This window comes from Salmo trutta, chromosome 2 (assembly GCF_901001165.1).
Source record: "Salmo trutta chromosome 2, fSalTru1.1, whole genome shotgun sequence".
Classification (NCBI taxonomy): Eukaryota; Metazoa; Chordata; class Actinopteri; order Salmoniformes; family Salmonidae; genus Salmo; species Salmo trutta.
In genome coordinates, this window is record NC_042958.1 from 15257710 (window position 1) to 15381854 (window position 124145).

The 124145-nt window shown below is 44.4% G+C and overlaps 6 protein-coding genes and 1 long non-coding RNA gene across 13 annotated transcripts; 2 read left to right on the forward strand and 5 right to left on the reverse strand.

Moving 5' to 3' along the window:
- Positions 1–4733: 4733 nt before the first annotated feature.
- Positions 4734–8006, reverse strand: LOC115151830 (eotaxin). The gene is made up of 4 exons (XM_029696093.1): positions 7586–8006; positions 5135–5255; positions 4968–5038; positions 4734–4880 (listed from the first exon to the last, which is right to left on the reverse strand). Exons 1-4 carry the CDS (start codon positions 7665–7667, stop codon positions 4858–4860), a joined length of 297 nt encoding a protein of 98 aa, XP_029551953.1. The 5' UTR covers positions 7668–8006; the 3' UTR covers positions 4734–4857.
- Positions 7749–10601, reverse strand: LOC115148838 (salivary glue protein Sgs-3). The gene is made up of 5 exons (XM_029691106.1): positions 10413–10601; positions 9968–10079; positions 9726–9800; positions 9395–9626; positions 7749–7808 (listed from the first exon to the last, which is right to left on the reverse strand). The coding sequence occupies exons 1-5, from the start codon at positions 10486–10488 to the stop codon at positions 7749–7751; spliced, it is 555 nt and encodes a 184-aa protein (XP_029546966.1). The 5' UTR covers positions 10489–10601.
- Positions 10602–20224: 9623 nt separating this feature from the next.
- LOC115148207 (uncharacterized) lies at positions 20225–22305 on the reverse strand. The gene is made up of 4 exons (XR_003866595.1): positions 22169–22305; positions 21772–21895; positions 21289–21367; positions 20225–21178 (listed from the first exon to the last, which is right to left on the reverse strand). It is a non-coding gene; the product is annotated as an uncharacterized LOC115148207 (long non-coding RNA).
- Positions 22306–53294: 30989 nt separating this feature from the next.
- Positions 53295–60236, forward strand: LOC115151835 (E3 ubiquitin-protein ligase MSL2). Of its 2 annotated transcripts, none has more exons than XM_029696107.1 (3): positions 53295–54773; positions 57680–59025; positions 59129–60236. In XM_029696107.1, the coding sequence occupies exons 1-3, from the start codon at positions 54632–54634 to the stop codon at positions 59438–59440; spliced, it is 1800 nt and encodes a 599-aa protein (XP_029551967.1). In that variant the 5' UTR covers positions 53295–54631; the 3' UTR covers positions 59441–60236. The 2 variants fall into 2 exon arrangements, with proteins under 2 accessions (XP_029551967.1, XP_029551974.1); XM_029696114.1 differs by having other exon boundaries at positions 53295–53605.
- A 694-nt stretch (positions 60237–60930) lies between these two features.
- Positions 60931–71965, reverse strand: LOC115151840 (tumor necrosis factor ligand superfamily member 10). 2 transcript variants are annotated; one of them, XM_029696128.1, is made up of 6 exons: positions 71577–71965; positions 69971–70111; positions 68258–68303; positions 66812–66928; positions 62589–62830; positions 60931–62427 (listed from the first exon to the last, which is right to left on the reverse strand). In XM_029696128.1, exons 1-6 carry the CDS (start codon positions 71910–71912, stop codon positions 62218–62220), a joined length of 1092 nt encoding a protein of 363 aa, XP_029551988.1. In that variant the 5' UTR covers positions 71913–71965; the 3' UTR covers positions 60931–62217. The 2 variants fall into 2 exon arrangements, with proteins under 2 accessions (XP_029551988.1, XP_029551997.1); XM_029696137.1 differs by having other exon boundaries at positions 62589–62824; positions 71577–71945.
- Positions 71966–76200: 4235 nt separating this feature from the next.
- On the reverse strand, positions 76201–81426 carry LOC115151851 (neutral cholesterol ester hydrolase 1). Of its 3 annotated transcripts, none has more exons than XM_029696149.1 (6): positions 81150–81426; positions 78904–79129; positions 78749–78818; positions 78428–78599; positions 78187–78326; positions 76201–78026 (listed from the first exon to the last, which is right to left on the reverse strand). In XM_029696149.1, exons 1-6 carry the CDS (start codon positions 81285–81287, stop codon positions 77549–77551), a joined length of 1224 nt encoding a protein of 407 aa, XP_029552009.1. In that variant the 5' UTR covers positions 81288–81426; the 3' UTR covers positions 76201–77548. The 3 variants fall into 3 exon arrangements, with proteins under 3 accessions (XP_029552009.1, XP_029552019.1, XP_029552027.1); XM_029696159.1 differs by having other exon boundaries at positions 81137–81265; XM_029696167.1 differs by lacking the exon at positions 81150–81426 and having other exon boundaries at positions 78749–78790; positions 78904–79053.
- Positions 81427–91277: 9851 nt separating this feature from the next.
- LOC115151868 (phospholipase D1) lies at positions 91278–121531 on the forward strand. 3 transcript variants are annotated; one of them, XM_029696178.1, is made up of 26 exons: positions 91282–91414; positions 103198–103372; positions 103722–103885; positions 103981–104123; positions 104524–104635; positions 104723–104788; positions 104879–104937; positions 105039–105131; positions 106570–106722; positions 106882–107031; positions 107557–107640; positions 108022–108103; positions 108236–108346; positions 109371–109556; positions 109690–109909; positions 113312–113443; positions 113524–113642; positions 113806–113919; positions 114023–114133; positions 114220–114308; positions 115882–115995; positions 116362–116411; positions 116874–117008; positions 119236–119389; positions 119527–119644; positions 119803–121531. In XM_029696178.1, the coding sequence occupies exons 2-26, from the start codon at positions 103234–103236 to the stop codon at positions 120025–120027; spliced, it is 3123 nt and encodes a 1040-aa protein (XP_029552038.1). In that variant the 5' UTR covers positions 91282–91414; positions 103198–103233; the 3' UTR covers positions 120028–121531. The 3 variants fall into 3 exon arrangements, 2 of the variants coding, with proteins under 2 accessions (XP_029552038.1, XP_029552047.1); XM_029696187.1 differs by lacking the exon at positions 91282–91414 and adding an exon at positions 99721–99858; XR_003867382.1 differs by lacking the exon at positions 119803–121531 and having other exon boundaries at positions 91278–91414; positions 116874–117012; positions 119527–119642.
- Positions 121532–124145: the final 2614 nt, after the last annotated feature.

A 124145-nucleotide genomic window follows, 5' to 3' on the forward strand; every position in this document is an offset into this window, starting at 1 on the left:
GGGCACAAGGGCTTTTTGGTGGGGTGAGATTGGAGCCCCAGGCCAGCTCCCCGTACCCTTGTAGGGCAGACTGGACAGGTCCCGTGCTTTGGGGTTGGGGCTGTGGTGAGGCCTGGGATTTTCAGGCCGGTAGGCACAGTACCAGCGCCCCGCATGTGCCAGGGCGAAGTAGGCATCGAGCCGGAAGGGGTGATGCCAACCCTGCGCTCAAGACTGCCAGTGCGCCTCTACGGTCCGGTGTTTCCCGCCATACGCACTAGCATGGAGGTGCGTGTCTCCAAGCTGGCACGTCCAGTACCAGCCTCACGCATCAGGCGTCTAGTGTGTCAGCCCAGCCTCGCCAGTCAGGAGTCGCCGGAGCTGCCTGCCAGTCAGGAGTCGCCGGAGCTGCCTACCAGTCAGGAGTCGCCGGAGCTGCCTGCCAGTCAGGAGTCGCCGGAGCTGCCTGCCAGTCAGGAGATGCCAGAGTGGCCCGACTGCCCGGAGATGCCAGAGTGGCCCGACTGCCCGGGTCTGCCAGAGTGGCCCGACTGCCCGGGTCTGCCAGAGTGGCCCGACTGCCCGGGTCTGCCAGAGTGGCCCGACTGCCCGGGTCTGCCAGAGTGGCCCGACTGTCCTCCGGCCCAGCCCGAGTGGCCCGACTGTCCTCCGGCCCAGCCCGAGTGGCCCTCCTGCCCTCCGGCCCAGCCCGAGTGGCCCTCCTGCCCTCCGGCCCAGCCCGAGTGGCCCTCCTGCCCTCCGGCCCAGCCCGAGTGGCCCTCCTGCCCTCCGGCCCAGCCCGAGTGGCCCTCCTGTCCTCCGGCCCAGCCCGAGTGGTCCGTCTGCCCTCCGGCCCAGCCCGAGTGGTCCGTCTGCCAGGGTCAGCCCAAGTGGCCCGTCTGCCCGGCGCAGCTAGCGGCGCCACTGAAGTGGGCGACGCCGAAGGTGGAGCGAGGTCCACGTCCTGCACCTGAGCCACCTCCAGGATAGGTGGGTTGGGGAGGGAGGGTGTAGCACAGTGCCGTCGTTGACGGCAGCCACCCTCCCTTCCCTCCCTTATTGTTTAGGGGTTATTGTTTAATGGGGTTTTGTTGGGGATTTTTTTTTTTTGTGTGTGTGTTTTCTGTTGGTAGGTGCATTCCGGGGTCTGCACCTTGAAGGGGGGGTACTGTCACGTCCTGACCAGCAGATGGAGCTATTGTATTAGTTTTGGGGTCAGGACGTGGCAGTTTTGTGTGTGTGAATGTTTGTGTTGGTGATTGGGACTTCCAATTGAAGGCAGGTGTGTTGAGTTGCCTTTGATTGGAAGTCCTATATAGGTGTGTGTGTTTTTCTTTGGGGTTGTGGGTGGTTGTCCTTGCACTGCGTTGTAGGAGCCTGCAAGTCTGTTGCTGTCGTAAGTTCTGTTTATTGTTTTTTCAAGTGGATGCTTTACGTGGTTTTTATTTAAATAAACATGAGTGTCCACAATCCCGCTTGGTGTGTCCATCTCTCTCTCTAGATAATAGAGTTTATATTGGTGTGTCCATCTCTCTCTCTCTAGATAATAGAGGTTATATTGGTGTGTCCATCTCTCTCTCTCTAGATAATAGAGGTTATATTGGTGTGTCTGATAGCTTCCCTGCTTCATTAAAGAGCTATGGGGTTGAGAAGGCAAAAACAACTATTATTGGCTCCCACACAAACACACACACACACAAAATGCACTCTGGGTCATCACGCTCCTATTTACACTTTAGACTGCTTGACCACCCTCTTTCTCTCCACTCATCCCTCTCTTCCTCTCTCTCGCTCTACCCCCTCTCCTCTCTACCCCCTCTCTTTGCCCCCTCTCCTTTGTATTCCCCTCTCTTTATTACATATGCTCTCTTCATTTTTATCCCTACCTTTTATCATCTACCTTTCCTCATCTGTCTCTCTCTGAATGGACTGAGTGTCTTTTTAGGACTTTAATAATACATAGAGGATCAGCCATTACGCAAATAAAACACTTGCTATCTGCAGGCCCCCACTGCTCTCTCTACAGCCAGGTCAATCTGTGCGTGCATGTGTGTGTATAAAGGTGACACACAGCATACCCCCACTCATTGTACTCAGAATAGAATATGAGAACAGGAACATTTTCACCCAGTCCTGAGCACCGCATCTGTGGTCCTACTCAGTCACACTGTGTGGTCCTATTCAGTCACACTGTGTGGTCCTACTCAGTCACACTCTGTGGTCCTACTCAGTCACACTGTGTGGTCCTACTCAGTCACACTGTGTGGTCCTACTCAGTCACACTGTGTGGTCCTACTCAGTCACACTGTGTGGTCCTACTCAGTCACACTGTGTGGTCCTACTCAGTCACACTGTGTGGTCCTACTCAGTCACACTGTGTGGTCTTACTCAGTCACACTCTGTGGTCCTACTCAGTCACACTCTGTGGTCCTACTCAGTCACACTCTGTGGTCCTACTCAGTCACACTGTGTGGTGCTACTCAGTCACACTCTGTGGTCCTACTCAGTCACACTCTGTGGTCCTACTCAGTCACACTGTGTGGTCCTACTCAGTCACACTCTGTGGTCCTACTCAGTCACACTCTGTGGTCCTACTCAGTCACACTCTGTGGTCCTACTCAGTCACACTCTGTGGTCCTATTCAGTCACACTGTGTGATCCTACTCAGTCACACTCTGTGGTCCTACTCAGTCACACTCTGTGGTCCTACTCAGTCACACTATGTGGTCCTACTCTGTCACACTGTGTGGTCCTACTCAATCACACTGTGTGGTCCTACTCTGTCACACTGTGTGGTCCTACTCAGTCACACTGTGTGGTCCTACTCAGTCACACTCTGTGGTCCTATTCAGTCACACTGTGTGATCCTACTCAGTCACACTCTGTGGTCCTACTCAGTCACACTGTGTGGTCCTACTCTGTCACACTGTGTGGTCCTACTCAGTCACACTGTGTGGTCCTACTCAGTCACACTGTGTGGTCCTACTCAGTCACACTCTGTGGTCCTACTCAGTCACACTCTGTGGTCCTACTCAGTCACACTCTGTGGTCCTACTCAGTCACACTCTGTGGTCCTACTCAGTCACACTGTGTGGTCCTATTCAGTCACACTCTGTGGTCCTACTCAGTCACACTGTGTGGTGCTACTCAGTCACACTGTGTGGTCCTACTCAGTCACACTCTGTGGTCCTACTCAGTCACACTCTGTGGTCCTACTCAGTTACACTGTGTGGTCCTACTCAGTCACACTGTGTGGTCCTACTCAGTCACACTCTGTTGTCTTACTCAGTCACACTCTGTGGTCCCACTCAGTCACACTGTGTGGTCCTACTCAGTTACACTGTGTGGTCCTACTCAGTCACACTGTGTGGTCCTACTCAGTCACACTCTGTTGTCCTACTCAGTCACACTCTGTGGTCCCACTCAGTCACACTGTGTGGTCCTACTCAGTCACACTCTGTGGTCCTACTCAGTCACACTCTGTGGTCCTACTCAGTTACACTGTGTGGTCCTACTCAGTCACACTGTGTGGTCCTACTCAGTCACACTCTGTTGTCCTACTCAGTCACACTCTGTGGTCCCACTCAGTCACACTGTGTGGTCCTACTCAGTCACACTGTGTGGTCCTACTCAGTCACACTCTGTGGTCCTATTCAGTCACACTCTGTTGTCCTACTCAGTCACACTCTGTGGTCCCACTCAGTCACACTGTGTGGTCCTACTCAGTCACACTGTGTGGTCCTACTCAGTCACACTCTGTTGTCCTACTCAGTCACACTCTGTGGTCCCACTCAGTCACACTGTGTGGTCCTACTCAGCCACACTGTGTGGTCCTACTCAGTCACACTGTGTGGTCCTACTCAGTCACACTCTGTGGTCCTACTCAGTCACACTGTGTGGTCCCAGTTGGCCACTAGATGGTGCTATGAGGTTAGACTTCTCTGCTATAGTAACCCAATGACAAACTGTACACTATCACTTCAGGACAGCACACCCTGTATGCTTTCCAGTGGTTTTAGATCAACATAAACACAACAATATACTAACTATCTTCAAACTAACAGAAAATATGTCAAAATCACAGACGGGCTGTCATAACAAGTATTTTAAGGAAATATATTTGAAACTATATATATTATTCAATCCATTTCCACAGAACAAAGTGTAGGTCTTAAAGACCAGATACACCAATCAAAATATAACAGAAAAGAAAACATGCTGAAAACTTTTCTATGATGGTTGAAGGGGCTTGTAGGGGGAGGCTTGTAGGGGGAGGCTTGTAGGGGGAGGCTTGTAGGGGAGGCTTGTAGGGGGAGGCTTGTAGGGGAGGCTTGTAGGGGGAGGCTTGTAGGGGGAGGCTTGTAGGGGGAGGCTTGTAGGGGGAGGCTTGTAGGGGGAGGCTTGTAGGGGAGGCTTGTAGGGGGAGGCTTGTAGGGGAGGATTGTAGGGGGAGGCTTGTAGGGGAGGCTTGTAGGGGAGGCTTGTAGGGGGAGGCTTGTAGGGGGAGGCTTGTAGGGGGAGGCTTGTAGGGGAGGCTTGTAGTGGAGGCTTGTAGGGGAGGCTTGTAGGGGCAGGCTTGTAGGGGGAGGCTTGTAGGGGGAGGCTTGTAGGGGAGGCTTGTAGGGGGAGGCTTGTAGGGGAGGCTTGTAGGGGGAGGCTTGTAGGGGAGGCTTGTAGGGGGAGGCTTGTAGGGGAGGCTTGTAGGGGGAGGCTTGTAGGGGAGGCTTGTAGGGGAGGCTTGTAGGGGAGGCTTGTAGGGGGAGGCTTGTAGGGGAGGCTTGTAGGGGAGGCTTGTAGGGGGAGGCTTGTAGGGGGAGGCTTGTAGGGGAGGCAGATCTTCAGTGCAGAAGGCTCCAGACATGGTCAAGCATGGCTCCTTCACTTTTTCATCACTTTTAAACCTAGAGAGAGACATAGAGATTAGACTGTGTGTGTGTGCGTGTGCGTGTGAGTGTGCGTGTGTGTGTGTGTGTGTGTGTCCTCTTTACCTTTCTTTCTCCTGTCGACCCAGGGCGTTTTGGGATCAGAGCAGATCTTCTCACCTTTCACTGTGTAGAAGCTGAAACAAGACACAGAGCTTATTACTACTACTGTATGTGTGTGGGTGGGTAGGTAGGTGGGTGGGTAGGTGGGTGGGTGGGTGTTTGAGACTTACATGACGGCATTAACACAGGGTGGCATGGAGTTTTGGATGCGGTATCCTTGCAGGTCAAATTTTATAGGAGTGTCAGACACACTCGTGCAGCAGTTTGTGGTCACCTTACTGGGCCGACGATCTGAGAGAGGGAGGAGGAAGGAAGTGAGAGAGCGAAAAAAAACTGAAACAAAAGATTGTGAGATCTCTAAAGTAACCGTTTTTATGAGAGTCTGACAGGAAACTATTAAGACATGAAGCCTGTCCCACCTCAGAGGTGTCAGATGACTCAGCAAAGAATAACGTGGAAATCAACCGACCTGTGTCTGTCTGTGTCTATCTCTGTGTCTGTGTCTGTGTCTATCTCTGTGTCTATCTCTGTGTCTGTGTCTATCTCTGTGTCTGTGTCTGTGTCTATCTCTGTGTCTGTGTCTATCTCTGTGTATGTGTCTATCTCTGTGTCTGTGTCTATCTCTGTGTCTGTGTCTATCTCTGTGTCTGTGTCTATCTCTTTGTCTGTGTCTGTGTCTATCTCTGTGTCTGTGTCTATCTCTGTGTCTGTGTCTGTGTCTATCTCTGTGTCTGTGTCTATCTCTGTGTCTGTGTCTATCTCTGTGTCTGTTTCTATCTCTGTGTCTGTGTCTATCTCTGTGTCTGTGTCTATCTCTATGTCTGTGTCTATCTCTGTGTCTGTGTCTATCTCTGTGTCTGTGTCCGTGTCTATCTCTGTGTCTGTGTCTATCTCTGTGTCTGTGTTTGTGTCTATCTCTGTGTCTGTGTCTATCTCTGTGTCTGTGTCTGTGTCTATCTCTGTGTCTGTGTCTATCTCTGTGTCTGTGTCTATCTCTGTGTCTGTGTCTATCTCTGTGTCTGTGTCTATCTCTGTGTCTGTGTCTATCTCTGTGTCTGTGTCTGTGTCTATCTCTGTGTCTGTGCGTGCACAGGGTTGGGGAGGAACTAATTACATGTAATCAGTTACAGTGCATTCAGACCCTTTGACTTTTTCCATATTTTGTTACGTTACGGCCTTATTCTAAAATGTATTAAAATGTTTTTTCCCTCATCTACACACAATACCCCATCATGACAAAGCAAAAACAGTTTTATAGAAATGTTCGCAAATGTATTAAAAATAAAAAATAAACTTCTATCACATTTACATAAGTATTCAGACCCTTTACTCTGTACTTTGTTGAAGCACATTTGGCAGCGATTACAGCCTCACCTATATTTGGGGAGTTTCTCCCATTCTTCTCTGCGGATCCCCTCAAGTTTTGTCAGGTTGGATGGGGAGCGTCGCTGCACAGCTATTTTTAGGTCTTTCCAGAGATGTTCGATCGGGTTCAAGTCCATGCTCTTGCTGGGCCACTCAAGGACATTGAGACTTGTTCCGGAGCCACTCCTGCGTTGTCTTGGCTGTGTGCTTAGGGTCGTTGTCCTGTTGGAAGGTGAACTAATTGGTGGAGTGCTACAGAGATGGTTGTCCTTCTGGAAGGTTCTCCCATCTCCACAGAGGAACTCTGGAGCTCTGTCAGAGTGACCATCGGGTTCTTGCCAAGGCCCTTCTCCCCTGGTTGCTCAGTTTGGCCGGGCAGCCAGCTCTAGGAAAAGTCTTGGTGGTTCCAAAATTCTTCCATTTAAGAATGATGGAGGCCACTGTGTTCTTGGGGACCTTCAATGCTGCAGACATTTTTTGCTACCCTTCTCCACATCTGTGCCTCGACACAATCCTGTCTTGGAGCTCTACGGACAATTCCTTCGACCTCATTCCTTGGTTTTTGCTTTGACATGCACTGTCAGTTGTGGGACCTTATATAGACGTGTGTGCCTTTCCAGATCATGTCCAATCAACTGAATTTACAACAGGTGGACTCCAATCAAGTTGTAGAAACATCTCAAGGATGATCAATGGAAACAGGATGCACCTGAGCTCAATTTTGAGTCTCATAGCAAAGGGTCTGAATACTTATGTAAATAAGGTATTTCTGTTTTTTATTTTTAATAACTGCAAACATTTCTAAAAAACTGTTTTCACTTTGTCATTATGGGGTACTGTGTGTAGATTTATGAGGGAACAAGTAACAAAATGTGGAACAAGTCAAGGGGTCTGACTACTTTCCCAATGCACTGTACATGTAATCTGATTACAAAAAAATTGCAATCAGTTACGTTACCAGCAAACATGCAAAACTAAACAGTTAAAATACATTTAAAAAGTACAGATAACTGTGGTTCGTGGACCACTCTGGGTCCGAGAGGTGTCCGAGTTGTAGAGGGTCTATCAAAAAGCTTTAAATTACAGTAACTCAATGGTAACTGTAAGTGCATTATGACATGTTCTGCATTTTAATGTGTGTGTGAATATAGTATATAGCATATACTGTATAATCATATATAGTTCTAGAATATAAACAATATATGTGTAGTTTTCAATCATTCACTACATCAATCAATCAGTGAATCAATACTCACAGTTGGCAGAGACAGAGGCGAGGTACACACACATGGTGATCAGGAGTGCCAGCGAGAGGGTCCTGGACTGGAACATGGACATATTGACTGACTGATTGACTGAATGAATGAATAAATGACTGACTGACAGACAAACAATCACAGTGAGAGACTCTGCTAGGCACTAAAGTACGGAGACGGGTCGGAGGTCGTTCTGATTGGTCTGGTAACCGTGGCGATGAATCTGTGAAAGGCGGTGGAAGTGTCAGGGGTTTTGTTTCTGACGGTGGGTTACATATACCGTCCTGGTGGAAACACCCACCTTGCTCTTTTTGTTTGTGTGTGTTATGGTGTGATGTGGTCAGTATTCAGAACGTTATAGTCACACCTCCACCAACCTCTCTCCTTCTCTTAACAAACCACCAACACCCCCAACCCCTGCAGCAGTATTTCGGAGAATGATGGATTAATAAAGGGTACACACACACACACACACACACACACACACACACACAAACACCAGAAGGTGTGAAAAGTCGATGCTGCAAATTGGTTTTTTTCTGTGCACCACAGCATCAAATCAGTCAGACTGACAACTCAAAATAATATTTCCATCATTTTATTTTCTATTTCAGTTTCATACATTTTCTGATCTTTACAACTCATTATTGTTGAATAAATAAGTGGGAAAGGAAATTGCTCTTACAAACATTTCTTAAAATAACATTGATTGATAAAAAAAAAACAATTAAATGTATAAGTACTTAATAAATAAACGTGTTAAATAACATTAAGAACTCATTGGCATAATGAATTACTAAAAGTCATCATAACTACTTGAAGAAATGAATTAATAAATACATGAGACACTGGCCTTGAAGATATTTCATAAATAATGATGACAACTGAATTAAATAATAACTAAAAAGATATCAAATCTGAGTGTAATATGCAAATTGTAAGTCTGTGTTTTTTTAGATATGAAGAAGTGGAACTTTAGTGGAACTTCAGCCATTGGCAATGATTCTATTGGTTGGCTGTTGACTGCTGAGTTAAGGCATTCTCAGTTGATTCCTGATGAGGGGAGGAGGAAAGAGATGTAGGAGAGGAAGTGAGAGAGGGAGGAGAGGAGGAGGCAGGGAGAAGAGAGGAGAGGAGATAGGAGGGAGAGGAGGACAGTGAGGGGTGAGAGGAAGTTACGGAGGGAGAAGAGGGGGAAGCAGGGAAAAGAGAGGAGAAGAGCGGGTGAAGAGAGGAGGAAACAGACAGAGGAGAGGAGGAGAGAGATGGAGGAGAGGAGGGTAAGAAGGTAGAGGTGGAGGGGAGAGAGTTGGAAGAGGAGGAGAGAGATGGAGGAGAGGAGGGTAAGAAGGTAGAGGTGGAGGGGAGAGAGTTGGAAGAGGAGGAGAGAGATGGAGGAGAGGAGGGTAAGAAGGTGGAGGGGAGAGAGTTGGAAGAGGAGGAGAGAGATGGAGGAGAGGAGGGTAAGAAAGTAGAGGTGGAGGTGAGAGAGTTGGAAGAGGAGGAGAGAGATGGAGGAGAGGAGGGTAAGAAGGTGGAGGGGAGAGAGTTGGAAGAGGAGGAGAGAGATGGAGGAGAGGAGGGTAAGAAGGTAGAGGTGGAGGTGAGAGAGTTGGAAGAGGAGGAGAGAGATGGAGGAGAGGAGGGTAAGAAGGTAGAGGGGAGAGAGTTGGAAGAGGAGGAGAGAGATGGAGGAGAGGAGGGTAAGAAGGTAGAGGTGGAGGTGAGAGAGTTGGAAGAGGAGGAGAGAGAAGGAGAGGAGGGTAAAGACGAAAGGGTGGAAGTGAGAGAGAGGGGAGAGAAGTTGACTGAGGGAGGAGAGGAAGGTAAGGAGGTAGTGGTAGGGGAGGTGAGAGAGGGTAGAGAGGAAGGTAAGGAGGTAGTGGTAGGGGAGGTGAGAGAGGGTGGAGAGGAAGGTAAGGAGGTAGTGGTAGGGGAGGTGAGAGAGGGTGGAGAGGAAGGTAAGGAGGTAGTGGTAGGGGAGGTGAGAGAGGGTGGAGAGGAGGAGAGAGAGGGAGATGTTGAGCTCCTGCGGGCCATTCTAGAAAAGAAAAAATAAACACAATCAGTTTCCTATTCTCTTTTGTTCTTTCTCTGTGTGTGTGCACGTGTGAGCGTGCGTGTGTGATAGTTAACTTACTCAAACTGTTGAATCTTGCGGCGTACCCAGGGTTGTCTATAGTGACAACAGATCAGACCCTTCTCTGTCTCTAAGCTGCAGGAGAAACTTTGTTAACACTGAAACTGAAGGGATTTGACACAACATGTCTGGAGGCTTTGGCACAACATGGACACCACATACTGTAAAGCACTTTGTGACAACATATGAGACTAAACTGGATAAACCTCAATGAAATAAAGACTAAAAGATCTGTTCCTTACATGACAGCCCGTACACAGGGAGCATTATAGGCCTGAGTCCAGTAGCCTGTGATTGGATCGGTCACCTCGCTCCTGGTCACTGTCTTACAGCACGACGACAGCTTCTCTCCATCTATTGAGGAGGGGGAAGAGTTTTCATAGAAAGAAAAATTGCCGTGCTCAGCTCAAATGTTTGTAGTAACAAAAAGTAGCTGCGCACTGAATTCAAAAGGCATACAGTATAGGTCTACTTGAATAAAGGAACAACCACACTCACTGAAACATTCTTTCATCTTTTTTTTTGCAGCAGCAGATGTCAGAACAAACGAATGCGTTTTGGCGGCATCCCTCGTCATCATCATACTTACATATTCTCATATGAAACAAATCATCTTGACCTGGCAATCACTTCAAAAACCATGTACCTTCCACCTCTAACCACTTAACACACACCCCCTCTCCTCACCTGTCCCTGTCCAGACCAGCGTTGCTATGACGATAGCTGCTGTCCAGATCTTCACCAGAGTTCCACAGGTCACCATCTTTACTGTAAATCTCAGATTCAACTGGTACAATACAAGTTGAATAAATAGATGAATTAATTGCCTCTCTTCTCTGGCAGGCTGCTCAGCTTAGCTCAGGGTCAGTTCTGTAGTGTCCGTCTTCACCAGGGTTGAGGTTATATAAAGGCCTGAAAGCAGAAGTGGCACTTCCGGTTCTCTCTTCTCTCCTTTTTTGTGAATGACAGAATGAATGAAAGACTGCCGGAAGTTTCTGCTGCGTCAGCGCAGATCGTTTACCAAGAGGAAACACTTTCATCAGCATTCCGTCTGGAAAAATATGACATGGGTCTTTCCCAGAATGGCCGTTCGGAAGATCAGACTGCCAGTGTGACAGTTGAACTAAGCTCATGAGGTATTTATAGGTTATATTCTTCAAGAATCAATCAGTACATATGTAGAAACTGCCGATTGACTCTTTAAGGTATGGCCTAATGACTGAGCTAAACATGCTCTGATGAAGGCTTTACTAATGAAAGATAACGTGATTTTGTCCTTTATGTCCAAGATTGAGTGGCCTTACTTTTTCTTTTGTCAGTTTACTTTTAGTGTCGGGTTTAGGGTGATGACATCATCGTGACACCATCCCAATGACACATGAAAAGTCGCAACCTTAACCTTTGTACAGCATTGGGTTTTATGCTGTCAGACCAGGGGTGGCCAACCCTGATCCTGGAGAGCTACAGGGTATGCAGCCTTTAGTTATGCACCTGATTAGCCTAATGAACCAATCATTAGTCTTCTTACTCAGACGCATGAACACGGATGAAATCATATATGACTTATATCATTTCCGTCTGTCAAAAGTACATCTCATCCCTGACAATCATCTATGTTGTAATTTGTCAGACAGTGGAGGACTCCCATTGGAAATGCATTGGCTCCATCTGAAATTCTAGACAAATTCCCAATGTGACCACGGAATAAGGTGTGTAGTGCTGGTAAGGAACTAACCCTGTAGACCCCACTCCTTGTAGATCTCCTGGAGCAGGATTGGCTACTCCTGTGCTAGACTGGTTATTGTAGTTAATGTAGACTGAACAATAATATAAACACAGCATGTAAAGTGTTGGTTCCATGTTTCATGAACTGTTATAAAAGATCCCAGAATCGTTCCATTCGCAAAAAAAACCTAATTGCTCTCCAATTTGGTGCACAAATTGGTTTACATCCCTGTTAGTGAACATTTCTCCTTTGCCAAGACGATCCATCCATCTGACATCTGTGGCATATCAAGAAGCTGATTAAACAGCATGATCATTACACAGGTGCACCTTGTGCTGTGGACAATAAAAGGCTACATCACACAACACAATGCCACAGATTTGATGGAGCGTGCAATTGGCATGCTAACTGCAGGAATGTCCACCAGAGCTGAAGCCAGAAAATGGAATGTTCATTTCTCTACCAACGTCATTTTAGAGAATTTGTCAGTATGTCCATCCGGCCTCACAATTGCAGACCATGTGTAACCACGCCAGCCCAGGACCTCCACATCCGGCTTCACAACCACAGACCATGTGTAACCACGCCAGCCCAGGACCTCCACATCCGGATTCTTGACCTGCGGGATCGTCTGAGACCAGCCACCCAGACAACTGATGAAACTGTTGGTTTGCACAACCAAAGAATTTCTGCCCAAACTGTCAGGGAAGCTCATCTGCGTGCTCGTCGTGCTCGTCGTCCTCACCAGGGTCTTGACCTGACTGCAGTTCAACGTCGTAACCGACTTCAGTGGGAAAATGCTCATCCTTGGATAGCCACTGGCACGATGGAGAAATGTGCTCTTCACTGATGGATCCCAGTTTCAACTGTACCGGGCAGATGGCAGACGTTGTGAACAGAGTGCCCCATGGTGGGGGTGGGGTTATGGTATGGGCAAGAATAAGCTATGGACAATGAATACAATTGCATTAATTCTATGGCAGTTTGAATGCACAGAGATACCGTGATGATATCCTGAGGCCCATTGTCGTGCCTGTAACAACCTGGCTCATAGTTCGTAACAACAAAGGGAAACCACGCATAACTTAAATGTAAAAAGGAATACATTTATTAAACTAAATAATAATAAATACAAAAATGTAACATCATCTATGGACATCTGTAGGATCAATCAAATTCAATCAAATGTATTTTATAAAGCCCTTTCTACATCAGCCGATGTCACAAAGTGCTGTACAGAAACCCAGCCTAAAACCCCAGACAGGGAAAGTAGTGTATGTGGTGTGTTGTATGGTGAAAACAGGTGGTGGAAGCCAGTCAGCCAACTTTTATAGCCTGCAGGCCAAGCCTGCCCAGGTGCGCCACATTAGCTAGCGATCCTCCAAGCTCTGCAGACTGGCCTCCTGGAACAAGCAGACAACCAAACAGGAGATCCCAGCAGATCCCCCAAAATGAATGGGGTTCCACCACAAACCTGAAACAAAAACAAATCACCACTTATTACTAAACATAAAGAAAACACTCACCTATACCCCCTGACCCACCTCTGTCCTCCAGGCTGCCCCTCCCTCTCCCACCTATACCCCCTGACCCACCTCTGCCCTCCAGGCTGCCCCTCCCTCTCCCACCTATACCCCCTGACCCACCTCTGTCCTCCAGGCTGCCCCTCCCTCTCCCACCTATACCCCCTGACCCACCTCTGCCCTCCAGGCTGCCCCTCCCTCTCCCACCTATACCCCCTGACCCACCTCTGCCCTCCAGGCTGCCCCTCCCTCTCCCACCTATACCCCCTGACCCACCTCTGCTCTCCAGGCTGCCCATCCCTCTCCCACCTATACCCCCTGACCCACCTCTGCCCTCCAGGCTGCCACTCCCTCTCCCACCTATACCCCCGACCCACCTCTGCCCTCCAGGCTGCCCCTCCCTCTCCCACCTATACCCCCTGACCCACCTCTGCCCTCCAGGCTGCCCCTCCCTCTCCCACCTATACCCCCTGACCCACCTCTGCCCTCCAGGCTGCCCCTCCCTCTCCCACCTATACCCCCTGACCCACCTCTGCCCTCCAGGCTGCCCATCCCTCTCCCACCTCAGCAACCTCATATCCCAAGGAGCACTTTAAAAGGGAGAGAACGAGAGACAGAACCAGGGAAGCAAGAGTGAAACAGGAGAGGATAGGCAAGTTATCCAAAACAATAACAAAAACTACGGCATAGAGGCGCGGGACAAGTCAAGGATGTTTTCTTTGACCTTAATATGGCCAAAGTCCAAATTGTACGGCTGCAAAACCAGCACCCACCTCACAAGCCTCTGATTAGGGTTCTGCAAGGATCGCAGAAACGTCAGGGGATTATGATCTGTGTACACCACGAGAGAGATGCCACCCGAACCAACATACACATCAACATGTTGGAGAGCCTAAATAAGCGCAAGCACTTCCTTCTCTACCACAGAATAATTGAGCTGGTTCAAGTTAAACTTCTTAGAGAAGTAACTCATTGGGCGGTCCACCCCCTGAATATCTGCCTGCAACAGAACAGCGCCAACGCCTACATTACTAGCATCTACATGGAGTATGAATGGATGATTCAAACGAGGGGCAACAAGCACTGGGGCAGAACACAATAGTGTGTTTACAATCTCGAACTTAGCTTGACATCTGTCCGACAAAATATTCTTCACTTGAGCCTTAAGCAAGTCGGTCAGGGGTGCTACCACAGAGGAGAAGTTCTTACAGAATCTTCAATAACAACCAACCATACCACTGGGCAAACTACGCCCTGACTGACCACTTTGCTGAGATAAGTGACCGTTGCTTTAACAAACTCACATTTGACCAGATTAACTTCATCCGTCGCCATCACCTCATGTTTCAGCATGATAATGAACGGCCTCATGTTGCAGGGATCTGTATACGATTCCTGGAAGCTGAAAATGTCTCAGTGGCCTGTATACTCATCAGAAATGTCACCCATTAAGCATGTTTGAGATGCTCTGGATCAACATGTACGACAGCGTGTTCCAGTTCCCACCAATATCCAGCAACTTCGCACAGCCATCGAAGAGGAGTGGGACAACATTCCACAGGCCACAATCAACATCCCGATCAACTCTATCCAAAGGAGATGTGTCGCACTGCATCTACACCCCTACCTTTTTTTTAAAGTTATCTATGACCAACAGATGCATATCTGTATTCCCAGTCATGTGAAGTCCATAGATTAAGGCCTACTGAATTTATTTAAATTGACTGATTTCCTTATATGAACTGTAACTCATTAAAATGTTGTGTTTGTATTTTTGTTCAGTGTAGTTGCTCTATAGATTAACCAACATCCTGTTATTAGTCAGAGTTTAAGTTGGCTGACAGGATGTGTGTGTGTGTGTGTGTGTGTGTGTGTGTGTGTGTGTGTGTGTGTGTGTGTGTGTGTGTGTGTGTGTGTGTGTGTGTGTGTGTGTGTGTGTGTGTGTGTGTGTGTGTGTGTGTGTTTGTGTTGCCTAACCATGCAGATGAGAAATTAACACCTCTGTGTTCCACCGAATGTTAACCAGAAATCAAATCAAATCAAATCAAACTTTATTTGCCACATGCGCCGAATACAACAAGTGTAGACTTTACCGTGAAATGCTTAGTTACAAGCCCATAACCAACAGTGCAGTTCAAGAAGAAGAAAATATTTACCAAGTAAGCTAAAATAAAAAGTAATACAATAAGAATAACAATAATGAGGCTATATACAGGGGGCATCGGTAACGAGTCAGTGTGCAGGGGTACAGGCTAGTTGATGTTGTATTGTAAATATGTGATAGTGGAGTAGTGCCCTGAGGTAACTCAGTAAAAGTATTGGGTAAAGTGATATGAAATGTAATGTCATGTAATATTTTAAACGGCCTTAATGTTGCTGGACCCCAGGAAGAGTAGCTGCTGCCTTGGCAGGAACTAATGGGGATCCTTAATAAATTCAGTCACAAATACAAATCTTAATTAGCATTGGAGGAAGGGGTGGGGATGGTTGTCATATAGAATGTGGGGTTAGTTGTCACTATCAAACACATTATTACTATATTGTTTGTGGACATTTCCACTGCCAGTATACAGTATAATAAATCCCAAGCTATTTTATGCTGTTGCTATAGAGACCTCCATTACAAGTAAACACAAACAGCTTTGGCCGACATATCAAAATGTGTTGGGAATATGTAGTGTGGAGAACGTTTGCATATTGGTGTGTGTGTGTGTGTGTGTGTGTGTGTGTGTGTGTGTGTGTGTGTTTGTGTTGCCTAACCATGCAGATGAGAAATTAACACCTCTGTGTTCCACCGAATGTTAACCAGAAATCAAATCAAATCAAATCAAACTTTATTTGCCACATGCGCCGAATACAACAAGTGTAGACTTTACCGTGAAATGCTTAGTTACAAGTCCTTAACCAACAGTGCAGTTCAAGAAGAAGAAAATATTTACCAAGTAAGCTAAAATAAAAAGTAATACAATAAGAATAACAATAACGAGGCTATATACAGGGGGCATCGGTAACGAGTCAGTGTGCAGGGGTACAGGCTAGTTGAGGTAGTCTGTACATGTAGGTGGGGGCGAAGTGACTATGCATAGGTAACAAACAAACAGCGAGTAGCAGCAGTCTACAGGGCGGGGGGGGGGGTCAATGTAAATTGTCCAGTGGCGATTTTTATGAATTGTTCAGCAGTCTAATGGCATGGGGGTAGAAGCTGTTGAGGAGCCTTTTGGTCCTAGACTTGGTGCTCCGGTATCACTTGACATGCGGTAGCAGAGAAAACAGTCTATAACTTGTGTGACTGGAGTCTCTAACAATTTTATGGGCTTTCCTCTGACACTGCCTATTATTATAGGTCCTGGATGGGAGGAAGCTTGGCCCCAGTGTTATACTGAGCGGTTCGCACTACCCTCTGTAGAGCCTTACGGTCAGATGCCGAGCAGTTGCCATACCAGGCGGTGATGCAACCGGTCAGGATGCTCTTGGATGCAGCTGTAGAACCTTTTGAGGATCTGGGGCCCACTCAGCAAACTGGATGTAGTCAATCACAGTGCCATCTGTTTTGTCACCAAAGCCCCATATACTACCCACCAATGCGACCTGTATGCTCTCGTTGGCTGGCCCTCACTACATATTTGTCGCCAAACCCACTGGCTCCAGGTCATCTATAAGTCTTTGCTAGGTAAAGCCCCGCCTTATCTCAGCTCACTGGTCACCATAGCAACACCCACCCGTAGCACACGCTCCAGCAGGTATATTTCACTGGTCACCCCCAAAGCCAACACTTCCTTTGGCCGCCTTTCATTCCAGTTCTCTGCAGCCAATGACTGGAACGAATTGCAAAAATCTCTGAAGCTGGAGTCTTATATCTCCCTCTCTAACTTTAAGCATCAGCTGTCAAAGCAGCTTACCGATCATTGTACCTGTACACAGCCAATCTGTAAATAGCACACTCAACTACCTCATCCACATATTGTTATTTATCCTCTTGCTCTTTTGCACCCCAGTATCTCGACTTGCACATCAACATCTATCACTCCAGAGTTAATGCTAAATTGGAATTACTTCGCCTCTATGGCCTATTTATTGCCTTACCTCCCTACTCTTCTACATTTGCACACACTGTACAGTCGTGGCCCAAAGTTTTGAGAATGACACAAATATAAATTTTCACAAAGTCTGCTGCCTCAGTTTGAATGATGGCAATTTCAATGTACTCCAGAATGTTATGAAGAGTGATCAGATTAATTGCAATTAATTGCAAAGTCCCTCTTTGCCATGCAAATTAACTGAATACCCCAAAAACATTTCCACTGCATTTCTGCAGAAGGCTTCAGGGCACCCAAGAAAGTCCAGGAAGCTCCAGGACCGTCTCCTAAAGTTGATTCAGCTGCGGGATCGGGGCACCACCAGTACAGAGCTTGCTCAGGAATGGCAGCAGGTAGGTGTGTGTGCATCTGCACGCACAGTGAGGCAAAGACTTTTGGAGGATGGCCTGGTGTCAAGAAGGGCAGCAAAGAAGCCACTTCTCTCCAGGAAAAACATCAGGGACAGACTGATATTCTGCAAAAGGTACAGGGAATTGGACTGCTGAGGACTGGGGTAAAGTCATTTTCTCTGATGAATCCACTTTCCGATTGTTTGGGGCATCCGGAAAAAAGCTTGTCCGGAGAAGACAAGGTGAGCGCTACCATCAGTCCTGTGTCATGCCAACAGTAAAGCATCCTGAGACCATTCATGTGTGGGGTTGCTTCTCAGCCAAGGGAGTAGGCTCACTCACAATTTTGCCTAAGAACACAGCCATGAATAAAGAATGGTACCAACACGTCCTCCGAGAGCAACTTCTCCCAACCATCCAGGAACAGTTTGGTGACGAACAATGCCTTTTCCAGCATGATGGAGCACCTTGCCATAAGGCAAAAGTGATAACTAAGTGGCTCGGGGAACAAAATATCGATATTTTGGGTCCATGGCCAGGAAACTCCGCAGACCTTAATCCCATTGAGAACTTGTGGTCAATCCTCAAGAGGCGGGTGAACAAACAAAAACCCACAAATTCTGACAAACTCCAAGCATTGATTATGCAAGAATGGGCTGCCATCAGTCAGGATGTGGCCCAGAAGTTAATTGACAGCATGCCAGGGCAGAAAAAAGACTTTGACACTTATGAAATGCTTGTAATTTTGCTTCAGTATTCCATAGTAACATCTGACAAAAATTTCTAAAGACACTGAAGCAGCAAACTTTGTGGAGATTAATATTTGTCATTCTCAAAACTTTTGGCCACGACTGTACATACATTTTTCTATTGTGTTATTGACTGTACGTTCGTTTATGTGTAACTCTGTGTTTTTGTTTTTGTCGCACTGCTTTGCTTTATCTTGGCCAGGTCACAGTTGTAAATGAGAACTTGTTCTCAACTGGCCTACCTGGTTAAATAAAGGTGAAATAAAATAAATAAATAAAATGGCTAATCTTTTCAGTCTCCTGAGGGGAACAAGGTTTTGTCGTGCCCTCTTCACGACTGTCTTGGTATGTTTGGACCATGATAGAAAGACAGGCAGGTGAAGGGGAGAGAGAGAGAGATAGAGACAGAGACAGAGACAGATAGTGAAGGAGAGAGAGAGTGAAGGAGAGAGAGAGAGAGAGAGAGAGAATGAGAGAGAGGTAACTTCCACAAAGCTGAGAATGACCTGAGTGACAAGACAAGAAGGGCCTTCTATGCCATCAAAAGGAACATAAAATCTGACATGCCATTAGGATCTGGCTAAAAATACTTGAATCAGTTATAGAACCCATTGCCCTTCATCGTTGTGAGGTCTGTGGTCTGCTCACCAACCTAGAATTCAGAAAATGGGACCATCACCATTTTGTGAAATATCATCTGTGTGCAACGCAAAACACCAAATAATGCATGCAGAACAGAATTAGGCCGATACCCGCTAATTATCAAAATCCTGGTCCTGGGGCTCTGTTCACAAACACAAACAGAGCCCCAGGACAGCAACACAATTAGACCCAGCCAAATCATGAGAAAACAAAAAGAGAATTACTTGACACATTGGAAAGAATTAACAAAAATACAGAGCAAACTAGAATGCTATTTGGCCCTAAACAGAGACTACACAGGTGGCAGAATACCTGACCACAGTCACTGACCCAAAATGAAGGAAAGCTTTGACCATGTACAGACTCAGTGAGCATAGCCTTGCTATTGAGAAAGGTTGCCGAAGGCAGACATGGTTCTCAAGAGAAGACAGGCTATGTGTACACTGCCCACAAAATTAGGTGGAAACTGAGCTGCACTTCCTAACGTTCTGCCAAATGTATGACCTCAGATTACACTGACCCACAAAGAATTCGAAAACAAATCTAATTTTGATAAACTCCCATATCTATTGGGTGAAATATCACGGTGTGCAATCACAGCACCACAAATAGGGCAAGTAATGAAGAACAAACACCATTATTAATACAATATTTATGTTTATTTATTTTCCCTTTTGTACTATAACTATTTGCACATTGTTACAACACTGTACATAATATGACATTTGAAATGTCTCTGTTATTTTGTCATATTAACTGTTCACTTTTTATGGTTTATTTCACTTTTGTTGATCCATTTCACTTGCTTTGGAAATGTAAAAAGATGTTTCCCATGCCAATAAAGTCCCTTGAATTGAATTGAGAGAGAGGAGAGAGAGGAGAGAGAGAGGAGAAAGAAAGAAAGAGTGAAAGAGTGAAATAGTGAAAGAGTGTGTGTGTGTGTGTGTGTGTGTGTGTGTGTGTGTGTGTGTGTGTGTGTGTGTGTGTGTGTGTGTGTGTGTGTGTGTGTGTGTGTGTGTGTGTGTGTGTGTGTGTGTGTGTGTGTGTGTGTGTGTGTGTGTGTGTGTGTGTGCGCGCGCGTGTGCACGTGTAATGCATTATCATGCAGAAGCGAAATTAACACCTCTATGTTCTACAGACTGCTTACTGAATGGTAACCACTAACCAGACAGGCAGTGGGGGGGGGGGGGGGGGGAGAGAGAAACATAAAAAGACATCGCTATACAACACATGGGTTTTTTATCATTCCATGTGCAATTATTGTAAATCTGATGGTGACCATTGCAGACTTGGTCATTAATAGTTTGTGGTCAGGATGAGAATAAACTTGGCTTCCTTCCTGCTGGCTCTCTCTCTCCCTGGGAAAGAGGAAGGATCCACGTCTAACACACACACACGCGCACACACACACACACACACACACACAGTGAGCGTCCGGTTGTCATGCTTTTATTACTCATTCCAGTACCTTCCACGTTAGCCATGTCACAGTCACACTGAGAGAAGAGGAGAGGGGCCAGAGGAAGACTGGGTCATGTGACTGACTGACTGACATGGGAACAATATGCTATTATGATTATGACCATTTCAGTCAATAGTATTTTATTTGTTTATCTGTTGGCCAAATAAATACAGGTTCACTGAAACAGCTGCATCTGTGAGTTTAGGGGGTAGCTAGCAGTAGGGATTAAGGACAAGGAGTAGCGGCTAGTGGAAGAGGATAGGGTCAAGGACTGAGAGAATGGCTTTGTTGGTAGAACGGATGAGCAGTGTCATCATCATGATCACAGCCTTTAACCTTTATGCAGCCATTACAGGGTCTAGTTACTATAGAGATACTCCGATAGGTCTCCCGTTCTCTATTTTGTATAATTGTAAAGCACTTTGAGAATGAAAGACTTTATACAAGCAAAGTTATGTTATTATCACAGCATAAAAAAAGGACAGAGGAAATAAATAAATACAAATGCCTTTAAAACACCTTAATGAATTGAGTACAATAAATTAATGCGGGGATGAAGTTGAAATAAATAAATAAATACATAAATAATCTGATAAAGAGAGCTTGAAATACTTAAATCACACAAATCATAATCTTCATTTTCACTGTCTTCTTATTATCTTAGTTCTGTAGTTCCTGGTTGAGGGAGATCTTAGTTCTGTAGTTCCTGGTTGAGGGAGATCTTAGTTCTGTAGTTCCTGGTTGAGGGAGATCTTAGTTCTGTAGTTCCTGGTTGAGAGAGATCTTAGTTCTGTAGTTCCTGGTTGAGGGAGATCTTAGTTCTGTAGTTCCTGGTTGAGAGAGTTGAACCTGCTGCTGACGATGATGATGATCTAGGATCATGATCTGATGGTTATTTAATCAGTGGGTCACACTGTATTCCTCTCTGTGTGTGTGGAGAGAGAGAGAGAGAATTTAGGATTGAGCTAGTTTGTTCTGAAGGTTGTAGGGTTTTGGGTTCATGGTGTAGTGCGCAGTGTGTAGGGGTTGACTGACCTGTTCCAGTGATGCTAGCTCAGCAGGGAGCCATCTGGCTTTGGGGTTGATGCACTTCCACTGCTCCCCACTGGCGAAACTGTGGAAGTACAGACAGACATACAAACACACACACAGAGACAGAGAGACACAGAGAGAGAGAGAGACAGAGAGAGAGAGAGAGAGAGAGAGAGAGAGAGAGAGAGACAGAGAGAGAGAGAGAGAGAGAGAGACAGAGAGACAAAGAGAGCGAGAGTCACAGAGAGAGAGAGAGATACACAGAGAGAGAGTGAAAGAATATAGGTATGAATACAATCTCTTACATTTCCAGTATACAAATGATATAATTACGTTCTGGCCCCCCCTAACCAACCCTCAGATATAAATCGACCTGCGGCTGAATCTAGTTGCCTACCCATGGTCTAACGAATTAACTTGGTAAATGTGAGTATTTGCCTGCTCCTCTGCATCTGTGCGAATATGTGTGTGTGTGTGTGTTCTTACATGTATGCTCTGAGGTTACATTTCCCACGAGGTATCTGAATAAGACACTGTGTGATTGGTTCTGCTGGATGTTTTTTGGATGTCTTCAAACAGCAATTTAGAGGCCTCATTCCCTGGGAACGCACTGCATCACACACACACTTTAAACATGCAGTACTTGACGCTATCAGCACACAAACAAGCGTTAAACATGCAGTACACACTAGCAACACACACTGCAACATAAGTGTAACATGCGCACAAAATCTGGAATCCAACACACACCATACTCCCACGCACAGCAATACACTTCCAATATACCACAACTACACACTAACACAGCAATACACACACTGATGCTATATACCATAAATACACACACACACAACCAAAAACATAAAACCACACCCACACTTACCTTCCAATGTAAAGGAGAGGATGGCCATGGTCAGCACCAGTAGACACAGCACACGGCTATCAGAGAAAAACACACACATCTTCAAATGGTAGCTGTGTCGCTAACACTAGCTGCTAAAACCTGCTCTTGCTGTCTCTTTGTTCTGATGTAGAGACAGGGAGTTAGGGTCCTCTTATAAGGCATTAGAAAACAGGAACTAATGAGGCCATAATTCACTGTGTTTCTTACAAATTTGGAAACACGCTGTCACTCTGAGTCGATGACACACACACGCACACAGGCACTCGCGTTGCACCGTGTTATCGCATGGCAGAGCTGGATAATCTCTAATGATGATTATTGCTTCATGTCTGTATGTTGAGGAGGTGAGGTAAGTAGGGCCCACACTCTTCAGGAGAAGTATGTTCTTCAATGATAATTATTTTTATTGGTCAAGTGATCAAGTAAGTTATCCTAGCAAGTCACACACACACAGTTTTATCTGATGGCACAAGTTGGGGAGCTGAGGTAAGGATAACCTTGGGGAGGTGAGGTAAGGATAACCTTCAGGAGAACTATGACTCTGTTCTATGAAAATGATTTTTCTAGAAAGGCAAGTAGTGTAGTAATCTTTTCAATTAAGTAACTGTTGGGGGATGATGTGACCCTTGAACGAGATGGCCACATTTAACAGAGTTCCGCACAAGTAATTTCCAATTCATAATCTTACCTCCACATTTCAAGTTCAACCCCATTAGCTTTAATCAAAAAAGCCATGGCGGCTACAAAAGGTGACATTAAATGTGACATTTTTACCCGGACTCGAGCAATAGCCACAGAAAAAGCCTCAAAGAAACAGCTAGCTTCAGAAAAAGCTAGCGCCAGGAGCAAGAGGACCGGTCCCTTCCTGAGGCCCAACAACTGCCAACCTCGTCCTCTGTCGAAGACATCCTTTCTGAGCTGAGATCCCAACGTACAGAACTCAACATCAAACTAGATGGCATTAACTCTCAGCTCAGTGCGATAGGGGGCAAGGTGACAACCCTGGAAAATGCCTGACATCAACAACAAGATAACCATCAACGCGGGCACCTGGATGAGGCAGAGGAGCAAATCCTATCCATGGAAAACTCGCTGGCAGACGCCATAGAAACAATAGCATCTGTAACACTTCGTTGACCAAGGCATCTTCAGGGGATTCAAATACCCAAACGAGCTCAGGATCCTTCAAGGAGCCCGTACTTTAAAATGGCTCTGGAATAAATGGCAGCAGTTTTACGGGCGCCCAACCAATTGTGCTATTATGTGGGGTTATTTGCATTATTTGTAACTTATTTTGTACATAATGTTTCTGCAACCGTATCTTACGGCAGAAAAGAGCTTTAATAATAACAAACTTATCCTATAGATCCCTTTTAGGAATTTGCTCCCTCATTTCGGTTTTATTTAGTCCAAACGATTAGGCCTATGTCCTTTGGGGGATGTATTTGTAGGCTGGGCTATTGATTTTATTTACTTAATTTCTCCCTCTTTTTTACTGTGGTCTGGATGGGGGCTAGGTTGTCACTTAATGCGGGGCGGAGAGAATCAGGCATTTTTTAATTTCTCTCTTGGGAGACGTTGTGCGTTGCAAACTGTTCCCATTTTTCGGAACACAGAATTGTGACTGAGCGTGGGGTTAACAGATCCAACAGGATATGTCGAGTTGTTTGGCAACTCGGCTGGGGTTTTCAGAGATTTTTCTTTTCTTTTATGTGATCGCAGCTGTAACTATTATCCACCTATACCCAGAGATGACTTGCACTAGAGTTTGATTACTGTTCGATGACATTGACTAGTACCTTAAATCTACTCACATGGAACTGCCATGGGCTAGCTCATACAAAAAGGAAAAAGCAGACTTTGCGCTATTACAAGAGACACACCTCTGTGATGATATACTCCACAGAGCTTGGGTGGGACAGGTGTATTTTTCATCTTCCAGATCAAACAGTAGAGGCACAGCCATACTTATCCATTAGCATCTTCCATTCATAATTGACAAAAACATATCTGATCCGGAGGGGAGTTTATTCTGATAACTGGGTCACTGTATGGACAACCAATTACTATCTTAAATATAAATGCCCCTAACACAGATACTCCTGCTTTCATGTCAAAAATGATAACCCTGTTCAATGAGCATTGTGTTTCCTTTGGAGTGCTGGCTGGAGATTTTAATTGTACCCTATTGTATTGGTGTCTTTGAGGGATCTTTGGCCTGGTTTGCTAACTACCTCTCTCAAAGAGTGCAGTGTATAAAGTCAGAACATCTGCTGTCTCAGCCACTGCCTGTCACCAAGGGTGTACCCCAAGGCTCGATCCTAGGCCCCACGCTCTTCTCAATTTACATCAACAACATAGATCAGGCTGTAGGAAGCTCTCTCATCCATTTATATTCCGATGATGCAGTCTTATACTCAGCTGGCCCCTCCCCGGAATTTGTGTTAAACGCTCTACAAACAAAGCTTTCTTATTGTCCAACAAGGTTTCACATATCAAAGCTGCAGGCTAAAGTTAAATCTAGACTTGGTTTCCTCTATTGTAATTGCTCCTCTTTCACCCCAGCTGCCAAACTACCCTGATTCAGATGACCATCCTACCCATGCTAGATTACGGAGATGTAATTTATAGATCGGCAGATAAGGGTGTTCTCGAGAGGCTAGATGTTCTTTACCATTCGGCCCTCAGATTTGCCACCAATGCTCCTTATAGGACACATCACTGCACTCTATACTCTTCTGTAAACTGGTCATCTCTGTATACCTGTAGCAAGACCCACTGGTTGATGCTTATTTATAAAACTATCTTTGGTCTCACTTCTCCCTATCTGAGATATCTACTGCAGCCCTCATCCCCCACATACAACACCCATTCTGCCAGTCACATTCTATTCAAGGTCCCCAAAGCACACACATCCCTGGGTCGCTCGTCTTTTCAGTTCGCTGCAGCTAGCGACTGGAACAAGCTGCAACAAACACTCAAACTGGACAGTTTTATCTCAATCTCTTCATTCAAAGACTCAATCATGGACACTCTTACTGACAGTGGCTGCTTTGCGTGATGTATTGTTGTCTCTACCTTCTTGCCCTTTGTGCTGTTGTCTGTGCCCAATAATGTTTGTACCCTGTTTTGTGCTGCTACCATGTTGTGCTGCTGCCATGTTGTGTTGCTACAGTGGCTTGCGAAAGTATGCACCCCCTTGGCATTTTTCCTATTTTGTTGTCTTACAACCTGGAATTAAAATTGATTTTTTGGGGGGGTTGTACCGTTTGATTTACACAACATGCCTACCACTTTGAAGATGCAAATAATTTTTGATTGTGAAACAAACAAGAAATAAGACAAAAAACTGAAAACTTGAGCGTGCATAACTATTCACCAACCCCCCCCCCGCAAAGTCAATACTTTGTTGAGCCACCTTTTGCAGCAATTACAGCTGCAAGTCTCTTGGGGTATGTCTCTATAAGCCTGGCACATCTAGCCACTGGGATTTTTCCCCATTCTTCAAAGCAAAACTGCTCCACTGGGATTTTTCCCCATTCTTCAAAGCAAAACTGCTCCAGCTCCTTCAAGTTGGATGGGTTCCGCTGGTGTACAGCAATTGGAATGAGGTCTGGGCTTTGACTAGGCCATTCCAAGTGTAATACCCTTGTTTGAACCAGGTATTGCGTTTATTTGTTATAATTAATTGGTTATATATTTAAAAGATAATTGAATTGCTCCTAACCTGTAATGTTGTTAATGCATTATGCTTTTGAAGAAATATTTATTTAATGTATAAGTGAATAGTTTGTTTTACTTTGAATTGTAAGTTTTGACCAATAAGGTTGCTCGTTAAGTTGTGGCCAATGGGAGTTGACCTGGTTAACGGGAGGCCTGGGAAAAAAAAGAGAGGAAAAAGACGTTGATGAAAAGGATGGACGTTTTTACCTTAGGACGGTTGGTAAATTAATTATAAAAGAAGACGACAGAACTAGAACAAAACCCATACCTACTAGGATATGAAGGGAAATACATGTTTTATTTTATAAAAGAGTTGTTATAATTTTGTTAAAACTCAGTAAAGACTGAAGCTACCGTCTCGTCGTGGAGGTATTTGTCAGCATTGAGGTTAGCCTAGCATCGTGTGACACTGGGAGATAATTGCCTGGGAAGCTTAACGAGTTCGTGTTCCCATGGGATATCGGTTACGGCTAAGGAGTACTGTCTGCATGGGTAGCTGTGCTTGCCTTGGACTTTGTGAGGAAACCTGCATGGAATTGCCATACTTCGCTGAGGGAATATCTACCAAGCAGTGAGTAACCACCACCTGAGGTGCTTCAGGATATTTTTGGGTGTCATCATTTTTTGAGCTCCAACGCGCGCCAACGGTTTATTTAAGCGAACTTGAAATAATTTGGACTCATTGGGGTTTATTATTTTCTATTTCTTTTGTTGTGTCTGAAAATGTATTTGTGTTTGACAATGTTCTAATACACATATGGAACGTTATGTATATTGAGTTGGTGGAGTCATTGATTGTCTCAATTTAATTTAATGCATGGGATGGTCTATCCTGATTCAATAACAAAAACCTATAATCATTTATTCTGAAGTTAATACCCTATTGTCATAACCCTAGATAGTTTACAATAGGAATTCTTATTGGAGATGTCCTTCTCACCTAACATCCCATGCTGCTGAGATACTCTGCATAAGTTAATATTGTGAGAGTCATATTCGAGCCTGGTGAGAGGGTTACATTTTTGGGGGCTCGTCCGGGATTTCTGTTATTGTTGATGGATATTTTCAGAAATGACTCTGGTGTAGATTTCTTTGTCCACTGTTTTCACTGCTGACATCTATGCTAAGATTCTACACTGACTCACCATTTGAATGTTTTAATTGAAATTTTCAATTTCTATCTAACATTGCTGTATAGGTATAGACTTACAACATGGATGCTGAAGAGATTGTTACCTGGTGTAGAGAGAAACAACTAGCTATTAATCGTGCATTTGTCCTTAGCAATGTGACAGAGGATATGTCTGATGAGGTTCTGCTGGAAACGCTGACTTATGTTAAGGCTTTTGGTAAAATTAGACTGCATGGTCGTTGTTCTTATTCAGCTGATAAAAAGCAGTATGTTTTGGTGGAGATATCAAACAACCTTAACGAAATAGCTGTGCCAAGTGTGGTTGGGATACCTGGAGAGTTGGGTCCCTGGCCTGTACATGTAGTTTCACAAGTCACATCTCCTGTTGAGAGAGAGGGTGAAGATTTTCAGGCGAAGCTATTATCCTTTCTAAGACATGAAGGGAAGACTGTAGCTGATGTTAAAGGCCTGGTAAGTCCCTCTGGTGCTGACCTCAACACTGAACTGGTTATTGCCATAAGTTCACTGGTAGAGAAATGCAACAATGTGCCATCTGAGACTCAGAGTTACCGTAAGCTGCGTATGTTCTCAGGTGTGAAACCCACTCCTAGTGGAGAGGAAGAGTATGATGCATGGGCTGAACAAACCACCCATTTTGTAGAGGAATGGCAGTGCGCCGACAATGTGAAAAAACAGAGAATAATAGAAAGTCTTAAAGGGCCTGCTGCTGACATTGTGAGGTTCTTCAAGACAGGAAACCCCCATGCTACAGCGATCGAATACATGAAGGCTCTAGAAACAGCATTCGGTACCACCGAAAGTGCACCTGATCTCATGGTAAGGTTCAGAAACACATTCCAAAATGAAGGAGAGAAGCTTTCAGCTTACCTGTTGAGACTTGACAAATTGCTGCATGCTGTTTATCGAAAAGGAGGCATTGTGCTGTCAGAAATGAATCGCACACGCATTGGTCAAATAGTGAGAGGTGCCTCCTCACATGACATGGTTGCGCTTCGTATTCGCATGACCTATAAACTGCGTGAACCACCAACCTTTACTGAACTAATGCAAGAAGTAAGGGAGGAGGAGGACATGATTCAAGACAGGAACACAACAAAGAGTGTTGTGAAGTCATCAGCTGTTGCTCCTGTTGCCACAGTTTGCAAAGAAGCTAATTCTGAGATAGAAGTGCTGAGGAAAGAGCTGAATGGTTTTAAAACTGAAATGACACGTCTCATGTCTGCTAACGTCACAGCAGCTCAATCTGACATACAAAGGTCAGATGTGGCATTTAAAAGCAAAAAGAAGAGAATTAATCCATCACAAGAACAGACACAAGCCGACAGCAACCCCGGAGTGTTCTGTTATAGATGTGGAGAAGATGGCCATTTCAAGAGAAACTGTGAAGGTGAGGAGAACTTGAGGAAAGTCAACACACGCCTAATCAAACAAAAGCGGTCTATGGGAAACTACAGAGGGACCCAGTAAAGGAGCGGCCTGACGTCCCGGTGAAGATACGTTCCACCAAGTGCCACAAGTATGAAGACATGAAAGACATGCTACCTACAGGTTTAGTTGGTCCAAGTTCTGTCGTTCCTGTACAGATTGAAGGTATCTATGCTAAAGCTTTACTAGATAGTGGTTCTCAGATTACTCTACTGTACAGATCCTTTTATGACAAGTACTTGACGCATTTGCCATTGATTCCTATAGGAAACTTAGAGATATGGGGCCTTAGCTCTGATCAGTATCCATATGATGGCTATTTGTCGCTCAAGCTTGAGTTCTCAGGATCGGTTGTGGGTGTAGCAGAGACCATGGAAGCACTTGTGTTGGTATGTCCAGATCCGGCCATGAAAGGTGACGTTTCTATTCTGGTCGGCACCAATACATCTGTAGTGAGGAGACTTATGACTGCTTGCAAAGAAAAGGAAGGTGAAGGTTTCCTTAGCACACTACAAGTTCATCCTGCTATCAAAGAGGCATATGAGAGGCTGATAGAAAGCTCAACTGATGATGAAGAGAAAAGAGGAACGGTCTGGTTCGCACAGACAACCTGTCACCCTGCCACCTGGTGGGCAGATGAGAGTTACTGGAATTCCAAAGTTTCCTGGGATACCTTCTACTCAAGCCATTCTGGTAGAGAGGCCTGAAGAACCCCGGTTCCCCGACGAACTTCTAGTGAGGCCTGAAATCCAGACGGTTGCAGTTGTGTCATCTAGAAGAATCACTCTTACTGTCAGGAATGTCTCGACAAAGGAGATCACCCTGAAACGAGGTACGCCTATTGCTCATCTGTTTCCTGTAGATGTTGCTCCGGGTGTCCCATTTAAAAGTAAGCAGGATTCATCTGAGAGACTGACGTCTTCTTCATTCAACTTTGGAGATTCTTCAGTTCCTGAAGGATGGAAGAAGAGGTTATGTGAAAAGTTGATGGAACGGAAAGAAGTGTTCTCAACACATGAGTTTGATGTGGGTTGTTCAAAGAGTACTCACCACACCATCAGAGTTACTGAAGACAAACCGTTTAGGGAGAGATCTCGCCGCTTGGCCCCAGCTGACGTTGAAGATGTGAGGAAGCACCTTAATAACTTGAAAAGTTCTGGGATCATATCTGAGTCGAGAAGCCCCTATGCGTCTCCTATTGTGGTGGTGAGGAAAAAAAATGGCACCATACGTATGTGTGTTGATTATAGGACTCTCAACAAGCGCACTGTTCCAGATCAGTACACAGTCCCACGTGTGGAGGACGCTCTGACATGTTTGAGTGGAAGCAAATGGTTCAGTGTGTTAGATCTCAGAAGTGGATACTATCAGATTCCAATGGGCGATACAGATAAAGAGAAGACTGCATTTATCTGTCCAGTTGGATTTTACCAATTTGAGAGGATGCCACAGGGTGTGTCCGGAGCACCTGCAACATTTCAACGTGTCATGGAAAAGACAGTTGGAGACATGAACCTACTCGAAGTTCTTGTGTACCTCGATGACTTAATCGTGTTTGGAAGGACGCTAGAGGAACACGAGCAGAGGTTACTGAAGGTGTTAGACCGCTTGAAAAGTGAAGGTCTAAAACTGTCCCTTGACAAGTGTCAGTTTTGCCGCACATCTGTCAACTATGTTGGACATATCATATCCCAGAATGGAGTGGCTACAGACCCCTCAAAGATTGAAGCTGTCACCACGTGGCCAAAGCCTGAAACTGTGACTGCTCTGCGTTCTTTCCTAGGATTCTGTGGATATTACAGAAGATTTGTGAAAGACTATTCTAAAGTCAGTTACCCCCTGAATCAGCTCTTATGTGGATATCTTCCCTCTGCCAAGAAAGGAAGAAAGTCTAAGGAGGAGAAAGCCTACCTTAACCCCTCAGAACCATTTGGATCAAGGTGGGATGCGAAGTGTGAATTAGCATTCGAGACACTGAAGGAAAGCCTCACAAAAGCTCCTGTGTTGGGTTTTGCTGATCCTCAGTTGCCATACGTTCTCCATGTAGATGCTAGCCGCGAAGGGTTAGGAGGAGTACTGTACCAAGATCAAGGTGAGGGTCCGCGTCCCGTGGCATTTGTGAGTCGAAGCCTAACCGCTTCTGAACGGAACTACCCAGCTCACAAGTTAGAGTTTCTTGCGTTGAAGTGGGCCGTGGTTGACAAACTACACGATTACCTGTATGGGGCCAAGTTTGAGGTTAGAACAGACAACAACCCATTGACATATGTCCTCACGTCCGCAAAATTGGATGCCACTGGTCATCGTTGGCTAGCTGCGTTGTCTACCTATGACTTTAGTCTCAAGTACAGGCCCGGCAGGCAGAACATAGATGCCGATGCTTTATCTCGCCGCTCTCATCAGCAATCTGCAGTGGAACAAGATTGGAGAGACATTCCTGCATCTGGTGTCCGAGCCATGTGCCAGATGTCTAATGTTGTTAGAGTAACTCCTGGATTATCTAGTAGAGTGATTGATCAGTTGGGAGCCTCTATGCATGTTGTGCCTCAAGCATACTGTAACCTGAGCATGTTGAAGTCTCAAATGCCCAGATTGAGCACTGTGGAACTTTCTGCATCGCAACAAGAATACCCTTGTTTGGGAGAGATGTGGGTTGCTCTTAATAAACATGATGTTACCAGGGTGACAAAGACCAAACATCCATTAATCTCTTTGCTCCTGAGAGAGTGGGAGAAGCTAAAGATGGAAGATGGAGTTATGTACAGGATCACGCATCCGCCAAACGAAACTCGTCGTGCTCAGTTACTACTTCCAGAGAAGTTCAGAACTATTGTTCTCAAGTCGCTGCATGATGACTCAGGTCATTTAGGATTTGACAAGACTTATGGACTTGTCAGAGACCGGTTCTACTGGGCACGCATGAAGATGGAAGTAGAGGACTACTGTAAGTCCTGTGCTCGCTGTGTACAGAGGAAAACACTTCCAAAGATTGTTGCTCCACTTGGTCATATGCAAAGTGAGGGACCTATGGACCTTGTGTGTATGGATTTCCTGTCCATTGAGCCTGACTCAAGTAACATAGAGAATGTCCTGGTCATTACGGATCATTACACAAGATATGCTCAAGCTTTCCCTACGAAGGATCAGAAAGCATCCACTGTCGCCAAAGTATTGTGGGAAAGGTTCTTCATCCATTATGGTCTTCCGAAGAGGATGCATAGCGATCAAGGTAGAGATTTTGAAAGTCGACTCATCCGTGAGCTACTGAATATGCTTGGAGTGGAGAAGTCAAGGACAACACCATATCACCCTCAAGGAGATCCACAACCCGAGAGATTCAACCGAACCTTGTTGAACATGCTTGGAACTCTTGATCCTACTCAAAAGAAAAAATGGAGTCAGTATATTGGTCATCTAGTGCACTCGTATAACTGTACTCGGAATGAAGCGACTGGCTACTCGCCCTATTTTCTGATGTTTGGACGTGAAGCTAGATTGCCCGTTGATATCTGTTTTGGAGTCTCGAGTGATAGCTCATCAGAGAGAACATACCTCAAGTATGTATCTGATATGAAGAAACAGTTACAAGCTGCTTACAAAGTTGCTGAGAGCACTGCTGGAAAGCAAAACCATGAAAACAAACAGCGATATGATAAGAAGATTCGCTACACGCAACTTATGCCTGGAGACAGAGTTCTTATACGGAATCTAGGACTGCATGGAAAACATAAGCTGGCAGATCGCTGGGTTTCTATGCCATATGTGGTGGAGAGTCAGATGTCAAACGTACCTGTGTTTCGTTTGAAGCCTGAAAGTGGAGATGGACCCAATAAGATTCTTCATCGGAATCACCTGCTACCACTGGGGCAGAAAGTGCGCCTAGAACCTGTGGTTAACATAGAACTAACTCCTAGTAGAAGGACCCTGCAAAGAAGGAGGACGAGAAAGGGAAATGAAAAGTTGCCTGGGAAATGTACTCCTCAGAATGATGAGAAAGTTGAAGAGGTTAAGAATCCAAAAGATGAGAAGGATTTTGACTCAGAAGATGAGGACATCGGAGTATGGTATGACGTGCCTAATACAAATTGTATGAGCCGAGAAGTGGGAGAGATGTCTGAACCGTTTAGCTTGGACCTAGACATAGTCTGGAATCAAATGACAGGGGAATCTGAAAGAACAGAACAAGTTGGAGAAGCAATAGAGTCCAGTCAAGAAGCTAAGGTCGCAACTGGAGTTGAAGCAGATGATATTGAGACATCTAATTCAATGGAGGAGATTCAAGAAGAGGAACAAGAAGTTCAAGGAGAAGTGGAAATTTCAGAGGAAATAGGACCAGGGATACGAAGATCTCAGAGAATAAAGAAAGCTCCTGTACTACTTACCTATGATAAACCTGGAGTTCCAAGTCTAGCCCCAGTTGTCAGATATTGTTCCACACTATACAAGTGGATTGGATAAGGGAAATAGAAATGTATCTCCTTTTCAATTATCTAACAAGATTTGTCTCAGTTGTAGGTTGTAGACAGTTAAGAGTTGACACGGTTACTTATTACTTTTCAACTGTGTGTTTACAAGTCATGAGGACATGCCTAATTTTGGTGGGGGGAGAGTGTAATACCCTTGTTTGAACCAGGTATTGAGTTTATTTGTTATAATTAATTGGTTATATATTTAAAAGATAATTGAATTGCTCCTAACCTGTAATGTTGTTAATGCATTATGCTTTTGAAGAAATATTTATTTAATGTATAAGTGAATAGTTTGTTTTACTTTGAATTGTAAGTTTTGACCAATAAGGTCGCTCGTTAAGTTGTGGCCAATGGGAGTTGACCTGGTTAACGGGAGGCCTGGGGAAAAAAAGAGAGGAAAAAGACGTTGATGAAAAGGATGGACGTTTTTACCTTAGACGGTTGGTAAATTAATTATAAAAGAAGACGACAGAACTAGAACAAAACCCATACCTACTAGGATATGAAGGGAAATACATGTTTTATTTTATAAAAGAGTTGTTATAATTTTGTTAAAACTCAGTAAAGACTGAAGCTACCGTCTCGTCGTGGAGGTATTTGTCAGCATTGAGGTTAGCCTAGCATCGTGTGACACTGGGAGATAATTGCCTGGGAAGCTTAACGAGTTCGTGTTCCCATGGGATATCGGTTACGGCTAAGGAGTACTGTCTGCATGGGTAGCTGTGCTTGCCTTGGACTTTGTGAGGAAACCTGCATGGAATTGCCATACTTCGCTGAGGGAATATCTACCAAGCAGTGAGTAACCACCACCTGAGGTGCTTCAGGATATTTTTGGGTGTCATCATTTTTTGAGCTCCAACGCGCGCCAACGGTTTATTTAAGCGAACTTGAAATAATTTGGACTCATTGGGGTTTATTATTTTCTATTTCTTTTGTTGTGTCTGAAAATGTATTTGTGTTTGACAATGTTCTAATACACATATGGAACGTTATGTATATTGAGTTGGTGGAGTCATTGATTGTCTCAATTTAATTTAATGCATGGGATGGTCTATCCTGATTCAATAACAAAAACCTATAATCATTTATTCTGAAGTTAATACCCTATTGTCATAACCCTAGATAGTTTACAATAGGAATTCTTATTGGAGATGTCCTTCTCACCTAACATCCCATGCTGCTGAGATACTCTGCATAAGTTAATATTGTGAGAGTCATATTCGAGCCTGGTGAGAGGGTTACACAAGACATTTAAATGTTTCCCCTTAAACCACTCGAGTGTTGCTTTAGCAGTATGCTTAGGGTCATTTCAGCCGGCCCAGTATCAAATCTCTGTATTTAGCGCCATCCATCATTCCTTCAATTATGACCAGTTTCCCAGTCCCTGCCGATGAAAAACATCCCCACAGCATGATGCTGCCACCACCATGCTTCACTGTGGGGATGGTGTTCTCGGGGTGATGAGAGGTGTTTGGTTTGCGCCACACATAGCGTTTTCCTTGACGGCCAAAAAGCAAGATTTTAATCTCATCTAACCAGAGTACTTTCTTCCATATGTTTGGGGAGTCTCCCACATGCCTTTTGGCGAACACCAAGCGTGTTTGCTTATTTGTTTCTTTAAGCAATGTCTTTTTTTCTGGCCACTCTTCCATAAAGCCCAGCTCTGTGGAGTGTACGGCTTAAATTGGTCCTATGGACAGATACTCCAATCTCCACTGTGAAGCTTTGCAGCTCCTTCAGAGTTATCTTTGGTCTCTTTGTTGCCTCTCTGATTAATGACCTCCTTGCCTGGTCAGTGAGTTTTGGTGGGCGGCGCTCTCTTGGCAGGTTTGTTGTGGTGCCATATTCTTTCCATTTTTTTAATACTGGATTTACTGGTGCTCCGTGGGATGTTCAAAGTTTTGGATATTTTTTTTATAACCCAACCCTTATCTGTACTTCTCCACAGCTTTGTCCCTGATCTGTTTGGAGAGCTCCTTGGTCTTCATGGTGCCGCTTGCTTGGTGGTGCCCCTTGCTTAGTGGTGTTGCAGACTCTGGGTCCTTTCAGAACAGGTGTATATATACTGAGATCATGTGACAGATCATGTGACACTTAGATCGCACACAGGTGGACTAGTTATTTAACTAATTATGTGACTTCTGAAGGTAATTGGTTGCACCAGATCTTATTTAGGGGCTTCATAGCAAAGGGGTTGAATACATATGCAAGAACCACTTTTCTTCTCTGTAATTTTTTTCATTTCACTTCACCAATTTTGACTATTTTGTGTATGTCCATTACATGAAATCCAAATAAAAATTCATTTAAATTACAGGTTGTAATGCAACAAAATAGGAAAAACACCAAGGGGGATGAATACTTTTGCAAGGCACTAAACCATGTTGTCATCATGATGTGCTGCTACCATGCTGTGTTGTCATGTGTTGCTGTCATGCTATGTTGTTGTCGTAGGTCTCTCTTTATGTCGTAGGTCTCTCTTTTTGTTCTTAACTGACATGCCTAGTTAAATAGAGGTTAAATAAAATAATAAAAGTCCCCACCACAAACCCTTGATCGGCAAAGATGTTGAACTCTCTTACTAAAGAGATGAGACTGATAGATATCTGGAGAGAGACTTATAGCTCATCTATGGACTATACATACTACTCTAATGTCCATAACACCTACTCTTGTATAGATTACATTTTTATCCCAAAGTGTTCAATACATTCTGCCCCTTGTACAATCAGACCCATAGCACGCCTTTGCCTGCCTCCACTTTGACCTCTGTAAAAACATCCCGAGGTCAAAGAGCTGGAAATTCAACACCTTAATGTTATCAAACAAAGCATTCCATACATTGGTTACTACATCGATAGGCAACTACACACAAGACAACAAAGACTCTACTGTTTCTCCAGCCACAATGTGGGACGCTGCCAAAGCAACACTAAGAGGTTGTCTAATTGTATATGCTTCCTCTAAGAAAAAAGCAATGGAAGCACACAGGTTAGATCTTGAGAGGGAGCTGGAACGCTGTGAAAAAGTACATAAACAATCCCCAGACAGCGCCTCCTGGATTCAACTTAAAGTAGCCAAAGCCAAACTAAACTTGGACTATACTCGGGAGACATACCAAAAATACCACGCCCCTGTCTTACTGGCTTCACTGGGTTCTGAGAAGGTGTTCCACACCCCTGTCTTGTTGGATTCACTGGGTTCTGAGAAGGTGTTCCACGCCCCTGTCTTGCTGGCTTCACTGGGTTCTGAGAAGGTGTTCCACACCCCTGTCTTGCTGGCTTCACTGGGTTCTGAGAAGGTGTTCCACACCCAATTCCTGCTGGCTTCACTGGGTTCTGAGAAGGTGTTCCACACCCCTGTTTTGCTGGCTTCACTGGGTTCTGAGAAGGTGTTCAACACCCCTGTCTTGCTGGCTTCACTGGGTTCTGAGAAGGTGTTCCACACCCAACTCCTGCTGGCTTCACTGGGTTCTGAGAAGGTGTTCCACACCCCTGTTTTGTTGGCTTCACTGGGTTCTGAGGTGTTCCACACCCCTGTCCTGCTGGCTTTACTGGATGCTAAGAAGGCGTTCGGCAGGATGGAGTGGAGCTTTTTGTTCTCAGTCTTTGAAAAGTTCAATATGGGCCCAAACTTTATTAAATGGATTAAGTCCCCATATTCTCATTCAAATGCCATGGTGACTACTAACGGTCTGAATTCTGACAGATTCCCTTTGGGACGTGGCACAAGACAAGGATGCTTGCTGTCCCCCTTGCTCTATTTGTTGGGGGCGGAGTCTTTGGTGGAGTTGATAAGGAGCAATCCAAGTATTATGGGTGTTTCTGCAGGCGGCCTTCAGTACCTCTGAAAGTGGAACCTGTATGCATGTATTTTGGAGTTGTAGAGAGATTATCAGATTTTGCCAATCTATACATACTGCTGCACAGAAAATATTAGATGTACAGTTTTATATGACCCTGTGTCTCTATCTTCTTAATGCCCAGCAGGACTTTGTTCTTGATCCAGACAGAGAAAATGTTTTTATGACTATCACATACTTTGCTAAGAAATGTATTCTTCTACTGTGGGATTCTAATTCTTCTTCTACATTTAAAATGTGGATTGACCAGATTGTTTTCTTTCTTACTCTTGAAAAGCTCACTTATGACCTCCGCAAGAGCCAGCCCAGGTTTGATAGACTCTGGTCACTACTCAACTATATTTCACATTGGACAGAATGAATGGGGTGATTTGGGAAATTAGTGAATATACATGTTGTGTCAGATGCTGTAAAAAATAATGATTTGCTCGTTGTCTCAGCTAAAGCTGGAAATAGCTAACCTGATCCCAGATAGTGCTGCTGCAAATTTGTTGTTTTGTTTTATATTTTATTTTATTCTATTATTTATGTCTGCCACATAAATGTGGAATGTGAATGTGGAATGTGTTTTGTTTGTTGATTGAAAAACAAGAAAACGTTTACTATCTCGGATCCATGCAGCTCAAAGATGCACTGTCCTATTTCAGTCTATAATATCTATCAGGGGTGGTTTGGTGTAGGACCCTTGTGTGATGTGTACCCCTGCCTGAGACCTGAAGATGTGTGTTAGCTCTCTTTGCTAATGCTTTGGCATATAACACAGTATTGTGGCATCCAATCAGTCACAAACACAAACTATGGTCCTGCTCAGTTAAAACCACTAAACCAGTTGTCTGGGATAAATCCACTGCATTCTTCCTGCTCAGCTATTAGAAGGTAGAAATGTTACATATAGCTCCCAAATAAACTAAAGAGTAATTACTTGACTTAAACCCTTGGCTCCTATAAGTAACATAGGCTGTTGGCAAATGTAAAATATTCATTATTGGTAACTATCAGGAAATGACACTATACCATTACCATGTAATTGCTGAGTACATATCAGGTACATAGAGAACAACAGTAAAATAAAGCTTGTCTCTGTCTGAAAGGTTCTGATCACTAAAATATGACATTTGATTTTATAATTGGATCTGTCAATCCTGTTTGACTCAATATGTTGTTTAGGGAGTTTTTATTTGGTTGCTAGGCAGAGAGAGGGGTGGAGGTATAGAGAGCGGGAATATCAGTTACTCACCCCTCCCAGTCCCGCTCCCTCCCACTCCAACTATTAATAATAACCACAGAGGTCCATATTAGACTGAACACTGGGTTATTCATAGGACTTACCATTAGGCCGTGAGACAATTGTGACATGACTTGTGCCTGTGTGCCTTTCAAAGGGTGAATGGGAAAGACAAAAGATTTAAGTGTCTTTGAATGGGATATGGTAGTAGGTGATTGCAACGCTGCTGGGTTTCCAAGAATGGTCCATCAGCCAAAGGACATCCAGCCAACTTGACACAACTATGGGAAGCATTGGAGTCAACATGGGCCAACATCCCTGTGGAACTCTTTCAACACCTTGTAGAGTCCACGCCCCGACGAATTGAGGCTGTTCGGAGGGAAAATGGGGTCTCAACTCAATATTAGAAAGGTGTTCCTAATGTTCTGTACGCTCAGTGTATACACGTACTGCGACATACACACATGCACGTGCACGCGTGCCCACGCACACACACAGAGTTACAGAGGAAAGCCCCTTCATACACACACACACACACACAGTTTTAGCGCATCTAACAACCTCAAAACAATTTTGAGCAATCTCACTTAATTTTAGATGTCATCTAATTTCCAACCACTACAGAAACGACAGTTCCTTCCTGTGTGTGTTAGTCAATCTGACTCCACTATGTCCGCTATGAGGAACCTATAGGTCAGTTTTTCCTACTCAATGCACATGACTGTTGTGTAAGCATAGCCATATATGGCTATTTCTGTGTCAGTTACATAAATATGTCTAGAGGACTCTAGTAACCAAAAGTCTGTTTTAGCATAGGCAGCGCCATTGAGGGCTTTTACCATTTTGAAGTAGTCAACTGGGTGGGACTTCTTATGGGTTAAAGAAGGATCACATAACTCCATCCAGGTCATTAGGGGGGGGTCAGCCAATTAATTATAATTGAGAGCAAACATGCCAGACTGCAGGTGGTAGTAAATCGCCAACCTTGGCCTTTATACCTTTTCCACCCTCAGCAGGACGGACACAACCAGATGCATCCGGTTTTCAGGGGGAATGGAAAGAGAGTCTGTGAGATGACTTCCACTTTTGGATATTTACAAGGCAACACTCCATCTTAACTCCTCCTCCACGTGTACTGGATTGGTTGAACAGTGCAAAAGAGAACCTCCCCATACAGTTTTCTGAAGAAAAAAATAAAGAAACGCCTGCTACGTTAGGTTATACCTGTTCAAACTACACGCTTAACATGGCAGTTTCACTTTGTTTACCAACTCATAGATGTAGTAGAAGAAGAAAATTGCCTCCTACTATATTTTGACATAAGAAATACATTCTTACCCAAAATTGTAAAACAATATGAAACATTTGAAAACCTAAATGATGAAGATAAACTTAAATAAATACTTGATGAAAAACCAAAATGCTCTGTTTTGGCAGCCACATTTGTGGCCAGAGGAAGGCCCAAAAAAGGCCAAAAAAACTGTCACCCAAGTCATAGACTGTTCTCTCTGCTACCGCACGGCAAACGGTACTGGAGCTTCAAGTCTAGATCCAAAATGCTCCTCAACAGCTTCTACCCCCAAGCCATAAGACTGCTGAACATTGACACCCCTACCCCCTTGTTTTTACACTGCTGCAACTCTCTGTTTATTATCTATGCATAGTCACTTTACCCCTACCATGTACAAATTACCTCGACTAACCTGTACCCGGCACATTGACTTGGTACCGGTACCCCCTGTATATAGCCTCGTTATTGTTATTTTATTGTGTTACTTTTTAGTTTATTTAGTCAATATTTTCATAACTCTATTTGTTGAACTGCATTGTTGGTTCAGTGTTTGTAAGGAAGCATTTCACAGTAAGTAAACACCTGTTGTATTTGGCGCATGTGACAAATAACATTTGATTTGATGATTTGAACCTGAGAGACAACCAGTGAAACGTATAGTGTGATTATTCATATTTGCCTATTCATTATTATTATTAGAAGTTCAAGCAGCAAAGCTGGTGAAACCCTATTGTATTTTTGTTCTGGTTTATTATTATTATTATTATTATTATACGTATTCTGCCAATTAGGTGAGAAAAAAATGCTAATTCCCATGAGATGATAAGGCCTAGGAGGTTGCAACCTTGCATGACGGTAAAGGGCCAAGAGCCACACCCTCTCCTGCAATGCCATGCCAATTAGCCACATGGTGCCGTGATAACAACCGCTTGAAAATGCTAACTTTGAAAGCTCACTCCCCTCTCCCCGTTTGAAATTCAGTATATAGGTCACCCTCCTCAGGTTATCACTAGTTAATACAGCCACAAAGTAAAAATTGGCTATATTTGAAAAATGTATGAAAACAAAAATGACCTTTTGGTCTTAATTTAAGGTTAGGGTTAGGCATAAAGTTAGCAGTGTGGTTAAGGTTAAGGTCAGGTTTAAAATCAGATTATAAGAAAATAAATTGTTGAAATGGGAGGGGTTTAGGACTTTTTGGCTGTGGTAACTAGTGACGAGCCATTCCTCACAAAGACCAAATTTGCCTCAAGAACTCATAAAATCCGCCATGATGTATTTTCCACCATTTACAATTTTATTAAAAACACTTAAAACGTTACTCCTCAGGCACTGAATGACCAATTTGCACGAAACTTGATACATGGCATCTATGAACCAAGTTCTCACAACGCAACATCTTCCAGGCATCTCAAACAACATCTACAGACCAATAAACATCCAGATGGACGTGACCTAGCACATAAATGCATATAAATTAGACACAGATATTCGTATTGTAACAAAACTTGGTACATGTGTTCCAAACACTGTCAAGACTCAACATATGCAACAGCACCAGCGGTTCTGGGGGGGGCAGTGCCCCTGTGACAAAAATTTTGGACCCCCTTGTGGCCCCCCTAAATGTGGAGTATGAAATCATTTTTACATAACTCATTTTTGCTATCGTTCTTTTTTTACATCCGTTATTAGACAGTGGCAACGCGGAACATGGTCTTTTGCCTGCTAATGCCTGCAATGCAGTGAAGAAAACAATATGACAACAATAACGTCTAATGTAACTGGCCCCTCTAACAGTACAACTGGCCCCAGCTTGGCCCCCCCAGTTGAAATGGTCTAGAACCGCCACTGTGCAACAGCACATGTTTATATCTCTTGATCTGTTTGACTTAGAGTGATGGAATTTGGCATACATATGAGATATGAGTCAAGCTAACCTGTAAAGTATGGTTCAGTTTGGCTGCATGGTGGGGCTGTTGGACAGGAAAAAACATTCATGCAAGCTCATTGGCTTACAGCGGTCATATTGTTTGAGCTAGAGTCCTAGAAAAATAGGTCCCACGGTTCTGGAGAAGAAGACATTTAAAGTAGTTAACATCATTATACGAGCGCTGGAGATAAGGGTGAGGGCTATTGGGTCTGGGCAGGTGTGACGTAGTTGATGTTTGTATAATGTTGTTGTTGTTACCGCCCCAATAGATGCACAGACGATGCAATCGCCATCGCACTGCACACTGCCCTATCTCATCTGGAAAAGTGGAATACCTATGTAAGAATGCTGTTCATTGACTATAGTTCAGCATTCAACACCATAGTACCCTCCAAGCTCATCATTAAGCTCGGGGCCCTGGGTTTGAACCCCGCCCTGTGCAACTGGGTCCTGGACTTCCTGATGGGCCGCCCCCAGGTGGTGAAGGTAGGAAACAACACCTCCACTTCGCTGATCCTCAACACAGGGGCCCCGCAAGGGTAGGTGCTCAGCCCCCTCCTGTACTCCCTGTTCACTCATGACTGCGTGGCCACGCATGCCTCCAACTCAATCATCAAGTTTGCAGACGACACAACAGTAGTAGACCTGATTACCGACAATGACGAGACAGCCCACAGAGTGGAAGTGAGGGCCCTGGGAGTGTGGTGCCAGGAAAATAACCTCTCACTCAATGTCAACAAAAAAAGGAGCTGATCGTGGTCTTCAGGAAACAGTCGAGGGAGCAAGCCCCTATCCACATCGACAGGACCGCAGAGGAGCAGGTGGAAAGCTTCAAGTTCCTCTGCGTACACATCATTGACAAACTGAAATGGTCCACCCACACGACAGTGTGGTGAAGAAGGCGCAATAGCGCCTCTTCAACCTCAAGAGGCTGAAGAAATTTGGCTTGGCACCTAAAACCCTCACAAACTTTTACAGATGCATAATTGAGAGCATCCTGTCTGGCTGTATCTCTGCCCGCAACCGCAGGGCTCTCCAGAGGGTGGTGCGGTCTGCCCAACGCATCCCTGGGGGAAAACTACCTGCCCTCCACAACACCTACAGCACCCAATGTCACAGGAAGGCCAAAAAGATCATCAAGGACAACAACCACCCGAGCCACTGCCTGTTCACCCCGCTATCATCCAGAAGGCAAGGTCAGTACAGGTGCATCAAAGCTGGGGCCGAGAGTGAAAAACAGCTACTATCTCAAGGCCATCAGAGTCTTAAATAGCCATCACTAGGCAGCTTCCACCCGGTTACGTAACCCTGCACCTTAGAGGCTGCTGCCCCATATACATAGACTTGTAATTACTGGCCACTTAATAATGGAACACCAGTCACTTTAATAATGTTTAAGTATTTTTGCTATACCCATCTCATATGTATATACTGTATTCTATTCTATTGTATTTTAGTCTATGCCACTCCGACATTGCTCATCCTAATATTTATATATTCCTTAATTCCATTCTTTTACTTTTAGATTGTGTGTATTGTTAGATATTACTGCACTGTTGGACCTAGAAACACAAGCCTTTCACTAGACCCGTAATGACATATGCTAAATGTGTATGTGGCAAATACATTGATTTGATTTGATCAAATTTATTCAACAAGCTCTAGTGGATGTTGAAAGTTGGTCGATTGACTGGGGTTTTAAACTGTCAGTCTTGTTGTATGTTCTTCTCGAAGAAGTAAGTTGCTGATAATATACAGTTGTTTCTGTATGGACAGCCTATGGGGAGGATTTCTAAGTATAAATATTTGGGTCTATGGTTCAATGGGCAATATACATGGAAAGATCATGTCATAAATGTTGAAACAACGTATAAGAAGGTCGTGAATCTTATCCGCTCGATCTCTGGATATGAATGGGGTGCTGACAGACAATCGTTGATTGATGTTAATAGAGCTCTGATCAGGATGACAATTGATTACGGGTGTATAGTTTATGGAACAGCGGCAAAAACTTGGCTTCAGAGGCTGGACAGAATCCAGTATATAGCTTTAAGGATATGTATTGGGGCATTTAAATCAACATATGTGCCTTACTAGTGGAGGCAGGTGAGATGCCTTTGGATGTATGGTGTAAAAAAGTGTCATTAGCTTATAGGGTTAGGTTGAAAGGCTGTGAGGTTGAGCATCTCACTGATACTGTTCTAGATGACTGTTGGGAGTATACTAGTAGACAAGGCAGTGGTTTTGGTTGGACAGTTGGAAAGCTTGCTGATGAGAGTGGTTTGACGGAGTTGGAGGTTGGCCCTTCTGTGGTGATAGGGGATGTTCCTCCATTGTTACTCCCAGATCCTGTTGCTGATCTAACATTGGTAGAGAAAAGGAAAATTGGTCAAAGTCAGTGATATAGGGAAACTGGTGACAATTACATTGGTAGAAGTTAATGTTTTTTTTTACCGCTTTTCACAGATGGATCCAAGGACCCAGATAGTGGGCACACAGGAGCAGGTGTTTACATTCCTGAATTTGATGTGCAGATATGTAGAAGACTAACAGATGTATACAGTCAGTATACTCAGTTGAACTGTTGGCGATAGTAGTTGCCCTCCAGTGGGTGGAGGACGTACAACCTGTTAAAATTATAGCATGCTCAGATTCTCTGTCTGTATTGATAGTTTATCATCTAGTAAATCTAATAGGAGTGACCTACTATTGGAGGCATTAATGTTATTATATAGAATTGAGAGTAGTAGTGAGATTCTGCTGGATCCCAGCACATTCGAGTGTGGAAGGGAATGAAGTTGTAGACCAGATAGTTAAAGAGCTTTGAAACAAGATATAATTGATATTAATGTTCCACTGGGTAGAGATGAGGCCAAATGTAAGATCAGAGCCAGAAGAGATGGCCCAAGGGCCGGCATTTCCAGTGCATCGGAAAGTATTCAGACCCCTTGACTTTTTCCACAATTCTTAAATTGATTTTTTTTTTTAACATTTTCCTCAATCTACACACAATACCCCAAAATGATAAAGTGAAAACAGATTTTTTTTTACATTTTTGAAAATATATTAAAAATAAAAAACAGAAATACCTTATTTACATAGGTATTCAGACTCTTTGACATGAGACTCGAAATTTAGCTCAGGTTCATCCTGTTTCCATTGATCATCCTTGAGATGTTCCTACAACTTAATTGAAGTCCACCTGTGGCAAATTCAATTGATTGGACATGATTTGGAAAGGCACACCTGTCTATATAAGGTCCCATAGTTGACAGTGCATGTCATAGCAAAAACCAAGCCATGAGGTCGAAGAAATTGTCCGTAGAGCTCCGAGACAGGATTGTGTCGAGGCACAGATCTGGGGTTAGGGTACCAAAAAATGTCTACAGCATTGAAGGTCCCCAAGAACACAGTGGTCTCCATCATTCTTAAATGGAGGAAGTTTAGAACCACCTTGGTCAGGGAGGTGACCAAGAACCTGATGGTCACTCTGACAGAGCTTCAGAGTTCCTCTGTGGAGATGGGACAACCATCTCTGCAGCACTCCACCTATCAGGCCTTTAAGCTAGAGTGGCCAGGCGGAAGCCATTCCTCAGTAAAAGGCACATGACAGCCCGCTTGGAGTTTGCCAAAAGGCACCTAAAGGACTCTCAGACCATGAGAAACAAGATTCTCTGGTCTGATGAAACCAAGATTGAACACTTTGGACTGAATGCCAAGCGTCACATCTGGAGGAAACCTGACACCATCCCTATGGTGAAGCATGGTGGTGGCAGCATCATGCTGTGGGGATGTTTTTCAACATCAGGAAGACTAGTCAGGATGGAGGGAAAGATGAACGGAGCAATGTACAGAGAGATCCTTGATGAAAACTTGCTCCAGAGTGCTCAGGACTGGGGTGAAGGTTTACCTTCCAACAGGACAACGACCCTAAGCACACAGCCAAGACAACGCAGGAGTGGCTTCAGGACAAGTCTCTGAATACCCTTGAGTGGCCCAGACAGAGCCCGGATTTGAACCCAATCGACCATCTCTGGATAGACCTGAAAATAGCTGTGCAGCGACGCTCCTCATTCAACCTGACAGAGCTTGAGAGGATGTGAAGGGAAGAAACTCCCCAAATACAGGTGTGCCAAGCTTATAGCGTCATATCCAAGAAGACTCGAGGCTGTAATCGCTGCCAAAGGTGCTTCAACAAAGTACTGAGTGAAGGGTCTGTGATCTGTTTTTTATTTTTAATACATTTGTAAAAAATTCGAAAAACCTGTTTTTGCTTTGTCATTGTGTGTAGATGGATGAAAAATACATGTCCTAATCAAACTTAGAATAAGGCTGTAACGTAATAAAATGTGGAAAAGTCAAGGGGTCTGAATAATTTCCGAATGCACTGTATATACCCTCCAAAGAAAGGTTGGTGGACCAAGATTCAGCGGTCAGATTAGGAAGGAAGAGGTGGTATCTGGTTGGCATGCATGTGAATTGTTTGTGTCTGGAGTGTATGGTCGAAGAAACGGAGCATGTGTTATTATATTGTTGTTAGTATGTTGAAGAGAGGAAAAGATTAAAGTGTAGGGTCATTGAGGTTGAACGAGGTTGGGGGGGTTTGGAAGGGATTTTCAGGATGGGGGAAGAGTATATTAGAAGTTAGTGGGGGTCTTGTTTATTTTTGCAGAAGTACTGAGTTAGGTAGGAGGATTTAGAAATGTTGTAAACCGTGGTTGACCACACACTCCAGCACAGGTGGTGGCATGCACCTAACGTTTGTTAGCCGACCGCCATTATATCATAGAAGAAATAAAAGAAGTGAGCAACAGCGCCCCCTGTTTGATTGACTGCAGGGAGGAAAAGGGAGGGGAGAAGAACCTCCACGGCTAGCAATAGCAGCAGGCTACACAAACCTATTTCAATATTAGCTACTCCAATAATACAAAGAAGTGTTCTTCGAAAGCTGACTTCAATTTCGTCGCATCGACTGCTTTTCTGCTCAAAAAGAGGAAAAGCGGATTATTTTTGTTCCTGTGGTCCTGGTGATGCAGCCGGTGCAAAGCTCGCGCGTCTGGCATAAATGATGTGTACCCCTGCCTGAGACCTGAAGATGTGTGTTAGCTCTCTTTGCTAATGCTTTGGCATATAACACAGTATTGTGGCATCCAATCAGTCACAAACACAAACTATGGTCCTGCTCAGTTAAAACCACTAAACCAGTTGTCTGGGATAAATCCACTGCATTCTTCCTGCTCAGCTATTAGAAGGTAGAAATGTTACATATAGCTCCCAAATAAACTAAAGAGTAATTACTTGACTTAAACCCTTGGCTCCTATAAGTAACAGGCTGTTGGCAAATGTAAAATATTCATTATTGGTAACTATCAGGAAATGACACTATACCATTACCATGTAATTGCTGAGTACATATCAGGTACATAGAGAACAACAGTAAAATAAAGCTTGTCTCTGTCTGAAAGGTTCTGATCAGTAAAATATGACATTTGATTTTATAATTGGATCTGTCTATCCTATTTGTTTAGGGAGTTTTTATTAGGTTGCTAGGCAGAGAGAGGGGTGGAGGTATAGAGAGCGGGAATATCAGTTACTCACCCCTCCCAGTCCCGCTCCCTCCCACTCCAACTATTAATAATAACCACAGAGGTCCATATTAGACTGAACACTGGGTTATTCATATGATTTACCATTATAATAAAAGATCCATACACCAAGTGTACAAAAGATTAGGAACACCTGCTCTTTCCATGACATAGTTTGACCAGGTGACTCCAGGTGAAAGCTATGATCCCTTATTAATGTCACCTGTTAAAACCACTTTAGTCAGTTTAGATGAAGGGGAAGAGACAGGTTAAAGAAGGATTTTTAAGCCATGAGACAATTGAGACAGATTGTGCCTGTGTGCCATTCAGAGGGTGAATGGGCAAGACAAAAGATTTAAGTGCCTTTGAACGGGGTATGGTAGTAGGTGCCAGGTGCACCGGTTTCAGTATGTCAAGAACTGCAACGCTGCTGGGTTTTTCATGCTCAACAGTTTCCAGTGTGTATCAAGAATGGTCCACCAGCCAACTTCACACTACTGTGGAAAGCATTGGAGTCAACATTGTCCAGCATCCCTGTGGAACGCTTTCAACACTTTGTAGAGTCCATGCCCCGATAAATTGAGGCGTTCTTAATGTATGTTCTGTACACTCATGCTGCTACACACGCACGCGTGCCCACGCACATGTGCCCACGCAGTTACAGAAGAAAGACCCTTTATACACACACACACACACACACACACACACACAGTTTTAGAGTATCTAACAATCTCAATTTGAGATGTCATTTATCTCATTTCCAACATCTGTGCTGAAATGACACTTCCTTCCTAGGGGGGTTAGTCAATCTAATTCCCCTATCTCCACTGAGGAACCTATAGGTCCGTTTTTCCTACTCAATGCACATGACTGTTGTGTAAGCAGTTCTGTGTCAGTTACATAAAGATGTATAGAGGACTCTAGTAACCAAAAGTCCGTTTTAGCATAGCCAGCACCAGAGGGCTTTCACCATTTTGAAGTAGTCAACTGGGTGGGACTTCCTATGGGTTAAGGAAGGATCACATAATTACATCCAGGTTATTAGGGGGGGGTCAGCCAATTAATTATAATTGAGAGCAAACATGCCAGACTGCAGGTGGTAGTAAATCGCCAACCTTGGCCTTTATACCTTTTCCACCCTCAGCAGGACGGACACAACCAGATGCATCCGGTTTTCAGGGGGAATGAAAAGAGAGTCTGTGAGATGACTTCCACTTTTGGATATTTACAAGGCAACACTCCATCTTAACTCCTCCTCCACGTGTACTGGATTGGTTGAACAGTGCAAAAGAGAACCTCCCCATACAGTTTTCTGAAGAAAAAAAGAAAGAAACGCTGCTCAAAATGTCTAAAAAAATGGTTTTTGCTCTGTCATTATGGGTTATTGTGTGTATATTGATGAGGAAAAACATTTATTTAATACATTTTAGAATAAGGCTGTAACGTAACATGTGGAAAAAGTGAAGGGGTCTGAATACTTTCCGGATGCACTACATGTCCCTCTCCTCAGGTTGTCACCAGTTACCACAGCCACAAAGTCATAATTGGATATATCATAAAAATTTGCAAAAACATATTACATTTTTGGTCTTCATTTAAGGTTAGGCATAAGGTTAGCAGTGTGGTTAAGGTTAGGTTTAAAATCAGATTATAATAAGATAAATTGTAGAAAGAGGCGGGGTTTATGACTGTGGCAACTAGTGATGAGCCTCTCCTCATTTATTTTTATTTATTTCACCTTTATTTAACCAGGTAGGCAAGTTGAGAACAAGTTCTCATTTACAATTGCGACCTGGCCAAGATAAAGCAAAGCAGTTTGACAACATACAACAACACAGAGTTACACATGGAGTAAAACAAATATACAGTCAATAATACAGTAGAAAAATAAGTCTATGTACGATGTGAGCAAATGAGGTGAGATAAGGGAGGTAAAGGCAAAAAAAGTCCATGGTGGCAAAGTAAATAAAATATAGCAAGTAATACACTGGAATGGTAGATTTGTAGTAGAAGAAAGTGCAAAGTAGAAATAGAGATAATGGGGTGCAAAGGAGCAAAATAAAATAAATAAAATAAATAAATACAGTAGGGGAAGAGGTAGTTGTTTGGGCTAAATTATAGATGGGCTATGTACAGGTGCAGTGATCTGTGAGCTGCTCTGACAGCTGGTGCTTAAAGCTAGTGAGGGAGATAAGTGTTTCCAGTTTCAGAGATTTTTGTAGTTCGTTCCAGTCATTGGCAGCAGAGAACTGGAAAGAAAGACGGCCAAAGGAGGAATTGGCTTTGGGGGTGACCAGAGAGATATACCTGCTGGAGCGCGTGCTACAGGTGGGTGCTGCTATGGTGACCAGTGAGCGGAGATAAGGGGGGACTTTACCTAGCAGGGTCTTGTAGATGACTGGAGCCAGTGGGTTTGGCGACGATTATGAAGCGAAGGCCAGCCAACGAGAGCGTACAGGTCGCAGTGGTGGGTAGTATGTGGGGCTTTGGTGACAAAACGGATGGCACTGTGATAGACTGCATCCAGTTTGTTGAGTAGGGTATTGGAGGCTATTTTGTAAATGACATCGCCGAAGTCGAGGATCGGTAGGATGGTCAGTTTTACTAGGGTATATTTGGCAGCATGAGTGAAGGATGCTTTGTTGCGAAATAGGAAGGCAATTCTTGATTTAACTTTGGATTGGAGATGTTTGATGTGAGTCTGGAAGGAGAGTTTACAGTCTAACCAGACACCTAGGTATTTGTAGTTGTCCACATATTCTAAGTCAGAACCGTCCAGAGTAGTGATGCAGGACAGGCGGCAGGTACAGGCAGCGATCGGTTGAAGTGCATGCATTTAGTTTTACTTGTATTTAGGAGCAGTTGGAGGCCACGGAAGGAGAGTTGTATGGCATTGAAGCTCGTCTGGAGGGTTGTTAACACAGTGTCCAAAGAAGGGCCAGAAGTATACAGAATGGTGTCGTCTGCGTAGAGGTGGATCAGAGACTCACCAGCAGCAAGAGCGACATCATTGATGTATACAGAGAAAAGAGTTGGCCCAAGAATTGAACCCTGTGGCACCCCCATAAAGACTGCCAGAGGTCCGGACAACAGGCCCTCCGATTTGACACACTGAACTCCATCAGAGAAGTAGTTGGTGAACCAGGCGATGCAATCATTAGAGAAACCAAGGCTATTGAGTCTGCTGATGAGGATGTGGTGATTGACAGAGTCGAAAGTTTTGGCCAGGTCAATGAAAACGGCAGCACAGTATTGTTTCTTATCGATGGCGGTTACGATATCGTTTAGGACCTTGAGCGTGGCTGAGGTGCACCCATGACCAGCTCTGAAACCAGATTGCATAGCGGAGAAGGTGCGGTGGGATTCGAAATGGTCGGTAATCTGTTTGTTGACTTGGCTTTCGAAGACCTTAGAAAGGCAGGGTAGGATGGATATAGGTCTATAGCAATTTGGGTCAAGAGTGTCCCCTCCTTTGAAGAGGGAGATGACAGCAGCTGCTTTCCAATCTATGGTCATCTCAGACGACACGAAATAGAGGTTGAACAGGCTAGTAATAGGGGTTGCAATAATTTCGGCAGATAATTTTAGAAAGAAAGGGTCCAGATTGTCTAGCCCGGCTGATTTGTAGGGGTCCAGATTTTGCAGCTCTTTCAGAACATCAGCTGAATGGATTTGGGAGAAGGAGAAATGGGGAAGGCTTGGGCGAGTAGCTGTGGGGGGTGCAGTGCTGTTGACTGCAGTAGGGATAGCCAGGTGGAAAGCATGGCCAGCCATAGAAAAATGCTTATTGAAATTCTCAATTATAGTGGGTTTATCGGTGGTGACAGAGTTTCCTATCCTCAGTGCAGTGGGCAGTTGGGAGGAGGTGTTCTTCTTCTCCATGGACTTTACAATGTCCCAGAACTTTTTTGAATTTGTGTTGCAGGAAGCAAATAAGGAACAAAATTGCCCTTTGACCCATAAAGTCCGCCATGACGGATTTTCAGTGATTTTGAATAAAAACACAAAACGTTACTCCTCAGGCACACATTGACCAATCTCCACGAAACCTGACACATGTCATCTATGGGCCAAGTTCTCACAACGTAAAGATTTTCCAGGCTAGCATCTCAAACAACATGGCCGCTGACCAATAAATACTGACCAATAAAAACATTCAGATGGGCGTGACCTGGCACCTAAAAGCATATAAATCAGACACGGATATTCGTACTGAAACAAAACTTGGTACACATGTTCCAAACACTATCAAGACTCAACATTTGCAAGCACATTCAGATCGACCACACGGTGGCGCTATAACCGGCACATGTTCATATCTCTTGATCTGTTTGACTCAGAGTGATGGAATTTGGCACACATGCTCAGGGATGAGTCTAGCTTACCGGTAATGTACGGTTCAGTTTGGCCAAATGGTGGCGCTGTTGGACAGGAAAAACATTAATGCAAGCTCATTGGCTTATAGCAGCAATATTGTTTGAGCTAGTAGTAGAAAATCTTGCGTTTAAAAACATGGGTGTATACAGTGCCTTCAGAAAGTATTCAGACCCCTTGACTTTTCCACATTTTGTTAGGTTACAGCCTTATTCTAAAATATTTTTTTTCCCCTCAATCTACACACTATACCCCATAATGACAACATGAAAACAGGTTTAGAAATTTGCTCATTTATAAAAAATAAAACTGAAATATCACAGTTGAAGCACCTTTACCAGCGATAACAGCCTCGAGTCTTCTTGGGTATGATGCTACAAGCTTGGCACACCTGTATTTGGGGAGTTTCTCCCATTCTTCTCTGCAGATCCTGGTTGGATGGGGTGCGTTAATAGACAGCTATTTTCAGGTCTCTCCAGAGATGTTCGATTGGGTTCAAGTCCGGGCTCTGGCTGGGCCACAAGGACATTCAGAGACTTGTCCCAAAGCCACTCCTGCGTTGTCTTGGCTGTGAGCTTAGGGTCGTTGTTCTGTTGGAAGGTGAACCTTCACCCAGTCTGAGGTCCTGAGGTCTCTGGAGAAGGTTTTATCAAGGATCTCTCTGTACTTTGCACCGTTCATCTTTCCCTCGATCCTGACTAGTCTCCCAGTCCCTGCCTCTGAAAAACATCCCCACAGCATGATATTGCCACCACCATGTTTCACCGTAGGGATGGTGCCATGTTTCTTCCAGACATGACAGTTGGCATAAGGCCAAAGAGTTTAACATGGTTTCATCAGACCAGAGAATCTTGTTTCTCATGGTCTGAGAGTCTTTAAGTGCCTTTTGGCAAACTCCAAGCGGGTTGTCATGTGCCTTTTACTGAGGAGTAGCTTCCGTCTGGCCACTCTACTATAAAGGCCTGATTGGTGGAGTGCTACAGAGATGGTTGTCCATCTGGAGCTCTGTCAGGGTGACAATAGGGTTCTTGGTCACCTCCCTGACCAAGGCCCTTCTCTCCAGATTGCTCAGTTTGGCCAGGCGGCCAGCTCCAGGAAGAGTCTTGGTGGTTTTTAACTTCTTCCAATGAAGAATGATGGAAGCCACTGTGTTCTTGGGGACCTTCAATGCTGCAGAAATGTTTTGGTACCCTTCCCCAGATCTGTGCCTCGACACAATCCTGTTTCAGAGCTCTACGGACAATTCCTTCGACCTCATGGCTTGGTTTTTGCTCTGAGTTGTACTGTCAACTGTAGGGCCTTATGTAGACAGGTGTGTGCCTTTTCAAATTATGTCCAATCAATTGAATTTACCACAGGTGGACTCCAATCAAGTTGTAGAAACATCTCAAGGATGATCAGTGGAAACAGGATGAACCTGAGGTCAAATTCAAGTCTAATAGCAAAGGGTATGAATACCTATGTAAATAAGGTATCTTTTTGGGGGGCAAAAGTTTATTTAAACCTGTTTTCGCATAAGGGTTATTGTTTGTGGATTGATGAGGATATATATATATTTTTTAATACATTTTAGATTAAGGCTGTAACGTAACAAAACGTCAAGGGGTCTGAATACTTTCCGAAGGTACTGTAAAGGTAATGTACTAAATTTGGTGCAGATCGGTCCAGCTGTTCTCAAGAAGAAGGCGTTTAAAATAGTCAACATCATTACATATGGTCCAAAATGTGTCCGATTTGTCCTGATGGTGGCACAGTGGGCGAACAGCTTGAACCCTGGCATTGCCTAGTTAAATGAAGGTTAAATAAAAAATTAAAAAATTGCTGCTTGCAGCTTTAATTATTTGTTGCAATTGCTATGAATATGATTACTACCCTCATTAGTATTGCTTGATTACAAACAATATAGTATATTCCTGTCTTTGACCATGTTTACTTTGACAATGCAAGTGTTTACTTTCCATGTTAATATAATATATTGACTTGAGAGAACACTTATGTAACCAAGGAAACCAGTTTGAATTGTATTCTCGCGAGATGTGAGCAACAGCGCCCCCTGTTTGATTGCCTACGGACGGGGGAGGAAAAGGGAGGGGAGAAGAACCTCCGCGGCTAGCGATAGCAGCAGGCTACACAAACCTATTCCAATATTAGCTACTCCAATAATATACAGGAGTGTTCTTCGAACGCCGACAGAGGACTTCGTAACACCGACTGCTTTTCTGCTCATACCCAGCCAGAGAGGTGGTAAAAAACGAGGGACTAACTCCAAAAAGAGGAAAAGCGGCCTATTTTTGTTCCTGATGCCGCCGCACCAAACTGGCGCGGCTGGCGTAAATATACTCCGGTGCTCTCACGGGCGCTTATTTTACTTCAACAAAGGTTTCCACACTATCTTTCCATCTCCACTACCTCTTCCAGTATACCCCCTCTTATTAGCTCTCCTGCGCTAACTGGCTTTACCTTTAGTTCAGTGCGCTAGCAGGAGCCAAGACGGCCTGTTTTGTTTTCGCGGCGTAGCCGCCATGAACCACAGACAACAACAGAATCTGTGTTGCTCGCTAACATTAGCTATCCCTGCCTATGTGCCCCGAATATGCAGGCCAAAAGGAGAGGAGCCAACTTTAGCTAAGAATGCGAATAATAAAACTGCGAATAAGGATGGTGGAAGGAGGGAGAATGAACGAATAAGTTTTAACTATTAACATTAACAAAGTAGCTATTTTTGAATTTGGTACGAAGGTGTCTAGCAGTGTATAATTGGAGGCCGGAGAAAGAGCGCCACCGACCACACCAGTGACTGTATTGTTGTTGAATAACCAGCTCTGCTCGCACCACGGATTTCGTGGAAGACATGTGAACGGACTTTGATGAATTAATTCAATTTTGAATACATTTTTGCTCCAGATTTATTTTTATATAGCTAGCTATGCTATTAATGGGATTTACAGTTTTATTTTTATGCCATGATGATCATTTGGGCACATTTTGTGCCATGGAAAAGGGGAAAGCGATAGTCTTAAAGATGGCTTGGTTGTGATTATAAACACAGTAATGTAATGTTCAACCCGTACTACCAGATCATATACTTCATGTGTGTGTGTTTTGTAGTTGTGATTTGCTGCATCACACATCAATTTGCCTATTTGGTGCATATAATATATCTTAGCCAAAATAGTGCTGGTGTCAAGCTAAACTAAGTTAGCAGCTAACTACATCACCCATCTATGCCCTCGACACAGCTCGCCTGCTCCCCGCCTCCTTTGGCCAATAATAAAACGGACAAAAAGAGAGTCGCGAGCCCCATCCCCGCTTAACGGGAGCCACGGGACTTTCGTTGAGGTCGGACCTGTGCGTTTGTTTTGCTTTTTTCTCGGGACTGGATGTTTCTGTCTCTTGGCTGTTGAGATGAACCCGGTGAATGCGACCACACTGTACGTGTCCGCGTGTCGTTCGGTGCTGCAGTGCGACCCTCGCGACCCACGGGCCCTGGCGGAGCTCTACAAGCTGCTCCCGTTCTTCCGCCAGTCGCTGTCCTGCCTCGTGTGTGGTAGGTGCACTGGTATTATTATTTTAACAGCCTCGGTTTCCCTGTAGCTATCCAGCTAGCTGCAATAGCTAACTAGCCTAGCTCTCCCCGCCATGACACACCCCCATTTCTATTGAATGTCGGAGCAACTATTTAGCTGATGGCGTAAAGCTGTCTAGCTTCGCAAGCTAGCGACTGCACATTTCACTATGATCCAATAAAATGTATCTCATAGCTACACACACTGATCCAGGGTGGCTAATTTGACCGGTTTGTTTGCATGAGTTAGTTAACAAGTTAGCTATTGGACTGGTTAGTTACATTTCCGCATTCATCATAGCTAGTTAACCTCCCTTCTTTCTCCACCTCCATAAGTAACTAAATCACTTTCAGACAGGTGCATGTAGGCAGAAGAGAAGTGCCCCCCCCACAAAAAAGATGTATATATTCATTAAGCATCCATCGTGTGTGCGCAGTCTTTAAAAATGCATCTCTAGATTAACCCCCCAGTGCGGAGCAGATGCACGAGCGCGGTAAAGACTGCTAGTGTTGTGTGTTTTCTCATTTTATTATTATTTGGAACGGTTGCCTAAGTATAGATATAGCCTTCCCCGTCACTGTTACACATTATTAATGAGTATGATGTTCATTCAATGGGGGTGATGTTTTTCCCTGTTACTCCAGTCCTCACACGCAATGTTTACTTTGACAGGTGCATAGTAGAATACGTATTTTGTTGTGTGTAGGCAGCGACTCGGGTAACTGCCAAAATAAAGCAAACGCCAACAGTGTCTTGTTAGGGCGAGACGAGCCGGAAAGGTTTCAATGCACCGTGGCATATATTCTACAAGTATCTTCAAATCAAATCAAGTTTTATTGGTCACATACACATGGTTAGCAGATGTTAATGCGAGTGTACCAAAATGCTTGTGCTTCTAGTTTCGACCATGCAGTAATATCTAACAAGTAATCTAAAAATTTCACAACATCTACCTTATACACACAAGTGTAAAGGAATGAATAAGAATATGTACATATAAATATATGGATGAGCGATGGCCAAACGGCATAGGCAAGATGCAGTAGATGGTATAGAGCACAGTATATACATATGAGATGAGTAATGTAGGTAGGGTGTGTAAACATTATATAAAGTAGCATCTTGAACTCTATTGGAACGATGCAACACCCTCTTCCATGAGAAATTCCATAGTTTGGTGTCTTGTTGATGGTGGGGGAAAACACTAAGGTGCTGCTCCTTAATATCCCATAAGCGTTCAATTGGGTTGAGATGGCATATGATTTACATCGTTTTTAGGCTCATCAAACCATTCAGTGACCACTCGTGCCCTGTGGGTAGACAAAATAATGGCATCCTGGCATTTTTATACGTTACCCTATGCATGACGGTATGTTAATTGTCTAATTTATTTTTATTTTACCTTTATTTAACCAGATAGGCCAGTTGAGAACAAGTTATCATTTACATTAACCCAGGAACCACACCTGTGTGGAAGCACCTACTTTCAATATATTTTGTAGCTCTCATTTACTATAGTGTTTCCTTTATTTTGTCAGATACCTGTACATTATATTTTTGGTGCCATAAAACTGCAGTCTTGTTTAAACTTTTTGTCACACACTTTAATGATACTTTTTCAATTTAGAGTATATTAATGAATTTGGTGTGTGTGACGAGTAGAGGATGCATCCTAGTGTGTCCTGTATCTAAGGCATGTTTGTTGTCCTTTATAAATGGAACTCCCTTCATCCCTCCCGCAAGCCCCCTCTCTCAGCTGCCGTCCCTAACAACCGGCGTAGCTAAGGAAGCTGCTCTCAAAGCACAGCTGTCATCAAGCCTTGCAGAGGCAGTCAGTCTTGAGCTGCCTCTTAATTTTCCCTTTTATAAGTGGTTGTAATAAGCATACAGAATAGGAACCCTCTAAGCTTACTAACTTGAACCATGTTAAACTACACAGAACAAAAATATATAAGCACATGTAAAGTGTTGGTCCCATGTTTCATGAGCTGAAATAAAAAATCCCAGAAATGTTCCATACGCACACAAACGTATTTCTTTCAAATATTATGCACAAATTTGTTTTCGTCCTTGTTAGTGAGCATTTATCCTTTGCCAAGATAATCCATCCACCTGACAGGTGTGGCATATTAAGAAGCTGATTAAACAGCATGATCATTGCACAGGTTCACCATGTGCTGGGGACAATAAAAGGCAACTTTAAAATGTGCAGTTTTGTCACACAACACAATGCCACAGATGACGAGTATTTATGTCTGTAATAAAGCACTTTTGTGGAGGAAAAACTCATTCTGATTGGCTGGGCCTGGCTCCCCAGTGGTTGGTCCTGGCTACCAAGTGGGTGGGCCTATGCCCTCCAAGGCCCAACCATGGCTGCACCCCAGCCCATTTATGTGGAATCCAAAGAAATCCATAGATTAGGGCCTAGTTTATTTCAATTGACTGATTTCCATATATGAACTGTGACTCAGTAAAATCTTTGAAATTGTTGCATGTTTCGTTTATATTTTTGTTCAGTATATTAAGATGGCAAAGGGGTTAATTTAAACCTTTATGATTTAAAGTCGTTACACTTAATGTAATGCTGTTGCGTTGTTGTGCTTATTGCATTAGAGTTGAATATTCAGAGCTGAACAGCAATTGAATTAATCACTTTTATATATAGCCCACCTCAATACTCATATCAGTCCACCGCTAAGCTTCATATCATCGACTTGTTATGAATAATTATGGCTCCTGTTTATGGTTTGAGTTGTCATGTTGTATGGATGGTTATAATGCTGCCGCTGGAGTGATTTCCCTCAATGGTTCTTGCCCAGTTGAATAAAGGATAAGTTAATGTTGTCTTGCCATAAATGACATCTAATTATTCTCTGTCTCTGTCCAGGTAACCTGCTGCAGGACCCCATAGCGCCCACTAACTCCCAGTGCCAGCACTATGTGTGTCGGGGCTGTAAGGGCCAGAGGATGCTGCTCAAGCCGTCCTGTTCCTGGTGTAAAGACTACTCCCGCTTCCAGGAGAACAGGCAGCTCTCCTTATTGGTCCACTGCTACAGGAAACTCTGCCTCTACATCGCCCAATCACCTCTCGCCCCGCACATTGCCAGTGCAGCCAGCGATTCGCCCGACCTCCTCGCCATTCTTAATGAGGGCCTTTCATTGGCCGAAAGCGGGCAGGAAGGGGAGGACACTGAGAGCCAGTCTCCCCCGACGGCCCCCTCAACATCTGGCCTCAGACCTGATGAGGCTCCGGCTGAAGAGGAGATCCAGGAGGAGGGCCTTAGCCCTGTGGGGGGGGTTAATGGGCTGCATGACTGTAACGGCCTGACCAATCAGGATGTGCCACCACCTGTTACCTTAGCTACAGGGGGAGGTGTTCTGAAGCAGGAGAGCTTGGGGGAGGAGCTACCTGTGTGTGTTGGCATGTTAGGTAGTGGGGAGGTGGGACTTTGTGACATCAGCACATTTGGGGAGGAGCTTAATAAACATGGCGGAGATACGTTGTTGTTGAGCGTGGAGGAGGTTCTTAGGACCCTGGAGCCCGAACCTGAACCGCCTGACCCCCAGCCAGACTTTCCCTCTATTCCCCCCCACAACGGATCTTACTGCCATCCTACCCGTGACTCCCCTTGCCTCACCCCCTCCCTCCCCTCAGAGAACATCCCTAGACTTCCCCTGCCTCTCCCCCAGCCCATCCCTGTTCTCTCTCGCCTACCACCTCGCTGTCACCGCAAGCGTTCACGCTCTGAGAGCGACAGTGAGAAGGTGCAGCCCCTCCCCATCGCCAGCATCCTCAGAGGCTCACCCCTGAGCACCACCAACGCCTCTCACCTCCCCAACCCAGCAGCCACTGTCAAACGGGAGCCCAAACTTCACTCCTCCATCACCCCGCCTCACCTGGCACCCGTGCCCAACGGAGGGCCTCCAAAGTTGGGAAAGACAATGCTGGTGTCGTCCAAGGGCCTGAAGAAGAGCCTGGAGCACCACGGGGGCCCTAAGAAGGCCTACTCCAAGGCCAGGCAGGGAGTCCCCAAGCCCCGCGCCCAGCCCCGTGACCGCCTGCCACCCCACCCCCACGGCCATGCTCACCCTCTCTCTCACCCACCCAGCCCCTCCAAGCCCCTGTACAAGAAGCCGGTGGAGAAGAAGGGCTGTAAGTGTGGGAGAGCCACTCAGAACCCCTCTGTTCTCACCTGCAGGGGGCAGCGCTGCCCCTGCTACTCCAACCGCAAGGTGAGTTACTATAGATTTACTATGGCTTGGTCTGAAATGACATTGTTCCCCTGTCCACATGTAGTTCACTGATTGTAAATTATAATAATATTTCTCCTCCAAGGCATGTCTGGACTGTATCTGCCGCGGCTGCCAGAACTCCTACATGGCAAACGGGGAGAAGAAGCTGGAGGCGTTTGCGGTTCCAGAGAAGGCTCTAGAACAGACGCGGCTGACACTCGGCATCAACCTCACCTCCATCACCGCTGCAGCCCTGCGCAGCCCGGCAACCAGCAACACCCAACATGGCAACCAGCTCATTACCACGGCAACAGGAGCGTCTGGGGTGACGGGAGTGTCCTTCCTGTCCAGTGTGGGGGCGGGACATGAAGACAGGGGGTTTGATGATTCGCTGGACATGAGGTTCGACTGTTGAAGACACGTCCTCCTCGGACATTATTGACCAATGGGCTGTGAAGAGGGACCTGGAGGGGCGGGGTTAAGAATAAGGCAGCTACTGTGACGGGCGGGAGAGGAAGTGTGACTAAGAGACACATGCACACTGTCCAGCCAGCGCCCGGAACGTGCTTTTGGTCTTACGTACTGATGATGGAGGAAGAGGGATATCGTTACTGTATGTTCAGAGATTTCATTTTGTGAGGGTTAGAAGTTTTGTTTTGTACTATCAGTGATGTGTAGGGCATGACGTTTCAGCCTGAGATGGGCTTGTCGCGCTGTTTGTCAGAGGGAGGGGTGGTTCAGTGAAAAGTGAGTGTCCCAAATGGCATCCTATTCCCTAGATAGTGCACTATTTTTGGTCAGGGCCTCAGTCCACTAGATGGGTAATATGGTGTTGTTTGAGGCTGGCCCTGGGTTTGCAGGACACAGACATCCATAGACTGGCTGTAATTTATGAACTTTTGTTTTTGTACACAGAACTTATCAAATTCCATTTAAAAGGACATTTTATGATATATTTTATAAGTTACATTAACAAACATTTGCCGTATTTATTGGAGGTCACCTAACCTAGGTAGCGGTTGGCCACACCCACTCCAGCTGCCAGCCTATCAGATCCAGTGTGGGCGGTTCTGTCTAAATTATGTCGCTGTCCTGTTAGTGCTAGTTTCTGCTGTCTCCAACTGTCCTTTGGTTTCATTTTCCCTCTGGGCATTTAAAAACCTGTAATATAAGTGTAACATATTTCCACAAAAAAGAAAATCAAAACCTAAGTTGTGTCTCTCTTTTCCACACTCAAACTGAAATCATACCAGACTATTTCAAGTCCAATAAGATAATCACAATTCACTTTGCACAAATTACTTAAAGGAAATTGTTTCATTAGTCAGAATATTAAGCATGTTGGTAATTAAGTTTTCAACTATATCTACAACCAGTTAGCAAGTTGGACATTTCAGAGTTTCCTAGTTCTGACTACCATGTGAACGCGCCATAAATATCTTTGGTATGACCCTCTGGTTCTGTTGAGTCAGCTGCAGTCTTCAGTATCAACACCAGTTTGCATGTTTAGTGATAGACACTACCTGCACAACCCACATGGTGGCAGCAGCTCATAAGCTTGTTACCAGGAGGTACATGATGTAACAGACAGCCTTGACCCAGCTGTTTTGTTGTGCTAGACTGGTACTGAAAGACTCACCTCTGAATGCTTTCAACTGTGACTACTATACAGCTATGGTAGCCTAATACTATACAGTTCCAGATTTTAAACAAAAAAACAACTTTTCCACCATTTAGCAGACATTCTTTTCCAGAGCAATTTACAGAAACAATTAGGATTAAGTACCTTGCTCAAGGGCATGTCGACAGATTTCTCACCTAGTTGGCTCTGGGATTCTGGCCCAACGCTCGACTACCTGCAGCTATGGTGGCCTACTGGTGTTGAGAAATGATTAGAGTGCATCCTTTTCATTTGGACAGTGTCTTTATTGTACGCACACACAGACTCCGTTCTACATTAGTCAGAGTACTAGTCGTTTTAGCTAGCATTCCACTACTTGCCACACGTTCTTTGGCAAATTACACAGAGTCCAAGAAGTGGAATGAATAGCTGAAAATAGACGGCAACCAGGCTAATTCTACATGAACATGAGAGCAGTTGGACTCGTGCATGAGTCTGATTCATATTGATGAATGATTTAGTGTGAGTGTCCATGGTAACCGTCGCCTCCACAGCCCACACAAACACTATCTGGAGTCATGATTGTGTGGGCTGTGAAAACAATTCTTCCCCAAAAACATCTGCAGATAATTCTCCTCTATTGAAGCGGCTAAACTGACAACCCTGTCCAGACCCCTCTGTCTCACTGCATACTTGTCTGTTTGTATCTACAGATACATCTATATCATTCTACCCTCTGTCGGTGGGAGAATCAAGAAATATTTTAGTAAAGTCCTCAACATTACCCATGTCCTAGCACTGGTTCCAATAGCGACGGTGGGCCTGGGCTACAGTAGGGCCTCCTGGGTCATGGCCTGAAACATTTAAACTGAAATAAGTGAAAAAGTGCTGAATTGAACATGTGGTTGCAGGCAGTGTTGCTCAGGTGAGAGCTTAGGTTTGTGTTAAGAATGTAAAAGTCTACAATCAAGCAACATACATTCAATGTATTTACAGTTATAAACAGACTCACAACACAAAAACACCCTACATTCAAATTTGACATTAAAACCATCTCTGAGAGTAAAAAAAAAAAACTGGAAAAAGAGACACTCATCCTTTTAGTATGAAAAGAGCAATAAGACAGTTATCCACAATCATCCCATCACTGATTCATTGTCGGTCAGTTGTCCTGAAGTTCTAAAGCAGACATTGGCCCCCGACCTCACGCCACTCATCTGCTTTTCATCTAATCAGCACAGGCCTGCTGGCTCCGGACACAGCTAATTGGATGAGCCATGAGGGAAGGCTAGGCCATCGGCACCAGGGTGGAAGATAATAGGATAACCACACCAGCTCTGCTCACGCCTCCTCGCTTTGTCCAGCCTAGCAGTCACAGAGCATAAAGCTTTGTACATCTGTACACCCATGCGCACACACACCCATGCATGCATACAAACACACATACTCACACACAGCTCTCAGAATGATCTCTGTTAGTACACGCACACATATGGCTCCCAAACAGTGAGTATGCTGGTGTCCGTTAGCCCCAAACTATCCAAGCCACCATATAGACGAACCCCTGACCACTAGCTGACCAGGACAGCCCCGAAAAAGCTGCTCCTCTCATCCATGTCGATGGCGGAGGCGTTGCTAACGGTGACGAGGAGGCGGTCCCCGGTGGCCAATGGGAACAGCCCTCCCTGGTGGGCGGAGTGCAGAGAGAACTGGGAGTCCCGGGACCAGCAGGAGGTACGGCTGGTCTTCATCAGCAGGATGGGTACCGGATAGGAAGACACCTGGAAGAGGGGGCGCACAGCACCACCACTATACAGTAAGATTTAACTGTTGAAACTGGAAAAACGTATAGGACAAGTTCAGATGGCACCTTAATTTCAAACCATTTTTTTGTTTCATGTCTACAAGCCCCCTGAGCATGACCCTGGCCCTGTGAACTCACTTTCTTATAAACATACTGCAACATGGGCCTCCCCCTCTGCTCCCTCTCCTCTTCCTCCCCCTCCTCTCCCCCAGGGTGGGTGTGTCTGAAGTAGGTCTGGGCATAGATATAGTAGAGTCCTGGGCAAGGCACCACCAACTCCCCATCAATCAATCGAACGTCCTGAAGGAATGCCAGCCCTTTATGCCCCTCCCACCACGAGATCTTCTGCCCCTGCACACGCCGCCCGGGAGAAGCTGTGGCCAGACAGGAAGGAGACAGGCATTAGTAGGCAGGGTCAAGGGTCAGGAGTTAGACAAGGCTGGGTCTTTAGACAGAATAGAATCGGTTAAGAATAATATAGAACAGCTTTAGTGAAGTAATATTTGATATATAAATATATATGCATACCTCACATGCGACCCATAATAAGACTATGCAATTAATATGATCAAAGTATTAAAATATTTATCTGACTCCATAAAGATGATTTAGCAATGGGTAAACAGGACTATTGTTGAGTTACAGAAATGGTTTATCAAGAAAGGTTTGAGAGTTGATATTATCAAAGGCAGATATTTCATAACTTTGTAATGAATGAACTCACATACAAGGCATAAACTTAAGTTACAAGGCATTATTAATCTGGGCATGATCAGAGAGAGGGATACAAAGATTCCATGGAAAGAGAGAAGTCATAGCCTGAAAGGCCATGCCCCAAGAGTCCCTGGGGTGGAGAAAGAAAGCACGAGAGTGTATCTCACCAGAGCAGATCAGGAACAAAGAGAAAGAGTCAATGAATCGGAGACTCCTTTATAACATCTGATTGTTTGGATTCAAAAGCTGAGTTGTTAACCAATAGCATTACTGTAAAGTTAACATCTAATCAGATATCAGAGCTACAGGATGTTATCACAACAGAACCTCTACTTCACAGACGTGTGTGACAGAATGGGGGTGTCAAGAGCAACACAGAGAAGGCTGATTTCCTGAGAAGACAAACTCTCTTGCCTACAGTAGACAGGGCTGGGTCTTAAGACAGAATAGAATAGGTTAAGAATTGAACAGTCTGCGGACATATGTTGCCTCAATCCCCTAAATACCTACTGTATTATGGAAAGTGGGCTCCTCTAAGATGCCATAGAGCTCACATGGGACAGATATACTGCATATATTACCAGTTACTGTAGTGATATAAACTCAGCAAAAAAAGAAACAGCCCTTTTTCAGAACTCTGTCTTTCAAAGATAATTCGTAAAAATCCAAATAACTTCACAGATTTGCATTGTAAAGGGTTTAAACACTGTTTCCCATGCTTGTTCAATGAACCATAAAGAATTCATGAACATTCACCTGTGGAACGGTTGTTAAGACACTAACAGCTTACAGACGGTAGGCAATTAAGGTCACAGTTATGAAAACTTAGGACACTAAAAAGGCCTTTCTACTGACTCTGAAAAACACCAAAAGAAAGATGCCCAGGGTCCCTGCTCATCTGCGTGAACGTGCCTTAGGCATGCTGCAAGGAGGCATGAGGACTGCAGATGTGGCCAGGGCAATAAATTGCAATGTCTGTACTGTGAGACGCCTAAGACAGTGCTACAGGGAGACAGGACGGACAGCTGATTGTCCTCGCAGTGGCAGACCACGTGTAACAACACCTGCACAGGATCGGTACATCCGAACATCACACCTGCGGGACAGGTACAGGATGGCAACAACAACTTCCCAAGTTACACCAGGAACGCACAATCCCTCCATCAGTGCTCAGACTGTCCGCAATAGGAGAGGCTGGACTGAGGGCTTGTAGGCCTGTTGTAAGGCAGGTCCTCACCGGTAACAACGGGCACAAACCCACCATTGCTGGACCAGACAGGACTGGCAAAAAGTGCTCTTCACTGACGAGTCGCGGTTTTGTTTCACCAGGGGTGATGGTTGGATTCGCGTTTATCGTCGAAGGAATGAACGTTACACCGAGGCATGTACTCTGGAACGGGATCGATTTGAAGGTGGAGGGTCCGTCATGGTCTGGGGCGGTGTGTCACAGCATCATCGGACTGAGCTTGTTGTCATTGCAGGCAATCTCAACGCTGTGCGTTACAGGTGTGGTACCCTTCCTGCAGGCTCATTCTGACATGACCCTCCAGCATGACAATGCCACCAGCCATATTGCTCGTTCTGTGCGTGATTTCCTGCAAGACAGGAATGTCAGTGTTCTGCTATGCCCAGCGAAGAGCCCGGATCTCAATCCCATTGAGCACGTCTGGGACCTGTTGGATCGGAGGGTGAGGGCTAGGGCCATTCCCCCCAGAAATGTCCGGGAACTTGCAGGTGCCTTGGTGGAGGAGTGGGGTAACATCTCACAGCAAGAACTGGCAAATCTGGTGCAGTCCATGATGAGGAGGAGGCACTGCAGTACTTAATGCAGCTGGTGGCCACACCAGATACTGACAGTTACTTTTGATTTTGACCCCCCCCCTTTGTTCAGGGACACATTATTCCATTTCTGTTAGTCACGTCTGTGGAACTTGTTCAGTTTGTCTCAGTTGTTGAATCTTATGTTCATACAAATATTTACGCATGTTAACCTGTTTGGGATAGGGGGCAGTATTTTCACGGCCGGATAAAAAACGTACCCAATTTAATCTGGTTACTACTCCTGCCCAGAAACTAGAATATGCATATAATTAGTAGATTTGGATAGAAAACACAAAAGTTTCTAAAACTGTTTGAATGGTGTCTGTGAGTATAACAGAACTCATATGGCAGGCCAAAACCTGAGAAGATTCTATACAGGAAGTGCCCTGTCTGACAATTTGTTCTCCTTCTAGGGCATCTCTATCAAAAATACAGCATCTCTGCTGTAACGTGACATTTTCTAAGGCTTCCATTGGCTCTAGGAAGGCGCCAGGAAGTGGAATGAGAGCTCTCCAGTCTCTGGGCGAAAAACAGCAGGGGTTTTTGTGAGTGGTCCTTCTGAGAACAATGACACTGAGGCGCGCGTGCACGAGACGACTCCATTTTTTTCTTTCAGTGTTTGAATGAACACAACGTCGCCCGGTCGGAATATTATCGCTATTTTACAAGAAAAATATAATAAAAATGTATTTTAAACAGTGTTTGACATGCTTCGAAGTACGGTAATGGAATATTTTGATTTTTTTTGTCACGAAATGCGCCGGCACGTCACCCTTCGGATAGTGACTTGAACGCACGAACAAAACGGAGCTATTTGGATATAACTATGGATTATTTCGAACGAAAACAACATTTGTTGTGGAAGTAGAAGTCCTGGGAGTGCATTCTGACGAAGAACAGCAAAGGTAATCCAATTTTTCTTATAGTAAATCTAAGTTTGGTGAGGGCCAAACTTGGTGGGTGTCAAATTAGCTAGCCGTGATGGCCGGGCTATGTACTCAGAATATTGCAAAATGTGCTTTCACCGAAAAGCTATTTTAAAATCTGACACCGCGATTGCATAAAGGAGTTCTGTATCTATAATTCTTAAAATAATTGTTGTTTTTTGTGAACGTTTATCGTGAGTAATTTAGTAAATTCACCGGAAGTTTGCGGTGGGTATGCTAGTTCTGAACATCACATGCTAATGTAAAAAGCTGTTTTTTGATATAAATATGAACTTGATTGAACAAAACATGCATGTATTGTATAACATAATGTCCTAGGAGTGTCATCTGATGAAGATCATCAAAGGTTAGTGCTGCATTTAGCTGTGGTTTTGGTTTTTGTGACATATATGCTTGCTTTGAAAATGGCTGTGTGATTATTTGTGGGAGGGTACTCTCCTGACATAATCTAATGTTTTGCTTTCGTTGTAAAGCCTTTTTGAAATCGGACAATGTGGTTAGATAAAGGAGAGTCTTGTCTTTAAAATGGTGTAAAATAGTCATATGTTTGAGAAATTGAAGTTTTTGCATTTTTGAGGTATTTGTAATTCGCGCCACGCTCTACCATTGGATATTGGTGAGGCGTTCCGCTAGCGGAACGTCTGTCCCTAACAGGTTTTAAGTTTGCTGAAAAAAAACGCAGTTGATAGTGAGAGGACGTTTCTTTTTTTCCAGAGTTTTTATAATCACTTCGAAGCTCTCCCCTCACTGTGGTGAACACACACACACCTGAAGAACATAGCACACACAGGTGTGAGCCACATGCCCCCAGAGTCTAACCTGCATTCATCTAACACTCATCATCAGTCTTCAAAGGGTGTAAACTAAAACATGTCTCACCTCCTCCCTCCCTCGCTGCTTTGGGAGCGAAGCTGCCAGTGACGTGGGCGGCAACTTTGGGGCGAGAAGAAGCCTGGTCCTCCATTGCCAGTGAGGGCAACACCCCAGACATCTCGTCTGACAGAGAGAGACAGAACATCAGTTAGTTGTCATCAGTTAGTGTGGTCATCAGTCAGTGATAACAGCATAGAACTTGTAAAATAGACACAGGGAACAAGCTGCTGTTTTGCTACAGTTGTATGACTTAGTTCTATAGGTCAGACAGGTACTTACACTATATATACACAAAAGTATGAGGAAACCCCTTCAGATTAGTGGATTCAGCTATTTCAGCCACACCCGTTGCTGACAGGTGTATAAAATCGAGCACACAGCCATGCAATCTCCATAGACAAACATGGGCAGTATAATGACCTTACTGAAGAGCTTAGTGACTTTTAACGTGCACCGTCATAGGATGCCACCTTTCCAACAAGTCAGTTCGTCAAATTTCTGCCCTGTTAAAGCTTCCCCGGTCAACTGTAAGTGCTGTTATGGTAAGTGGAAACGTCTAGGAGCAACAACAGCTCAGCTGCAAAGTGGTAGGCCACACAAGCTCACAGAACAGGACCGGCGAGTGCTGAAGCGCGTAAACATCGTCTGTCCTCGGTTGCAACACTCACTACGAGTTCCAAACTGCCTCTGGAAGCAACGTCAGCACAAGAACTGTTCTTTGGGAACTTCATGAAATTTGTTTCCATGGCCGAGCAGCTGCACACAAGCCCAAGATCACCATGCGCAATGCCAAGCGTCAACTGGAGTGGTGTAAAGCTCGCGGCCATTGGACTCTGGAGCAGTGGAAACGCATTCTCTGGAGTGATGAATCACACTTCATCATCAGGCACTCCGACGGACAAATCTTGGTTTGGCGGATGCCAGGGGTACGTTACCTGCCCTAATGCATAGTGCCAACTGTAAAGTTTGAGGCTGTTTTTCATGGTTCGGGGTTGACCTCTTAGTTCCAGTGAACGGAAATCTTAACGCTACAGCATACAATGACATTCTACACGATTCTGTGCTTCCAACTTTGTGGCAACAGTTTGGGGACGGCCCTTTCCCTGTGCATACAGAAATGGTTTGTCGAGATCGGTGTGGAAGAACTTGACTGGCCTGCACAGAGCCCTGACCTCAACCCCATCGAACACCTTTGGGATGAATTGGAACGCTGACTCTGAGCCAGGCCTAATCGGCCAACATCAGTGCCCGACCTCACTAATGCTCTTGTGGCTGAATGGAAGCAAATCTCCGCAGTAATGTTCCAACATCTAGTGGAAAGCTTTCACAGACGAGTAGAGGCTGTTGTAGCAGCAAAGGGGGGACCAACTCCATATTAATCCCCATAAATTTTGAATTGAGATGTTCGACAAGCAGGTGACCACTTACACTACATGACCAAAAGTATCTCACCTCTAACTGCTGAGGAGATCTCCCTCTGATATCGCTGAAACAGAGACTGGAGAGAGACAAAGAGAGAGAGATAAGGATAAGATAGAGGCAATTTGTTTTACACATTTCAAATAAAAGCACAAAACAGTATTGCACAAACTGTGTGTGTGTGTATGGAGTCTTTGTGTGTCTCTGGCCAGGTGAGAACATTCCAGTGCTGATTAAACCACAGCGGATCCCATCCCAGACTGCACCATAAAGACCCCATTGTATGTCTGAAACTCTGCTGAGGGGAGTGAAGTTGCTGATCTTAGGTCAGTTTTGCATTTCCCCCCTAATGGTTAAAGGCCCAGTGCAGTCAAAATATGTTTTTTTCCTGTGTTTTGTAGCATATTGTACAACAGCTGATGAAACTAACACTGTAAAAGTGTGAAAAATGATCAGTGTTATTACCTGATAGATCGTGGTAGAAAATACAATCTATACTGAACAAAAATATAAACACAACATGCGACAATTTCAAAGATTTTACTGAGTTACAGTTCATATAAGAAAATCTGTCAATTTAAATAAATGCATTAGGCCCTAATCTATGGATTTCACGTGACTGGGCATGGGTGCAGCCATGGGTGGGCCTGGGAGGGCATAGGCCCAACCACTGGGGAGCCAGGTCCAGCCAACCAGAATTAGTTTTTCCCCACAAAAGGGCTTTATTACATTGGAGGTAGCTTATGGTAGAGAAAGTAACAAAATGATGTGGAAACAGCTCTGTTGGACATTCCTGCAGTCAGCATGCCAATTGCACACTCCCTCAAAACTTGAGCCATCAGTGTTGTGTTACAAAACTGCACATTTTAAAGTGGCCTTTTATTGTCCCCAGCACAAGGTGCACCTGTGTAATAATCATGCCGTTTAATCAGCTTGTTGATATGCCACCCCTGTGAGCTGGATGGATAATCTTGGAAAAGTAGAAATGCTCATTAATAAAATTTGTTCACAAAATTTCAGGGATTTTTTATTTAAACTCATGAATCATGGGACCAACAATTTACATGTTGTCCAGTGTACACAGGACTTTCTAATCAGCATATTTTGCATGGGTGGAGTTTTGGCTAGCTTGGTGACATTACTAGGCGGGAAATTAGTTAACAGACCAATAACAATGAGAGTTCCAAACCTCTTTGCCAATAACAGCCAGTTCTCCCCTCCCAGGCAGTCTTAGCAAAATTCTTCCTTGAGAAATAGTTTTTGTTAAAAAGCTATTTTTGTTTCTTTTTCACCATTTTTATGAAAACCTCTGTAACAGTACATAAACTTTTACTTACTTGTTACCCAGAAATGATTTGATATTGATATAAAAAGGGTTGCATTGGACCTTTAAAATTAGGATTAAGGGAGAATAATCTGATCCTAAATCTGTGGTTAATGGTAAATTCCATAGGGAGCACCTCTGTCCTTTTTATTTTATTTAGCTAGGCAAGTCAGTTAAGAACAAATTCTTATTTACAATGACGGCCTACCCCGGCCAAACCCTAACGACGCTGGGCCAATTGTGCGCCGCCCTATGGGACGGTTGTGATACAGCCTGGAATTGAACCAGGGTCTGTAGAGACACCTCTAGTACTGAGATGCAGTGCCTTAGACCGCTGCACCACTTGGGAGCCCTCCTGGAAGACTTGGGCCCCGTGCGAGGCAGATACCTACTCGATGAGGATATGTGTGTGTGTGTGTTACCTTCTCTATGAGGGTGTGTAGTTGCTGTGTGACCTGCCAGCAGGGGTCTCCTCTCCCCTCGGTCGGGGAGCGCACGTACCCCCCTCTGAGGTCAGACCGTGTCAGACAAGACACACTGCTCCTTGCAAATGTCTCCTTCATCTGAATAACACACACACACACACACACACACACATTTAATTTCAATAATACACACCTCCTACATAACACAATGTGTATTGTCGTTGGGGGTACTTGGGGGACCGGAGTTGAGAAACAAACTGTAGTTTACTTCAGGGCCTCCCTTTTACACTGTAATGAAACTAATAATGCCATGTTCAAATGGAGTGACTGTCTAAAGTCTTTATAAGTAACATTCCTCTGTATATGTATTTTAGGTTTCAGTATCCTACTGTATACAGGTTGGTAATGATTAGCATCCATAAACACTGATGAAAATCACTGAGAGACAGACAGAACTAGAGAGAGACAGACAGAGAGAACTAGAGAGAGACAGACAGAGAGAACTAGAGAGAGACAGACAGAGAGAACTAGAGAGAGACAGACAGAGAGAACTAGAGCGGGACAGAGGAGAGAGAGCTGGGGGAGTGCTAGGGGGAGGGAGAGAGGGGGGGAGTATAGGGAAGCAGAGAGGGAGAGTCAGCATTGTTGCTCAATCATTATGGAAATAATCCAGGTTACTAAAGTACAATCAAATCAAACTTCATTTGTCACATGCTTCATAGACAACAGGTGTAGACTAACAGTGAAATGCTTCCTTACAGGTCCATTTCCAACAAGGCAGAGAGAAAGAGAAGGTAAAACATGTCATAAAAATAGAGCACAGCTGCAGGAGAGGATAACACAGAAGGTAACACAAAAGTCAATCATTTACAGTTTCACTAGCACTTGAGAACGCACTAAACATTCCCTGCAAAAATAAGGTGAAACAATAAGCAAACAATAAAGCTGGAAAATTGGCATATCAATAGTCTGAGTTTTAGTTCTTGCAGGCAGCCTTTTGCACAGTTCTCTACACAGAACTCCCTTCTATCCCAGCACAGCACAACACACAAACACTCTTTATTTTACAGAATGCACTGAGCGTTCTCTGCAGTGCACACGTAGGCATTTTTTATTACAATATTATTATTTTTCCACCTTTATTTAACCAGGTTGGCCAGTTGAGAACAAGTTCTTATTTACAACTGCGACCTGGCCAAGATAAAGCAAAGCTGTGCGACACAGAGTTACACATACACAAACGTACAGCCAATAACACAATAAAAAAACTTTTTTTTTTAACATTAAACAAACAATTCAGGTAATTAACTTGCAAGGCAACACGCTTTCCTGCAAAAGCTTTATTGGAGAAAACCTACTTTCTCCAACTGTATGCGCACTGCGCAAGACAACATCGCATAAGCACAAACAACCCGTATCAAACCAAACCTGGGTCAAATACATTTCAAATGCTTTCAACGTTGGCCTACAGCCTTTGTTTGCCCGAAACAATGGGGCCAATGGAATAGTCCCAAAAGTGCAAACTCCAAGCTACATGAAGCGACCTCATATACTTCAATAGTAAGTGTCTGTATACTACCCCTCCTTCTTCCCTGGTTCTTACCGTGTTGAGGACGTTAGTGAAGTAGAGCACGGTGACGGTAACGGCCACTGTCTGCAGCAGAATGGCCGCGAGCAGCAGAACCCCGAGAAATGTGAAGCCGCTCGAGCCTCCCGCCATACCGACCACCGCCTCGCGCCCTGCTCTGCTACGCTCCGGTTTCAGAACAAAAGCGGAGGAGAGAGTAACTATAACTTCTGCCCCCCTTCCTCCCGCACAGAAAGAGAGAGAGAGGGAGGAGCAGGCAAGGCCACGGTGAAGAACAAAAACATAACTTGAGTCATGGAGAAGATTTCGGTTCTGGCTAAAGCTGAACCAACACTGATACGCAGTTATCATTAGGCTCGGAAGTTAGTCTGCTATAGACTATCTGTTGTTGATCACAGAGATTTAGGCCTAACGCTATAGGCCTACACATCTGCCCTTCTATTCAACCACTGTAGGCATTGCATATAGCTACGTGGCAATGATACATGTTTATATTATTCCATCATTCTATTCCAAACGAAAAACAAGATTATTCTGTTCGGTTTATAAATGGATCTTGTTTCTCAGTTTCTGTATTGTAAACATCTGGCCTCAATCTGTGCTCCGTGCATGCGTGTCCCCCTGAGAGTCTCGGACTTATTCGGTTTCACTTGGTATTCTGAGTGTGGGGGGGTTCAGTCAGTTCCTTGTTCTTATTAGTTCCAGTTGAAATGTGTGTGTGTGTGTGTGTGTGTGTGTCTGTCCTCTCCCAGCCAGCTCTGTTTCGGGGACTTGGGGAGGTCTGAGTGATAGAGTCATCATCATTATCCCTGCTGAGAGTGGCTGGACAGGAGACACTTTATCTATGATGTTACACACACTATCACTTTTTTACTCCCCAAATCCCTCCCCCTCTCCAATTTTTCAGTTCTTTCCCAACTTTGTCCTCTAAAAATACTCAACTACTAATGCTACTACTACTACCACCACTAATAATAATAATAATACAGTACTACTACTACTACTACTACTACCACTAATAATAATAATAATAATACAGTACTACTACTACTACCACTAATAATAATAATAATAATAATAATACAGTACTACTACTACTACTACTACTACTACTACTACTAATAATAATAATAATAATAATACAGTACTACTACTACTACTACTACCACTAATACTAATAATAATAATAATACAGTACTACTACTACTACTACCACTAATAATAATAATAATAATACAGTACTACTACTACTACTACTACTACTACTAATAATAATAATAATAATACTGTACTACTAATACTCCTACTAATAATAATACTACTGTACTACTACTCTACTCCCCCGCTCTCTATTTCCTGCTTCTTTCCCAACTCTCTCTCTCTCTCTCTCTAGACCTTGGTGTCGACATGACCTCAGATCTCTCTCCCAGCTAAACAATTCAGTCAAACACACGGCTGTAACTCACACACACACACACACACACACACAATACAGCTAAACAATGCATCCATGACCATTGCAGTAATATCTGGCACACGCACACTACAGGGGGGTGGGAGGCGGGAGACAATAGAATGGGCCAATTGGAAGATTGGGAATCAGAGAACTGACCAATGGCCAATGAGGAAATGTTGGGTTTTCCAGAGTTCTGTTTTTGGCATCGTTTATTTTTTCTGACGCCAGGAAAAGCCCCAACTAAAGTTGATCTACTGACTGTGTGACTCTATGACTGTGTGTGTGTGTAACTAGCACCATTGTAGTGGGAGCTGCTAACTCAATGCCTCATTTCACTTCAGGAATCAGTCAGTCAGTCAGTCAGAACCAACCTACGACGTGGGGGGGGGGGGGAATACAATATCAGAAGCCCCTTTTCTACCTGGTGCTAACATGCACCCTTTGTCATGATCTGGTCCACATCCTCATTGTGCCCACATTTTTAGAAAGGTGTAAATAATTAAAGGACACACTGATTTGATTGTGATCAGCTCGTCCTGACCACCTCCTCAATCAAGTGTAAACATATCTGGATGGTCAAACCATTTAAAATAGCATTATACCAGCCTCTAAAATCATTGACAGGTAGCACTGTTCACTTATTGCATCAGTAATTGTCTTAAAATAAATACATTCATATTTTTTTAAAGAATATCCATTGAATAATTGGCATACACGGAAGCCCCAGCCAGTGGCGGTTCTAGACCGTTCTAGATTTCAACTGGGGGGGGGGCCAAGCTGGGGCCAGTTGTACTGTTAGAGGGGCCAGTTACATTAGACGTTATTGTTGTCATATCATTTTCTTCACTGCATTGCAGGCAAAAGACCATGTTCATAATCATTGTTGCCACTGTCTAATAACGGATGTAAAAAAAGAAAGATAGCAAAAATTTGTTATGTAAAAATGATTTCATACTCCACATTTAGGGGGGGCAAAATTGTTGTCACAGGGGCACTGCCCCCCCCCCCCCCCCCCCCCCCAGAAACGCTGGTGGTCCCAGCTTATATATGTAAGCATTTCACTGTTAGTCCACACCTGCTGTTTACAAAGCATGTGACAAATAATATTTGATGTGATTTCACTTTCCAGATCTGTCTACATTAGTAAGATGTCTTGGCACAATGCGTGCCTGACTACCTCTGGAGGTGGTCAAAAAAATCTGATCACAATGCATCTTTTAATCATCTACACCTGTCTGAAAATGTGGGCACAATCAGAATTTGGAAATCATCTTTTTTTAATTTAACTAGGCAAGTCAGTTAAGAACAAATTCTTATTTAAAATAACGGCCTACACCAGCCAAATCCAGACGACACTGGGCTAATTGTGCGCCGCCCTATGGGACTCCCAATCACAGCCAGTTGGAATACAGCCTGGATTCAAACCAGGGTGTCTGTAATGATCCCTCTAGCACTGAGATGCATTGCCTTAGAACGCTGCGCCACTCAGGAGCCCAAGACAAATGATGCATGTTAGAACCAGGTATAAACGGGGCTAGATACAGACTGTCTTTATGTTGGTGTCTAGCACACTGCCCTGAAGCACAAACTCTCACTCTCTCCACCCCTCTTCCTCCCATTCTCTCTCTCCCTTTCCCTACTTCTTCCTCCCCTACTCCCCCCTCCATCTCTCTCCCTCATTCTCCCTGTCAGGAAGCAGTGAACAATGTAACCTTTACTCTCAGTGATAACATTCTCCTCTCACATTACCCCATCGACTCCCACACTTCTTTTTTCACATCCTCTCCATTTTCATTCTGTAGGTTTTGTTTTCTTTTGAAATAATCATCCAGCAGCAAGTGATTAACAGGTTACTCCCCAGGGCACAGAGACTAACTCCCCAAACAAGGTCAGGGACACACACAAACATGCAGTCAATTGCGCACACACTCAGATGTGTTGATCGAGCATGTACTGTACCTGTTCACCTTCTACTGTCATGTGACAGGTCATGTGATCATCTGATGGGTCAGGTTACTCTCTTCCTCTTCAGGGTGTGAGAAAGAAAAGAGACAGGAGGTAGAGACAGAGACCAGGAAAGAGAGGAAGGCAGAAATCGAGAAAGAGAATGTGAAGGGAGAGCGTGAAAGATAGAACATTAGAACAGGTTCCCCTATTCTCAATTTGGGACGCCATCTCCTGTCTAAAATCTTCTGCTACCATTCAATTCACACACTCACATAGCTGGCGTGCTAGTGTGTGTGCATGTGTATGTGTGTATGTATGTATGTATCTGTCTCTCTGTGTGTGTGTGTGTGTGTGTGTGTGTGTGTGTGTGTGTGTGTGTGTGTGTGTGTGATTTTACCCTGTAGCAATAAAGAGACGTGCCACTCAGCTTCAAAACACCCTGGAGGTTCAAACTGCATTCTTTAAACTGGAACAGCACACACACACAATTATTATTTTTAACAGGAAGAACATTTTTCACCTCCTGAGTGGCGCAGCAGTTTAAGGCACTGCATCTCAGTGCAAGAGGCGTCACTACAGTCCCTGGTTCGAATCCAGGCTGTATCACATCCGGCCGTGATTGGGAGTCCCATAGAGCATCACACAATTGGCCCAGCGTCGTTAGGGTTTGGCTGGGGTAGACCGTCATTGTAAATCAGCATTTGTTCTTAACTGACTTGCCTAGTTAAATAAAATAAAAACATTTTTCACCTGTAAGTATATTACAATACTGTGCTCAGAACAGGAAGTTTGCTGAACCAATACACACCACTGAAACTTCAGATCCATTTAGACTCAACATCAGATAAATATATATTTTATGTACATATATTCATTAGTTTAAATTCTCTTAAGTGATAATATAAAACTGTTCACAGTTTTGAATCTCAAACAGAGGCCTTTGTTCCCTACCAGTTTACAGTCAGTCGATTGAGTCTTGGAAGTGGTTTTCTAATCTGTAGAGCACAACAGTGTCACCATCTGTCTAGTAGTGGTATTACACCCAGGGTTAATAGCCAGGCCCAGAGCCATATGTCTAAATGTATGACTTTGGCCAGGCCTAAAGTACATTGAAATGTCCTAGTGGTCAACAAATATCAGGCAAAATGAAAACACATCAACATAATACGCCAAACCAACAGCTATGTACATTGTGTGAGAAAGGAGGACAGATCTTTCTAAAAGAAAAGAAGCCAATTTAGAATACTTGGAATTCCTGGTTGACATGGCTTTATATCTTCACATAACACAAACACCTGATCCTTTGACGCATTTAGAACAGACAATATTCCTTATACTAAAAACACACGTTCTATGGTCAATGTTCTCTCTCTCTGAACATAACATATCTTGACACAGGGCACAGACGTCATCTCAACGTCTAGTTTTGATTTACATTTGGTTGAGTTGTCAATAACGTGAATTCAACAAACAATTTCACTATGTCATTGGATTTAGGTCAAAAGTTGGGTGAAAAAAATGACAAAATTCCCTTAGGTTAATGACTTTTTGCAAATCCAATCAGTTTTCCATCACAGATTTTTTTTAAGTGGAAAAAATGTTGATTCAACCATTTTTGCCCAGTGAGTTACTTAATTTCTAAAATAAAATCTAAAAAAAAATCATTTTCAGCCTGTCTAGTCTCATGCCGTGTCAGATTCTCTCTTAGTGGTCCTATACCCTGGTAAAACTATTCCTCAGGGGCTGTAGTTAAAACATGTGGTGAGGTCTGTTTCTTGGCTCTCTTCTGCCTGCTTCTCTAAGCTTGGAATGGTCAAATAAATAAATACTACATATTATTGCACAACCCAGAGATTCCACACAGCTGTGTATGTTGGTCAGTCGTTCAGTGTATCAGACTGTTAGCTTTCAAAGCTTTAAATCAGTTTCCATAGACAACTGACAGTTCACTGTCTTTACATTGAACAACCACAGGATCAGCTAGGTAGTCAAAAGGAAAGAGGCATGGGAGGTGTGGTTGTCTGGTTGCCTGGACGTTTTAGTCCTAGTGGTGCTCCTATTGGGCTCTAGGTTGTGATCCTATAGTTTTGATTCTCAAACATAACTTGGGTTCCATAGGGTTCTGTGGTGGTCTTGACTACTATTTGAGATGGTCTGGTCACACAAATGTCCTAAGTGGCAAAGGTTCGGATGGGTATTGTCATCTGTCGGCGTAGTAATGAACCCGCCCTTCGCAACGCATGTAACTCCAAACTGTTCAAACAATTCACACCCCTTCTGCTGGAGGAGAAAAAAAAAAACGTGGCCGTTTTAAAGCAAATTTTCTGCAATTCCACACATTTTGACATGGGGCGAAAAAAACTGTTGCAGTGTCTTATGTGTGTTCATATGATACCTGAGTGATTCAACAAAATCCATGGGGGCCCCCTTGGGGTCGAGTCCCCTGCCCATGATAACTACTCAACAGCAGTAAGTTAAAAGCCTGATAGATTTCTTAAAAAATAGATTTTAAAACACACTGTCCGTAACGACCCTCTTCTGGGTCCGATTCCAGACCGCGGTCCACCTGTTGAGTATGGCTGTTCTAGAGGTTGTGGTCTAGCCACTGGATGTAGTTGTCCAGACTCCTCTGGCCAACGGAGGACCAAAACGGCCAAAAGGAGAATACCATGCAGCCGTGGAAACCGTCGTCATAGTGAACACTGGTAACCGTGACGCCCGCGTCCTGTAGTCTCCTGGCGTACATCAACCCATCGTCCCTCAGAACGTCAAACTCACACGTCATCACGTACGCTCGCGGCGTTCTACCCAGAATCCCCTGTTCTGCAAGCAACGGCGCCGCTCGAACATCCACCAACCCCGGCACTATCCCCATGACCTCTCGCGACCCAGTCTCCATGCCAACGGGCCGGTAATGCTTTTGGTGTTTGGCCGCGAGCAGGGAGGTCCAGTTGAGATGAGAACGGATGGAAGGGGGGATGGAGGGATGAAGGAGGGAGGAGGGGGAGGAGAGGAGATGAGGGAGGAGAGAGGGATCAGCCCCCAGGTAAATCAGCCAGAACCTAGAGAGCGAGAGGAAGGTTAGTAACAGGTGTGTGTGTGTGTGTGTGTGTGTGTGTGTGTGTGTGTGTGTGTGTGTGTGTGTGTGTGTGTGTGTGTGTGTGTGTGTGTGTGTGTGTGTGTGTGTGTGTGTGTGTGTGTGTGTGTGTGTGTGTGCTGTACCTGGCCATGAGGTGTCGGTGCAGGATGGGTACGTTGTGGTTCTGTTGGTAGGACGGGGTGTTCAGGTCTAGAGCCTGGAGGACTGGGTAGATCAACGCCTGGATACTGAACTTCACATTCATACTGTCATCTGCAGAAATCTGTGGCCAGAAAAAGAATGTGATAGTGTGTGACTGTTTATGTGTGTGAGTGTGTGTGTGTGTGTGCATGTGTGCATGTGTGTACGTTTACGTGCGTGTACCCGCTGGGCCACGGCTGCAGCGAGGTTCCCCCCAGAGCTGTCTCCAGACACCCCCACCCTGGCTGGGTTGACCCCATAGCGCTGCAAGACCTCTGGGGACAGGAAGGCCTTGGACGCTGCTAGAGCATCATGGTACTGGTCTGGAAACACTGCATCAGGGGCCAAGCGGTAACTATGGTAACAACAATTAACACACCATAAGTTAAGTTAGTATAAGTGCCTTGCTCGTGGGCACAATGGTAGCCTTCCGGTTGCCAGTTCGGTTCCCATATGATTTATGTAGATATATGTTTTTAAAGTATTAGTGGTTCTGATACTCACTCAACCGACACAACGACTGTATCCAGCTCTTCAGCCATCCTCCTACACAGCAGGTCATAAGATCTCATTCCTACACATACATACAAATGCAGAACATTTTGTGCATAAACACATATGGAAAGTTTAAAAAGACACTCTAGCACACACACACTTACGTCCGCTGCCAAGGGCCCATCCCCCACCATGGAAGTAAAGCACTCCCCTCCTGAGCTTGGCTCCTCCTCCAACTGGCTGGAACACTCGTGCGGGCACGCCCCCCAAGGCGGAGTCAGTGACACTTACAGTAGGACTAGACCATGGCTCAATCACCTCCAACCGAGACACCACAGAGTTCAACATATGGACACTGTGACACACCCCTAGAGCTTGCGCCGCATCACCCTGGAATACACACACACACACACACACACACACACACACACACACACACACACACACACACACACACACACACACACACACGCTCAGTTTAATATCTGTGACGGGATGTATAAACTACAACCAGCCATCCAGATATACTGTATAGGGTGTGGGGACTGGTACTGCAGGTCTCAGTGTGAGTCATCTTCTACAGTATTACTAATAAACTAGGTAGGTGTTTGGACTGGTAGTTCAGGTCAGAGGGAGGTTAGGTAGGGACACAGGTTAAGGCGTGTTGATGACTCTCAGCCACTCCTCACTCTCTATTTCATCAGATCCTCACTGTTGTTGACCACTTTTGCACAAGGCCAGTGAGCACTGCGACAATTTTCATTATTTATTTATTTGAATGGAGTCACTATTGAGACCAAGGTCTCTTTTGCAAGGGAGCAAGGAGCCCTACATATACACAATTTTCTCAAAAAAATAACGATTTTTTTATTTATTACAAATACTCAAGAAAAACAACCACATTCCACAACAAGGAGGTCTCCAATCTGTTCTATACATGGACTGCAAAGAAACTAAAAGCAGTTTTACCTAACTGAGGATTTTCAGGGTTAGCCATCCCTGAGATCAGATATGGTAACTAAAGATTAATAATGATGTTAGGCACGGCGGGAGTTTTTGTAAGAGAGATGTATAGATAAAAAGAGATCGATGAATCAACCTATGTGACTTCAAAAGGGCCAGCCTACTGGAAAAGAATGCAGTATACTGAACTTATCACCACACAAGGCCTGTGTGTATGTGTCCTTATTGTAGCTGGCCAATGATAGAGGTTCAAAGTTCAGACAGTCTGTTCAAGTAAAGGCCTATTAATGTCATGCTACTACTCTCCAACCCAAAACACTATTACCAGAGGCGACATGCCCATAGGGTGCACAGGGGTACGGGCCCCCTCAGATTTGTCCTGTTGATATATATCATTTGTATTTTTTTTTTTCTCTGTAACACTACTAACCACTTAGCAATTATATGAAGCTGGGTTTAACTAGCCCAGATAAGTTCCCAATCTCCCAACCTCATAACTAGCTACCAAGAAGCCATTTCAGGCTATCAATCAAGTTAGAGTAGCTAGCTTGTCCATCTATCTTAGCTGGCATGCCTGCTGGCAAGGTTGATAGACTTTAGAAAAGCAAGCAATAACTAAATGTACTGAATAAGACCCAGATATTAGCAGAGATGCAGAGAAGCATATTTAGCTTGTTTAAAAAAGAACCACTAGTCAGCACGATACAGATAGCTCAAGAGGTGTGCTTAGATATGCAGAAATATAGTTGTATTGGCCTCCCAAGTGGCGCAGTGCTAAGGCGCCACTACAGCCTGGGGTTCACCACTACAGCCTGGGACCCCATAGAGCGGTGCACAATTGGCCCAGCGCCGCTTGGGTTAGGGTCGAACTTTGTTTCCTCCGACACATTGGTGCGGCTGACTTCTGGATTAAGCGAGCAGTGTGTTAAGAAGCAGCGTGGCTTGGCGGGTCGTTTCAGAGGACGCATGTCTCGACCTTCGCCTCTCCCAAGACTGTTGGGGAGTTGCAGCGATGAGACAAGGTCTTAACTAAATTGAGGAGAAAAATGGGGTAAAATTTAAAAAATATATAGAAATAGACCGATTTTTTTACATAGAATTAAGCTTATTTATTATGGCTCTAGATTGCAAGGGAAAGCATTTTTCAGGTGTTTGAAAAATGCACAATTCTCAAATGTTTCCCGAGACCACACCCCTCACATACTTTGTGCCCCCACAGATTTTGGGGGTGCATGAAGCCCCTGACTGGTGCCCTTAATGGACTGTCAAGGTACTATAGGTTATTTGACTGTCCTGTGGGCTGTATGACCTGATAGGACCCATAGGCTAACCAGGTCACTGCACTAATGTCATGAACCGACTAATTCTAGTATTCAATACTATTTACAGCAAAACACCTGCCTTAACTAATACGTTCTATTCTCAAGTCATTACCAGTCAGTCCTACCGCATGTATGAAGCTCCGGAACAGCGCGTCCAGCAGAATGAGCTTCCAGGGCTCGCTCACCGTACTCGGTAACGGAGTATAGACGTAGTAGGCAGCCGCCACCGACAGCAGCACGCCCCCGGACCAGCGGAGCCTCATAACTGCGGGGAGAACGAACTGTCACCGGGGCACATTCACCCGATAAAAGAGATGTGAATTGAATTCACGGTGACGCGGTTTTTTCTGTATCCCCGTGGTTGGTAGAGGTCGGTTTAACATTGGGGGTAAGCGAGAAACGTAGACAAGAATGAGGATTAATAGTGGTGTCAGAATAAAAGTCTTGTTATGATTAAAATTATTATTGGATTCCAAGTATTTTTGTTCAACAAGACCATTAGAGTCCAGTAGGCCTAAAATATAAAATCAGATACAAGAGCATCTGTTATCAATATTATACAGTTCAAAATAGGCCTAGATGTTGTGGATTTCAGTCTGAGATGGCTTTTATTTTGAAGTTTGCTCCCGGCTTTTGCTTTCGAAAGTTAGCTGCATTACGTAAAATCTGATAAGGAAATCCTCAGGGTTGCGTAAAGAGACGCGTAGCGCTCATGGGAACTGTAGTTTAAACTAGTCAAACTATTCAGACTCAACTACAACAAGATGGGAGAACTTGACAAATGTTTCGTCAGGAATAATTTAATACATTTGAAGGGACAACCACAAAGTAGATATATGTCATTAATAAGGATTGACAGTCAGTGCTGGGCTTGAACGTCTACTCACCCGTAGCATGAAGGCACAGAGTTTCTAAACCCAGAGACGCCACATCGCAAACGGACACGTTTTCGTCAAAAACAACAACGTCGACGGTTGTAATGGTCGTCTCATGTCGAAATGCGAATCAAGGAATGCCTTGATTTGACGTTCGCATTTCGACATGAGATGACCATTACAACCGTCGACGTGTTTCTACGCATGAGCTTAACTAGCCAACGTAGCCATGACATTGCCTACAAGTGTTATCGGGGATTTCTATTGTAGAAGTAGTTTCTGCCTATCTTCACACTGTACTTACTGTCTTTGATAAAGGTCTCTTGCCTTTTTATGTGAAAGTGTCATTCTCTTCTTATGCCACCAGACAGCAGCATCTAAATGGCATCAAAGATACACTGCCTTCTGAAAATAGTCAGACCCCTTGACTTCAACATTTTGTTACGTTAGAGTCTTATTCTAAAATTCCTCATCAATTTACACACAATACCCCATAATGACAAAGAAAAAACTGGTTTTTAGACATTTTTGCAAATGTATATATAAGAAAACCCCCCCTGAAATATCATGTTTATGTAAATGTTATCTTAGGTCTCTCTTTATGTAGTGCTGTGTTGTCTCTTGTCATGACGTGTGTTTTTTCCTATATTTTTTAAATATTTTTTTTATCCCCGTCCCCGCAGGAGGCCTTTTGCCTTTTGGTAGGCCGACATTGTAAATAACAGTTTGTTCTTTACTGACTTGCCTAGTTAAATACATTTTTTTTTTAAGTATTCAGAGCTTTTACTCAGTACTTTGTTGAAGAACCTTCGACAGCGATTACAGCATTGAGTCTTCTTGGGTATGACGCTACAACCAAATACAATGCTTTTCGTTTTTTAAATATTTAGGAATAACTTGTTCCTTGCCATGCATTCTGAAACTAACTGCAGCTCTTTAAGTGTTGCAGTGATTTCACTCACTGTAGTAGCTGACGTGCATAGTGTTGAATCATCCGCATACATAGACACACTGGCTTTACTCAAGGCCAGTGGCATGTCATTAGTAAAGATTGAAAAAAGTAAGGGGCCTAGACATCTGCCCTGGATAATTCCTGATTCTACCTGGATTATGTTGGAGAGGCTTCCATTAAAGAACACCCTCTGTGTTCTGTTAGACAGGTAACTCTTTGTCCACAATATAGCAGGGGGTGTAAAGCCATAACACATATGTTTTCCCATCAGCAGACCATGATCGATAATGTCAAAAGCCGCACTGAATTCTAACATAACAGTTGCCACAATCTTTTTATCATCAATTTCTCTCAGCCAATCATCAGTCATTTGTGTTTACTAAGGGTCGGTAACAGGCTGATTGGTCGGCTATTTGAGCCAGTAAAGGGGGCTTTACTATTCTTGGGTAGCGGAATTACATTTGCTTCCCTCCAGGCCTGAGGGCACATACTTTCTAGTAGGCTTAGATTGAAGATATGGCAAATAGGAGTGGCAATATCGTCCACTATTATCCTCAGTAATTTTCCAGCGTTTGTTGCTGGCATGTCATGCCTAAATTTGATAATCTTGCCAATGAAATAATCATTAAAGTAATTGGCAATATCAGTGGGTTTTGTGATGAATGAGCCATCTGACTCAATGAATGATGGAGCTGAGTTTGCCTTTTTGGCCAAAATTTCATTTAAAGTGCTCCAAAGCTTTTTACTATCATTCTTTATGTAATGTAGGTTCATCTACTTTTTATTGAGTTTAGTCACATGATTTCTCCATATGCAGTACATTTGCCAATCAGTTGTGCAGCCAGACTTATTTGCCATTTTGCCTCATCCCTCGCAACCATACAATTTTTTAATTCCTCATCAATCTACGAGGATTTAACAATTTGCAGTCATTTTCTTAATGTAACTGGAATAAGCAATTTCATAAATGTGTCAAGTGCAGCGTCTGTTTGCTCCTCATTACACACCACAGACCAACACATATTCTTTACATCAACAACATAGGAATCACTACAAAACTTATTGTATGACCTCTTATACACTATATTAGTGTCACGTCCTGACCAGTAATAGGGGTTATTTGTTATTGTAGTTTGGTCAGGACGTGGCAGGGGGTATTTGTTTTATGTGGTTCGGGCTGGTTGTGTTAGTTAGGGTGTTTGATTTAGTATTCCGGGTTTTGGGCACTGTTCTATGTTTATGTATTTCTATGTTCAGTCTAGTTATTTGTATTTCGTATTTCTATGTTTAGTTAATTGGGGGTTGAACCCTCAATTTGAGGCAGATTCCCAATTAGTGGCAGCTGGTCATCGTCTCTAATTGGGGATCATATTTAAGTTGTTGTTTTTCCCACCTGTGTTTGTGGGAGATTATTTTGAGTTAGTGCATGTTGCACCGCTGTCGTCACGGTTTGTTGTTTGTTATTAGTTAAGCGCTGTTTGTCTCGCCGAGTTTCACATTCAAATAAAAGATGTGGAACGATACTCACGCTGCGCCTTGGTCCTTCTCTACACACAAATGTGACACCAGAGACATTTCTCACCATTGAACTGCCCAATACAATGGCCAGACAAGGGGATGGAGATATCCGCCCATTACTACTCCTCATACAATTCGTTGAACCTTTTAAAGGACCACAAGAAGCAGGATAGCATACGCCCACTACTCCCGGTGATAGGTCCAGACCTCCCACAGCAGGCAGTGCCCTGTCAGATCCAGAGAGAGGGAAAGGAGCCGAACTCAACAACGAAGCCGCTGCTGGAGTCCGCATATTTGGAGTCAGCGCAGCCGTTGCAGACACAGGCAATCCCGGCGATGAAGCCACAGGTAGATCAGGCACCAGTACGGAGAAGCTATTCCTTATGTTAATCTGCTCCGAACCTCTCGCAGACACTCCAGTCCGCTTAGCAGCATGCCGCTGCCTTCGGTTTCCACAACTTGTGACATGGGACCAACACTAATTGGAACAATCCTCTTGCTGTTCTCCGTCCACTCCACTATAAGATGGAGGAGGACAAGAAGATGGAGACGACTTCCTCTGCAGGCAAGTTCCAGGTAGCAAAGGCCATTCGGGTAGGGACAGATGACAAGGCGGGTATACCTCCATCAGGCCTGAACGGCGTCCAGTCACAGGAGTTAAGAATGAGAAAGTTCCAATTTGCGTTTTCCCCATAAGTTAAAAGGGTAATAAATCATTAGAAAACCCTTTTGCAATTATGTTAGCACAGCTGAAAACTGTTGTTCTGATTAAAGAAGCAATGGCCTTCTTTATACTAGTTGTGTATCTGGAGCATCAGCATTTGTGGGTATATTTCAGGCCCAAATTTGCCACAAACAAAGACCGTTATTCTGAAACTCGTCAGTCTATTCTTGTTCTGAGAAATGAAGACTATTCCAATGCGAGAAATTGCCAAGAAACTGAAGATCTCCTACAACGCTGTTTGCTACTCCCTTCACAGAACAGCGCAAACTGGCTCAAACCAGATTAGAAAGAGGAGTGCCTAGAGTGTCTAGTTTTAGAAACAGATGCCTCACAAGTCCTCAACTGGCAGCTTCATTAAATAGTACCCGCAAAACACCAGTCTCAACGTCAACAGTGAAGAGGTGACTCCAGGATGCTGGCCTTCTAGGCAGAGTTGCAAAGAAAAAGCCATATCTCAGACTGGTCAATAAAAAGAAAAGATTAAGATGGGCAAAAAAACACAGACACTGGACAGAGGAAGATTGGGAAAAAAGGGTTATGGACAGACAAATCTAAGTTTGAGGTGTTCGGATCACAAAGAAGAACATTCGTGAGATGCAGAAAAAAATAAAAGATGCCACCTGTCAAACATGGTGGAGGCAATGTGATGGTCTGGGGGTGCTTTGGTGGTGGTAAAGTGGGAGATTTGTACAGGGTAAAAGAGATCTTGAAGAAGGAAGGCTAACACTCCATTTTGCAACGGCATGCCATACCCCGTGGACGGCACTTAATTGGAGCCAATTTCCTCCTACAATAGGATAATGACAACAAACTATGCAAGAACCATTTAGGGAAGAAGCAGTCAACTGGTATTCTGTCTATAATGTAGTGGCCAGCACAGTCACTGGATCTCAACCCAATTTTTTATTTACTTAGATAAGTCATTTAAGAACAAATTCTTATTTACAATGACAGCCTACCAGGGAACAGTGGGTTAAATGCCTTGTTCATGGACATAACAACATATTTGAACTTTGTCAGCTTTGATCTAGCAACCTTTCAGTTACTGGCCCAATGCTCTAACCACTAGGCTACCTATTGAGCTGTTGTGGGAGCAGCTTGAGCATATGGTATGTAAGAAGTGCCCTCCAATCCAATTTGTGAGAGGTGCTTCAGGAAGCATGGGGTGAAATCTCTTCAGATTACCTCAACAAATTGACAACTAGAATGCCAAAGGTCTGCATATGTGTTATTTCATAGTTTTGATGTCTTCACTATTATTCTACAATGTAGAAAATAGTACAAATAAAGAAAAACCCTTGAATGAGTAGGTGTGTCCATACCTTTGACTGGTACTGTATGTAGATACGTGTTAGAAAAAACACTATATTTCCCTTTTGACAGAGTGATGCTGAAGGTAAAAAACGTACCACACTCTCACCTACTGCCTCCTGTCCTTCACAAACAGACAGACTGACAGAGAGAGGAAAGGGAGTGTGGAGAGAGCGATAATTGAAAGTAACAATTAACCTAATGGAATGATTTAATTGCATTGCCTTGACAACAGTCGTACCCAATACCCATTTATGCCAATAAAGCTAATTTCAATTTATTTCAGTTGAAAGAGAGAAAGAGGGTGGCTGAATTCCCTAACAATTGTCCTCCACCTAATCTTCCCACCTAACTGTCCTGACAGGTTCGAGCAGGATGGTCACAATAGCATGGAGCTTAGACTAGAAAGGATTGTAAAGCAGTGCTGTAGACTGCTGGAGTAATATCATAACAGCACACTAGAACCCTGTCCTGGCAGGCAGGAAGGTCCATTATGTCATTATCAGATTGAAACAGAGCCAAAGTCTTCTGCTAGAGAATGTTACATTGGCACTATGGCACTCAGTCTAACTGTAGCAACCCTCAATGTGAGGGCACTACAGCCTCCACCCAGACGTCTGGACCTCGTGAGCTTGTCCTATAATAGCAAGGTTGCCAGTTCAAGCCCTGTGTTGGCTGTTCCTGCTCTATCACCACAACACCATGATTTCTTAGCAGTTGGTTGCATCATGCTCACTCCATCTTGATTTTTTTTTTAAACTGCTTGTATTGTAACAGGAACAGGTAGGAGAGGAAATGTGGTCATTAGAGCAGAAATTCTGTTGAACTGGAATGGTGATTACTTTCTCCCTTCCTCCCATTCTCCCCCTCTCCGGACTGCCTGCATTGACCCTTTTTTGAAATAACTCTCTTGCTCTGACTTTATGCAGACACACTGGACTCTACCCCCACAGTAACACATACACTGACACCCCTACACACATATACACCCACACACACATAACATGCACACACATGCATACTGACGCCACACATACACACACACACAAACACACACACACACGTTCACACTCACCACATATGCTGCTGCAACTGTCTTTTATCTATCCTGTAGCCTGGTCACTTTAGCTCTACCTACAGGGCCTTCGGAAAGTATTCAGACTCCTTGACTTGTTCCACATTTTGTTACGTTACAGCCTTATTCTAAAATGTATTAAATAAAATAAAAATCTCAGCAATCTACACACAATACCCCATAATGACAAAACAAAAACAGATTTTTAGAAATATCTGCAAAAAATAAATATATGAAAACTGAAAAAACGTATTTACATAAGTATTCAGACTCTTTGCTATGAGGTGTGTAACTGTAGGTTCCGTCCCTCTCTTCGCCCCAACCCGGGCTCGAACCAGGGACCCTTGCACACATCAACAACTGACACCCCACGAAGCATCATTACCCATCGCGCCACAAAAGCCACGGCCCTTGCAACGCAAGGGGAAACCCTACTTCAAGTCTCAGAGCGAGTGACGTCACTGATTGAAACGCTGTTAGCGCGCACCACCGCTAACTAACTAGCCATTTCACATCGGTTACAGGTGCATCCTGTTTCCATTGATCATCCTTGAGATCATCCTTGTCTATATAAGGTCCTACATTTGACAGTGCATGTCAGAGCAAAAACCAAGCCATGAGGTCAAAGGAATTGTCCATAGAACTCAGAGACAGGATTGTGTCGAGGCACAGATCTGGGGAAGGGTACCAAAACATTTCTGCAGCATTGAAGGCCCCCAAGAACACAGTGGTCTCCATCATTCTTAAATGGAAGAAGTTTGGAACAACCAAGACTCTTCCTAGAGCTGGCCGCCCAGCCAAGCAATTGGGGGAGAAAGGCCTTGGTCTGGGAGGTGACCAAGAACCCGATGGTCACTCTGACAGAGCTCTAGAGTGCCTCTGTGGAGATGGGAGAACCTTCCAGAAGAACAACCATCTATGCAGCACTCCACCAATCAGGCCTTTATGGTAGAGTAGCCAGACGGAAGCCACTCCTCAGTAAAAGGCACATGACAGCCCGCTTGGAGTTTGACAAAGGGCACTCAGTAAGGGAAAAAATAATTTAATCCATTTTAGAATAAGGCTGTAACCTAACAAAATGTGAAAGTCAAGGGGTCTGAATACTTTCTGAAGGCACTGTATATGTACAGTACATAGCTATCTCAATTACCTCGTACCCTGCACATCGACTCGGTACTGGCACTCCCAGTATATAGGGCTCCCGAGTAACGCAGCGGTCTAAGGCACTGCATCTCAGTGCTAAAGGTGTCACTACAGACCTTGGTTTGATTCCTGGCTGTATCACAAACGGCTGTGATTGGGAGTCCCATTGGGCGGCACAAAATTAGCCCAGTGTTGTCCGGGTTTGGCAGGGGTAGGCCGTCATTGTAAGTAAGAATTTGTTCTTAACTGACTTGCCTAGTTAAAAAAATGTATGCAAGTTTTGTGAAATTAAGGTTAAATAAAAATAAATATTGGCATGTTATTTTGTACTCCGTATATATAGCCTTGTTATTTTCTACTCCCTGTATACAACCATGTTATTTTCTACTCCCTGTGTATAGCCATGTTATTTTCTACTCCCTGTATACAACCATGTTATTTTCTACTCCCTGTGTATAGCCATGTTATTTTCTACTCCCTGTATACAACCATGTTATTTTCTACTCCCTGTGTATAGCCATGTTATTTTCTACTCCCTGTATACAACCATGTTATTTTCTACTCCCTGTGTATAGCCATGTTATTTTCTACTCCCTGTATACAACCATGTTATTTTCTACTCCCTGTGTATAGCCATGTTATTTTCTACTCCCTGTGTATAGCCATGTTATTTTCTACTCCCTGTATACAACCATGTTATTTTCTACTCCCTGTGTATAGCCATGTTATTTTCTACTCCCTGTATACAGCCATGTTATTTTCTACTCCCTGTATACAGCCATGTTATTTTCTACTCCCTGTGTATAGCCATGTTATTTTCTACTCCCTGTATATAACCATGTTATTTTCTACTCCCTGTATACAGCCATGTTATTTTCTACTCCCTGTGTATAGCCATGTTATTTTATACTCCCTGTGTATAGCCATGTTATTTTCTACTCCCTGTGTATAACCATGTTATTTTCTACTCCCTGTGTATAGCCATGTTATTTTCTACTCCCTGTGTATAGCCATGTTATTTTCTACTCCCTGTGTATAGCCATGTTATTTTCTACTCCCTGTATACAACCATGTTATTTTCTACTCCCTGTATATAGCCATGTTATTTTCTACTCCCTGTGTATAGCCATGTTATTTTCTACTCCCTGTGTATAGCCATGTTATTTTCTACTCCCTGTGTACAGCCATGTTATTTTCTACTCCCTGTATATAGCCATGTTATTTTCTACTCCCTGTGTATAGCCATGTTATTTTCTACTCCCTGTGTATAGCCATGTTATTTTCTACTCCCTGTGTATAGCCATGTTATTTTCTACTCCCTGTGTACAGCCATGTTATTTTCTACTCCCTGTGTATAGCCATGTTATTTTCTACTCCCTGTATATAGCCATGTTATTTTCTACTCCCTGTATACAACCATGTTATTTTCTACTCCCTGTGTATAGCCATGTTATTTTCTACTCCCTGTATACAGCCATGTTATTTTTACTCTTTATTTTTATTCGTTATTCACTGTGGATTTATTCGTCATGTCACTATTTCATTTAAAAAGAAAATCTTTGTTATCTTATCTTTAACTCTACGTTGTTGGAAAGGACCCATAAGTAATCATTTCACTGTTAGTCTACACCTGTTGTCTTCGAATCATGTGGCAAATACAATTTTATTTGACATTTCTCTGTCTCTCTTGCTCTCTTTCTCTTTTTCTCCCTCTCTCGGAATTCAAGGCTCCTCTGGACTGTACTTGTACCCACTGCGCAAAATTACTCATCTGTAAAAAAATGTGTGTGTGTGTGTGTATGTATGTATGTAGAGACTGGGTTGCTTTCAGAGTACAGCTTTTGTTTATGGTTGCATCATTTCTGGTAGTTATAGTCGGCTGAACCAATGAACCACCTTGCTGCGGTGGTCTAAACAGCAGCAGGGGAATAAATAAGGATGCGTTCCAGATACACACATTTTGCACTGTAAGCCTGCAGAAATCAGTGACGTGGTTGCTGAGACGCTTCCCCAGACATTGTAAAGATTTGATATTCTGTGCAAGTCAATTTGCCCAATGTGCGTTAACTGGAACGCACCCACAACCTTCCGCTTATCTCGGCTTCCTTCCCAGAACACAGACTTCTCAACCATCCCCGGGTGAGACGGTGCTTTGGCAATGTAAACATGTTTCCCATGACGATATATCGCCCTTGAATTGAGAGAAGAGAGAGAGCGCGATAAAGGCAGCATGTGGAAAATTCAAGCCGCCTCTGTGTGGAAGGTTAATGGCTGTCATTTATCGGTGAATCTTCAACACAACTGCTTTCTGATTACCAGAGGAGATAGGGAGGGAAGGAGAGGGCGAGAGTTTGCCAAAATCAATATTTTATTCACTGCACGTCTGGGCAGCTGAATACACACAACAGTATTGACTCCCTTTCTTTCTCCATCTCTCTCTTCCTCTTCACCTCTCTCTCTCTGACTGGGGGACATAAACCTATTGCGATTGACAGGTTGGTTGCATAATTTTTGTTCTCCAGCTGAGAGAGAGAGAGAGAGAGAGAGAGAGCGAGAGAGAGAGAGAGAGGAGAGAGAGAGAGAGAGAGAGAGAGAGAGAGAGAGAGAGAGAGAGGAGAGAGAGAGAGAGAGAGAGGGGAGGGGGCGTGGCGTGGCGTAGCGTGGTGTGGTTGGCAGATGATTCCGTCTGGCTCCCTTGCACTCGACGTTTACTCCTCAAACCGATCACCGGGAACCCCTAACTTACCAGCCTTCAACCGTGTGTAATTAATGACCCGATTCTACTTAATGAGGTAGCTATGTTTTCATTTTCACAACCTTTATGTAGGGTATTTGCCTATGTTGTGTATATTGTCATAAGCTCCTGTTAAATTATTTCCTTGATGACGAAGATTAATGTCTAGAAAAAGTTGAGGGAGTCTGTCCCCACTCCATGGTTAATTTATATTCGAAATCAAACAAGCAAACAAACTCTTATCCTCCAACCGTAGAAAAACATCTGACTGGTCGACTCCCTTGTCAGATCGAGTCAATGGGTATGGTCAGGGTTGGCTAGGTTACCTTCTAAATGTAATAATTTACAGTTACTAGTTACCTGTCCAAAATTGTAATCAGTAAGGTCATTTTGGTCTCTGACTGCTATGATGACACACCATCATAGCAGTCTGGTGGAACAAACTTAAACTTGCTCCTTTCATCAATGCTGAATTGAATGTAATTGAAAAACAGAAAGGAGTCATGTATTTTTTCCACAAAATTCCTTTCTGAATGTAAAAGTAATTCCAGAAGTAACATTTAGTTTTTCGGGATGCTGCAATACAGTAGCCCACTGCAGATGGCCAGCTTCTTGTGTGTGTGTTTATTTGAAATCCGGGTCACAGCACCAATGTAGCCAACTGGGTATTGAACCTGGGTCTCACCCCTGTTTTACTCCACTGATCTAAGGTCAGGTAAGGCACTTGAACAAGAATCTGTAGCACACTTAGGCTTTAGCAGAAGTAGTGTTTAGTCATTACCCCACCACTCTGGGGTGGGAGAGAGGAAGTTGCGAAAGAGACAGTCCTGAAAAAGTCTTATTTTACAAAAGAAAAACCTAGCTCCAATTAAGGCACTTGTGGTGATCAGAGAGGATCTGAGGAAATAATATGGCAAATATTACACTTAGCCAACCAAACGGGGGAAGGAAAGAGAGAGTTGATGAGATGGGGAGAAAGAGAGAGGGATGAGAAAGAGAGAGGGATGAGAAAGAGAGAGTTGATGAGATGGGGAGAGAGGGATGAGATGGGGAGAAAGAGAGGGATGAGATGGGGAGAAAGAGAGAGGGATGGAGAGTGTCTTGTGGCGTTAACGTATCTCTCCTCTCTGGAATGGCATGGTTGAGTGTTCCCTATATGTCATTTAGGGTGAAGATAATTCTCTTGGAACCACTTGTCTTTTCTTATCAGGAAAGACAACCAGGCAAACACTGTATAGGTGTGTTTGGTTGACTTTATGGGTGTAGGCAAAAGACACACACACACATACACACCTTGTGGCCCAATATTGATTGCAGATACAGTGAGCTCAAGGAGCAGTAAGTGTGGGGGACAGGTCCAACCTTAGAACAACATTATCAGTTATATGTAATGACATGGACACACACACATACACACACAGTAAGGAAGTGTTCTGTGTTGGTGCCTACAGTTCACTGTTTGTGTCCAATATTGGAATGTGAGTGAGTTGGTCATGAGATGGGCATCAGGGAACCTAGTCTCCCAACAACCATCAGCTGATCCCATTTCAAACCCCACCTGACAGGATCTGAAATGATGGGCTTACCAATCCTCCCAGATAGATTGGTTGGTGATGGGCTATATGGTCTCTCTCTCGATCCGTCCTTCTCTCTTTCCTTCTCTCTCCACATTGAAAGGGGAAGTGGTGTCTGTCTAGTCAGAAGTGTCATAGGGTTGCAGGAAGTGAAGTGGGGCTTGTGATTCTGCATCACTGTACTATCAGATTGTTTTCTACTCAGATATTATCTAATCTACCAGCTGCAAAAACATAAACACTGTCTATTTAACACACACACACACACACACACACACGACCCTGTGCAAAGATTGTGTTTTTGTGTGTGTCGTCCCTCTGTTGCAGGACAGGGAAAGTTTTTAATTCCAGGTGCATGTAGCTCAGTCTACCAGAAGATGGCAGCGGTACCACAGATATGCATGTAAACACACACTAATAAAACAATGCTCAGGCAGGAAAATCAACTAACCTGATCAATGACCAGCCTTGACCACCCATACTCAACTGGCGGATGTTGCCTATATATAAAACAAATAATCTGTCGGGATTTTAATTTACTGCTGTTGAGGTTTGTAGTAGTAGAATGCACACGGTTAAATTTTGAAATTTGGTAGGGCATGATCAGTTTCCCTCTTGTTATGCCATTCACTGACAGACCTTGCTTAGAGATATTTATAACCTCTCAGAAATGTCCAGTTGATCAACTACTGGCCATGTTAGCTAGATGGGTAAATTAGGCTAACCAGCTATCTACATCTTGTAGTTAGCGTTGCCAGATTACTCTACCCCCCAGGGGGCCCACATTGATTTTGTTGAGTCACTCAGGTATCATAACACACGGCCCTGGGCAAAATGTGTAGATTTGCAGAAAATTTGCTTTAAAACTGCAAAAGAACACAGACACTGGACAGAGGAACTCTGCCTAGAAAGCCAGCATCCCGGAGTCACCTCTTCACTGTTGACATTGAGACTGGTGTTTTGCGGGTACTGTTTAATGAAGCTCCTATTTGAGGACTTGTGAGGTGTCTGTTTCTCAAACTAGACACTCTAATGTACTTGTCCTCTTGCTCAGTTGTGCTCCGGGGCCTCCCAATCCTCTTTCTATTCTGGTTAGAGCCACTTTGCGCTGTTCTGTGAAGGGAGTAGTACACAGCATTGTATGAGATCTTCAGTTTCTTGGCAATTTCTAGCATGGAATAGCCTTCATTTCTCAGAACAAGAATAGACTGACGAGTTCCAGAAGAAAGTTATTTGTTTCTGGCCATTTTGAGCCTGTAATCGAACCCACAAATGCTGATGCTCCAGATACTCAACTAGTCTAAAGAAGACCAGTTTTATTGCTTCTTTAATCAGAACAACAGTTTTGAGCTGTGCTAACATAATTGCAAAAGGGTTTTCTAATGATCAATTTGCCTTCTAAAATGATAAACTTGGATTAGCTAACCCAACGTGCCATTGGAACACAGGAGTGATGGTTGCTGATAATGGGCCTCTGCCCGCCTATGTAGATATTCCATTAAAAGTCAGCCGTTTCCAGCTACAATGTTAATGTTGTAAATGACTGTCTACACTGTATTTCTGATGAATTTGATGTTATTTTAATGGACAAAAAATGTGCTCTTCTTTCAAAAAGATCCAAGATGGCGTAGCAGTGCAGACGTGTATTGTTTGTCCTCTCGTGTACGTTTGTATTTTTTGTCCTTTTTTTGTATGTATTTCAATTTTATTTTCAATCTCTTTTCCATTTTAATTCAATTATACCTTCCAGTAACCTGCCTCATCCAATGTGATACAGAACCGCTATTTTTATTTTTATTTTTTAGACCTTATAGCCAAAACCACCTAGCCATCAGCAGCTAACTAGCTAATTAGCTACAAGCTATTTAGTCATTGTTAGCCACTGCTAGCGGCCTTTACTTTCTGCACAGATACCAGCCCTTTTTTTTGCCTGGATAATACTCTCCAGCCTACCAGTATCGGACTGTTTCTCCACTACAACACTGGATTCCTGCCGTAAACCCTGGACCATTACTCCTGATCTTCACAGCTGCCACCGAGTGACCCAGTACCGAAGCTATCCCTGAGGCCCACCTCCCGGACTACTCAGTTGTTCACCCGGACTCCACCCAAACACGGCTAGAATCCACTACTCCACCGGATCCTTGCCGTAAGCTCTGGACCTTGGCACCGGATCACCGCTGCTGCCGAGTGGCTATAGTGGCTAACCCCCCTGCCCCGAAGCTAGCACCAGTTAGCCGTGAGCCAGGCACATCTCCTGGCTAGCAAACTAAATTACTACAACTACAATACCTCTTTCGCCATCTGGCTTGGATCCTTTGTCGACGCGGCGCCCCGCCGCACCACCATGACTGGTCAGCCGACGAATACTCCATCCGCTGTGCCTTCAACCGGCCTCCGTCGGACGTCGGCGCAGACACTTCTATTAGCCTCGGGCTGCTAACTTTAAACGCCGTGTCTCCCGCGTGCTAGCGTAGTAGCGACTACGCCGCAGCTTCCCTGTTCCATCTATTGCTGTACCCTGGACCCTATGATCACTTGGGTACATAGCAGATGCCTGCTGGACTGTCCATTAATCACGGTACTCCATTCTGTTTATTTTTGTTTATCTGTCGGCCCCAGCCGCGGACTCAGGCTCTGTGTGTAGTTAACCGACCCTCTCTGCCCATTCATTGCCATTTTACCTGTTGTTGTTGTTTTAGCTGATTAGCTGTTGTTGTCTTACCCGTTGTTGTCTTAGCTAGCTCTCCCAATCAACACCTGTGATTGCTTTATGCCTCGCTTTATGTCTCTCTCAAATGTCAATATGCCTTGTATACTGTTTAGGTTAGTTATCATTGTTTGAGTTTACAATGGAGCCCCTAGTTCCACTCATCATACCTCTGATACCTCCTTTGTCCCACGTCCCACACATGCGGTGAACTCACCCATTATAACCAGCATGTCCAGAGATGCAACCTCTCTTATCATCACTCAGTGCCTGGGCTTACCGCCGCTGTACCTGCACCCTACCATACCCTTGTCTGCACATTATGCCCTGAATCTATTCTACCATGCCCAGAAATCTGCTCCTTTTATTCTTTGTCCCCAACGCTCTAGACGACCAGTTTTGAAATCCTTTAGCCATATCCTCATCCTACTCCTCCTCTGTTCCTCGGGTGATATGGCGGTTAACCCAGGCCCTGCATGTCCTCAGGCACCCTCATTTGTTGACTTCTGTGATCGAAAAAACCTTGGTTTCATGCATGTTAACGTCAGAAGCCTCCTCCCTAAGTTTGTTTTACTCACTGCTTTAGCACACTCCGCCAACCCTGATGTCCTTGCAGTGTCTGAATCCTGGTTTAGGAAGGCCACCAAAAATTCTGAGATTTCCATACCCAACTCCAACATTTCCCGTCAAGATAGAACTGCCAAAGGGGGAGGAGTTGCAATCTACTGCAGAGATAGCCTGCAAAGTTCTGTCATACTTTCCAGGTCTGTACCCAAACAGTTCGAACTTCTAATTTTAAAAACTAATCTCTCCAGAAATAACTCTCTCACTGTTGCCGCCTCTTACCGACCCCCCTCTGCTCCCAGCTGTGCCCTGGACACCATATGTGAATTGATCGCTCCCCATCTAGCTTCAGAGTTCGTTCTGTTAGGTGACCTAAACTGGGATATGCTTACCACCCCGGCAGTCCTACAATCTAAGCTAGATGCCCTCAATCTCACACAAATCATCAAGGAACCCACCAGGTACAACCCTAAATCTGTAAACATGGGCACTATCCTGACATTATCCTGACCAACTTGCCCTCCAAATACACCTCTGCTGTTTTCAATCAGGATCTCAGCGATCACTGCCTCATTGCCTGTATCCGCTATGGGTCCGCGGTCAAACGACCACCCCTCATCACTGTCAAACGCTCCCTAAAACACTTCTGCGAGCAGGCCTTTCTAATCGACCTGGCTCGGGTATCCTGGAACGATATTGACCTCATCCCGTCAGTCGAGGATGCCTGGTCGTTCTTTAAAAGTAATTTCCTCACCATCTTAGATAAGCACGCCCCTTTCAAAAAATGCAGAACTAAGAACAGATATAGCCCTTGGTTCACTCCAGACCTGACTGCCCTTGACCAGCCCAAAAACATCCTGTGGCGGACTGCAATAGCATCGAATAGTCCCCACGATATGCAACTGTTCAGGGAAGTCAGGAACCAATACACGCAGTCAGTTAGGAAAGCAAAGCCTAGCTTTTTCAAGCAGAAATGTGCATCCTGTAGCTCTAACTCCAAAAAGTTTTGGGACACTGTAAAGTCCATGGAGAACAAGAGCACCTCCTCCCAGCTGCCCACTGCACTGAGGCTAGGTAACACGGTCACCACCGATAAATCCATGATCATCGAAAAATTCAATAAGCATTTCTCTACTGCTGGCCATGCCTTCCTCCTGGCTACTCCAACCCCGGCCAACAGCTCCCCGTCCCCGTCCCCCTGCAGCTACTCGCCCGAGCCTCCCCAGCTTCTCCTTCACCCAAATCCAGATAGCAGATGTTCCGAAAGAGCTGCAAAACCTGGACCCGTACAAATCAGCTGGGCTAGACAATCTGGACCCTCTCTTTCTTAAACTCTCCGCCGCCATTGTTGCAACCCCTATTACCAGCCTGTTCAACCTCTCTTTTGTATCGTCCGAGATCCCTAAAGATTGGAAAGCTGCCGCGGTCATCCCCCTTTTCAAAGGGGGTGACACTCTAGACCCAAACTGCTATAGACCTATATCTATCCTACCCTGCCTCTCTAAAGTCTTCGAAAGCCAAGTTAATAAACAGATCACTGACCATTTCGAATCCCACCGTACCTTCTCCGCTGTGCAATCTGGTTTCCGAGCCGGTCACGGGTGTACCTCAGCCACGCTCAAGGTACTAAACGATATCATAACCGCCATCGATAAAAGACAGTACTGTGCAGCCGTCTTCATCGACCTGGCCAAGGCTTTCGACTCTGTCAATCACCGTATTCTTATCGGCAGACTCAATAGCCTTGGTTTCTCTAATGACTGCCTCGCCTGGTTCACCAACTACTTTGCAGACAGAGTTCAGTGTGTCAAATCGGAGGGCATGTTGTCCGGACCTCTGGCAGTCTCTGTGGGGGTACCACAGGGTTAAATTCTCGGGCCGACTCTTTTCTCTGTATACATTAATGATGTCGCTCTTGCTGCGGGCGATTCCCTGATCCACCTCTATGCAGACGACACCATTCTGTATACTTCTGGCCCTTCCTTGGACACTGTGCTAACTAACCTCCAAACGAGCTTCAATGCCATACAACACTCCTTCCGTGGCCTCCAACTGCTCTTAAACGCTAGTAAAACCAAATGCATGCTTTTCAACCGTTCGCTGCCCGCACCCGCCCGCCCGACTAGCATCACCACCCTGGACGGTTCTGACCTACAATATGTGGACAACTACAAATACCTAGGTGTCTGGCTGGACTGTAAATTCTCCTTCCAGACTCATATTAAACATCTCCAATCCAAAATCAAATCTAGAATCGGCTTTCTATTTCGCAACAAAGCCTCCTTCACTCTCTCCGCCAAACTTACCCTAGTAAAACTGACTATCCTGCTGATCCTCGACTTCGGCGACGTCATCTACAAAATAGCTTCCAATACTCTACTCAGCAAACTGAATGCAGTCTATCACAGTGCCATCCGTTTTGTTACCAAATCACCTTATACCACCCACCGCTTCGACCTGTATGCTCTAGTCGGCTGGCCCTCGCAACATATTCGTCGCCAGACCCACTGGCTCCAGGTCATCTATAAGTCTATGCTAGGTAAAGCTCCGCCTTATCTCAGTTCACTGGTCACGATAACAACACCCACCCGTAGCACACATTCCAGCAGGTATATCTCACTGATCATCCCCAAAGCCAACACCTCATTTGGCCGCCTTTCCTTCCAGTTCTCTGCTGCCAGTGACTGGAACGAATTGCAAAAATCGCCACCCAATCTACCTACCTCATCCCCATACTGTTTTCTTTTACTTTTCTGCTCTTTTGCACACCGGTATCTCTACTTGCCATCATCATCTGCTCATTTATCACTCCAGTGTTAATCTGCTAAATTGTAATTCTTCGCTATTATGACCTATTTATTGCCTACCTCCTCATGCCTTTTGCACACACTGTATATAGACTTTCTTTTTTTTCTACTGTGCCATTGACTTGTTTATTGTGTTATTGGCTTGTTTATTGTTTACTCCATGTGTATCTCTGTGTTGTTGTCTGTGTCACACTGCTTTGCTTTATCTTGGCCAGGTCGCAGTTGTAAATGAGAACTTGTTCTCAAGTAGCCTACCTGGTTAAGTAAAGGTGAAATAAAATCAAGGACATTTCTAAGTGACCCCAAACTTTTGAACGGTAGTGTGTATATATAATTTTTCTTTCTTTACAAATTGATACTTGGAGTCAAATATTGCTATAATATCGTCCCCAAAACATATTGCTATAGTAACTGTATTGACCCCCCCCCCCCCCAATCACTCATCCGGACGTCTTTGGAAAGTCATCAATAAGTCACATGATCTTGTGAACTAAGGCTAGGATGGATTCCATTGTCAATACCACAAAGGCACATACACGCACTTACACGTGGGTGGTGTGTAGACAGACAGGTTCCCAGGGATAGGAGATCCCAGACTTGAATCTCACCCCCAGCTCCCCATTGGCCGTATGTCAGTGATTGACATGTCTTTGTCCAATAGTTCTACCCTAGGCCCCACCTCATCCTCCCTCCCTCTATTCCTTCTCTCACATTCACTCCAACTCGCAGCTAGAGTACAGTTAGATCTTCCGACACAGAGAGAGAGAGAGAGTGTGTGTGTTATCTGACGTGAGAGAATAGTACGGGCTCGGAGATCATGGGGTTCCCATACCCTGAGTGGGTACAGGTCAGTGAAACACTGTCACTGTGTGTGTCTTACTCTGTCTCTTTCTATTCATCTCTCTCTCTCTGTCTGTCTTTTCTTAGCTCAGGAAAAGGTGTGTTTTGTTACTGTTGGCTTTCTTTTATAATTGAAGTTGGTGTGTGTGTGTGTGTGTGTCTTGCATGACTTTGTCTGAGCGTGTTTGTGAGAGAACTCTGCATGCTGCCACCTGGCTGGTGAGCGTTCCAGAGGGTGGTTTGTGGGAGGTCATCGCCCTTGGCCTCCCCAATTAGAATGAGTGCTGGCTGTACATCTAGTGTTGTCCCTTGGACTCAAGCATGCAACACAATTTCATAAGAAACTATATCAGTCAACTCCTATTCGCCCACAGACTACTAGCCCTTGTTTCTTTGTCAGAAATATGAACTGATATATGAACTTTATTTCATTTTTTTATCTTTAATTTGCCACTCTCCTTTCTCTCCTCCTAATCTTCCTCCTTTCTCAGTGGCTACTCCCTGCAGCACCGGTCTAACCGGACCCATTGTTAAATGTTTGTCACTGGGAATATCGCAGCTGCACAAACCTCACACTTCTCTCTCTCTCTCTCTCTATCTCTATCTCTCTATCTCTCTATCTCTCTATCTATCTATATATAGAGAAAGAAATACTTTTTTTTAAATGAAGATTTGGGGGAATTTCTCTTCTGCTTTCTAAAACAATTCTGCAAGTTCATAAAGACACACAGACATATGTCCAGAGGTGTGTGTTTAGGAGGTATGGTATTAGTTGTAGGTGGCTTTCCTGCTGTCGTGTCCTTATTTACAGAAAACAACATTTATAGAGCACAGTGTGTGTGTTTTTAATACCTAAATGAAAGTGTGTGTGTGTAGGGTAATATAGTACGGTACATGCAGGTAACGGAAGCATGAGTATTTGCATGAAGTGAGCGTTATTTCCATACGGAGTGAATGAGTGAAAGCAGAGGGAGTGAATGGAAGTGTGTGTAGACTCTCTATTTCTCTAGGAACCATTTTAGGAAATGAATGCCATGATAAAGGGGAGACCTTGCCAGGACGGCGCACCCACACTCACACACATGCTTGCACATGCAAGCATGCACACACACACACACTGCAGCTCTGTTAGTAGGACACCAGGTTGCTGATCTTGCCATGCTCTTTTTCTGGGTTTGTTTGGAGCCATCTCTCTAACTTCTCACTTGTTTCACCACGTCTGAGCAGCTCACCTGCCTCAATGTTTCTGTCAACACACACTTACTCTCAGATAGTCATAAACGTGTTCAGGAGCGCATGTCTGACCTGTTTTAGATGATTTGAATCTGCTGTTTGGGTTTTATAGAACACACACAAATACACACACACAAATAATGCTGGATTAAACATCACACTGCTGTGTCATACCTCCACCTTTGTCCTCTTTCTCTCTGATAATCCTATTGTTTAGTGTCTGCTCTGTGACCAGAGAGGGAGAAAGTGATGTAGATGAGATATAATTAACTTTATCTTTAAATAAATCTGGAATCCGTAGCTGTGAAACTGCTAAGGCCATTTGCAATATTACAACAAAGACATTACTTTAAACCAAGAAGATCGTTTTTTTCCCATCAGACATCAGTGCATGCGCGATAGAACAACAGAGTATTTTTTGGACAACGATGCTCCGTAAACAAAATAAAAACAAATGCACCTGGAGTGACTGTTTCACCTTATGCGGATCTCAAGTCAAATTCTATTTGTCAGATGCTTCATAAACAACAGGTGTAGATGTAACCGGTGTGAAATGGCTAACGGGATGCGCGCTAATAGCGTTTCAATCGGTGACGTCACTCGCTCTGAGACCATGAAGTAGTTGTTCCCCTTGCTCTGCAAAGGCTGCGGCTTTTGTGGAGTGATCGGTAACGATGCTTCGAGGGTGGCTGTTGTCGATGTGTGCAGAGGGTCCCTGGTTCGAGCCCAGGTAGGGGCGAGGAGTAGGACGGAAGCTAAACTGTTACATAGACTAACAGTGAAATTCTTTCTTATGGGTCCTTCCCATAAGAAAAAATAACAGGAGGAATAAATACACAATAAGTAACGTTAACCTGGCTCTATACACTTAGTACCAGTACCGAGTCCATGTGCATGGGTACGAGGTTATTGAGCTCCTTGCGGTCTGATGTCAAACCGTTGCCATACCAAGCGGTGTTGTAGCCAGTCAAGATGCTCTCAATGGTGCAGCTGTAGACCTTTTTGAGGATCTGGGGGCCCATTTCAAATCTTTTAATGCTCCTGTGGCGGAAGAGGCATTGTCGTGTCTTCATGTGGACTATGATAATTCCTTAGTGATGTGGACACTGAGGAACTTGGAGCTCTCGACCTGCTCCTCAACAGCCCTGACGATGTGGATGGGGCCATGCTCTGCCCTCCTTTTCCTGTAGTCCACGTTCAGATCCTTTGTCTTGCTGACGTTGAGGGAGAGGTTGTTGTCCTGGCACCACACTGCCAGGTCTCTGAACTCCTCCCTGTAGGCTGTCTCATCGTTGTCGGTGATCAGGCCTACCACCATCATGGCGTCAGCAAACTTAATGATGGTGTTAGAGTCGTGCACGGCCAAGCGGTCGTGGGTGAACAGGGAGTATAGGAGGGGACTAAGCATGCACCCCTGAGGGGCCCACGTGTAAAATATTGTCCCATGTACATTTACTGATGGGCCCTAACTAGCCCCATGGGGATATCCCTGGTCATTACGATCGGGTCGTGTACAGCTGCACTCTGAATTGATGATTACTTGGGTGCTGCCAGTTGTGGACAGGATTGAAATAAACGCAATCCAGGGAAAACTGTTCTATTGCCTTCATTCCGTGACATACCATTTTTTCCTAATCATCTCGCAAATATCCTATTTACACTTTAGTCAATTTTGACACTATAATATTATTTTCAATGCCACATATGCAATTTTCAAAAGGAGAAGTTTATGTTTTGGTTCAGTTGGACTTTAAGGAGAGTGGAAGCAGCCTTGTTATATTTTAGCATTAAGCTGTGGCTTACAGAGAAGACAGCCTATGGCAACAGTGCGTGATTTCCATTGTGTTTCTTCCTCTCCTCGTTGTGTTTAGCCTGCTACTACAGGCCATTCCTGATGTGCTGCTATTCACCAGTTCCCATTCAAACACTCTTACCAGCCTTTATCTGCACATTTACATACACACAACCTACTGCCATGGGGGGTAACAGTAACACTAAGGTTGCAGTCAGATTCCGTAAACTTGTCCTTGACGTCATGTTGTCTACCTGGTCTCTCTGTCTGTCCTTGTCTCTCCCTATCTCCCTCCCCCCTCCCCCTCTACCTGTTCACCAGGTGAGCCCTGGGCACCGAGCGTACTAGCCAATAACCATGCTGCGCCAATCTGAGCCTACCAATAGCACGTTGCACCTGGTTGCTACGGATATGAGTGAAATCATGGAGAATTTGGACACTCGTGAGCTGTACCTAGGAGACGGGGAATATGACACTACAGACTTTAAACTCCCAGGTAGGGTGTGTGTGTGCACATGCGAGTGTGTGTGCAAATGTTTTATTCATTGATTGATGGATTAGTTTATAAGAAGACAGTTTTACCTATCTAACTATTTATAACCTATTCATGAGCAACAGTGTGTGTAGTGTGGGCAGGTAAATTTTGCTCAAGATGTTGGCTGACAGTGAGGAATGTTATGTCTTAGAGAAGTGTGTGTGTAGTGTAGTTTCTGATGAGTGTGTGTGTAGTGTAGTTTCTGATGTGTGTGTGTGTGTGTGTAGTGTAGTTTCTGATGTGTGTGTGTAGTGTAGTTTCTGGTGTGTGTGTAGTGTAGTTTCTGATGTGTGTGTGCATGTTCCCCCAGAGGAGCGTCGGGGCTTTGCGTCTGTCTACAATACTGTGGGGTTTAAGGAGGCGGAGGCCAAGGTGTTTCTCTCCTCTCCCATCACTGCTAAGATACTAGAAGTGGAGAGATTCACCTCTGCACAGGACCGCTTCAATATCACCTCACAGCGCAGTGTCAACAAGGTACACAGACACATACCTCAGCAAAGCACCACAACACACACACACACACACACACTCACTCAGCCACACCCTTTATATTTTTTCTGTCTGTGTAGAGTCTGCCTGCGGTATTTAAGATTGAAATGAGACATGGAGAGTTCAGCTGGGTGGTCAAGAGGAAGGAGAAACACTTCATGGACCTCCACAGGGAGCTGCTCCGATACAAGACTTTCATGAGAATACCACTACCCTCCCGCAGGTACACAGACACCTGTTTGTTTTACTATCCTTGTGGGGACCAAAACATTTATTCCCATTTAAAATCCAATTTTTACTAACCCCTAAACCTAACCCTTAACCCCTCACTCTAATCCTAACTCTAACTGGAACTCTAAACCTAACCCCTAAGCCTAAAATATACTTTTTCCTTCTGGGGACTGGCGAAATATCCCCACTTGTCCAAGTGTTCCTTCTTTTACTATCCTTGTGAGGACTTCTGGTCCCCACAAGGATAGTAAAACCAAAAATATACACACACACACAGGTAGTATCAAAGATGTTGAAACTGAAAAGACACTAACAATTTCCTATTGACTCCCTCTCTCCTCTCCTCTTTCTCTCTCCATCCTCACTCTCTCGCCCCTCTCTCTCTCTTCCAGCCACACAGTGAGAAGGCATAGTGTTCGGAAGTCAGAGGTCAGGGCCATGCCCACTCTGCCACGGGGGAGCGGGGATGAGTTGGCCCGGGAGGAACAGGTGTCCAGCAGGAGGGTACGCCATTTGGCAAACACATTTGTCAATCACCTGTTAATCACCTGCTCTGCTCTTCCTAACACGGTATGTCTTTATTGGTAACAGAAAGCATTGGAGGACTACCTGAATAAGCTGCTGAAGATGTCTATGTACAGAAACTACCATGCTACGGTGAGACACATACACACACGTGCACACACTGCTGGAGATGTCCACGCTACGAGGATATGTCCAACTTTCAAATGTTCTTGTTTCTCTCAGATGGAGTTTATAGACGTCAGCCAGCTATCCTTCATCCATGATCTGGGACCTAAAGGCTTGTGAGTAACTCTACACTACCTACTGTAACTAACTACTCATCACCACCATGATACTTCAGTCAGGAAGAGAAGTCTTCTACTTTTTCTCTTCATTTCCCCAGAGAAGGGATGGTGTACAAGCGGTCAGGCGGTCATCGTATTCCAGGACTTAACTGCTGTGGTCATAGCAAGATGTGCTACCGCTGGTCCAAACGGTCAGTACCCTGAATAATAGATGAAATAGCAAGATGTGCTACCGCTGGTCCAAACGGTCAGTACCCTGAATAATAGATGAAATAGCAAGATGTGCTACCGCTGGTCCAAACGGTCAGTACCCTGAATAATAGATGAAATAGCAAGATGTGCTACCGCTGGTCCAAACGGTCAGTACCCTGAATAATAGATGAAATAGCAAGATGTGCTACCGCTGGTCCAAACGGTCAGTACCCTGAATAATAGATGAAATAGCAAGATGTGCTACCGCTGGTCCAAACGGTCAGTACCCTGAATAATAGATGAAATAGCAAGATGTGCTACCGCTGATCCAAACGGTCAGTACCCTGAATAATAGATGAAATAGCAAGATGTGCTACCGCTGGTCCAAACGGTCAGTACCCTGAATAATAGATGAAATAGCAAGATGTGCTACCGCTGGTCCAAACGGTCAGTACCCTGAATAATAGATGAAATAGCAAGATGTGCTACCGCTGGTCCAAACGGTCAGTACCCTGAATAATAGATGAAATAGCAAGATGTGCTACCGCTGGTCCAAACGGTCAGTATCCTGAATAATAGATGAAATAGCAAGATGTGCTACCGCTGGTCCAAACGGTCAGTACCCTGAATAATAGATGAAATAGCAAGATGTGCTACCGCTGATCCAAACGGTCAGTACCCTGAATAATAGATGAAATAGCAAGATGTGCTACCGCTGGTCCAAACGGTCAGTACCCTGAATAATAGATGAAATAGCAAGATGTGCTACCGCTGATCCAAACGGTCAGTACCCTGAATAATAGATGAAATAGCAAGATGTGCTACCGCTGGTCCAAACGGTCAGTACCCTGAATAATAGATGAAATAGCAAGATGTGCTACCGCTGGTCCAAACGGTCAGTACCCTGAATAATAGATGAAATAGCAAGATGTGCTACCGCTGGTCCAAACGGTCAGTACCCTGAATAATAGATGAAATAGCAAGATGTGCTACCGCTGATCCAAACGGTCAGTACCCTGAATAATAGATGAAATAGCAAGATGTGCTACCGCTGGTCCAAACGGTCAGTACCCTGAATAATAGATGAAATAGCAAGATGTGCTACCGCTGGTCCAAACGGTCAGTACCCTGAATAATAGATGAAATAGCAAGATGTGCTACCGCTGGTCCAAACGGTCAGTACCCTGAATAATAGATGAAATAGCAAGATGTGCTACCGCTGATCCAAACGGTCAGTACCCTGAATAATAGATGAAATAGCAAGATGTGCTACCGCTGGTCCAAACGGTCAGTACCCTGAATAATAGATGAAATATCAAAGTCTGAGAATGATTCTATCCTCTGGAGTCCAGATGTTGTCTCATTTCCTCTTACTGCTCCAGCTGATACTGCTGAGCTGTGCTTTAATAATAAACTCCAGTGTCTGTCTGTCTGTAGCTGGTTGGTGGTGAAGGATTCGTTCCTCCTCTACATGAAGCCAGACTCGGGAGCCATTGCCTTTGTTCTCCTGGTGGATAAAGAGTTCTGCATCAAAATGGACTCCAAAGACACAGAGACCAGACACGGAGTACGGATTGATAGCCTTTCCAGGTGGGTGGGTTTGAGTAAGATGCTGGTTGTAAAATAAAGTAGGTTACTACCTCACCAAGGAGTATTGAAAAAACAGAATCTCCAGAAATTATTCAGACAATCATTGAGTAAAAAGGAGTTTCAACAATCAGTGTTTTTGTGTGTGTGTATATGCTGCAGGGCCCTGGTGTTGAAATGCAGCAGCTACAGACATGCTAGGTGGTGGGGTCAGGCCATCGAGGGCTTCGTCCAGAAACATGGCTCTGCCTTCCTGACCGACCACCGCTTCGGTTCCTTCGCCCGACAGGAGCACAACATCCCAGCCAAATGGTATCCACGGCTACACCACAATCATTAAACCACGACACGTTTAATACAGTCAAGAGTTAAACACCCCGGTCTGAACATTAAGTGAGAACAATGCAGAATATATATTTTAAATGGGAAATGACTCTGGGAATGTTTTTCAAGACACATTTACTGTACACACCAATGTCCCAGTAGAGCATAAAGTCCAGCTAGTGTGGCAGGTGGGTATCCCAGGTAATCCCAGGTACAGTTTGGCCCAGTTACAGTCCTTAAAGGTATCAGTCTCACTGGAGTAACCTGACACAAAGAGAGGGAAAGTGACACTGGGCTTCTCATCACCTGTCACCTGCTGGGGCAACACTATACTGTCTGTGTGAGACATGCAGGGGGTGTGTGCAACACTGAAAGTGTGTGGGTGGGTGTATGCGTGCGTGCGTGGGAAAGTTTGTGTGTCTGTTTACCCGAGAGAGAGAGGGAGTGTGTGTGTATGAAAGAGAGACTGCACTGTGTTTTAAGTGTGTGACTATAATATAACTGTGTTTATAGGTATGTGAATGGGAAGACCTACATGGCCGACGTGGCAGACGCTCTGGAAGGGGCTGAAGAAGAGATCTTCATCACTGACTGGTGGTACGTGTGGGTTGTTTAGTGTGTGTGTGTGTGTGTGTGTGTCCAATGCATATGGAGAGCACATAGCGGTCACACCTCCAAGGCAGACTGTGGTCAAACAGATGGGTTACAATCAGAGACCTGGAATACTGTTACACCCACCCCACACAGCTGCCAGTGTGTGGACATCTCATATTTGTTTACCCTCGGAGCCTGGTTCCTCTCTAGGTTCCTTCCTAGATTCCTGCTTTTCTAGGGAGTTTTTCCTAGCTACCATGCTTCTACATCTGCATTGCTTGCTGTTTGGGGTTTTAGGCTGGGTTTCTGTACTGCACTTTGTGACATCGGCTGATGTAAAAAGGGCTTTATAAAATACATTTGATTGTATGTGTGTGTTTTCAGGCTGAGCCCTGAGATCTTTATGAAAAGGCCGGTTGTCGAGGGAAATCGCTGGCGCCTTGACTGCATCCTGAGACGCAAAGCAGTGAGCAACCAAATGCTGTCTCATTGGTCCATTCGCACCCCTCAAACTGCTTTAGTGTGGATCTTATCATTGATTAAATGATTTGATTATGTGGTGATTAGTAACGGTGTCTCTGTCTTTCTGTCCCTATAGCAACAGGGAGTGCGTATCTTTGTGATGCTGTATAAGGAGGTGGAGCTAGCTTTGGGCATCAACAGTGAATACAGCAAGAGAACACTAATGCACCTCCACCCAAATGTCAAGGTAGGTGTGTGTGTGTGTGTGTGTGTGTGTGTGTGTGTGTGTAAATGTGTTTACAGTGTGTTTATAGAGCATAGGAGGTTGGTGGCACCTTAATTGGGGAGGACGGGCTTGTGGTAATGTCTGATGGAATGGTATTACATTTACATTTAAGTCATTTAGCAGACGCTCTTATCCAGAGCGACTTACAAATTGGTGCATTCACCTATAATATCCAGTAGAACAACCACTTTACAATAGTGCATCTAAATCTTTTAAAGGGGGGGGGTTAGAAGGATTACTTTATCCTATCCCAGGTATTCCTTAAAGAGGTGGGGTTTCAGGTGTCTCCGGAAGGTGGTGATTGACTCCGCTGTCCTGGCATCGTGAGGGAGCTTGTTCCACCATTGGGGTGCCAGAGCGGCGAACAGTTTTGACTGGGCTGAGCGGGAACTGTGCTTCCTCAGAGGTAGGGAGGCGAGCAGGCCAGAGGTGGATGAACGCAGTGCCCTTGTTTGGGTGTAGGGCCTGATCAGAGCCTGAAGGTACGGAGGTGCCGTTCCCCTCACAGCTCCGTAGGCAAGCACCATGGTCTTGTAGCGGATGCGAGCTTCAACTGGAAGCCAGTGGAGAGAGCGGAGGAGCGGGGTGACGTGAGAGAACTTGGGAAGGTTGAACACCAGACGGGCTGCGGCGTTCTGGATGAGTTGTAGGGGTTTGATGGCACAGGCAGGGAGCACAGCCAACAGCGAGTTGCAGTAATCCAGACGGGAGATGACAAGTGCCTGGATTAGGACCTGCGCCGCTTCCTGTGTGAGGCAGGGTCGTACTCTGCGAATGTTGTAGAGCATGAACCTACAGGATCGGGTCACAGCCTTGATGTTAGTAGTAGTGGTATCAGATGCATGAAACGCATGGGTTCCGTGTGTTTTTGATGCCATTCCATTCACTCCATTCCAGCCATTATTATGAGCCGTCCTCCCCTCAGTAGCCTCCACTGGTATAGAGGTATCCTTTTATGGAGTAAAAGTGTGTGTGTGTTCTGTAGGTGATGCGTCATCCGGACCATGTCTCCTCCTCTGTATACCTGTGGGCGCATCACGAGAAGATCATCATCATCGACCAATCAGTGGCTTTCGTGGGTGGGATCGACCTGGCGTATGGTCGCTGGGATGACAGAGAGCACCGTCTGACGGACGTGGGGAGTGTGACCCGCTCTGTAGCCCTGGAGCAGGTCAGACACACAACCACACACGCAGTCTGAGTGTCACATGATCACTAGCCAACATAGAGCATGTGAGGATCAGACATCCACACCAACTTTCCTCCCGCTCTGTCTTTCTGTCTCCTGCCTCCTGTCTCCACAGGCTGAGGGTTCCTCCTTCAAGATGGCCACCACACCGACCAGTAGTTCTGCCCCTAGCAATGGGAAGGGTGCTGCTGCCCTGGTAGTGGACTCAGGGGACCAGCCCAAGTTGAAGGGGCTGGGGAGAATCAGGAGGACAGGGTTCAGTATGAAGAGACACCTGCAGAAACATGGACTGGCCCACGCCGACTCTGTTAGCAGTGTGGATAGCTCAGAAGAGAGTGAGTCCATACATGCACATGTCATAAACACATGCAGAAGCTAAACATTGCCCAAATTGTTGTATTTTACTGAGTCATTTGCTGCTTTGTGTATCTAACCGTCCTGTCTAACTGTGGGAGAAGATGGAGCTAGATGAAACTTGGTGGACATTCTGCTAACTTTCAGATCGATAAATCTCGATGCAGTTATCTGTTCCCAAAACTAGAATGTGTTACAAACAGATTGCACTAACATTTGTAGACTTCACCATTTGCCAAAGTAAAAAAAATCTGTTGTTTAGAAGGAGTTAAAGGGCAAATTGAGTTATTGCACACACGGAATTCACAGAGAAGGAAAATATGCAACTACATGCTAAAACGCACCAATAGGATCTCGCTAGCTCATGCTTGGCTCTGCCCACCTCCTTGCTTGTTCTGCCCACTGTGCTTCATTTGCTCCCATTGGAAACAACGCCGATGAGATATCTTTGGTTAGTTACCAGTATCTTTGGTACTACAATACTAGCTCGCTATCCCCATTTTGGTCTGGAGTCTCCCAGAATTAGAAATTCACTCACTAGCACGCATTTAGAGACCATATACTTCTAGTGCAGAGAGAGGGACAGGACCATATTCTGCAGAGGTTAAATGGCAGTCTGTGTGTCCAGGTTGGACGAACAGCGTCAACAGCCAACACAATCTGATCCTTACTAGAGGAGTGGAGCTGAGACTGGCCCCTCCCATTGGGTTGGCACAGGCTGGTGAGTTAGTCTCTGATTGGAAGATGCGCTGTGGGGTCGGGGCTTTGACTGCCCCGCTGCTAAACTCATCACGCAGTGTGCTTTTCAGTGTTCATCACGTGTGTCTCTCTGAAAGAGTGCAAATATCTCAGGGGCCTCATTTATAACCATTGTGTACATTTTATATGAAATATCTGAAAAGACTGAGCATGCACCAAAATATTGAGATTGATCAACTTGGCGCATGCCTGCCATAAATAGGCATGTTTCCCATTAAATCAGACCTGTTGTGAAACTGCGTCTGTGAACAAGCATTATAACTCCGCCTGGAAACCCCCATCATTCATCTATTATGGTGACAAAGACACCCTTATTTGCTGTATACTTTGTAATTATTGTAATTAGGCCAAGACAGTATCTAAAGGAAATAGCAATGGCGAACTTGATCAATGTCTTTGGAGATTTTGGCAGAATGTATTTTTTTTGCGGTGACATTTGCTGTATCTGACCGTGTCTGAAAGACAAACTATTGCACATCGTTGTGGACCTGTAAACAGATCGTTTGAATTCACTAATGTTTTACATTTTACCTTTTCCCGAACCTAAATATGCTGCACTGCCCGCGAATTCTGAAACATTGTCTACTCAGTGAAAAAAATGTAAACTACAATGGGCCTACTTACAGTGGTAGTTAACACATTTCAATGCTAAATATCAACTGTCTGTTCACCTGTTAAACTCTGTATGTTATAAAACGTGCTCCCATTCGGATGCAGAGAGCAATAACCTGAAAGTTTAATAGCCTATCTATTAGGCACAATGAGAGATGCACATGTTAATGAAGTTATTGTATGGCTACTTCAGGAATATGAACTCATCATGCCAGAAAAGGTGAGGAATTTATTCTGCAATGGCTATGGTATGGAAATATCTATGTATTATGTAAACTATTATGTTTATAATTGAAATATTATTTACTCAAAAAATGTTACATTAGGCTATAATATTCAGACGTAGTCTACAAACGTCATTGGAAAAGGTGAGGTGAACCATCGGTCCGCATAGAGCAAAATACTTAAAAAGCATATCTGTTTATTTACTACTGTGAAGTGGGTCCAATTAAGAGAGATGGGAAGAATGGTGCCTATCCAACCTTGTTGTAGGCCTATAGGCTATTTCGGATGTAGCAAGTATAAAAACATCCCAGTCAGACAAGGTTTTATTCTGCAATGATTGTGGAAATTAAATAAACAATAGGAATAGATTATTATTTGAAATGATTTTAGAATGCAAAGATAAAATAAATATATTTCCGCTCTTCTAACTAACGGCAAATGATTGCATCTTATTATATTTAGCTACTTGTTTTTGTTGTTGTAAATAAGACTGTCATCGTATATTCCTGCACAAGGCTAGTCTACTGTTGCCTATTTGCAATGCAATACTTCAACCAATAGAAACTGTGCGTACACATGGTCTGAAGTTTACAGGAGGATAAGCACATTCTAACATACATTTCAGTTTTTATGAATGCCAACTTTTGCGTGAAAACTGGTGCACGCATGTTTTGTGTGTATGGCAATGTTTATAAATGAGGCCCCAGGTCTTTCTGCACCGTGTGGCGTGGCCTGGCGTGGCGTGGCCTGGCCTGGCCTGGCGTGGCATGAGAGTGTGTGCTCATGTCAAGACTTTGTTTGTGCAAGGTCAATAAGAATCCCCCATGATGCAGCTTAGGGCCTCTGCAGTGTGTTTTTATGGCAGAAGAATTTCAAGGAATGTGGAGGAGGCAAAGACCCACCCAGACATATTATCCCTCAAAATGGCAGCTTACTGCAGCTTGCACACACATACACACACACACACACACACACCTTCTGGTTGTGGTTATGCCTGGGAATGTTCAGATGTTTTCCTCAGATCACTATGTTTTTACTACTGTGAATGTTCATCTGGGCACAACTGTGTAGCTAGACTCAGACACGACCGCTGCTGCTGGTAAATGAGCTGACTTATCTGTCTGAAACAGGATGGACTGTGACTCTGTGTCATGGCTGTCTGGGTGTGGGGCGTGTTGTCTCTCTCTCTGTGTGTGTGTCCGTGTGTGTGTGTCCGTGTGTGTGTGTGTGTGTCCGTCCGTCCGTCCGTCCGTTTGGGGACTATTTTGACTCTCAACTGTCTTTCTGTCCACTGTTTGTTTTATGCATTGAGGAAACAAATCCTGATAAAATTAATTTAAACCTTGAAACTAACTACTTATAGCAACCAACCTCTCTCTCTTGGAATCTCTTCTGATTTCAACTGAAATGTGTCGTCCACATTTAACCCAATCCCTCTGAATCAGAGGTGCGGGGGGCTGCCTTACGTCTTTTGTCGCCCCGGGAAAAGTGGGTTAACTGCCTTGCTCAGGGGCAGAACGACAGATTTTTACCTTGTCAGCTCGGGGATTCGATCTACCAACCTTTCGGTTACTGGCCCAACACGCAAACCACTAGGCTACCTGTTGAAGGCACTCAGTTGTACAACTGACTAGGTATCCCCCTTTCCCCTTCTGATTTCCACTGCCCCCTGCTGCTGGCTTTGGGAGGTGCAGGGAAACATTTTCCTGGTCAGATCAGGGTCAGGAAAACCTCCTGGCCCTATACACTTGATGTTTAACTTCTATGTGTCTGTGTCTGGCCTTTAGAGACGGTGCGTAGCATGCAAACAGGAATAGGAGGAGTAGGAGAGTTGGTTGGAGATACAAGGTTCTGGCACGGGAAAGACTACTGCAACTTCGTATACAAAGACTGGATCCAACTGGACAAGCCCTTTGACGGTAAGCACATCACCTAAACACACAGTTGAACCTGGTCATAAACACACCTACCTGTACATGACTGTATCCCGTCTCGCCAGACTTCATTGACAGACACACCCACCCCAGGATGCCGTGGCATGACATCGCCTCCGTGGTTCATGGGAAGGCTGCCAGGGATGTGGCCAGACACTTCATCCAGCGCTGGAACTTCTGCAAGGTCAGACACAGGTCACAGTGATGTCAATAAGGGTCAGAGGTAACATGTCTGACTCCTTCACAATTTCTGTACAAGAACAGCATTTTGGTATTTGATCATTTCTCTCTCTGTCCTGCATCCCCTCTTTCACTTCCTCTTTGTCTGTCTCTCTATCTGGCTGTAGATAATGAAGCCAAAGTATCGTTCTCTCTCCTACCCGTACCTCCTGCCCAAGTCTCACACTACCGCAGGAGAGATCAGATACCAGGTCCCCAACTGCATCCCTGCAAAAGTACAGGTAAACACACACTAACAAACGCACCATCCTACACACACAAGTTTTATGGCTTGAATATCCAACTGCACATTTCCACTCTCTCCCTGTCTGTGTCCCCTGTCAGATCCTGCGCTCAGCATCCGACTGGTCAGCTGGTATAAAGTACCATGAAGAATCCATCCACAACGCCTACGTCCACGCTATCAAGAACAGCCAACACTACATCTACATAGAGGTACTGTTGTACATATACAGTACAATACATAACACTACATAGGCGTTATGTAGTGTAACATGCTTCTATGTCCTGCTGTTTCTCAGAACCAGTTCTTCATCAGCTGTACTGATAACAGACATGTCTTCAACAAGATAGGAGACGCCATCGCTGAACGCATCATCCAAGCATACAAGTAACCCCCCCCCCCCTCTCCACACACACATACACACACAAACACACGTACACACACATGTACAGTACCAGTCAAAAGTTTGGACACAACTACTCATATTTTCTACATTGTAGAATAATAGTGAAGACATAAAAACTATGACATAACCCTTTGCCTTGATGACAGCTTTGCACACTCTTGGCATTCTCTCAACCAGCTTCACCTGGCATGCTTTTTTTAAAGGAGTTTCCACATATGCTGAGCACTTGTTGGCTGCTTTTCCTTCACTCTGCGGTCCAACATCCCAAACCATCTCAATTGGGTTGAGGTCGGTTGATTTTGGAGGCCAGGTCATCTGATGCAGCACTCCATCACTCTCCTTCTTTGTCAAATATCCCTTACACAGCCTGGATGTGTGTTGGGTCATTGTCCTGTTAAAAAAACAAATGATAGTCCCACTAAGCGCAAACCACATGGGATGGCCTACCGCTGCAGAATGCTGTGGTAGCCATGCTGGTTAAGTGTGCCTTGAATTCTAAGCAAAGCACCATCACACCACCTCCTCCTTGCTTCACGGTGGGAAGCACACATGTGGAGATCATCCGTTCACCTACTCTGCGTCTCACAAAGATACGGCGGTTGGAACCAAAAATCTCAAATTTGGACTCATCAGACCAAAGGACAAACCGGTCTAATGTCCATTGCTCGTGTTTCTTGGCCCAAGCAAGTCTCTTCTTATTATTGGTGTCCTTTAGTAGGGGTTTCTGTGCAGCAAATCGACCATGAAGGCCTGATTCACGCAGTCTCCTCTGAACAGTTGATTTTTGAGATATGTTTATTACTTGAACTCTGTGAAGCATTTATTTGGGCTGCAATTTCTGAGGCTGGTAACTCCAATGAACTTATCCTCTGCAGCAGAGGTAACTCTGGACTGCACTTGAAGAAACTTTCAAAGTTCTTGAAATTTTGCGTATTGACTGACCTTCATGTCTTAAAGTAATGATGGACTGTCGTTTCTCTTTGCTTGTTTCGAGCTGTTCATGCCATAATATGGACTTGGTCTTTTACCAAATAGGGTAATATTCTGTATACCACCCTTACCTTGTCACAGCACAACTGATTGGCTCAAACGCATTAAGAAAGAAAGAAATTCCACAAATTAACTTTTAAGAAGGCACACCTGTTAATTGAAATGCATTCCAGGTGACTACCTCATGAAGCTGGTTGAGAGAATGCCAAGTGTGTGCAAAGCTGTCATCAGTGAAAAGGGTGGCTACTTTGAAGAATCTCAAATATAAAATATTTTGATTTGTTTGTTTTTTTGGTTACTATGTGTGTTATTTCATAGTTTTGATGTCTTCACTATTATGTAGAAAATAGTCAAAATAGAGAAAAACCCTTGAATGAGTTGGTGTGTCCAAACATTTGACTGGTACTGTACACACACACACACGATATGACACGTACAGTAGAAACACACTCACTAAGAATAACCAGCTCCACTTGGCAACAGCAGCTTTCATGAGGATGTTCCCACTGTTTAAGGTCACATCTTTCTCCGGGGGGGAAATAAACTGTGTGTGTGTCCTTTTAGGGAGGGTAAGAAGTTCCGAGTGTACGTGGTGACCCCCTTGTTGCCCGGCTTTGAAGGAGACATCAACACAGGAGGAGGCAGTGCCATTCAGGCTGTCATGCACTACAACTACAGGTGTGTGAGCGGATTAGACATGTCTGTCTGTGTAATGTATCTCTGCTGTAATATAAGGGGATTCAGAAGGCTGTGGCCAGAGGAGGCTTGGGATGGCACTTGGGAGGCCAGTTAAAGGGTTTATATCTACCTCTGCTTACACAGAGTAGACACTGAGAAGACCTGCCTTCACTTTACAACCACAGCAGTAAAGTGTCTGTGTGTGTACTCCACCCATGGAGATGGACTTTATGGGTCAAATTAGCATCCTTGTGGAACCACTACATTACACACTGGCTAGGCTGTCTACACACCCCTCCCTGTTCCTGTGACTCATCAATCTAGAAGTGGCAGGTCCTGGAGTTAACATTCTCTCACTCTCTGTAGAACCATGAACAGAGGAGATTGTTCCATAATATCTCAGCTGAAGAGAGAAAGTAAGTCGTGTGTGTGTGTGTGTGTGTGTGTGTACAAGGGTAACGGGAAGTTCACGCTAGTTGCCACATTACACAGTTAGGCTACCCTCTTCACCAAAGTGGCATCATACTGACCAATACAAACACCCAACCATAGTTTCACTACAGTCCCTGGTTCGAATCCAGGCTTTATCACACCCGCCGTGATTGGGACTCCCATAGGGCGGCGCACAATTGGCCCAGCGTCGTCCGGGTTTGGCCGGGGTAGGCCGTCATTGTAAATAAGAATTTGTTCTTAACTGACTTGCCTAGTTAAATAAAGGTTAAATTTAAAAAATAATAATAATAGCACACCCACCTAGCAGAACACAGACCTACTCTTTAATTAACATTAGGCTGTCTCCTTATGGTTCATGGTTCTGTCTTTATTTATGGTTCTGTGTGTGTTTCAGTGGACTGGTTCTGTGTGTGTGTGTGTTTCAGTGGACGAGCAGTGGATGAACTACATCTCGTTCTGTGGTCTGAGGACCCACGCTGAACTGGAGGGACGCCTGGTCACAGAGCTTGTCTACGTCCACAGCAAGATGCTCATCGCAGATGACAACACCGTCATCATAGGTGGGTAGGTTTGGATTTGTGTGTATTGTTCTGTATTGTTAGTTATAACTGCACTGTTGGAGCTAGAAACATAAGCATTTCGCTACACTTGCGATAATATCTGCAAAATACAGTTGAAGTCGGAAGTTTACATACACTTATGTTGGAGTCATTAAAACTCGTTTTTCAACTACTCCACAAATTTCTTGTTAACAAACTATAGTTTTGGCAAGTCGGTTAAGACATCTACTTTGTGCATGACACAAGTCATTTTTCAAACAATTGTTTACAGACAGATTATTTCACTTATAATTCACTGTATCACAATTCCAGTGGGTCAGAAGTTTACATACACTAAGTTGACTGCGCCTTAATTTTCTGGAATTTTCCAAGCTGTTTATGTCATGGCTTTACAAACTTCTGATGAGCAAATTGACATCATTTGAGTCAATTGGAGGTGTACCTGTGGATGTATTTCAAGGCCTACCTTCAAACTCAGTACCTCTTTACTTGACATTATGGGAAATAAAAAAATCAGCCAAGACCTCAGGAAAGAAATTGTAGACCTCCACAAGTCTGGTTCATCCTTGGGAGCAATTTCCAAACGCCTGAAGGTACCAGGATAATCTGTACAAACAATAGTACGCAAGTGTAAACACCATTGGACCACGCAGCCGTCATTCCGCTCAGGAAGGAGACGCGTTCTGTCTCCTAGAGATGAACGTACTTTGGTGTGAAAAGTGCAAATCAATCCCAGAACAACAGCAAAGGACCTTGTGAAGATGCTGGAGGAAACGGGTACAAAAGTATCTATATCCACAGTAAAACGAGTCCTGTATCTACATAACCTGAAAGGCCGCTCAGCAAGGAAGAAGCCACTGCTCCAAAACCGACATAAAAAAGCCAGACTACGGTTTGCAACTGCACATGGGTACAAAAATTGTACTTTTTGGAGAAATGGTCTGATGAAACAAAAATAGACTGTTTGGCCATAATGACCATCGTTATGTTTGGATGAAAAGGGGGGAGGCTTGCAAGCCGAAGAACACCATCCCAACCGTGAAGCACGGTGGTGGCAGCATCATGTTGTGTGCGTGCTTTGTTGCAGGAGGGACTGGTGCACTTCACAAAATAGATGGCATCATGAGGAAGTAAAAGTATGTGGATATATTAAAGTAACATCTCAAGACATCAGTCAGGAAGTTAAAGCTTGGTCGCAAATGGCTTAAGGACAACAAAGTCAAGGTATTGGAGTGGCCATCACAAAGCCCTGACCTCAATCCTATAGAATATTTGTGGGCAGAACCGTAAAAGCGTGTGCGAGCAAGGAGGCCTACATACCTGACTCAGTTACACCAGCTCTGTCAGGAGGAATGGGCCAACATTCACTCAACTGATTGTGGGAAGCTTGTGGAAGGCTACCCAAAACGTTTGACCCATGTTAAACAATTTACGGCAATGCTAACAAATACTAATGAGTGTATCTAAACTTCTGACCCACTGGGAATGTGATGAAATAAATAAAAGCTGAAATAAATCATTCTCTCTACTATTATTCTGACTTTTCACATTCTCAAAATAAAGTGGTGATCCTAACTGACCTAAGACAGGGAATTTTTACTCGGATTAAATGTTAGGAATTGTGAAAAACTGAGTTTAAATGTATTTGCCTAAGGTGTATGTAAACTTCTGACTTCAACTGTATGTGTATGTGACCAATAAAATTGTATTAGATTTCCGTGTGCAAGTTTGGATTAATGTACGTCTGTAACCTAAGCTTTACATTAGTAAATGTAAAGCCCCATTATTTATATTTCTACTTTGCACTTTCTTCCATTACAAATCTACCATTCCAGTGTTTTACTTGCTATATTGTATTTACTTTGCCACCATGGCCTTTTTTGCCTTTACCTCCCTTATCTCACCTCATTTGCTCACATTGTATATAGACTTATTTTTGTACTGTATTATTGACTGTATGTTTGTTTTACTCCATGTGTAACTCTGTGTTGTTGTATGTGTCGAACTGCTTTGCTTTATCTTGGCCAGGTCGCAATTATAAACTTGCCTACCTGGTTAAATAAAGGTGAAATAAAATAAATAAAAATAAACATTACCATCTGCTGGTCAGTGTTATTACTGCATCCATTCATCCATTTACTCATAGTCAAAGAAGAGCTTCAAAAAGTCCTAATGACAGACACAAAGGACCCACACACACCTAATGCTTCCTCTGTGTCTGTTGTAGGTTCGGCCAACATCAACGACCGCAGCATGTTGGGGAAGCGTGACAGCGAGGTGGCGGTGATCGTCGAAGACTCGGAGACCGTTACCGCGGTGATGGATGGACAGGAGTACCAGGCTGGTCGCTATGCACTGGCACTACGTCTAGAGTGCTTCAGGTGTGTGTCTGTGTGTGAGCCTTCAAGTGCTGTGACTTACGACCTCACTGAGGAATCAACTCTTCTCTTTAATACTAAGACTTTTTCCCTTCTCTCTCCCGTCACTCCCTCCATCCCTCTCTCCCGCCTTCCATCAGGACTATCCTAGGGGCCCATACTGATCTGTCTATAGACGTGTCTGACCCTCTCAGTGATCACTTCTACAAGGAGATTTGGATGACCACCTGTGCTCGCAACGCCACTATCTATCAGAAGGTAGCTAACAGACACACAAAAACACTCCATCTACCAGAAGGTACACAAACACTAACATGCAACATTAGAACTAACCCAGTCAGTATTATGTCATAATGCTACCTATGCTTTGCTATCACAGAGAGTACAGAGTTGAACTTCTCCCTCTTTCCCCCCAGGTGTTCCGGTGCCTTCCCTCCAGTGATGTCAGGAACATTCTAGAACTGGAAGGCTACCTGGCCAAGCCGGGGTTGGAGAGGGAGGATTCTGCACGCGCTCATGAGGAGCTGAAGAAGATCCGTGGCTTCCTGGTCCAATTTCCGCTCGACTTCCTATCTGAGCAGAATCTACTTCCTCCCATCGGCTCCAAGGAGTCCATGGTCCCCATGGAGGTTTGGACCTGAGACCGAGACCAGAGACTTTACACACACACTCCACATTCTATACCAGAGAACTCTACCACCACTCTGGAGTGTGTGTCTGAAAAGCAGACCGCACCTTCACGTTTACATTAAAAAGAAGAAAACAAAGGAGGAGGAGAGGACAATGGAGTGATTAACTGTGGGACCTTACACATACCTGTCTGTGTAGTTTAAGGGAACATAACGGACTGTGCTCTGCTCTGTAACTGTTCTGTACTGTTTACTAACACTATGGAATACCGTGAGGGCTGGAGAACGCAGCTCAGACTCCTCTGTGTGATGTTTCTATGAAAACATACTAAGGCCTGAGAATAATGTAAGACAAAAAAAGACAAGAGGGAGAAAAAAAGGAGAGTGTGATATCGGCGACTGTTAGAAAGAGGGGGAGGGGAGGGGGGTGTGAGAGAGAGAGCTCTGTGCCCTTGCAGTCACATTGTGAAAGTGACATATTAAAGCCCTGCCATGCATCTAACCTCTAACCCTGACCTGAACACCAAAATGAAATCACATGAACTCAACACAAGTGCCAATTATTGATACGGTAATGTTAATGCAGTATACCTTCTCTTACATTCCTCATATTCATTCTGTGGATTTCAGACTATGACCTTAAGGACCTCTGTTTCTACTAGCGTGCCTTTAGGTCTCTAGAGGTCTAGACACCCTGTACAATAGCAAAACACAAAGGGACATTGTATTCCATCTTGGGATGTTGTATTATGCTGCACGTAGCTGTTAGCATGCTCGCTAGTCACCGCATGTATCCATTAGCATGAAAACAAGTCAGTCTGCTGTGTGTTGCTGGTAACTTGTCATGTTAGCTACCAGTCCATACAATCATAAGCATGCTAGCTAGAGTCAGTCCATTTTTAGCTACACCCGGCATGTAGCTACAGCAGCAAGGTTGGTCTTAATTCTAATTGAAGACAGTCAGTTCAGGAAGGGATTTTGTATTGAGATAAATAGCTGCTTCTTTTCAGTTTGAGAAGTCCTTGAAAATAAATGCTATTTTTTCCCGATAATTGAATTGTCATTTACTTTGAATTGAGCCCAACCCTGGTAGCTAACTGATATGCTTACCGTTTGCTTGCTAGTAAATGGTTGGACTGTGGTCATTATACCAAAAATAAGTGATATTTTTACTTTACTGACTGTAACAGTTCTGTCAGAGATAAGAGGTCTCCACGGGAGGAAGTCCCAACTCATAACTGTCTCATATCAGAATGTATCGACAATGCTCTGTCCTCTGTCCCCCTTTCTCTGTCAATGTCCTTTTCTCTCTTCCTTCTCATTTATTTTCTGTCCTGTCTTTGTTCATCTCTTTTGTCCATTTCTCTTTCACTCTACCTTTCATTAGCCTGTTTCTTTAAATTGCAATTTTTGCACAGACTGTGTCTTGTAGGAAAACCCAAATACTGAAAATTCACGTATTTAATTATTTGTGCGTTGATGAAATGAATATTAACTATTAAACATTTCTGGTTTTTCTCAGTGTCATGTGTCTTAATTATAATACAACCAAGTTAGTCTGTTGAGAGCCAATTTGCATTTACAAAGATGTTTTATGTAACCTTTAACCAGGCAAGTCAGTTAAGAACAAATTCTTATTTTACAATGACTGCCAAAACTTCCCTTAACCCGGACAACGCTCTGCCAATTGTGCACCGCCCTATGGGACTCCCGAACACGGCCGGGTGTGATACAGCACAGGATCGAACCAAGGTCTGTAGTGACGCCTCCAGCATTGAGATGCAGTGCCTTAGACTGCTGCGCCACTCGGGAGCCCTATGATGATGACCTGGCCAGAGGCAAAACATTGCAATGAAGAGCCCTGCTTGTCTAGAGAATATGATTTGTTGGCTTTATTCTTCACGGGCTAACAATTCAACTTTTAACCTGATAAAGCCTTTATAATCAACCCTCATCTCTTAGAGAATTCCCACTGCCGGTGGCCCTGTCCCTCTGTTATCCCATCTCACATCTCACTCTACCCATAGAGGATGCCTGGTTATTCTTTAAAAGTGACTTCCTCACCATCTTAAATAAGCATGCCCAATTAAAAAAATGTAGAACCAGGAACAAAAATGTAGAACCTGACTGCCCTTGACCAGCACAAAAACATCCTGTGGCATTCTGCATTAGCATCGAATAGCCCCCGCGATATGCAACTTTTCAGGGAAGTTAGGAACCAATATACACAGGCAGTTAGGAAAGCTAAGGCTAGATTTTTCAAACAGAAATTTGCATCCTGAAACACAAACTCAAAAAAGTTCTGGGACACTGTAAAGTCCATGGAGAATAAGATCACCTCCTCCCAGCTGCCCACTGCACTGAGGCTAGGAAACATTGTCACCACCGATAAATTCACTATAACTGAGAATTTCAATAAGCATTTTTCTACGGCTGGACATGCTTTCCACCTGGCTACCCCTACCCCGGTCAACTGCGCTGCACCCCCACAGCAACTTGCCCAAGCCTCCCCCATTTCTCCTTCACCCAAATCCAGATAGCTGATGTTCTGAAAGAGCTGCAAAATCTTGACACCTACAAATCAGCCGGGCTAGACAATCTGCACCCTCTCTTCCTAAAATGTTCTGCCGAAATTGTTGCAACCCGTATTACTAGCCTGTTCAACCTCTCTTTCGTATCGTCTGAGATTCCTAAAGATTGGAAAGCTGCCGCGGTCATCCCCCTCTTCAAAGGGGGTGACACTCTAGACCCAAACTGCTACAGACCTATATCTATCCTACCCTGCCTTTCTAAGGTCGTCGAAAGCCAAGTTAACAAACAGATTACCGACCATTTCGAATCCCACCGACCCTTCTCCGCTATGGAATCTGGTTTCAGAGCTGGTCATGGGTGCACCTCAGCCACGCTCAAGGTCCTAAATGATATCACAACCACCATCGATAAGAGACATTACTGTGCAGCCGTATTCATCGACCTGGCCAAGGCTTTCGACTCTGTCAATCACCACATTCTTATCGGCAGACTCAACAGCCTTGGTTTCTCAAATGACTGCCTCGCCTGGTTCACCAACTACTTCTCTGATAGAGTTCAGTATGTCAAATCAGATGGGCCTGTTGTCCGGGCCTCTGGCAGTCTCTATGGGGGTGCCATAGGGTTCAATTCCCGGGCCGACTCTCTTCTCTATACATCAATGATGTCGCTCTTGCTGCTGGTGATTCTCTGATCCACCTCTACGCAGACGACACCATTCTGTATACTTCTGGCCCTTCTTTGGACACTGTGTTAACAAACCTCCAGACGAGCTTCAATGCCATACAACTCTCCTTCCGTGGCCTCCAACTGCTCTTAAATGCAAGTAAAACTAAATGCATGCTCTTCAACTGATCGCTGCCCACACCTGCCCGCTCATCCAGCATCACTACTCTGGACGGTTCTGATTTAGAATATGTGGACAACTACAAATACCTAGGTGTCTGGCTAGACTATAAACTCTCCTTCCAGACTCACATTAAGCATCTCCAATCCAAAATGAAATCTAGAATCGGCTTCCTGTTTCTCAACAAAGCATCCTTCACTCATGCTGCCAAATATACCCTCCTAAAACTGACCATCCTACCGATCCTCAACTTTGGCGATGTCATCCTCAAAATAGCCTCCAACACTCTACTCAACAAATTGGATGCAGTCTATCCCAGTGCCATCCGTTTTGTCACCAAAGCCCCATATACTACCCAACACTGCGACCTGTACGCTCTCATTGGCTGGCCCTCGCTTCATACTCGTCGCCAAACCCACTGGCTCCAGGTCATCTACAAGTCTTTGCTAGGTAAAGCCCCTCCTTATCTCAGCTCACTGGTTACCATAGCAGCACCCACCCGTAGCACGCACTCCAGCAGGTATATCTCACTGGTCATCCCCAAAGCCAATTCCTGATTTGGCCGCCTTTCCTTCCAGTTCTCTGCTGCCAATGACTGGAACGAACTGCAAAAATCACTGAAGCTGGAGACATATCTCCCTCACTAGCTTTAAGCACCAGCTGTCAGAGCAGCTCACAGATCACTGCACCTGTACATAGCCCATCTGTAAATAGCCCATCCAACTACCTCATCCCCATACTGTATTTATTTATT

Bases quoted from the DNA above. Each gene is read 5' to 3' on its own strand.
- LOC115151835 (XM_029696107.1), top strand. From the start codon at position 54,632: ATGAACCCGGTGAATGCGACCACACTGTACGTGTCCGCGTGTCGTTCG. The intron at 54,774-57,679 runs GTAGGTGCACTG...GTCTCTGTCCAG, and splicing joins GCTGTCCTGCCTCGTGTGTG to GTAACCTGCTGCAGGACCCC. The intron at 59,026-59,128 runs GTGAGTTACTAT...TTCTCCTCCAAG, and splicing joins CCTGCTACTCCAACCGCAAG to GCATGTCTGGACTGTATCTG.
- LOC115148838 (XM_029691106.1), bottom strand. From the start codon at position 10,488: ATGGTGACCTGTGGAACTCTGGTGAAGATCTGGACAGCAGCTATCGTC. The intron at 10,080-10,412 runs GTGAGGAGAGGG...CCTCCTCAATAG, and splicing joins GCTGGTCTGGACAGGGACAG to ATGGAGAGAAGCTGTCGTCG. The intron at 9,627-9,725 runs GTAAGTTAACTA...TTTCTTTTCTAG, and splicing joins CGCAAGATTCAACAGTTTGA to AATGGCCCGCAGGAGCTCAA.
- LOC115151851 (XM_029696149.1), bottom strand. From the start codon at position 81,287: ATGAGGCTCCGCTGGTCCGGGGGCGTGCTGCTGTCGGTGGCGGCTGCC. The intron at 79,130-81,149 runs GTAGGACTGACT...TGTGTATTCCAG, and splicing joins TCCGGAGCTTCATACATGCG to GGTGATGCGGCGCAAGCTCT. The intron at 78,027-78,186 runs GTACAGCACACA...CTCGCTCTCTAG, and splicing joins CACCGACACCTCATGGCCAG to GTTCTGGCTGATTTACCTGG.
- LOC115151868 (XM_029696178.1), top strand. From the start codon at position 103,234: ATGCTGCGCCAATCTGAGCCTACCAATAGCACGTTGCACCTGGTTGCT. The intron at 104,789-104,878 runs GTGAGACACATA...TGTTTCTCTCAG, and splicing joins ACAGAAACTACCATGCTACG to ATGGAGTTTATAGACGTCAG. The intron at 114,309-115,881 runs GTAACCCCCCCC...GTGTCCTTTTAG, and splicing joins CGCATCATCCAAGCATACAA to GGAGGGTAAGAAGTTCCGAG.
- LOC115151830 (XM_029696093.1), bottom strand. From the start codon at position 7,667: ATGTCCATGTTCCAGTCCAGGACCCTCTCGCTGGCACTCCTGATCACC. The intron at 5,039-5,134 runs GTAAGTCTCAAA...GTCTTGTTTCAG, and splicing joins CCCTGTGTTAATGCCGTCAT to CTTCTACACAGTGAAAGGTG. The intron at 4,881-4,967 runs GTAAAGAGGACA...GTCTCTCTCTAG, and splicing joins GGTCGACAGGAGAAAGAAAG to GTTTAAAAGTGATGAAAAAG.
- LOC115151840 (XM_029696128.1), bottom strand. From the start codon at position 71,912: ATGATAACTGCGTATCAGTGTTGGTTCAGCTTTAGCCAGAACCGAAAT. The intron at 62,831-66,811 runs GTGAGACATGTT...CTTCCTGTCTGG, and splicing joins AGCAGCGAGGGAGGGAGGAG to CCACAGCTTCTCCCGGGCGG. The intron at 62,428-62,588 runs GTGAGTTCACAG...CCCCTCTTCCAG, and splicing joins TGCAGTATGTTTATAAGAAA to GTGTCTTCCTATCCGGTACC.